We start from the raw sequence: 136293 nt of genomic DNA, 5'->3' as shown, positions 1-136293 counted from the left end.
AGCTGTCCGTCCTGTCTCAGTAGGTGGGGCCTTCATTTCACCTAGTTGTTCTTGTCTCAGGGAGAGTAATGGTCATTCCACTCGTCTCTTGTTCTCATTTTCCTGCCAGTCGCCCTTTCTAATTTTTGGTTAATGGTGTGTTTCCGTTCTTAGTAAGAGAAAGTGATGGTCATTCCACTTATCTAATTTCTTAGTCTTTGGGGGAAAGAGTCATGATTAAAGCCCCATAGCAATACTAGTGTTCCTGAATTCTGTTCAGCCTAGTAGTAATTTCAAATGTACTGGCAAGCCATAGTCCTTACACGCTGTCATAAACAAAACACCATACTCAGAAATGACACTTTTAGTCACTTCAAAGAGGAGCTGTCATGTCCTAATGTCAGCCAAGCCATTTGCATAGGTTTGCAGCCGCAGTTCCACTGACTCCAACGATGTTTCTCTTTTCGCTCAACACCCTCCAGTTCCCCTGTACTGGCTCTTCTTAGTTTTAGTGAGAATGGCCGACTGCACACGGACAGATTTGCATTGCGAAATCCAGAGCTGGCATCAGTCTCCAGATTGTACAGCAAATCTAGCCCATAGCACACTATGACGATACGTGATTTCCTGCGCATGAGCGGAAAAAGATTGCGATGTTCTGCTTGCAGGGAAGAAATCACGGCATGCTGCGATTTCGTGCAGGCTATGCACAGACGGCTTCCATAGAAGTCAATGGAAGCTGTCTGTCCTGCGGCCATTCTGCAATCATCATTGCAGAATGGTCGCAGGAGCCATGTCATTGCCATAGCAACTGTGAGGCATCATCTTTACTGCGCATATGCCCTGGCACGCCAGCCAACACATCCGCAGCAGAGAAGAGAAGACGCCTGAGAGGTAAGCTGGGGTTGCCTGCTGGGCAACTGGCCAGATCCCGCTGCGAGATCCTGCATGCGGGGTCCAACCCGCCCATGTGTAGTCGGACAATGTGTCAGACATATGGTGTCCACTGTAAATCCAGTCTGACATCATCCATTGACAGTAAACATTTGGGACTGATATGTGAAAACAGAAGGCCACAGGGTATAGCTTGTATCTTTGTGAGCTGTTCCTGTTTGGTGCAGCATAATTGAATTTCCCAATCCCCACTGCTAGCTGCGTAAGGCCTACAATCTATTGGTGACTTTGAACAACTTCTGTGGCCACTGACACGCACTGTGTGCATTTGCTGTTTCCCTGATTGGTTTTCTTTTTGTTTTCTATTAGCAAAAAAAGCACCTTTGACTAAAATAAGCCGCAATCCCTGGGAGGCACGATATGAGAGAACAGAAGGCCACAAAGTATGGCTTGTATCTTTTTGAGCTGTCTGTCTGGCACTGCATGAGGGAAAAGAAAAACATAAGTGTTTGAATTGAAAATAGGTCTATTAGCCAAAAAGCTCTCAGTTTATTATTAAAACCAGCTAGTATATGTGTTTCGATGCGTTACATCCTCTTCCTCGGTACATGCTGGGGTAATACATCAAAAGATGCTAACTACATTTATGAAAACGGGGTCTTTTTGGCACTCTCATGGACGTTTATGGAGAGCGTACGTGGAAGACTCTGAAATGAGACAGATTTTTGCTCGACATGCAGACTTCAATAACGGGTATGGCAAGAAGTGGGTAAGTTTAAAAAATACATCATCCGTCTCCCTGTCACCTCGCCTAACAGCACCATAAGTTAGTTTAGGGTGCTTTAGGCAGGTTCCTTTTAAGAGTTAACTCCAGTTAGCCCATAGATGCATTCAGAGGCGTAAATTGAATCTCCTGGGCCCCAATGCAAAACCTGTAACAGGGCCCCCAAATATTATGCTTTATTCCTAGTACTGGGCTTCCTATATAGAGAGGAGAGGTCTTATGGGCTCCCTAAGGCTCCGGGGCCCGGATGCAACTGCATCCCCTATAGTTACACCAGTGGATGCATTATAGAAGACTAATTATTGCACTGTACCATTCTACTGTGCAGATACGGGAGTGTATTACTGTATACTGGCAAGAGAAATATATGTGGGCAGGATTTCATGCATAAGTATTAGAAAATGTTATGTTTCCTATTCTATAAGTAAATAAATAAATTGAATGATCGGGATGCCATTAAAATGGAAACTTACCACTGAAATTGGAGGTAATTCCAATAACAGAATATGAATTTGACTGGGTTGGAGAATAAACATGTATATATTCTGCAAAAGGGGTGGTGTTTATGCAAACTCCACCCAAAGTGAGTATTTTGTGGATGTTCCTGGGTGTTCCTTGGGGGTGGGACTTAAAAGTCTTGCATTTGAAATGTTATTAATTGTGTGCATGTTAGGCCAGAGTTGTGCCTTAATAAATATTAATACATGTGCTGATATTTGCCCCATATTTCTTCTAATCTGCAGTTACAAACATACCTGAACCAGAGAGTGAGATATTTGATTACGTCTCGTCGGATGAGAATTGTGCTGATAAGGCTGAGGCCGGGCAGCGTCATTGTGGATTATGAGATTATCAGTAATGTCGCTGACAATATCACGGTGCAGAATGTGACAACAGATTTCACTACCGCCCTTCAGCAAAGCACTGCCCTGGATATAGATGAAACATCTTATAGATATAACGGTATGTAGTGGTATTGCGCGATATTTGGTGTTACAGGCCCAAAGTCTGAGGCTGCTCTACTGAGATGTGGTCATGACAATATTTTCCAATTGCATTCAGGTGCAGTGTTACCATAAAGGCCTTGTGCGGGTGCCAGTGGTGATTTGAATCCACACATATTCTCCATGGTAACACTGCACATAACAGCGACCTAGCAGCCTTAGGCTTTTGGCCTGCACTATTTACCATGGCTCAGCATGGTATATATGATTAAAGAGGTTTTCCAAGTTGTAGTAAAATTGGGGAAAGGGCAGCAGATGGTTAAAATAAAAGTCTTACTCACATGGACAGCAATATAACTACTATGGTACTGCCCCTATGTACAAGGATATAACTACTATAATACCGTGTTTCCCCGAAAATAAGACCCTGTCATATTACTTTGACCCAAAAAAACACTGGGTCTTATTTTTGGGGGGGTTGTTTTATTATAGCTACCTAGCAGTCTGTGTTCTCCCACTGATTTCTGGAGCTCCATTGCGCTTACTTGCAGTCCTCAGGTGGCTGTGATTGGTTAATCGGACGCTGCATTGATTGGTTCTTAAAGCACTGCTCAGCCAATCAACAGTCATCGCGTTGTGGAGGCGGGATTTTTGAATTGGCTGAGCAGCGTTAATCTTTGCATCTCCAATGCCGATAGCAATGTCTGCTGTGGAGTGAGGAAAAGCCGCCACCGGAGATGCAGTGACTCCGAGATGAATGCCGCTCAGCCAATTCAAAAATCCTGCCTCCACAATGCAATGGCTGTTAAATGGTTCTGATAGTGCCGCTGAGCCAATCACAGCCATGGTATTGCTTCATTAAGGGCTGCATTGATTGTCTGGCAGCGCTCGAGAACCAATCAGAGCCACTACTTTCTGGAGGCGGGATTTATGAATCCCAGAACCAGGAAGCGATCTTTGGTCGGCAGCTAAGGGCTGCAAGCAAGTGTGGCTGCAAAATAATGTATTTTTAAAAAAAATATATAATTCATATAGGTCTTATTTTCAGGGAAACACAGTACTGCCCCCTATGTACAAGAATATAACTACTATAATACTGCCTCATATGTAAAAGTACATAATTACTATAATACTGCCCCTATGAACAAGAATATAAGTACTGTAATACTTCCCCCATGAGCAGGAACATAACTTTAATACTGCCCCCTATGAACAAAATAACCACCCTAATACTGGTCATGGTAAACAGATATATAAAAACTATAATACTGCCCTATATACAAAAATATAGCTACTATAATACTGCCCCCTATGTACAAGAATATAACTACTATAATACTGTCCCCTATGTACAAGAATATAACTAGTATAATACTGCCCCCTATGTACAAGAATATAACTAGTATAATACTGCCCCCTATGTACAAGAATATAACTAGTATAATACTGCCCCCTATGTACAAGAATATAACTAGTATAATACTGCCCCCTATGTACAAGAATATAACTAGTATAATACTGCCCCCTATGTACAAGAATATAACTAGTATAATACTGCCCCCTATGTACAAGAATATAACTAGTATAATACTGCCCCCTATGTACAAGAATATAACTAGTATAATACTGCCCCCTATGTACAAGAATATAACTAGTATAATACTGCCCCCTATGTACAAGAATATAACTACTATAATACTGCCCCCCTATGTACAAGAATATAACTACTATAATACTGCCCCCCTATGTACAAGAATATAACTACTATAATACTGCCCCCCTATGTACAAGAATATAACTACTATAATACTGCCCCCCTATGTACAAGAATATAACTACTATAATACTGCCCCCCTATGTACAAGAATATAACTACTATAATACTGCCCCCCTATGTACAAGAATATAACTACCATAATACTGCCCCCTATGTACAAGAATATAACTACTATAATACTGCCCCTATGTACAAGAATATAACTACTATAATACTGCCCCCTATGTACAAGAATATAACTACTATAATACTGCCCCCTATGTACAAGAATATAACTACTATAATACTGCCTCCTGTTCATCTGACTAGATTTGCTCGATTCTTTCTTTATTGATGTAATAATGTACTTTACATTTGTGGTTCTGTTAAGTTATAACGATGTGTATTGCATTTTCAGCTCAGAACAGTTGTGAATCTGGTCAGAATGGTTGTTCTAAGAACGCGACCTGCATGCCTTCTGGAGGAACATATACTTGTGAATGCCTTTCCGGATATGTTGATACTAATCCAAGTGTCCCAGGGATCACATGTCAAGCAGGTATGGCAAAGCCCCGGCACCTATATAATGTAAGGTAATTTGTAACAACTTCCTCCACTGTACTTCGAGTGTCCCACATGTTTTGATGAGTTTCAACTCATGTACCATATTGTCTAAAGATGGATGTCTCTGAGAACTCAAGTTACGTTTCAAAGACCTTTACAGGCCAATCAATGCCTTACAGGATAGTCACCTACAGGTAGCACTAGGCTATTTTCTACTTTCCCGGAGGAGTGACATTTTGCTTACACTTATGAAAAGTTGCAATGAAAGTGTGCTGTGTTTGGCGGGAGGGGCAAGAACACTGCAGGTCCGAAAGATTTATAATTTATGCCAAAAATTGGCCTAAGCTACAGTATACGTAATCAAAATACTAACGACTACCTGACCGTAAGTGAGTGAGTTACATGCTCTGCCCCTGATCACTTTATCAAAGGTCATAAAACATGCACAGGCTGACAGCAGCCGTATGCTTACAGGACCTGTGATTATGTCACCGTCATGTGATCAGCACCTGGGCTCTGTGCCCGTGAGTGAGTTACATGCTCCACCCCTGTAATGTTAGTGCAATCCAGGAACTGAGGATCAGAACTCTTCCAACGCTGAATGGGACTATGTTGGTGAGTTTAGTCTGAGGACACCTTGGAAAGTTTTTCCCACTCCAGTGTTCAAGCTGCTCAAAGAATTACAGGACACACAGCATTTGTGTAATTGGCTGAATTTCCTTTTATTCCTCAAACAGACATGAGTATTTATGGATTTCAAACAAAGAACAAACTAAAGCCCCATTTACATGGGTCGACTGTCTGGCAAACGATGCCCGACACTCGTCCCCGCATGTATTCGCTCCCATGCTGTTGCACAGGAGCGAGTATCGTTGGCTCGCAGTGGGCTGGCTGGAGATTTCCCCCCTTGCTCTCCCCCACCCCTCTCCATTCACCTAACACAGCGGTCGTTCAGTACTGAACGGCTGCTGTTTCACTGAACGATCATCATTCATGATCATTGCTCATCGTTTAGGCTGCATAAATTCCTGAGCGATGATCGTTTAGTGTAGTCAGCAGCCGTTCAGTACTGAACGGCTGCTGTGTTAAGTGAATAGAGAGGAGCGGGGGAGAGCGAGGAGAAAAATCTCCTCCAGCCATCCCGGCCCACTACTGGCCGCTCTGTGAGCGAGCCAGTGATACTACCTCCCATTTAACAGCATGGGAGCGAGTACACACAGGGGTGAGTGTTGGGCATCATTTGCCCGACATTCGTCCCATGTAAATGGGGCTTTAGGTGACACCTTACTCATAAATATACACAGCTTCTTACAATCCTTTTATTAGTATTGGTCATTAAATGATAACAGTAGTAGTGAGGTCAATCCTTTAGGTAGGAATGCCTTCCTCCCAAGTCACACCATGCCTGCGTGATAGCAGTTGGTTAAAGTCAACTTTCTCTCTCATCATGTTTACCATCTCTAAAATCCTTGATTAACATTTATGATTATTTGCAATTAGCAGTGTTAGTGTTTAGCAATTGTTTGAAGCTTACATGAAGGCTCTAAATTCATATGTGTTACTATATATATATATTATACACACACGCCCACAATATTTACCTAATGCCTTCTCTCTCACAGTACATACTGTAGTTAGACCATGTAACCTTAGACCTGGCTGTCTGAAGATGCGCCAAATTTATCACAGTGGCGTATGCTTGATGAAACATCTTCAGACGCTTTTGTCTAACTTTACACCACTTTTTGGTTTTGCTTAGTTTACGCCAATATTTTGTTTCAAAAGTTTGGTGCAACTTTGGCACCCCTTTCACTTTAAGCCACGCCCTTTCCCAGTACGCCATGCCCTATTACTGGGAGGGGGGCTGCTGCACATGGCATGCACTGAGGAGTTGGGAGGGCAAGATGCTGGCTTGTCACGGCGACACTTACCATGCTTTTTTGTGTGCAAAATCTGAACATCAAAACAAAGCTATTGACATCAATGGGCTCTACTCTGTGTATTGCGCACACAAATCCGCCCGCGTGAAGCCGGCCATTCATGTGGATTTTGGTGTGGGTCCGCCAGACATTCCCCCTTTACTTGGAGTGAAATCTGCTGTGAACCCACACCAAAATCCGCACTAATGTCCGTATTTTGACTCGGATTTTGGTGCGGATTGGCTGCAGGTACTTTCAGCTGAGGAAAATGCGCAGCAAATCCGCCTCATGTGAATGACCCCCGTAGAAACACATTTCTTCATCTAATGCTTCTTTTATGTCCTCTTTGTGCAGATACAGACAAGTGTGCCATAGGGGGCAATACGTGTTCACCGCTGGCATCCTGTACCAACACGTCTGGGAGTTATCAGTGCCAGTGCTACCCAGGAATACAGGACCTTAACCCCTCAAATGCCGGACACAACTGTTTTGGTGAGTGCAGCTTTTCAGGGTCTTTGGCTTCATCCTGATTTACTGGCATAACCCGTTCCGCAGAGCTAAAAGGTAGCAGATGAGAAAACACGCACTTCTGTGTCATTCACTTCTGAGAAGGTCTATATTTGAAAAAGTTTTACCAAACTAATTGAAAGTGCTGCACAGAATTTATGCAACCTGGAGACAGAAATCTCATAATGACTGGTAATTATGGGTCTACCTTGAGCTCTAACCTTCTTGGGAATTTTCTGGACTATTTCAAGCTGTTGGATTATGAATAGTTCATCTGATTTACAGTTGGGGTTGCCGGTAATCAGGCCCAACAGCCGGTGAGGGTTGCTAATTCAGGGTGGGTAGGGCACAAAGAATGGGCTCTATATCTACTGGTGGCCACTTCGGGGGCATTACTACTATTGGGGCCACTTCTGGGGGCACTGTTACTATTGGGGGCACCATTACTACTAGGGGCACTGTTACTATTGGGGCATTATTATTATTGTGGGCACTGTTACCATTTGAGCCATTTTGGGGACACTTACTATTGGAGCCACTACTGGAGGCACAATTACTATTGGGGACACTGCTGGGAGCACTGTTGCATTTGGGGCCACTTCTAGGGGCAGTATTAGTATTGCGGGTACTGTTACTATTGGGGCCACTTCTGGGGGCAGTATTACTAGTGCGGGCTGTTACTATTGGGGCCACTTCTGGGTACTGTTACTATTGGGGCCACTTCTGGGGGCAGTATTACTAGTGCGGGCTGTTACTATTGGGGCCACTTCTGGGTACTGTTACTATTTGGGCCACTTCTGGGGGCAGTATTACTAGTGCGGGCTGTTACTATTGGGGCCACTTCTGGGTACTGTTACTATTGGGGCCACTTCTGGGGGCAGTATTACTAGTGCGGGCTGTTACTATTAGGGTCACCCTTTTACTATGGCTGTTATTTTTAGTGATAAAGATGGCATCCCTGTTTTCAGTACACACCGAGCCGGCATTAGACATTCACATCACATTTTAGATCTTTTGGGTTATGAAAATGGCGGCCATGTGAGACGAAAAGTTCCACAAGCCCCGTGTAGAGGTGCGGCCCGTAGCAACCACTCATATCACTGATTTGCTTTTCTAACCTGGAATTGGGAAAATGACAGAATTTGGTTCTTCCTCCGTTTTGTGGTCTAGTTATAAACACAAGGTCCAAAAAGGAAACTTTTCTGTTGAATACAAGTTTACTGCCAGAGAGAAGAACACAACACACATTATAAAGGGTTACTGGAATTAACTGAATTCCGTTTCATTGGGTTTTCCCCCTTAATTAAACCTGGATATCCAACAAATGGGTTCAAAGCCGGACATGAACATGGTCGTCATCAGCGCCCAAACTAAACCAGGATTGATTGCAGAAGACAACCCGGTTCCACTACATAGCGCCCAGTTAAATCGTTCACGACACCACGGCAAATGGAGGCGATGGTGGACGTCAAAGGCCGTACATGTGATAGAGCGGGCCGAGGAGCGTTCGCTCCCCGCCCGCCTCCATTCACAGTAAACAGTCAGCAGCGAACGACCGCTGTTTACATTGAATGGCGCTTCGTTCCATTTTCTGCATGCGTTTCCACAGGATGGTTATCAATAAAATTCCTGCGGGAGTGCGCTAATCTGAATTCTCCTCCACGGAAATAGACCATTAGACAACATTGGCGCTGGAACTGGTTGTCTGCTGTTACAGCTAATCCGTGCTAAGGACCAACAAGCTGTGCATTTGGACATGAAGTTGGATTGCCCATACTGAATTCAGTTACAATTTGCTTGATTGTGCACCTCCTGTTCATTAGAGCGATTCTTGACATCCACCTCTGACCCCTTTTATAGACGATATCCATCCTTTCACTGGATGTTTTTCCTGCAGCACACCATTCTCAGTATACTCTTAACAGCCTCATACGAGAAACCCCACAAGGCTGGCAGTGTATGAAAATCCCGGCCCCAGCTAGGCTAGCGCGGATGATCAGTCCTTGCTGGAATTCGCTCAGATCGCTGGATTTTCCCATTATAATGTGGATTCACACTAAAACTGATCCACGGAAAACTTGTCACTTTATTTTATGCTGCACGCCGGGGGTCACGGGGATCATTTCGATATAGGGTGATAGCCAATCGTGAAAGGGCCGGTGTTTATATTAAAATGGCCGTTTGTAAGAGAATTCCTGCCCAGCGTTTAGGTATGAGCGTCCAGATTCTGGCGCCGTGTTATTTTAGGACTAGCTGCGGTGACTCCTGTTCCCGTCCTTGATTTGAACTCATTGTTATCCTCATAATAAAAGGTTTTTATCCCGTGAAGCTGAGTCAATATTTCCTCTTGTGTGAGAGTTTGTTAGCACTGCGATAGTGACAAACATTCCCACGGAACGTCTGGAACCAACCCCACGTTATAGGCACATGTATAATGGACTCGCTGATACTCTGGATTAAGAGGGAGATCTACTGCTCTATTCACTGACCTACCAAAAGTAATTGGACCCCTGAGCAAGAATGAACACTAGTATTTATTTCGAAATGTTAGTACTTAGTGGGGCTCCTTTGGCCCGAATGACATCGGATATTCTCTATGACATACTTTCTACTAACATCTGATGTACTTCAGCTGGTATTTCCCTCCATTCATCCTGCAAACGTCTCTCAAAAAAGACAATGTTCATATTTTCTGACCCAACGTTCCATTTTGTCTTGAAGATGTTCAGTACGGTTCAGGTCGGGACTCTGTACAGCCAGTCCAATCGTGGAACATCTATATCCTCAATCCATATCCTCAAACCAACATAAAACAGTGTTGGAATTGTGATGAGTTGCATTGTCTTGTTGGAAGTATGGCTGACCATTTCAAGAGTATCGCCAAATTGTCGGCAGCACATTTATTGCCTAGAATGTCAGGGTACACCTCCGTGTTCACGGTTCTTGACACTACAACCAACAAACCAAGCCACGTAAACTATCCCCAGATCATAACGAAACCTCCACCGTACTTAATGCTCGACAAACACACACAGGCAAATAGCGTTCTCCAGCGTCCTCCACACCCTGGTAGGTCCATCTGATGTGAAGATGGAGTGGAGAAATTAGTCACTGCATGGAACATTCTTCCATTGCTCAACTGTCCAATGATGACACTCCTCACTCCATTGTAGATGGGCCGATGCGTTGCACTTCATGATGGACGACTTGTGTGTAGCGATATAACCTGTATATCCAATAGCATCCATTGCTGGCTACAAACTATGGCTGATACCTCCAAGGGTTGGCATCTTATATTGCATAGTTTAGGACATGTGACACGCTAATAAGACGCGATCCATTCTACTGGTGGAGGTGTCCAAATACTTTGGTAGGATAGTGTATATTATATAATAGTGATTGTTCCGCGTTTTATTATATTGTGTTGAGAATGTGAGGAAGCTGGGTGACAACCAATATGTCTACCATTGTATCAGCTACTCAGCTTTCCCAGGTCATTGTTATATATTAATAGTAGCCATTTCTATCATTCAGTAGTCTTGGAAGGATATGGGACAGCCTGTAGGGGCTATAGTGGCAGCCATATTGATTTTATCCATATCATTAAGATATAGCTGAGTTGTATCACTGGGCAAGCTGGGAGACAACCGATGGGTTGAACAATGCATCCACTATGGTTAAGCTGGATGGAAACACCCTAGCAGAACCCAGAAAGGAGTAGCCAAAGTATATAGTGATACATCTGTCCAGCCCAAAAACAAATCCGAGTTTCAGGAGTCCTTGAAGAATGAGAAGTGGCCACTTAGTCACTCAAGAACTTTCCCAAGAACTGACAGTACGACAATTGTCAGAAGTCTGTCCAGAACTTTAGTGCTGCCTCTGGCTCTTCACCGCGGTCATTCGGAGGGGACCAGACTGACTTGTTATTCTAGTCTATGTAAATGTCACTGGAGAAGTATTGACAGATCTGATTGTGCGGTCGGAAAATGTCACCGATGTCCTTTACCTTCCAGATCCTGTCACCTGTTATAACCAGACGACATTCTGCTCTGCTGCGTCTACCTGCAATATTGATTCCAAAGCCATGATATGTGCTAGTAAGTATGCGCTACACTTGTCTATCTGTATATGGCCTGAAATGTATAGCTGCAGCAGAGCTGAGCTTTCAGGGTGTAGTTGTATTGAGTTTGTCATTCGGTACCCACAGAATGGTAGAATCGGGTTGTTTTATATGTGGACTGCAGGTAAACCTACTCTGTTACTTTCAGGGCTCCTTCGCAAGGGCAAAGTTGCTTGCGCAAACTGCATCTATTAAAACATTGATTTCAATGGATTTCCTTGACGGACCATTTTTGCGAGCGAAATTCGATCGCGCGAGACAATACGCTCTATTTTTGTACGCATTTGCGCATCCGAAGCCCCATGGGAGTCTATGGTGTGTGCAGATGCGCACTTGTCCTGAACAGAATTGCTCACTGAACTGCGCGATTTTGCAGTGTTAGGCTTCCTGTCCGCGGGCGTTGCGGTATCCCGCGGCGCATGCTGTGAATTGCCCGCCGTGAGCAGAGAATCGCTATGATTCTCTGCTCGTGGATAGTGTTCCAGCACTTTTCACAGCAGTGCTATGGAAAGCTTCAGAGGGCACCGCTGGTGAAATCACGGCCGTGGACAGGCACCCTGGGGACTAAGTAGGTTGGCCAGTTGACATCATAGGCGGGCCAGTCTACTAAGTAGGATGCCCCGTCTGTCCAAACACGGCACAGATGTGTCCCACATAAATGTGAACAAGCCCGGTATTATAGGGCATATTTATTTAGATTGGTATTTCATAGGCCAGTAAAAGTAAAGTTTGCGCTGGAGTAAGTAAGACGACGTACATCTAGTGGCACCTACATGCACCAAACTAAAATCTCTGCTAGCTACGAGCCGGCCTAGGTTTAGGCAATAATTTATATTAGTTTCTGACATAAATTATAGTAAATTTGACAGGTCACATGTGAATACGCCACTTTTTTGCCAAGTCCTACCAACTTTTGGAAAAAGGATGAACCCACAACCTTCACGTTGAGAGCGAGAGCTTAGGACTATAGTTCTGCTGCTTCAACACTCTGCACCACACGAGGCTCACGCCAAACATTGCAGATTCTGGTTTACTCCATAATTTGTATCTTTAGTGTGCCGTAAATCCTGCATACAAAACTTCCTAACTACACCTCTAGATGTTTAAGGGGCCAATGGTTGGGGCTTATTTCCAAATCAGAACCTACTGTAGAGTAGTAACCAGGCTTTCCTTCACTTGGGGCAGGAATTCAGTACTGTATTTAAATATGTCATCAAAGCAGGTGTGCCTTTTTTGTTCCCACCCAGGCCCCGACAGCCCCCCTAGCTACAACCATGACCACCTCCTTCATCCTTATAGGGACAATCCCTGTTAGAAGAGTCCAGTGGCAATAAGCAGATAGTGTCTTTCTGCTTGAATCTTTAAATCAAACCTGTCAGTAAGTGGCGAATTTTCCTGCAGTGCCCCCACAGGCAAAACGAAGCATTACATATCAATAAGTTGTTTGTGCAATGCAGGAAGCACAGGTCTTCTAGAGCGAGAGATACTCTTTATACCTGCCCTCCATTCTCGCCTAGAAATGAGGATTCTGAACAGAGGACCTCCCTCTATTAAATCAGAATTCCCTAATAGGGTGTATTAAAATTGTTTTTCTAAACTGGAGGCCCCCTTCAAGTCCCCCATGTCATCATCTCTGATCTTCTTTCCACAGGTACACAAGCATTCCCATCCACTGTCCTAATGAAAAGCTCTACTTTCACTAAAGATCTCTATAATCAGTCTAGCGAAGCCTATAAGCAACTTTACACAATCTTCACAGGCGACGTAAGTAAATACTCTCTGGCCTCCACAACCTTATTAGTTATGATTTCCAATGGGATTGAGTCCTTTGAATGTTCCCTATCTGTATGGGTGATCAGGACTTTATCCCCATAGGCGTAACTTGTAGCTTTGGGGCCCCAATACAAAATCTGTAAGAAGACCCCCAACTACAATGTATAGTACCCGTCTCCTCATATGCCTTTCTTATATGACCACATTCTTCCATCTCCACCTTGGCTAACAGAAAAGACCAATATTTTTACCTTATGTAGAGTGAAGTCTGTTATTGTCTTTGCAGTTGACGAATCACATGAAGACAGCGCTGAATACGAGCAGCTTCCAAATCATTGTGGTGGGCTTCAGGTCAGGCAGCGTGGAAGCCCACTTAATGTCAATTCTAAATTCGTCTTCACCAATTAGCCGCTTGGAAGTGGAAGCAGCCCTGCGAAGTGGCGCCCAAAGATTCCTGCCTTCAGACTCAGTCTCCGTCAATGTGATGTCATGTAAGTCGTGTTTAGAGAGACCATCTTCATCATCTTCCCAGCCCAGCTCGGCTTTTCTGGTTGGATAAATGATGTCATTTTGGTTGAAGTCACCAATAAGGGGGGCTCATTACATACCGATATATGCAACCACCACAAGGGGGAGCTCTCTTTATTCAGGTTTATACAACCACCAATATAGGGGGAGCTCTCTTGATACAGATTTATACAGTCAACACTAGGGGGAGCTCTCTGTATACAGATTTATGCAGCCACCACCAGAGAGATCAGCTGATTGTGCGCATGCTGTCAGTGCTGCAAATACACAGGGGTAGTTGGAGCGGAAGCAGCTGAAGCTTCTGCTCCGACCTCTGTGTAGTGGCCGGCGCTTGTAACTGCAGGCACGACTCATGTTGATTTAATGGTGGCTGTGTAAATAAGAATACAGTGAGCTCCTTCGAGCGGTGACTGCATGAGGGTGGTTTCACATCTGCTTTCTGAGTTCCGCTTTCCTGCTCCATTGGGGAGCAAAAAAGGGGAATTTTTGTGGCAGAACGGCTCCATCGTTGGATGGAACAGAATAGTGCCGAACAGACCCCTTAGCTATAATGGGGTCCGTTTGGTTTCCGTTCAGCTGCCTAGCTTTTAGCTGGAAGAAAAAGTGCTGCATGCCGCGATTTTTCTCGGGTATTTTCTGCCGCATCGGTAGCAGAACCTCTGACCGGAGGTTCCAGCGGAGCTGCGAGACCACCCTTACTCAATACACAGTGAGCTTCATCCTAGGGGTGGCTGTATAAATCTGTGTACAGTGAGCTCCCTCTAGTGGTGGCTGTATAAATCATATATGAGCAGCTGAGCCCATTCTTGGCTGTATAAATCTGTATACAGTAATCTCCCTCTAGTGGTGGCTGTAGAAATGTGTATACAAAGAACTCTAGTGGTGGCTGTAGAAATCTGTGTATAGGGGAGGCTATATAAATCTGTATACAACCCTAGTGGTAGCAATATAAATCTGAAAGCAATGAACTCCCTCTAGAGGTGGCTGTATAAATCTCTATGTAATGTGCTTCCCCTAGTGGTGGCTGTATAAATCATTAAATATAGTAAATATAGTAGGCTCCCCCTAGTGGTGGCTGTATACATCCCTATATACAGTAGGCTCCCCCTAGTGGTGGTTGCAGGTAACAGATGAAGCAGGCTAAGAGGAGGAATTCTTTAATTCCAGCTCATGACTATTTGATATCTTCCTGCGGTTATTTTCTGCTGCACCTGTGAACATAATGTCGGTTTATGTCTTAACTGAAGGATCTTTTAGTGGTGAAATAAGTTAATAGTAATCTCTGGAAAATTAATATTACTGTCATGAATGGGAGGAGATTAGTGGCTGCTGCACACCTCGGGCACCACTTATTTCTGGGTGAAAGGACTGGATCACGCAATTGAACCCTAGTTGTCCCATCTAAGTTTCCCCAGATATATAAAGGGACTAGTGGGCAAAATACGCTATAGATATTAGCTTGTAAGTGGAAGAGACATAATTCCATCAGAAATTAAGTACAGTCCATTTATTGCTATCATAGTCTTGACATCATCGCCACCTAGTGTCAGCTAGCAATAAAAACATGGCTGTGACCTATATTAGAAGTGATGCCCCTTATGCCCATTTCCTCCTTCATTGTCGTTGTCCAGGACTTTTTTGATTTTCTTCTTTTGATGACCTATCAGTAGATCAATAGATAATCGGCACGGGTCTGCCACTGTCAGTATGGAAGGTGTAGGAAGCAGACTACCTTGACCATAGTGCAGCAGCCCAGGTTGTTATTGCAGGTGCACTCCCATCAAATTCAGTGCAATACCAACCCAGACCACTGCGCTATGGTCAGTGCTATCTGCTTCCTGCACTTTGTATAGTGACAGCGGTAATCAGCTGATCAGTGGTGATCACTAACATTAGACCCCTATCAATTTATGACCTGTCCTGAGGACAGGTTATCAATAGCAAAAAATCAGAAAAGTCCTGTACATCCCCTTTAGGATAATACATGACATTGTATGAAACTCTATGCATATTTATTATTACAGTAGCCTATAATAATCCATGAATGTTACGGTACATGTTGCGGAACACAAGCACAGAACAACAATAACGCATCTTCATCTTTCATTACAGCAATAACCAACCCCCCGACCAAAAGCCCACCAACAGACGAAGGCGACGGTTGGAAGATAGCAACCATAGTCGTGGGCACCCTGCTGGGACTCCTCTTGTTAATAGTTGTAGTCTTGTCTGCCATATGGATATACACCAAGAACAGAGTTGGAGAATACTCGCCGTATACGGGGAACATTATAGGCTCGTTCTACAAGCACTTTTAGAGAAAACTAAACTTTAAAGAGTAACTAAACTTTTAAGTACTGACGCTGAGAAGTATTAATCGGTTTGGATCCAGGTGCTCGGACCCCCACCATTCACGAAAACAAAGGGGCAGTAGTGCTCATCTGACCCCTGTGCTCGCTCGGCTGCTTTAGTTGGCAGAACATGAAAAATTAAGTACTTCTGCTTCCCTTTTCTTTCCTAATGAGTCCATTTACTACACAATTGGGTTACAAAGTTATCCTGCGCCATATGCAAATGGGCAGAGAAGAGTCATTTGGCCATGAATAGTCATGCTGAATCATGCTATGCCCCCATTCTTTTAATAGCATGTTGTATCCCCCCATTACCCAGTAAACCCGGTCTATTAAGAGAAGGGGATGTGGTTAGCTCAGCAGTTCAGGAATCAGAGTGACTCTTCTCGGCCAGATGACTCTTCTCTGCTGATTTGCAAGGAAAACTTTGGAACCCTATTGTGGAGGTACCTGGACTCATTAGGCAAAAAGAGGACATAATAATTGGTTGATTTATCCCTTGATGCCGTGAGATGGTGGTAACAGGTTCCCGTAAAGTGGCCTAATGTATATTTATTCTGCAATATTAACCCTTTCAGGTCCACTGTTGGACATCTTCTAAAATAATAATAATTGAAGCCTGTACAGCTCCGATGTTGGAAGATGCCCTACAGGCTATATTTACAGTGTTCTGCCGGCCACCCTGCTGCCCATGGCCCTCCGACATATACTAGCATGTAGTTACTGGCTTTAGTCAGCAGATGACACCGTTGTACAGGAAACCCTAAATCCTAAATTTTGCGTGATTTTCTCAGTGTGTGAAAGCGGCCTTAAAGGGGTTGTCTGAGTTGTAACGTGTGGACAAACCCTTCCCCATGTAGTAAAACAAATGGTGATATACTCAACTCTTCCCGCTCAGTCAATAGCAGCATTTACACTGAACGATGTCGCTCAGTTTTCCGTGATCCAGTGAGAACCTGAACGCTAATCATCATTCTGTGTAAAGGGACCCTTAGCCTGCCACTACCCCTCTTCATGGTATTTCCTTGTTTTCTTATCCATATTACTATGAGTCTAGTCTCAATGTGCACATGTGACTACCGAGTGATAATCAGCCAATAATCGCATTACTGGTGCCAAATCGTCTATTAATTAATAGAGAGATCAGTGATAATTCCCGAACTGTCGCCCAGGAGCCCTGTGCATGAAGAAATCTCACTCAGGTTTACATGATAGTAGTATAAGATACATTTCCCTAGATAATACTAAAGCTGCACTATTTACATCTCTCTATTAGTTGGTATAGAATACAGATGTCAAAGGAAACTCATCTCCTGTTCTAAAATGTTACAGGGGTGGCGCCAGGGGCATAACTATAGGGGATGCAGGGGATGCGGTTGCACCTGGGCCCAAGACCCATAGGGGGCCCATAGGCTTCTCTTCTCCATATAGGGAGCCCAGTACTATGAATGAAGCTTTATAGTTTGGGGCCTGGTTACAGATTTTGTATTGGGGCCCGGGAGCTTAAAGTTACGCCTCTAGGTGGCGCCAAATATGACGGCCCGTAACTCCCATATGATTCCATGTCTGGTCAATTCTCCATACTGAGATCGGTCTGGGATCATAGCATATCAGGGATTTTGGGGCCAACCCCTTAAATGTACTTGCATTGTTGTAAGCGCCGTATATGGTGTGCGTATGTATGTATATAATGCTATAAAGCCGTGTTTATAATGTGTAACACTTAGAGTTAATACTTATGCCTTATTTTATTTATTATGATGCTATTTTAAGCTGAAGACAATAAAAGATTATTTTATTAACGCGTGGTTTATGCTGCCATCTTTACTGGTAATGGTAAACAGCCACCACTAGGGGGAGCTTACTGCAGAGAGATTTACCATTGAAATCAATGGGATATATATACTGTATATACCCCATTCATTTATATAATTCTAGAAGTTATTAGGAAATTATAGTACCAGTGTTTCTGATGGCGCAATGCGCCACACAGCTCTGCTACATGCACGTCACACACACACACAGCTCTGCTACATGCACGTCACACACACACACAGCTCTGCTACATGCACGTCACACACACACACAGCTCTGCTACATGCACGTCACACACACACACAGCTCTGCTACATGCACGTCACACACACACACAGCTCTGCTACATGCACGTCACACACACACACAGCTCTGCTACATGCACGTCACACACACACACAGCTCTGCTACATGCACGTCACACACACACACAGCTCTGCTACATGCACGTCACACACACACACAGCTCTGCTACATGCACGTCACACACACACACAGCTCTGCTACATGCACGTCACACACACACACAGCTCTGCTACATGCACGTCACACACACACAGCTCTGCTACATGCACGTCACACACACACAGCTCTGCTACATGCACGTCACACACACACAGCTCTGCTACATGCACGTCACACACACACAGCTCTGCTACATGCACGTCACACACACACAGCTCTGCTACATGCACGTCACACACACACAGCTCTGCTACATGCACGTCACACACACAGCTCTGCTACATGCACGTCACACACACAGCTCTGCTACATGCACGTCACACACACAGCTCTGCTACATGCACGTCACACACACAGCTCTGCTACATGCACGTCACACACAGCTCTGCTACATGCACGTCACACACAGCTCTGCTACATGCACGTCACACTCACAGTATTGCTACATGCACGTCACACTCACAGTATTGCTACATGCACATCACACTCACAGTATTGCTACATGCATGTCACACTCACAGTATTGCTACATGCATGTCACATACACACAGCTCTGCTACATGCATGTCACACACACAGCTCTGCTACATGCATGTCACACACACAGCTCTGCTACGTTGAGGAGACATGTTGGCTTGTAGCTTTTGTATATAAGATGCATATGATTTACGAACTTCAGCAGCTCGCTGAGGAGACCTGTTCACTTGTAGCTTTCGCATATCTGCTCCACGAGATTTACAAACTTCAGCTGGTGGATGAGGTGAAATTGTGGCTTGTCGCTGTGTCATGTAAGCCTCATGAGCTTCACAGCGGCGTTGAACCCTCTGTGGTGACATATTTGCACGACAGCGATAGTTTGTTTCAACACTGGACAACAGTTGACGATTAGATGAAGGTTGGACTGGTGTTGGTGTCATTAGTACTTTAGATGACATGAAATCACATTCAGGATATGTGAAGATAGCGGTGAAGGACTATGCTTTAATCTTGTTGGTCAATATGCACCGCCAGCTGTGTATGTGGACATTTATGAGGCGTCATTTATTGGAGTCTCCACACAGGTATCCAGCTGTCTCACAACCAGCTACAAACTACCAGACTGAGTACTTCTGTATCCATACCAACTGAGGCTAGGGGGGGTTGTGGGGGATGTAGCCACCCATAATCCCTCATTCAGCTCAGAGACCATGTGACTGATTACATGACAGTGACAGCACAGGTCCTGTCAGCACACGAGCTATGTATGTGTAAATTTGTGAGGTGTCATTTATTGGAGTCTCCACACAGGTGTGCAGTAGTCTCACAACTAGGTACAAACTGTCTGACTAAATAATGCTATATTGAGGCCGCAGGGGTTTGTGGGGGATGTAGTCTGCCCATAATCCCTCATTCAGTGCACAAGGAGGATAAAGAACCTGTGACGATGTCACCGTCATGTGATCAGGGGGCGGAGCTAAGAGACGGTAACTGATTACATCACAGATGCTGTTCGGCTCTGCATGTAACTCACACAGCACGCACGGACTGACGGACAAGTAGTCATTAGCTCTTTGAATACAGGGTTATTACAAAGATCTTCCCAATTTAAACCCCTCATAACTCCCGTTTAATTACACTCAGATACATTATTTTTTAAAACAATGGAAACAAAAACTCAAAATGTTTTGTTGTACACCATCAAAAATGTTTTCCCTATCAGAGGTGATGATCAGTGCGGCCCCCTTTGTCGCTAGATATACACGGAGCCTGTAGTCACATTCCTGACATACACGCTGTAGCGGAACACGACTGTGATGCCGCAGATCATCATGGTGGGTGGTAACGGGGCATGTAGATCCCACAGAGAAAAATATCACAAGGCGTAAGGTCTGGGGAAAGTGGAGGCCGAGGAAAAAAAAAGTTAACTATTGTCACCCCCTGAACAGCCAATCCATCTGTTTGCTAGCCACCTATTGAGCGCACTACTGACGTCATAGTGAAAATGTGGGTGCGCCCCGTTCTGTTGGAAGATGAAACCTGAGATTTCCTGTTCCGGCTGCGGCAGAAGCCAAATCTGTAGCGTCCCGGTATAAAAAAACCCCCTGTGATTGTCTCCAGCATGGATAAAGAATGGACCGTACACTTTCCTACAGGTTGTAGCGCAAAACACATTCACCTTGGAGTCGCACATACGCTCCACAAAGACCGCGAGCGGCAGGGATTAGTTTGTGAGAAAAATCACGGCAAAATCTCGATCGCCCGCGTGGAACCAGCTTTGGTGGCCGGCTGGACGATTTTCACACACAGGTGCAATCTTTTTCTTAAAAATTGGAGAACCGCTTATGAATTGTGCGCCCGCTGGGTGGGTCTTCACCAAACTTTGTCTACAGACTAATAACAGACTGGTAGACGTGAAGCTGAAGGACACCGAACGCTCTCCTGTCTTCGCTGGCACCCAACTGACATAAAAAAGTCAATTTCATTTCACTTTGCTGATAAAGTTGTCCCAGATGTGTCCGTTTTTCAGGTTTTCAAAGGCAGGAATTATTTATTTGTTTTTTTGCGAGTAAAAATAGGCGCCTACACCATACGGCCAAATTACACAAGACAGAATGAGCCCCTTTCCACACTAAGTGTGCCACATCTTAGCTCTTAAAGGGCCAGACACTTTAGGAATTACCCATGTGGTGTTTTTTTTCTTCAGCTACCAAAATCTTTTTTGCTTTTTTTTGTATTTCCGTTACATATAAGGCATATTTTTTAATATCTTTTCATTGGCTTTTTTTCCCCCGTACTTTAGTTTTTTTTAATGGTAAAAAGCTGAAATAATTTTTTTCTCATTTTTTTTTTTTAATTTGTATATTTACGCTAATTACAGTATCTCATTTTGTTTCAGGCGTTTTGATATCTAATTTGTATAGTCTCAGATTACAGGGTGCCTATGGTGACGGTTTTGGTTGGTGTTGGCGGTGGGTCATTCTTTTTTAAGTGTATATTTTAATTTTATTCTCTAATTTTTAAAAACTTATTTTTGTAACTTTTCTTTTAAAACATCGGTGTCCCCATGTCGTCATATAAGACCTCTGCGGGTCATTCACATTGTATTTTTTTTTTATTTTAATTTTCCACTGTAGCTGGGGCATCCATAGGAGACCCAATTACAGGGGTAGTCACTGGCAGGGCTAATCTGTGACTGCTAGGACCCTGCAGCTCTGCTGTGACAGGGAGGACCCAGCAGTCACATGATCACCGCGCTGAGTAGCAGAAGTAACACTTCCACTTCCTCTCTTACTTACATAGCTCATTGAGTGCTATGTAGCTTGTAAAGGAAAAGGCAGAAGCTGTTAAAACCACTACATTGTAGGAGCAGGAGCTATAATCTCGGGTCATATTTTTGCTATGGCATTGGCCAAGATTAAAGCCCAGGACTAAGCACCGTAAATTTACTGTGCTTGCTCCTTTAGATTTCATATTTAGATCCTAAATTGTATGTAAGCTCTAATATGTTAGAGGGGTATAGGACGGGTCTGGTTTTTTGAGTTGATAAAAGATAAACTTCTGGCTTCCTGCAGCCACCACTAGGGGGAGCTAATGGCTATATAGACAGCATAGCACTCAATTGCATTTGTTTAAATCTTTATTTTGCAAGTTCCATCAGCTTTTTCTGTCAGCCCACTGAAATTAATGGAGCTTCCATACTCTCCATGGAAACTAACAAGATACAGGTCACAGCAGTGCTGTAGAGGTGAGCAGAAGAGGGGCAAACAGGACCCCGTTCTCAGAGTCGGTGGGGGTCCAAAAAAACATGCAACCATGCTACCATTCAATGATGTGGGCAATTAAGTTAATTGAATTCATTAAATATGATTGGATTGCTGTCATTGGTTAAATGAGTGCTGGCTTTCATTGGTTAATTGAGCGCCACATCAGCCAGAGCATTAACTTGCTTCAAGCCCCGCTATCAGGAAGAACTGCTGTGTCGACATGCAGGAGGACACAGATGCCTGCAGCAGCGCCGCAGCCAAGCACGAGGGACCTGACCACCAGCTGCTAGGTGAGTATTGTATTTTTTTTTTAACTTGTAGTGTAGCTAGGGCTTATTTTTGGGAGAGGGCTTATATTTCAAGCTCCCCCCCAAAAATAAATAAATAAATAAACACGGTAGCTGACATCACTGTACAGTAAGATCTGGGTATAAATGAAATCACCACTAGGTGTCGCTGTTGTATTATTACTACTGTTACTAATTTATTATTGGATAGAATTACACTGTACAAGTAAATCTTAACCCTTTCAAGACTAGCTATTTCTTGTTTTTCCATTTTTGCGGGTTTTTTTCAGTCCCCACCTTGCAAGAGCCATAACTTTTTGATTTTGTGTCCATATGAAGACCTGTTCTATGAGGGATGAGTTGTATTATTAATGGTGCCATATAAATGACACGTTCCCTTTAATCTGTGGGCCAGTATGATTACAGCAATAGCATATTTATATATACTTTGTTTTACCACTTGCTTTCTGTCACCATCTTCTGAGACCCGTAACGCTCCTATTTTTATGTAATTAGGTCTCCGTGAGGGTTTGCTTTTTGCCGAGTAAGCTGTAGTTTTTATTGCTACCATTTTGGGGTACTTACATCTTTTTGATCAATTTTTATTCAATTTTGGGGGGGGAAATAGTCTGACTAAAAAAATCTTATTCTGGCAAAAATGTTTTTTCTCTACAGCATTCGCCCTACTGGAAAAATAGTGCGATATTTTATTAGTTTGGAGTATTTGACTGTGGATCCATTTATAGGAAAATGCAGCAGACTCCGCTTTCTATGCCTGACCGTCACTCCTTATTGTAAATGTGCCAGTGGGGATGGACAGGGAATTGGTGTTCAACGTTCTATTAGTGGTCCCAAAGGACTGTCCTACAGTTATCAATCCAATAGAACCCCACCCAAGGCCACTTTAACCAAAAGGCAAATGGTACAACTGCATCGGGCCCCCTGGCAGCGGCACCACTTTTAGCTTAGGAAGGACCACAGGTCAGCCGCGTACAGGCTGGTGAGATAGGTGGATATGAGCACTGACGTAACTATAGGGGATGTAGTTGCACCTGGGCCCAGAGGCCTTAGGTGGTCCATAAGGCCTCTCTTCTCCATATAGGAGCCCAGTGCTATGAATAAAGCATTATAGTTGGGGCCCTGTTACAGGTCGTGCATTGGGGCCCAGGAGCTTCAAGTTAGCCTCTGCTGGATAAGGGGTTAAGAGAAGTTGGGGGGCCCTAAGATAAACTCTTGCACCCAGGCCCATGAGCCTTTAGCTACGCCCCTGGGTATTTTTACATTTTTTTAAGCTATAAAAAAGTTCAAAGACGGAGGGTGCCAGAGGGATGGGATGGGGCAAGATGATGGCTGACGGGAGAGGAGGCCAATTTAATACCTCCGCACCGGGCCGACTAGGGTATTAGAATGGCAATGTAACATTTCTCACCTATCCAAATTGTAAGTGATACATGGTAATAGCTGGAATCCCCCTATAGATCTCCAATGATCCCTCCTATATAATATTTGGCATAACATAGCCCGTTCCTGCCTGTTCAGAAATGTGAGACAAATTTGAGCAGCAGGCAGGGAACGTAACATCAGCGCCACATCGCAGAACTATTATAGCTTATAATAGGATTAGGAAATTCCAAGAACCAGAGTGCAGCCCAGTCTGACCTGTTAAGATGGGGACAAGCGAGCCGGCGGATAATGAGAAGGCTGTAAGCAAGTAAATATGATGCATCTCAGAGCAGTTGCTTCAAAAGTACAACCCAAACGTAGCAGAGCTGAATATGTCATAACTGTCAGTATTGTTGTGCTGTTGGAAATCTACAACTATCAGCACAGATGTAGCAGAGCTCATGCAGATCAGTCATTTAGATGTGTCCATATCATAGGATGGTTTAGTGTAGTTGGTCCCATCCTGAGCTTCTACGATTTACAGCATGCCTACGGCTGTCAGACAGATGTAGCAGAGCTGGACATGTCATTTAAAGGGGTTGTGTCAAGATAAAAAAAGTTATCCACTATTCATAGGGGATATCTTTCTAATTGGTGAAGGCTCAACTCAAGAACGTGAGTCCCAAAGATCCCTGTGTGAATGAAGAGTCAATCACTCATTCACACTGCCATTCCATTTATTTATATTCACTTGAACTCCGCTATCTCTGGCGCTCCCACTGAAATGAATGGTGCAGCAGCCTGGGACCCCCATTTTTTGGATTGCGCCTGCCCTATGGCGAGTGTGCCTACCTTATGGCGATTGTGCTTGCCCTACGGTGATTGTGCCTGCTCCGCTGCAATTGTGCCTGCTCTGCTGCCTATCAGGTATTTGCATTTTTTTGGGCTTTTTCAGTGAAAATTCGCACATCTGGTGCAGATTTTGACTCCGAGTTCAATGCAAAAATGCTGCGGATTGAGGGCCTGAGGGTTTATTTAGACGGACAATTACGAATCGATAAAAATTACTCCGATTTTTGTGCAATTCTTTTTTTAATTTTATTGCGCTTTTGTGATTTTTCCATGCATATTTTAAAGGCAGCGCATTCACGTCATGCAAGTGCAATCCGTTTTTGTAAGCGCACCCAGACTTGAATGCGCGATTTCCATATGGATTTCGCACGAAATAGGACTAATAAAAAGAAAAAACGTGAATCATATTGAAATGAATGTTTTCTATTTCCGTCCGATTTCTGCCTGATTTTTTTGGTCTGAAAATCAGACGGAAAAATCACTTGTGTGAAAATACCCCTTAGAGCTCCAGACTGGGAGTTGTAGTTTTACACTGCAGTCCTATGCAAAAGCAGAAATAAAGCAGTGTGGTATCATCGTGAGTCTCGACAATTGACACACTCAGTTCAGTTCATCTTTCGTAGAGCTCTGTAGTCCCATGCAGTAATGTTGTTGCTAAATTTAGTGATAATTTCACCTGGCTTGGGTGTCGGAGAATTTTCCTTCACATTTGCTCTGCTAATGGTACTTAATGTAAATTATATTCTGCAGTGTAGAAGGGGAAGATGACACATTCCTAAGTGTTTGCCTTCCATGGCTGATCAGCCGTATAAAAATAGAAGTTATCGCAGAAAACAATTGCTCGTTTGGTGTAGAATGCGGGCACGGATGATACTGGCATTTAGCAGGAGAAAGATGGCATGGATGTGAAAAAACTCAGTATTTATGTCATAATGCTCAAGACGATTACAATTAAAGGGCAATTAAACCACCATCAGTGAGGTGGCCAGGTGCATTGGTTGCCATATGGCCAACTGGAGTAAGCCAAGCAGAGATGGTGTGGTACGACATTACCTCTACAACTTTAGTGATCAATTGGGGAACCCAATAGTCAGATCCCTGCCAATGTTAGGTTGGTGGCATATCCTAACCATGGTTAAGCTACCAATGTCTGCATTTAGGCAGCCCCAATATTTGGGTTGTGTCTGTCTAATCACAAAATAAACAAGTGGAGAATGGTTACCACAGCAGAAGAATGCCCAAAAAACACTTCAGACTAGAGTTGACAACCCAATGATGTGAATTAAAGGACATTACTTTAAAGGGGTTGTGCCAAGTTATAAAGTTATTCCCTATCCACAAGATAGTGTATAACTTTATGATTGGTGGGGTCTCCCTGCTGCCACTCCAACCACTACCATTCACTTTAATGATAGTGATTACCAAATTCAAGCACTTTGGCAATCTCCAGTTCTGTTATTGAAGTCAATGGAGTGGCGGCATGCTTGCGAGATCTCTGCTCGATTCACTCGGGGACTGACCGGACCACCACTCTCAAAATTAGTGGGAGTCTCAGCGGTCAAACCCCCACCGATTATAAATGTATCCCCTATCCTGTGAATAAGAGATAACTTTAGAACTTGGTACCACCCATTTAAGGTCCGAGATCTGGTTCTGATCAATTTCTTAATGTATCTCTATAAGGGTGAGAGCTTTTGTTTTTTGCGGGGCGAGCTGTAGTTTCTCTTGGTACCATTTTGGCATAAGTATGACTTTATAAGTGATTTTTATTTAAATATTTTTGGAAGACTGGGTGACCAAAAAACAATTCTGGCCCTGTGTATTTTGTTATTTCTGATGGTGGTCACCGCACTGGAAAAGTGATGTAGTATTTTAATAGAGTATTCCTGATTATTATCTATTATTTAATAAATTAGATTTTTACAGATGAGGCAATACCAATTATGGGGTAATTTGTGTTTTGCAAAAAATGTGAGCAGGATTTTTTTTTTTAAACCTTTAATACTTTATTTAAACATCTTTATTAAAAGTATTACATTTTTTTGTCCCAGTGGGGAACCTAAACTTGCAATTGACTGATCACATGTGCAATATACTGCAGTACTTCAGTGTATTATATATTTAAAGGGGTTGTCCGAGTTGGATTTTTTCAGGAAAACTAGTTCCCCATGCTATAATATAATTAATCAGTGTATACTCACCTCTCTCTGCCTTCTCTGTGCCCACCCAACGCTGCCTCTCTGGGTTGCCTTGCTGATGCCACATTTACAGGCTGCCCCAGCCTGTTTATGGGATGTCACAAGTTCAGAAGCCAATGACAGAGCTCTGGCTCGATCACTGAGGTCTGTTATTGGTTGCAGCACCTGTGACATCCGAACAGGACTACAGCCTGTAAACAAAGGAGCGAGGATCGAGCACCTCTGTGGGACACAGCAGGGAGAGGTGAGTATATGCTGGTTAGTTTTGCTGTAGCACAGGAAACAGGGTTTTACTGAAAATACAACTCTTACAACCTCTTTAATGTCAACTTAAATGTATATCAAAGACAGGTCCCGGAGCTGTCTGTATAGCACCCCACAGTCTCGTTGTGAGGGGACTGAGTGGGGGACAGAGGAAGGAAGCCCTCTCCCTCTGTCGAGTCATTTAAATGCAGCGGTCAGCAGTGACTACAGCATTTAAATAGTTAAACACCTGGGATCGGAGTTATCGCCGATCCCAGCTGCTGCAGAGATGTCAGCTGAGTTTTGCAGCGGCATCATCCTTATATGGAGTAGGCTTACTTTTCAGGCCTTCCCCATACAAACCCACACACCTAACTAACATGTATGTCGGATGTCACAAAGGGGTTAACGCTATGACTTTATAGGGGATTTGGAACTCTAAGAAATAAAATTCTACAGGTGCCATTATGATATATCAAGATAATGTTGGACCTAAACATCACATAGAGGTCCAAATCTGATGTCCTCTTACATACTAATCTTCCAATAACGGGGTAAATGATAACCTAATACAGTATATCAATGTATCAATGACACCAGCACAGTATAATAATGGCATCCTACATAACTCCTATCTCCCAAGGTATCTCCTATCCCTGTGAGTAGTCGCAGGATAAACAACTTTTCACTGCCCCGGTGTATTATCCGTTACATCACAGCGTGGTAATCGAGATATTTCCTGTACAGAATAATCATTGTACAAAAATGTCAGTGTCATTAAAAAAACACCACGGCGTGATATTACACATAAGTGCCTGCACTGATCTGCACTACCCGCTCATCTTCCGCATGCCAAAAACAATATGTAGACACACCCAAGGGCTATAAAACAAGAACAGGCATGTTACAGAATTACACATTTAATATAGTAATTTATTAACAAATGGACGTAATACATAAAGTCTAATTGTCTGGAGTGGGCTTGAACTGAACCCCATGGCTGTTCCTTCATTTTCATAAAGTCACTAATAGCAGTATATTCTAAATGGCCACTTTACTAGAGACCCCATCTAGCAGCACATTGGACCTCCTTTGGCCTTCAGAACTGCACTAATTCATCATGGCATAGATTCCACTAGGTGTTGATATTGATATGCAGAAATATTGGCCTAAGCAGACAAAAGCTTCTTATATTTTGTACAAATTAGATAGAGGCCCTGACATGCTTTTGAACAATTGACAGGAAGGGCTTATCAATTCACGCTGCTTGCATCAAATTCTGACTCTTCCATCAACACAGTGCAATATGAAACGTGAATTCATCTGTTTTATCGCTGCTCAGTGATCCAATTTTTGCCCTCTTTTGCCACTGGAGTCTCGCTTTTCTGTGTTTTTTTAGACAACAATGGGGCTTGGACGTGTTAATTGGAGCACTGGAATTGTATTCGGCTGAAGTTTGCTTGACTGTACAGCACCTGTTAATCAGAATGATTCTTGACATCCTCCTCTGACCCCTTTCATTGACAAGATCTCCTTGAACTGCATATTTTTCTCCATATACTCTCCATGAGAAAAACCCATACCTTCAACAGTTTTTGAAGTCCTGGCCCCGGCTAGTCTAGCACTGAGGACCAGGCCTCTTTGGAAGCCACTCAGATCGCTGGTTTTTCCCATTCTAATGTGGATTCACACTGAAACTGATCCATGTATAACTAAAGGCCCATTTACACAGGACGCGTGTCAGGCAAAGATGCCCGACTCTTGTCCCTGTGTCTCCATGCCCCTGTGCTCCTGCATGGGAGCTAGCAGAGCTGGCTGGGTCACGGAGCGGCCAGCAGGGAGGGGGGGGGGGGGCAGTGCAGGAGATTTCTCTCCTCTCGCTCCCCCGCCCCTTTTCATTTAAATAACACAGCAGTCGTTCACTACTGAACGGCCACCGTTTAAACTGCACAATGAGCGATGAGCATTATTGCTGATCTTTCATGCAGCATAAACGATGGACAATCAGCTCATCGCTCATTCTGCAGTTTAAACAGGGGCCGTTCAATAGCGAACGGCCACTGTGTTATCTCAATGGAGAGGGGTGGGGGAGTGAGAGGAGTGAAATCTCCTGCACTGCCCTGGCACCCTGCTGGCCATCTAGTGTAAATGGGACTTCACTCACTTGATTTTATGCTGCAGTTCAGGGTCTAATTTTCCTACAGGAAAGCTTAAATTGTGAAAAGGGTTGGTGTCTCAGTGTGGCTGTTCTGCATAATTATTATTACTATATGATATTATGACCACTATAATTAGAATAAATAAGATGATACCTTAAAATGTAAACCAAATTTTCATAAGTAAAGTCTCAAATGTTGAAATATGGATATTCAAATTAAAAGTCCTATTACACTGATTCTTTAGCCAGTGTGTGTGAAGGAGGTGGTCATAATAAAACTATAGTTTAAATAGATAAAGAACAAGTGCCTTAAATATACCTGGGCTTTAAAACCACGTCATTGTAAATGACCCTGAGGAGAAGACAGAAGCGCTCTAGAATCACTTCTGTCTTCTCTTTTCCAGCCTACATAGCGCTCACTGAGCGCTATGTAGTGAGTACAGGAAGTGGCAGTGCTGTTTCCTCTATTGGAGCTGGCAATCACGTGATCACCGGTGACCCCCAACATGGAAGAGCTGCTGGATCTTAACAGACTCAGATCAGCTTTACTAGTGACTAATAATCATAAAGAGGCAGTTTTTTTACCAAAAATTATACAATAACCTAAAAAAATAAATTATATATTATATATATACACACACACACACACACACACACATATACATACATATAAAAAATGCCACTGCCCACACCAACCTAAATCATCGCCATAGCAACACTGAATCCCGAATAAAAATTACATATCAGAACATCCCATACAAAATGGGGTAAACATTTTCTATATTTTAGTTTTAATGTACTAATTTAAAAAAATTATAAATATAAAAAAATCACTTTACCCTTTTGTACACATTACCCTTAAAAAAAAGGGAAAAAAATGCCAGTGAAAAATATTAAAGACAGCCCAATATGTAAAAAAAACATTGCAAAATAATTTTAGTAGCTCAGGAAAAAAAAGGGCCATCACATGCATAAAAGTGCTTAAAAACGTTTAGTCCTTTAGGACACAAACACACTGATCATTAAGGGGCTAACATTGACCATTGATTGTGGCACCATCAAAAGTCTAGCTATTTAAGGCTTAATTACCTTGCACACATCACTTGGAGGAGGTGTCACTAGGAGACAATGAAATAGGTGTCCTTTGTGAGGGGACCTTAGTGAGGAACACGTTTAATTACTATGTGTAAGACAGTGACTGACAAAGTGCTGGAGGGTGGATACGCGCCACCGAGCGGCCTGGGCTCGGTGGAGGAAGCCAGCATTTCTGTGTCAGTAACGCTATGTTACTGACACGTTGTAGTTTTGTAAGTGGCTCCAAGCCGCATAGTCTGGGCCGGCTTTTCCTGGAGTGACCAAAGTGAAGGGTGGGATGGTCACTCCCACGTACCAGGTGAGGCTGGTACCAGGCCTTATAAAACCTGGGCCTGCAGGTTAATGATGGAGAGAGCGCATCTGGCTGAGAGCCAGAGAGAGAGCGTCTGGCTGAGAGCCAGAGAGCGGGCTCTGCAGAGCAAGGAGCCCGGCTAGCCCAGCGGGTGGGCTGAGAGAGCCAAAAGGCGAGGTTGACAGGGTGACGCCCCTAACCTCAACACCCAGGAGGGTGTGGTGAGACCTCCACAGGTCTGAGGACCGGACTGGCTGTGTGCAGCAAGCAAGAAGTATTCTGACAGTGAGTAGTCAGGAACAAGCTTATGTATAGTGAGTGCTCAGACGAGCAGGTGTTTATTTCCATTTTGGTTTTGTTTCTGCTGCAATAAACCCAGGCAAAGCCTGGATTAAAGAACGTTGTTGCCCGGTGTCACTGTCTCTGGCCGCGGATGCCCACGCTGCTACTGCCCCTAAACGCTAATCCCTCACATATGACACATTCTTCAAATGGACAATTGGCAAAGGGGTTGCTTGAGATGAAAAGCATCTATGACACCAGTAAATACAGCACATGACTGCTGAAGCCAATGATTAGTGACTGGTCACATGCCGGTATCCCAGGTCATCAATCCTGAAATTTAACGCAAGTCCAATATTGCACTAGCAAGTATTTTATTTTATTACTGCTATTTCTTGCCATTTTTTTCAAATGACCCCTTTAAATCAGGACCTTTGATTCAATTAATTAAGATTATGAATATACTCTATTTGTGTTGTGTAGGGTTGAATTGAACCCCATTGCGGTTCCTTAATTTTCAATAACAATTCTCCATTGAAAGTATTATGATTCATGTACTATGATGATCATTAGTATAATTATTATTAATGATGCAGTATCTTATTATGTAAAATATAGCTGTGAATGAATGCCCTAGCTGATTCACAACCAGAAAGATATTGTAGCACATGGGTTGATCTTCTTTGCCTTCTAGGCATATTACAGAATGATACTACTGGTAAATCTTCAACTAATATTCTACAATTAGGAGAGAACTGTAAAGGCTTTCTTTGGACCTGAGTTTGACTCCATGGCTGTTCCTAGAGTTGAAAATCAGAGATTATATTGAGAGCGTCTGAGATATCTTTTGAATTCTGATAATATATGCCAGGTGTTGAAGACTAACTTCTAATGTATGACACACAGTAGAGTTTTCACATATGGAATGTATACATTGCATTGCAATCCATTGGAAACAGCTTACTCCACATTACATACATTGTCATTTTACCATTTCCTCTGCCATTTTCCAGTATTTCCCAACATAATTCTCTGGATATGAAGAGACTGCTACAAAGCTCGGCTGTCTTAGAATATAATGTTAGTGAGTCACGTGACCCTTATATCTAGTCTGTTGTCAGAAAATGCTGATTGAGCAGCAATACCTTGGAAACACTTATCTCTCATACAGTGTCGGCCTTAGATGGCACACTGCACTGACATGCCTGTATATTGCAAGTTCACAAAGTTACCCTCACCAGAACAGTTCGATGAATAAATAAATACTGTAGTATACCTGAACTAAGCTCATAACCAAGTTCAGAACAAAAATACAGCACCAGAACCAAGCTCATGACATAATTACAGCACCAGAAGCAACACAATACATAGATACAATATCAGAATCAAACTCACAACACAGATACAGCTCCAGAGCCAAGCTCACAATATAAGTACAACCCCAGAACCAAGCTCATTGTAAATACAGTAGCATAACTAAGTGATTGTGTTGTAGGGGAGGCGAGAGTAACAGTAGTGCCTCGGAACATCAGAGAGAAGGAGATACAACCAGGAGGATAACTCAAGTAACTCCGTCAGACACTACCAGGCTAAGGAAGATGATCATCTGGCCAGGCAGGCCTAAGGGGGCAACCATCCCCAGCCTACATCTGCCTGGTGCCTCCCTACAAGCAAGCATTGAGTACTCTGTGCAACCGCTAAAGCCAGCCATGTTATACAGCAGGAGCAATGAGATATGGGGGGGCTTCTGGTGGCAGCAGCTATAGGAAGAGAGTTTTCCACATAGGTAACCATGGAATGTTCTATCATATATATTGGAGAGGAGTGAAGGGTCGCATCTCCGATGGAAGATACTGAAAGTAAGTATGAGGCTAAAGGGGTGCTGTGACTGGCATTGGGGGCATTCTGGCTGGCAACGAGGGCCTCTGTTCACTCTTCTTAGTAAACTGTGCACATTGTTGAAGTCACTGGAGGCTGGGGAATTGTGACTGGCACTAGCAGATATTCCGTCTGGCAATGGGAGTTCATTGTGGCTTATAATTGTAGCCAATGTTGCTAATAGTTGGGACACATTTTGGATGTCATTTGGGAGTACCATGGACGGCAATAAGGAAATAAGGAAACAGTGGTTGATATTTGGTGGCATTGTGGCTAGAATTAAGGAGTGCTGTGGTTAGCAATGTACAAGGCCTTGTTTTTTACCGAATTGGAACTGGCGTAAAGGGATGACTCCCACACGCCTGAAAGAAGCAGTGCAAAACCGAAAAACACGGAGGGAGCTCGCCTTTAGGGTCACCAATGGTCGTGAACGACTTAACGGCTAACACCACCACATCAGATGATGGTCCGATCCTCCCACAGTATTACCTCTGACACCATCATATCCAGGCTTCTCTCCACATGTTGGTATAACATGCCATAGTAAGATTATCTCATGCCCTGCAGTCGCAGTGAGACGGATGATGTTGGGTAGAGCATGTGCACCCATCTGCTTCTATAGCTATGACAACACTTGTCACCAAACTTTCTCTGATTCCTGAGCGATAAATCTGCAATGCCGTCAGCTCATTGCTTTTGTATGACTACATAATTAGGTTTGCTGTTGAGGACTCATGGGAACCTCTACGGGAGCCATATTATAGTTAATAGATGGACATCGAGGCAGTGACTCAAGGACAATGGCACGTGTCACCGGATGCTCGCTGGTGCTTGGCAATGGCGCTGTGACTGATAATTAGCACTTATTAGAACCGTTAAGTACTCGCTAGTGATATTCCAGTTTAGCAGGTTGTTCTAAGTAGATCGTACATTCCTGGATGTGACAGACACGAGCGCACTGCTGTGTGAGCCATGACGTGACGTTAGTGACTTCATGCTCTTGAAATTTTTTTGAAGCAGCGGCAGGAAAAATTCTACCCAGTCTGGTTTACATCATTAAAGCTTATCCATTGTGAAATAAGTTCTGCAACTTTCTAATGAGGGCCAGCCTATGGGGTGTGCCATCCTTGCAGCTGCCACTGCCGATGGGGGCACCTCAGATGACCTGTGACTACCGCTGATCTGAACAGTCATCGTACAGGACTATTATTTATACATCGTATAGCACAATGTTTTAGATGAATTTATGTATCTTGCTATTATTTCAGCACTGTATGGCGGTATATACAATAGCGGGAACTTAAAGGGGCGATCTAGAGGGGATAAATTAAATTGAAATCTACTCAGCGCTTTAGAAATTTTTTAAAAAAAAAGTCATACTCCCCTCATCCCATCCCTCGAAGCTCCCATCTCAATGGTGTCCATTCCTCTGCTGCACTCTTCTCCCAACTCAGGCGATGATGTCCCATCACAGAGTCATGTGACTGCTGTGGCCAATTACTAGTTGATCTTGAGTTATAGAAGCAGTAATTGGCTGCGGTGGTCACATGTTCCTATGGCGGGATGTTATCAAGGGAGCGAGTGGGGGACCAGGATGGGGAGACATTTCAGTTTAATATTTTCTCCCCAGACCATTCCTTTAATAAAGGCTCCACAAGAAATTCACAAATTATGGCGCACAGCATGGATGCACAATAATTTGTGACATTTTGCCCTTTTAGCGCTTTTCTTACCACTTTTTCAAGGCGATGAGAAAGTGAACAGAGTTTAGAGGGCAAGATGTGGCCTCCGCTGGCTGCGGTCTGGTACTGTATGCCCGCCTAACAGAGCTGAGAGGGCCAGTTAGTAGGATACTACTGAAAAAATAACTTAACATGTGCCTATTCTCACAAATCCGCGTGCTTTACAAATTGTCATTAATAACCACAGGGTTTTCTGAGTAAAACGGCTATTTAAAGGATTGTGCTAAATTATAAAGTTATTCCCTATTCACAGAATAGGGATTAAGTTTATCATTGGTGGGGATCTGAACACTGGGACTTCCACCGATTTCAAGAATGGGGGTCCAATCGATTCCAACACTTGAATTACAACACCAGAGATTAGAGTTCAAGCACTTCGGCAATCTTTGGTCACTGAAGGGAATGGAGCAGGGGCGTGCCTGTGTGACCTTCGCTTCATTCACTTGGGCACCAACAGGCCCTCAATTTTTTTGGATTGGTGGGGCTCCAGTGGTCAGAACCCATTAATCATAAACATAGTAACATAGTATGTTAGGCTGAAGGGAGACAACGTTCATCTAGTTCAGCCGGTTTTTACCCTCCCCCCTTCCCCCTTGTTGATCCAGATTAAGGCAATAAATCCCCAATGAGGCAGAAACCAATTTAGCCCTTTTGGGGGAAAAATTCCTTCACGACCCCATAATGGCAGTCAGAATGATCCCTGGATTAACGTTTGAAAGTTCTTACCTGACTTCAAGACCCGGATCAACAACCCGGCTGGTTATTTAATGTCTATATCCTGTAATATCATAGCATTCTAAAAAGGCATCCTAGTCCCCTCTTAAACTCCCCTCTCCTCAGGCAGAGTGTTTCACAGTCTCACTGCTCTTACAGTAAAGAACCCCCTTCTGTAGATAAGGGATAACTTTATAACTTGGCACAACCCATTTACCTGCAAAACTGCCCGTACAAATCAGTTGGAGACCTGTGCTGTTTTGTGATAAAACTGTAAAGCCAATGGGACATTTAGGGGCAGGGGCCCACATGGGATCCGGGTGTTAAATGGTTAATATGGTCGGTTTATCCTCTATTAAGAAGGTGCTTGTGTAACTCACCTGTGCTGAGAGGTCATTTCAGGTCAGCTGAGGAAACCTTGGGCACTTTCCAGATCTTCTGTCTGGAGGATCTAGTGGCTTGGTGACAGAGCCGGATTGGCTGTCCAGCAGTTGGTGAGAAGATTTGGAGCCCAAAGAAAGATGTGGTACCTCGGCATCCAGATGTTGATTGAAGACTAGACATCTCACACTGCAATGGAGGACCTCCCCAGGCAGCCAATCATCTGTGGTGAAGAATGTCTGAAGCCATGTTTAGCGGCACCATCGCCTCTGACTGCAGGAAAGTACAAAATTGTGGAATTTTTGATATGTCTCATGAGAATATTGTTTTCCCGTAGGCTTGTTTGAAATTCTTAGGCATTACAATAGATAGTCGTAATATGGAATTTCTTTTACCACAAGACAAACTGCAGCGACTCTATAAACCCTTGAGCACGGCACTACGTTGTAAAAAGATTACGTTAAAAGAACTACAACCTCACTTATGGCGATTGATCTTTACCAGAAGGGGGATTCCAAATCGGTCGCATGTTTTCTGGAAGACCTAAAATCTCCTTCACGTGTGTTTGTCTCGCAGTAATATAATTACGGATGCCTTGTCTCGTTTTCAGATGCAGAGGCTTCCAGAAGCAGCACCGGATGCAGACATGGTGGGCCCGGAGTGTCCAATACATCTATAGGGTCCTACATGGGACTAATGTATCAACTACTGGCTTGTTCAGTCGCACCCAAGACACAGCAAGATTATCAGTCAGCCTGGGAATTGTGGCCAAAATGAGAAGTGATGTGGTCCATCTTCTTATGTTCTCTTTCGTCAGGGTCGGTCATACAACTATGTTATGGAACTATGTTATGCCCCCTCTATTACCGTCAGATGTGTTTTGCGGTGAAGGTTTAGTTGAATTATCATTACCTCGATCTATAACGGATCGGTCGGGTTGAGGTCTTTGGATTCGGGTGAACAGTTTGGCTAATTCAGATCTATGTCCGGTTCACAATTTATTGTTTTTAGTCAGCCTTTATTTTGCGGTTCTCTATTATTTCATACTGACGGATCTTCTCTTTCCCGTTTACACTATTACAGTTTTAAATAAATTAGTTTTATTAGGATTGAGTAATGCGCAGGTCACTTCACATTCATTCAGAAATGGGATCGCTATGGAAGCTGCAGCTTGGGCTTTAGTGAAGAAGCAATACGAAAGACTAGGAGATGGGATTCTACGTCTTTAGGGTCTTATTCAGATAAGCGTTTTTATGCGGCTAATTAGCCACCTGCAGCATTGGATTCCAATGCATTCATTCAAATGGGCGATTTTTAGCCGCGTAAAAACGTTGCGCCGCCGTTTTCGGTCGCCAATTTAATACACGGCGAGTAAAGATAGGTCTTGCCCTATCTTTTGGCTGATCTACGCTGGTGGCTCTCATAGACTTATATGGGAAACGAACAAAAAGGGAGGTGGAGGGAGTTTAGCAGTGGCCAGCGCTGCTAAAACATGACAGGTGCCTCTATTTAGGCATTTGAAGTAATTCCAAGGATTTATGCCGACTAAGGGAATTCCAGGCTGTGGCATATATACGCCACACCCGGCCATGTGAATGGATGAGAAAACACTAATTTTAGCCACGACTAGATCACGGCTTTTCCCCGTTTATGCGATTTTCGCCTTCGATGTGGCCTGCATAGAGGCACGTCAATCATGTGAAAGAGTGCTTAGGCCAGTGATGGCGAACTTTTAAGAGATAGAATGCCCAAACTGCAACCCAAAACCCACTTATTTATCGCAAAGTGCCAATACAGCAATTTAAGCTCAATACTGAGGCCGAGCGCGATATCAGGCTGTGAAACTCGGCCTGAAATATGCAATATACCAGCGGATGTGAGGCGTTTTTCTGTGGCCTCAGTAGTAATAGCGCCTCCTACATAGTCTCCAGTAATAATAGTGTCCCCCACAGTGGCCTTAGTAGTGATAGTGTACCCTATGTTGTCCTTAGTAGTAATAGTGTCCCCCACAGTGGCCCCAGTAGTAATAGTGTACCCTATATTGGCCCCAGTATTAGTGACCCCTATATTGGCCCCAGTAGTAATAGTGTACCCTATATTGTCCCCAGTGGTAATAGTGACCCCCACAGTCACCTCAGTAGTAATAGTGTCATCTATATCGGCTCCAGTAGTGATAGTAAAGCCCACAGTGGCCCCAGTAGTGATAGTGTATTCTATATTGGCCCCAGTATTAATAGTGTCCCCTATATTAGCCCCAGTAGTAACAGGGACCCCTACAGTGGCCTCAGTAGTAATACTGACCCCTATAGTAGACTCAGTAGTAATAGCACTGATGAAACTGATATACTTACCTCCTCCTTGTCTTCAAAGTGCCGCTGCTCCTGTGTTGGGTGCTACTGCGAGTGGAAATGTGTGCGCCCGGGCTCCTTCTTCCTTCTCCTCTCCTCCTGCAGAACCAAGGAGGAGAGGTCAGGGGAGGTGGATCCCGGGTGCACATACTGCCATCAGAGTGTACACCTGTAGCAGCACCACTGAGTGATTACCAACCGAAAAGCCGTGGCACCTCAGCTAGTACTCACTTTCATGGTGACCAGATGTCCCGAAAGTGGGATTATCCCACCTTAATCGAAACATCTGGCCACCCTATTCTAGTAGTACTAGTAACGAATGGTGCATGTGCCCACAGAGAGGGCTCTGAGTGCCATAGGTTCACCACCACTGCCTTAGGCTGCATGTTCGGCCAAAAGTGATAATTGTTTAATTGTTTTACCGCCCTTAGGTGCTGCAGAGCGATATGCTTCGATAATAAATCGGGCAGTCCTTTGTTTTTTGAGCCCAGAGGAGGGCTTCGGAGAGAAGTAACGCTGAGAATCTGGAATGGACGGCTATAGATTTTACTTTTTTGGGGTGGTGTTTGAGGTTTAAAATGGGGTGGGTTATTAACTGAGGTTAAGAGGGGGGTATGGTCTGATCCTGACATTTTAATTTTGGAGGGAACGAGATTGGTTAATACTTTGGATCTCATTTGGGAAATCAAAAGAGACTTCACAAATCTTAAGGCTATTTTTCCACAAGTTGTACTTTATTTTTCGGAAATTGTCCCCGTCTAGTTTGGTCCTTTTCTGACTTCTATTTCGTTGAGAGGTTTAGGAAATGATTGAACAGGGAGATGGAAAACTTTTTGATGTTCTGTGAATGTTTTAGTTTTCGGCACTTTGAAGGATTTTTTTACCTGTTTTTTTTATAGAAGTGACGGTGTCCATTTATCGGACATAGCATTAAATATACTTAATGTCAATCTTCAAACCCTAATTGAGAAGGCTGCGGTGTTGGGGCGGCAATGTCATCCCTGATGTCATGGCTGGTGGCGGATTATCGCCCACTTCATGTGGGTGGACATTGTCTCAGTAGTTTAATTCAGTTGTGGGCTTGGCAGTCTTCAGTCTGTAGGACGAAATCTCTGGACATGTTTTATATGTTACGGATTTATTTATATGTATATAGTTATTAAATACTAACGAGGCCCAATGGGCGGTTCTGATTTACGGAATCTATGTGGGTCACCTCTGTGGAAGATCCGCAAATCAAGCCGCCCATAGGGATACATGTGCGTCCACGAGTGACAAAGCATGTAAATTTGTTTTGCAAACTTTTTGGTCCAGAGGGGGAAAAAAAAAAAAAAAAAAAAAATTTGCAGCATTTCTGCGATTGAATCGCAGATGGGCCACGGATTCCGCGGGAAAGCAGGAGTTAAAAAAAAAACTACACTGCACGTGTGCGACGGCGAGCCGGCTGGCGCTTCTGCACACATCTGCAGTGAAAAAGAAACGACCCACAGAAGACCTAGTCGGGTAAGTAAAATCCCGCAGTGCCCTCTGCCACGAGCAGAGTCAGATTCCGCTGCGGACTCCCGCATGTGGAATCTGATTCACCCGTGGACATGAGGCGTTTAGGTTGGGTAACCGTTAAATAAATAATGCAGCCTTTTATAATCCGAATTGTGTGGTTTGTGTGTTTTATTAGTGGTTGCCATATTTACCTCTTGATGTGTGTGGCAGCCGGGAATTAATTTTGGGGGTGGGGGTGGTGGTTGGGTAGAGGAGTATACGTGCATGTGGCTGTACAGTAGCCCCAGAATGAATTTTAACAGTAGGCACCCCATTCCAGCACCCATATAGGGTGAGGATTTACTGAATCACCAATGCTGTGTGAGACACAACAAAGTTCCTGGGCCCTGAATGCAAAATGTGTACCAGGGTGCCCACCTACCATGTGCCATTTATATGAAGTGGGCCTCAGAAAAATAGTCCAGCACCATACCCTCAGAAACCAGACCCCGAGTGTGACTGCTATGGCTAGACCCACAATAGTTATGCTCCTGGTCCACATTGCTTTTCACTACACTGTGGGCTTCCGCCTGGGGGTTCTGTCATAGGTGCCAAAAACTGCATAGTGATGGGACCCCCAAATGGAACCAGTGTCATTGGTGAAACGGACAGCACTTTGGTGTCCATTAGGGGTTTCCTTTCATTATATCTGGAGAATATATAGCACTTTTGACTACCTTATCCTGTCCCTCAGATACAATAGAAACAAGCCAAACCCCTGTCAAACGGATACCAAAGTGCCGGCCATTGCACTAAGGACAGTGATGGTTCTAGTGGTTTCCATTCAGGGGTCCTGTTGCAGTTCCGTTTTCGGCATTTGTGACGTAACCCCCAGATAGAATCCCACAGAGTAGTGAAAAACATCGTGAGATGGTTCCCTTACACACCAACCTTCAATGCCACATAGATCTGTACATATAAAAAGCCCCAGGATATGCCAGTGGGCACTGTTGTAGGTACTTGTGGGGGCACTGCGCATGAAATTTATAAGGCTATTGTGGTGATTCGTTACACTTGTACTGTGGCGGGGCACCGATAGGGTTACTGGGGCTGGAACGTATTAGCATGGTATGACTACGAGGTACTTTGGCGTTATGAAGGCACTGTGGTTAGCACTGTCATGTGGCATAATGCATGGCACACTAATAGTTACTTCGATTTTAGTCCCTCTAACAGTGGGTACATCAAGGAGTGTAACATTACAGGTTGCCCCACTTTTATTACATTTGGAAGCCATTACATTTGGAGGTCCTAGCTGGCCCTGACAGCTCGGTGATTGGGGGCTCACTTATGGGTTCCCCCCAGTTGGCTTGTGGCACTGTTAGTTCAGTGCTCATGTACACACTGTACATATGACAAGAGCTCGTGGACATGGCGTGGGGTCTCCTATAAGCATCGCGGACCTCTCTCTATATGGAATCATATCAGAACAAGGATGCATGCACACGGCCTTCATTTCCATCCAATTTTCAGACAGAACTAGCACCCATTCATTTGAATTGTATATGCACATAGGCTTTTTTTTTACTGGAATGCAAAGTCAGAGTCCAAATGCAAAGCCCCTTTATATCAGCATATGCGCTAAAACACTGAAGTGTAACGCATTTGCACCGTGAAAGATACACTTTTGCGTGCATATTAACGCATAGTACTGTACGTTTTCCACTTGCAGGGCCAGTTCACATGGTAGCAGGACACCCCCCTCCATGGAAAGGATTAAAAGGCTATTTAGCCTAATGAGGTCTTTCTCTCATGGGATTGTGCAGCATATTGGACATTTCTGTGAATATTTCATGCTCATTTGCGTATTAACTTTTGAGGACAAATTCCAACAAAAATAGAGCATGCAGCTTTTTTTTTGAAAAAAGAGAAAGAAGAATAAACCCATTGAAATCCATGGCTTCTATTCTCTGCCTATCGCACACAAATTTATGGGAGCGCAAATACATTCGTGTGAAGGGGTGCTAAAAAAAATTGCAACAAGTCCTATTCATGCCCGGTTATTGGACAAAAATAGCATATGTACTTGTGCGGAGTGCCGTACATCGGGCAGGATGCCCTGTGCTATCTGAGGTGAGCTGTGCCTGACAACATCAGGTGAATGGACAGGAAGCCTCACTGGGCAGAGCTGGCGATGACTGGCATCCAGTGAGCATATAATAAGCTTATATCATTCAGTACCTCCGTACTCCACATACAGCCAAAGCAATCCGGGCGGATGCGGAGGAGACTTCTAGTAACAACAAAGCTTTTATGCAGCGCTGAAAAAGGGGATTAAGGCGCGTTCCCTGCGCTCACATCTCACTGCTCTGTAAAATAACATTTGATAAAAACCGCAGGTTTATGACGACTTGTGGGCCAAAACAAGGAGGAAAGAATCTCGGATGCATGCCACAGGCAAAAGACCCTCAGGTTGCCATCTAACTTCCACAGACCCAGAATGGCAGATAAGTCAGCGCTGGTATCCAAAATTACATTCTTCCACTGGATGCACCCATCCTTCTGCTTCCTCTTTTTTGTGTGTGTCAGTGTACACTGCTGCTCTTGCATTGTGTTCAACCAAGAAGCCCTGGATGCAGAGAAATACGATATAAACATGTTATGGGTGAAGATGAGCTATGTTATTGCTGAGTGTGACCTAGTGATCCTGTACTGAGCAGGGGGTTGGACCTGATGACCCTGGAGGTCCCTTTCAACTCTATGATTCTAAGTCCCTACGGTGTGCATACTTAGTGGTTTTACAGAGGTCGGCCTCACTTACAGTTCTGTTGCATGGGAATTACCGCTACCGCCGAGTTAGGTTGCCTTAAGGCCGAATGCACATGGGCACACACGGATTTCGCATGGGGAATTCCGTACAGACTCCGCCGGTCGGGGACGCTGTGTACCTGTCTGTCTTCTTTCTTCTGTATTGTGGCTGTGCAGCCATAGCATCAGCACACATGTGCAATACAGATCTTTCCATGCTGTCGCTAGGCGATGACGTGGAATACGCAATCTTTCAGGAATTGTCATTCCGGATGGGCCGCGGATCGGACAGCTTCCATTGACTTCCTCCTAGTTTCTTTTTGCATCCAGCTGCGCAATAAACTTCAGGCGCCACAATCTTCTGCCATGCGCCCGAATCTTCGCCCTCACTCTGCTCGCCTGTCCTGTCTAACTAGGGGATGTCATGAAAGAGGGCAGTGGGTCATCGCTCTCCCTCTTAAACCAGCATAGTGGGAAAACACTGTGGGAAGTAAGCCTTAGGGCTCCTTCACACGGGCGTATTTACGCACATTTTTGCGCACGTAAACTTTGCGGGTACAATACGCAGAGATTAGAACTCCCTGATTTCTTTAGGTTCATTCCCATATCCTTTTTTCTGCTCTATTTTTGCGCGCATTTGTGCACCAAGGCTCCCCATAGAAGTCTATGAGAGGTGCGCAAATCTTCACACAATATGCTGCACAATTGCATAAAAAAAAAACACATCGCCATTAAATCGGACGTGTTCGTCTACTGCGCGCAAATGAGCATGGCCTGTGTGCGCAATAAGTACATTAAAATACATGGACACGTGCGCAAAAAAACTGGTACAAAGCACAAATACGTGGCACTGAGGCACGCAGAAAAGTAAATACGCCCGTGTGAAGAAGCCCTCGTAGACTAGACAGATCACAGCGACTCATGCTGCCCCACCTTCAGATAACTTGGTCTAACTTTGTACCTCCTATTAGTGGGCAGAAGTTTGGCTCTACATATATTTGGTGCTCAATGCTACATTTAGGCCACGCCCACTTCATAAAAAAAGCCACAACCCCTATTAATGGAGCCACCATGAGTTGTATTCTGGGACTTGCAGTTCTCCTGCAGACGCAGAATCTCTGGTTGTCTCCTAGAACTTGTAGTTCTATGTCCTGTGGACACAGAATCGTTGGCTGCATTCTGGGTCTTCTAGTTCTCCTGCAGATATACAGCACATTCATTGGTTATCTCTTGGGACTTGTAGTTGTCCTGCAGACACAATTATAATCTGGTACTTGTAGTTCTCCAACAGACATAGAACCACTGGTTGGCTACAGGACATGTAGTTCCCCTGATACATATAATCAGTTGTCTCCTGGGACTTGTAGTTCTCCTTCAGACATACAACCACTAGTCGGCTTCCAGGACTTGTAGTTCCCCTGGATTTGTAGCTCTTCTGCAGACAGAGCATTACTACTTGTCTCCTGGGATTTGTAGTTCTCCTGCAGACATAATATCCCTGGTTGTATTCTGGGACTTGTCATTCGCCTGCAGACATGCTACAGAATCACTAGTTCTATTTTGGGACTTGTAGTTCCCCTGCTTATATAGAACCACTGGTTCACTTGTGGAAATAAAACTTCTCCTGCAGACAGAGAATCACTGGCTATAATCTGCGAGTTGTAGTTCTCCTGCATGAACAACATCACTGCTTGTAATCTGGGAGTTGTAGTTCTCCTGCATGAACAACATCACTGCTTGTAATCTGGGAGTTGTAGTTCTCCTGCATGAACAACATCACTGCTTGTAATCTGGGAGTTGTAGTTCTCCTGCATGAACAACATCACTGCTTGTAATCTGGGAGTTGTAGTTCTCCTGCATGAACAACATCACTGCTTGTAATCTGGGAGTTGTAGTTCTCCTGCATGAACAACATCACTGCTTGTAATCTGGGAGTTGTAGTTCTCCTGCATGAACAACATCACTGCTTGTAATCTGGGAGTTGTAGTTCTCCTGCATGAACAACATCACTGCTTGTAATCTGGGAGTTGTAGTTCTCCTGCATGAACAACATCACTGCTTGTAATCTGGGAGTTGTAGTTCTCCTGCATGAACAACATCACTGCTTGTAATCTGGGAGTTGTAGTTCTCCTGCATGAACAACATCACTGCTTGTAATCTGGGAGTTGTAGTTCTCCTGCATGAACAACATCACTGCTTGTAATCTGGGAGTTGTAGTTCTCCTGCATGAACAACATCACTGCTTGTAATCTGGGAGTTGTAGTTCTCCTGCATGAACAACATCACTGCTTGTAATCTGGGAGTTGTAGTTCTCCTGCATGAACAACATCACTGCTTGTAATCTGGGAGTTGTAGTTCTCCTGCATGAACAACATCACTGCTTGTAATCTGGGAGTTGTAGTTCTCCTGCATGAACAACATCACTGCTTGTAATCTGGGAGTTGTAGTTCTCCTGCATGAACAACATCACTGCTTGTAATCTGGGAGTTGTAGTTCTCCTGCATGAACAACATCACTGCTTGTAATCTGGGAGTTGTAGTTCTCCTGCATGAACAACATCACTGCTTGTAATCTGGGAGTTGTAGTTCTCCTGCATGAACATCATCACTGCTTGTAATCTGGGAGTTGTAGTTCTCCGACATACATAGAATCATTGGTATTCTCCTGAGACTATTACACCTGCAGATATAGAATCACTAGATGTGTCCTGGGGCTTGTAGTTCTTCTGTAGATATAGTATCTCTGGCTGTATTCTGGGACTTCTAGTTCTCCTGCAGACATAGCATTGTTAGTTGTCTTCTTGGAATTGTAGTTCCAATGCTTACATAGGCTCACTAGTCTCCTGGAACTTGTAGTTCTCCTGCAGATACAGTATCACTGGTTGTAATCTGGGACTTGTAGTTCCACTACAAAGAATCACTGGGTGTCTCCTGGGACTTGTAGTTCTCCTGCAGACATAGTATAGTCAGTTGTCTACTGAGATACTGAGACCTGTAGTGCTCCTGCAGACATGGTACCTCTTGTATTGTGGGCATGTAGTTCTCCCACATGATACTATTACTAGTTGTCTCCTGGGACTTGTAGTTCTCCATAGTATTGTTAGTAATATCCTAGGACTATAGAAGATGTATCATGCTTTTGATTCTGGGATTTGTAGTTCCCCTGCAGGCATGGTATTGGTTAGTTGTCTACTGAGACTTCAAGTGCTTCTGCAGGCATAATAGTATCCCTTAGTTGTATTGTGGGACATGTAGTTCTCCCACATGCATAGTCTGACTAGTTGCCTGCTGGGACTTGTAGTTCTCCTCCTGCCTCTTCATCCATGTAACATGTGTGAGCACCCCCTCCCTCTGCAGCATCACTTGTGCAGATAATGACACATGAAGGAGACTGGGAAGAAAACAAGAGCACGTTTAGCTGCACCCAGGAGCTCCTGCCCATCTGCCAGCGTCCTGCCAATGAGCGGCCGAGGCGGGTGAGAGGAGCTGCCAGGCTGGAGCAGGAGGCAGAGCGCCCAGTTCAGCACCAGCAGCTGCAGACAGCGCACAGATCCGGCTGGGGCAGGGGATGGCCTGCCTGACTGCTGCCTTCAGTGTGCCCTCCACCATGGTGAGTGCCCATCAACCAGCTCAGCTCTGCTACATCTGTGCATACTCCTATCTTATGTCTATGTTGTATTGTGGTTGAATATAGACACAGCCTGGGTTTTCCTGTATATAGATGTAGCAGAGTTGGATTTGTCATTTGGAATCCCTTTCATAGTTGTCAACATGGCACCAAGAAGAGACCAGAGAGCACACCGAGCTCTGCTACATCTGTATGGGCATGATGTAGTTTATAGGACTACAAATCATATCCAAGGTCAGACTACTACACTAGAATAGCATAACCTGGGGCTTGTAGTTCGCCACGAGCCATAGACTCACTGTGTGCCTGCTGGGATCTGTAGTACTTCTATAGCAGATAAGAAGAACCTGGTTGTTGCTGGCTTCTGGGACTTGTAGTTCCTCATTTGGTTTTCAAAACACTACTTATCCTGCTGGGACTTGTAGTTCCCTATGCAATAATTAACTGCTGTTTTTCTTCTTCGACTTCAGCATGCATTGATAGATTGACTGATTGCCTCCTGGGACTTGTAGTTCTCCTGCAGTTATACACAGTGCACATATTTAGGAAGTGAATGACGTCTTGATCTCTTCACTAATTGTTGTGACAGTGACTAAGGAAGATGCTGGTGTTATTGAATGTGAATGTCATTAATGGTTAACCCTGTAATGCCTGGTAGACAATATCCCCCCCCCCCCCCCCATTGGATTTGCAGGAATGTCACCCCCCCCCCCCCCCCTTTATATAAAATGCTGCAAATGTGACCTGAATGCAAAGGGTTAGTAATGGAGCGCTGCAGCAGCTGCGGGGTCATTGCGGGTGTTAGAATGGGTTATTGGAGATGAGTTGCATAAGTCCTAGAGGATTAACCGTTTGAGGGAAGGTGAGAAGCTCTCTGGCTGCAGTCTCTGGGCACTGGGCACCTGCAGGCACTGAGCTGCTGCTGCTGACCGATAGTTACCTCTGTCAGCTCAGGATTACAGGATGTTATGCGCCTGCGCACTGCCGGCTCAATGCATCCTCAGCCTGGCTGCAAAATATATACAGCAGCAGCGGAGTCCAAGTCCATTATATAACGGGGAAGATATGTGAGGAGATATGCCGTATGGGTGTGCGCAGGCTGGTTAAAGTGCTCTGGAAAATTGGCAGCAGAATTTAGACAATGTGGCAATAACAATGTATAAAAGGCTATTAGTAATGATAGGAAAAAAGGGAAGGGGTGGATGGAAAGTGGACGGAACAAACCGACTCGTGAATAGTTGGATTAGTAGCAATAACAAGGCAGGATTATCTGATTTATCTGTTTTGTTCTCATATCTGGATATCTAGTCATCTATTGGATAGATATAGGGGATGGATAGATATAGGGGATGGATAGATATAGGGGATGGATAGATATAGGGGATGGATAGATATAGGGGATGGATAGATATAGGGGATGGATAGATATAGGGGATGGATAGATATAGGGGATGGATAGATATAGGGGATGGATAGAGATATGAGATGGATAGATATAGGGGATGGATAGATATAGGGGATGGATAGAGATATGAGATGGATAGATATAGGGGATGGATAGATATAGGGGATGGATAGATATAGGGGATGGATAGATATAGGGGATGGATAGATATAGGGGATGGATAGATATAGGGGATGGATAGATATAGGGGATGGATAGATATAGGGGATGGATAGATATAGGGGATGGATAGATATATGAGATGGATAGAGATATGAGATGGATAGAGATATGAGATGGATAGAGATATGAGATGGATAGAGATATGAGATGGATAGAGATATGAGATGGATAGAGATATGAGATGGATAGAGATATGAGATGGATAGATATGAGATGGATAGATATGAGATGGATAGATATGAGATGGATAGATATGAGATGGATAGATATGAGATGGATAGATATGAGATGGATAGATATGAGATGGATAGATATGAGATGGATAGATATGAGATGGATAGATAGATAGATGAGATAGATAAATAAATAGAAGATAGATATGAGATGGATAGATAGATATCAAATAGATATATAGATAGATATGAGAGAAATAGATTTCTCAGACACATACTCCAGGGCTAATTTTATAGGAAGCCAATTAACCTATCATTATATCAGTATGTCGTTGGATTGCGGATGGAAGTCAGAGGATCAGGTTTTTATGGATGTGCTGAAGTCATCATTTTCTGTCACAAATTCTATTAATCTCTCTTTCTCATATAGGAGTTTAGAAAGCTGGGTGATAATGTGACATTACAGTAGCTGTCACACAGCTTTCCTAAGCTCCTCAATGTAAAGTCTCCCAACTTACTTCCCATCTTCCCATACCGTGACTCATGGATTTTATTCTTGTGCGTCATAAAGGAGTATGTATTGGGGGCTCAGCTTTTCCTAAAGGGGTTGTCTGGTTTTGACAGCAGCTACTCGGAGTGTTTCACTCTCTCTGGAGGCCCTGGAATGTCCCTGCATTGTATGGGCAGCCCATTGATTTAGATGAGAATGGTGTAATCCTTCATTTTTCCTCTAGTGGCGCTGCAGGGAAACTGAAAACTTGCTGCTGGATTCCTCCACAGGTTACAGCTGATCGCTGGTGTTGGGGGCCCTTTCTAATAAAAAGTGAGCTGAGAACCCCTTAAGTGATAACGTTATTAAAATGTTTTCCTAATTTTGCAAATCAGCATTTTCTCCTCTTTTCCCTGCCTTCATTATTCTTTCTGCAGCGCTCATCATTCAGTAACATGCAGTAAAAGTTTCTTAACGAACCAGTAAATAATTAGAATCAGCAGAAACAGTCAATGATCATCAGTTTAAAGTCACTTTACTGCATTCTGCTTCATTAAAGGGTCTCAAGCTGAGATATTAAACAATAACATTCTCTAAACTTAAAGGGGTTGTTTTTTTCCCCAAAAACATTTTTCCTCTTTAAGAGCATGACAAAACAGACTCACCTCTCCCTGCATCTCCCGCACCACTGCTCGGTCCTCCGTGCCGGGTGTTTGTCTACAGGCTGCAGTAGACAGGACGCTTCAGGCTGCTGCAGCCAATTACAGCGCAGCTTTCATTTCTTATACTGCTGAGGTAAAATGAAAGCTGCGCTGTGATTGGTTGCTATGGGCAACAAAGACAGATTTTCTTATAGACAGCCCTTATAAAAGTGCGGTGTCGGCTTACTTTTCCGTAGCCGCCCTGTATTACACTCTATACGTAGACAGATAGAACACTTGGTCTGACCGTTGGAGTTCTATTATACCCTGTAGATACATTTCCCATGTGTGGGAACAGACGCTGGATTTTAGAGGGTTGTCTATTAGCAGTCGGTTGATAAACTTGTAATTTGGCGCCGTTCCCTGTTTTCTGTTTTGCCAGCAAGTATTTAACGGGTTTTCATTCATTGACAGAATCACAATAGCAGATTTGTCCTCGCAGCTGAGACTGTACTCTCACACAATCCCGGCTTCTTCACCGCACAGCCTGAAGTGAACTATGGCCGCCGCTGTCTGCACCTTCTGGGGTGAACTTTGGGGTTAACTCACAAAAGCGTCCCACCAATGCAAATTGGCACCGCCATCATATGCCAAGTAGATAGTGGCGATATAGGGGCTTTCACTCAAAATATGGATTTGTAAGCCCCATCGTCCCTCCACCCAGGAACGCCCCAAATACCGTGCGGCAGAAGACAGGACTCTTGGCAGGGCTGAGTTAGTAAATCAGGAATGAGAGCGCTCCTCGTATTACTGCGGCAGCCATTCTTGCAAACAGGATAAGAGAAAGTGCAGCCAAATTGATTAGTTGTCACCTTGAAATTACCTTCTCTGTCAGTCAGTTGTAGGGCTTCTTCAGACGGACACATTTGCGCACATTTTTGCACGCGCAATATATATATGTATGTGCACTATGCGCAGAGAATAGAACCCATTGATATCAATGGGTTCCTTCACATGAACGATTTTTTGGGGACTTGCTTTATCTTTTGGGGTATTTGTGCAGCAAAGGTCCCCATAGAAGTTTATGGGAGGTGCACAAATACACGTGCGCAAATCTGCAATACGCTGCGCCATTCCTGGAAAAGAAGAACTCATCCGGACCTCATAGGGCCTGGGCTCACAAGAGCAAGATTACTGTGATGTCCACACGTGTGATACGCGATAATTTGGAGGCAATCAAATACATTACATTACGCTGTCTTGTTCACATTTGCGCGTAAGAATTGCGTAATACGCGAGCACCAAAAAGAAGCAGCATGTTCTATTTTGCCGCATATTACATGAGAGAACTCATTGCTCTCTATGGATGCGTAATCAATGCTGCCCATACGCAATTACATTATATATACGCGTAACAGAGACTGTGTTGCCATACGCGGCAATAGGCCGGCTCACTGCCTGCTCATGTGTGAGCCCGGCTTTAGGCTATAAAGCCTTTTAATTCAGGGTGGGGTATTGTCGCGTGCGCATATGAACATACCCTGTGCGTGTAAAAAAGCGCAGACGCATGCAAATCAATATTGTTCACTGCGCAAATGCGTTGCGTTGAGGTGAGCATATTTGTACAAGCACTTTTCTGAAGAAGCCCCTCGCAATACTTGCTGTAATGGCGGCCATATAGTCACTGGAAACCGGATAATACCCTGATAATATTGAGCCTCGTGTGGTGCAGAGTGTTGGCGCAGCAGTATGCAGTCCTAAGCTCTCGCTCACGACCTGAAGGTTGCAGGCTCAATCTCTGCATGGTTGAGGTGGCCAGCTTAAGGTTAACTCAGCTTTCCATCCTTCTGAGGTCGGTCAAGTAAGTACCCAGCTTGCTGGGGGGTAAAATAAATTACCTGAAAGTGCTACGGAATAAGTTAGCGCTATACAAATAACTAGTCCCTAATACCTGGCCTATACTTTATAGTTTTGGGGGTAATTGCCCATAAGACCCCCGTCCCCCTATATTCCTCTGTATTCTGTTGGCCATGGATCTTTCTAGAAGAAGCCTCCGTAAATGTTGTGGGGACACTCAGCCCTTTCTTTCATGTTTTGGCCGCCTTCAATCCTGTGGTAGTTCAATAGGCAGTGGAATATGAAGCTTTTTGTAGTGATTTAGCCCTTGAATTGGGATCCAGATTTACTGACATCAGTGCAATGTATTTTGCAGCTGGGTAACCCGATCCCTTCGGTATTGTCTATGTGCCCTCGGAGAGATATTTGATCATTGGGAACCAGACGAGAAAGATTTGAACTTTTTGTATAGTAGATTGGCATCCGATGCCACGGGGCCCCGGCACGGCTGAACGTTGTGTAATTTGGCAGGAGGCGAACATCACAACCAGCTCTACAATGTGCTGTGAGAAGAAGCTGGGACCTACAGGCACAGAGGGACTCCGATATGAATCACCAGGACAGAAAAACTAGCGCAATTTACTATAAGATACCGTCCCGAATCCAATATTTACAAGTCCGATACACTTTAGTCTTGAACTTTGAAAAGGTCTGTGAATGAACAATCCTAAAATTGCATGAAATGAATGCATCAGTTAGTCACTCAGTTCATCCGCACCAAGAACATAGCATTGATATATGAAAAGCTTCTAAGGGATTCTTATGGAGATCCCCTTTAAGAATGTTTGCAGGCTGTATGGTATTAGTTAACAGAAGCCTTTTTCTTCACGAGGAGGCACACATGCATGATAGTTGCAAACACAGAGTGGCACAACAAGCTTCTAGGTTGCAAAAAACATTTAATGGTGCTAAGCACTGAATGTTGCAGAACTTAACTGTTTACTTCAGTCTTGATTGTTCCTTCACCAGGGCCAGATGACAGTAAGATACTCAGGGTCATTGAGGGTCAGGTAGCCCGCCCTGCCTAAGCATTCTTTATAGGGTGAAAGGAGGTCAAAATAAACTGAGGCTTTGGCGCAATCTTATGGCAGGTGATGACTTGGAGAGCAAAGACTATGGTATTGGTTTCTTTTAAAGGCTGATTCACACAAACTCATTTGTGCTGCGTATTACATTTTTTGCATGCGCAGTGAATAGAACCCCTTGATTTTAATTGGTTCATTGACTTGAGCATATTTTGCATGAGCTTTTCTTTTATGCAAAAAAAAATACGCAGCATGTTCTATTATCGTGAGTATGAGGGCTTATTCAGATGACTGTATATATCGGCCGGGTATTCACGCCGGCCAATATACGGGGTCTCTCTCTGCAGGGGGAGGAGGCTGGAAGAGCCGGGAGCAGTGCTCTGAGCTCCCGCCCCCTCTGCACTATTTGCAATGAGGGGGCGGGGCTGAGTTTCGGGAATTAGATCCACCCCGTCCCCGCCTCCCCTCATTGCAAATATTGCAGAGGGGGTGGAGAGGGGGCAGAAGCTCAAAGCACTGCTCCCGGCTCTTCCAGCCTCCTCCCCCTGCAGAGAGGGACGCCGTATATCGGCTCGGCGTGAATAGGCGGACGATATACGGTCGTCTGAATAAGCCCTTCTGCACAGAAATAGAACATTCTAATTAACTTAGTTAATTAGTTATTCTAATTACCTTAATTGCCCATTGAAATCAATAGGAGCATGCTTGTGTGTTTTTTTGCACGTGCAAATACGCAGGGCATGCGCGTGCAAAAAATACTGTAAAATACGCACAAAAGCACAACGCCCATCTTGCAAATATGCACCGCAAATTCACACAGAAATACGCTTCCGCCCGCGTGAAGACGGACGAAAACAACACTTTATTCCAAACCAGTAGGTAACGTGTTTTGAAGTAATTAGACCTCTTCATCAGACAGCTGAATTACTTGTATATCATTATGCAAATTACATGTGTCAGCAGCCCGCCAGCTCAAAGCATAAGAACTTTGATAAGGATTTCCATTCCCTGACAACAAGCCTAGATCTTGAAAACCACACAAACTGATAGACATTATATAATAAAACATGGCAGAAGTTTTCAGCATACAATCATTGAGCGGTGTTTGACGCATCTAGAATATACCTTTAAAGGGTTATTCCCAAAATACACATTTATCACTGATCCATAGGGTAGATGATAAAAGTCTGGTCTCACCCCTGCGACCGCCATCGATCCTGTGTCCATTTTTCTCATCACTGTGGGGTTGCTTCTCCCACTCAGTGATGTCAGATTGAATAGAGCTTTGGAGGCACATACGCAGCCGTTGCCCCATTCATTTGAATGGGGCTGACGAAAATAGTGGAGCAATTGTACTCGGCTATCTCTGGCGGTGCCATTGAAGATGAATAGAGCGGTATTGCCCATGCACAACCATAGCGCCATTCAATATCCTCCTCACTGCAGGGAGTGCACTGAGCCCGCACTGAGGAGGATGGCGAAACAGGACCCCTATTCTCGGGATCAGTGGGGACTCAATGGTGAGACCACCACTGATCAGATTTTAATCACCTCTCTTTTGGATGGGTGATAAAAGTTAATTTTTGTACAACCCCTTTATAAAGCTTGAGCTCACTCAGATTTCATGTGGTCCGATTGAGCGCCTCATTCAAAGAAGGGGCTGGCTCCTTAAAGAAATTATCCCCTGTGGACAGCTCCATTTTGATGGAAAGATGCTTTTAAAACAAAATGATTACAGGGTATCATGTAGCTATGGCCCCCAGCAATCCGCTATAAAAAGTGGAAGACGTTGGCAGCAAGTGTTCAGTTTCCCCGCAGTGCCTCCACAGGAAAAGCAAGGCATTGCACACCTCCCATTTCCATCAATGGACTGTCCATATATTGAATGGCCATGCTGGGTTCTCTAGAGAGATCCTCTTTGTAATTGCTACAGTTAGTTGTTGAAGGACCTAAATGGGGGTGGTGATTATTAACTGTGTTTGAAAATTAGGCTTCTATTCCAGACAACCCCTTTAAGAATAAAGACCATGTGGGTATCAGCATGTCTGACGATGTTTGCCCTTTAAAATCGCATGAATGTCATTTTTTATATCTTATGAATATTTATACAGAATATTTTTCTTCTTTTTGCAGAATTCGACCATCCCTTCCGCTGCAATGTCAGACCAAAAGTCAGTTTGCGTGTCCTTGGATGAAGTGGTGTCCAGCTGCGCTGGAAGTCAAGACACCCCTCTGCTTAATGGACATTTAAAAAAAGTGGATAACAACCTCACAGAAGCTCAACGCTTCTCCTCATTACCCAGGAGGCCGGCTGTGAATATTGAATTCAAGGATCTCTCATTCTCTATCCCTGAAGGACCATGGTGGAAAAAGAAAGGTAACTTTCAATACAAGAGATAAACCTCTGATGGAGATTTCTTGTTAAAAATGTAAAATATTCTTGTATCTAGTGACAATGTGAAATACTATGTGTCCTTGGACCATACTACCTTACCAGTGGGGGGAAACAAAAAGTTTTCAATTGTCCTTGCAACTCCAAATTGGTCTTGCAGATGAAGGAAGCAGGTTTTTGGAGTGAATTGACTTCAGTCAAGGTGACTTCATGGTGGAACTTGACTTTAAAGGGCATCACTCTGGCAGATCTGAGGAGAACCTAAAAGGTGTTCTTTCAGTTAGTCATTCAATTGCTCCTCCAATAGGTAGTGAAGAACATTGACTAGGCCCTTTCTAAGAACAAGAACTAATGGGTCATGAATCGGTGTCCCCATGCCTCATAAATTTGGGAAAGCAATAATCATGCTACCTTCTTAGAGCTTCCGATTCCCTAAAATGACCCTGTGTAAGGGAGTGCAGTCTATTTGGTGGGCAAATCCAAGTCCAATAAATGGCCAGTAGTAGACCACAGGCAATGGGTGCAAAATCCATGCAGCTGGGTGAGAATTTCCCCTCATGGAAAGTTCTACAGGGTAAAGCGTTAGTTTTTCATTTACACTCTATGGACTCCATCATTTAAGTTCCCACCTCAAGCAGCAAGACGTCTTGATGCACCCCTAACACCAATATATATGTTCTTGTACTGAAAACTTTCTATATAAGGGTTTCATAGATTTCATTGTATGACAAATTCCTGAAGAGTATTAGATATGCACCCCACCAATACGTAGCCCCCAAAAGAACAGAACTGAGACGGTTGGCGATTCCTTACTAGCCACGATGTACAGCAAGAGAAACTTGGTACTGTGTTGGCCAGAAAAATCTACATTTGTATAAAAAAAAGACTAAAGTATTGGTGAAAACTTTATTGGCTAACCAGAAAAATTACATTTGTGAGCTTTTAGGAACACAGAAGTTCCTTCATCAGGCAGGTCAACCAATGAAAAACCGGCAGACATACCCAAGCTTTAACCCTTTGCTATCCAATTTTGGATTCAGGGTTTCCTAGGGAATTTCCTCTTTCTGCCATTCTACAATAGTGCCATCTGCTGGCTAGAGACAGTACTATGGTATGTGACATGCTAGAGAGGCCCCCGACAGAGCGGTAATATACAGTAAGAATACCCTGCCGGATGTCTTCCGACATCGGAGCTGTACAGCCTTCAATCAGAATGTCTTTAGATGTCAGACAGTGGATTGGAAAGGGTTAAAAGATGTAACGCCAAGACATTAGTACATGGGGTGATACATCACTAAGATAAACCAGAGCAATAAAACTAAGGTTTTGTGTATAAGAAAAAAGGGAATCAGTAATAAACTTAGGGGGTTGCAGATCTGGGCTCAGGCTGATGGGTGTGAAGTTTCCATGTAATGAGGCGTAAACCCAGCTGTTAGGTTCAATCCTTGGGTTAATAACTGGAAAGTTCTTAGCAGCTTGAATCCCAAGATTTTTTCTCCACTTCCATCTCATACAGAAAACTTTAGTTTTATTGCTCAGTCTAGTCTTAATGATGCACCCCCCATGTACTAATGCCTTGATATACCATCATTTATGGTTGTATATGTCTCTCAGTTGCCCATCTGCAATCAGGATAGAAGAAAAATACTTCAGCGCTCCGTTAAGCTGTATCAATAAAATATCAGGATCTTACTTGTTTGGGGGTGCCTGACCTCCTGGCACCCCTCACATCCAGGAAGGCAGAAAATCCAGTAGAGAAAAGCGTGTTCTTTTATGGATCAAAATTTAATATTTAAAACAAGTTTACAATGCGACGCGTTTTGGCTTATACTAAGCCTTCCTCAAGCATATACAACATACCACAACCTACCTCTATTTATAGTAGGCATATGAATGAGAGCAAGCAATCTCCTTCTGTCCCACCCCTAGTGGGCGTTAACTTCCGGTCATTAATGTGATAAGGCACATGTGCAGCTCTCATAGTATCTTACCCCTAGAGTATTAGCATCCTCTCATGTAGGGCTGGCGCTGGCCATACGTCACATGGTGATGCGCCGACAGGCCTCCGGGGATGTTATGATGGTAGATGGAATAGCTCCGTGTGGCGTCTGCGTGATAACGCGGCGCCATTAGTGGGAGTCGTTCCCAGTGACGTCAATATAGTCACGTGATGCCGCAGGGGACGTAATGACGTCCAAGTTGGAGGCGTGATAGCGCGGAGTCATTGGTGGGAGTCGCTCCCAATGACGTCAGTGTAGTCACGTGATGTCGCAGAGGACGTAATGACGTCCAAAAAAGGAGGCGTGGCATCGCGTGACAGCGTGGCCGAGATCACATGGGGAAGAGTCCTTTCTTCTTTTCTATATACTCCAGTGGAGCGCTGCTTCTGACCCATATTGTTTTATCAGTTGTCCATCTGTTGAAAGACCCTCTGAGCTCCGAAAGCTTGCAGATACATTTCTGGTTGGCCAATAAAGGTATCACCTCTAGAGTTGAGCGAACATGCTTGTCCGAGCTTGATGCTCGTTCGAGTATTAGCGTAGTCGATGGTGCTTCTTACTCGAGCGAGTACCATTCTGAGTTCGACCGCTCCCCGTTTTGACCCCTCACTGCATTACCACTTCCTGCTGTGACGTGCCAGAGAGAGAGAGAGAGAGAGAGAGAGAGAGAGAGATATAGAAGCTCGGCACCAAGCGGGTCAAATACAAAAATGCTCGGGTCTCCCATTGACATCAATGGGGTCCTCTACTCGAATAGAGCTCTCAAATATTACGAAAAGCTTGACTCAAATAACGAACACCCGAGCATTTTGGTACTTGCTCATCTCTAATCACCGCTATACTACATTTGTGTTATTAACACCCTATAGTCTTCGGCAGCGCTGCAGGTATCAGGGTGCAAGTGCATCTAACTACCTAGCTAAAGTATTCTTGACGGGGGCCGTTATATAGCACATGGGCTGCACCCGTGACCATGTGGGAGGACCAAAAAGCGTTAGCTTTTATTCAGATGACTAATTTTTTCCTTTCGTCAGCATTCACACACAGAAAATAACTAGGTCATTCCTTCCGGAGAAGCTAGTAGTAAGATTTTGCCGTGTCAGCACATTCCCTTCCAGCAGATCAATTCTTTTGTTTAGTTACAAGGGAGCCTCATAGTTGGGAACGATCACATGGCCATCACTTGACTGCGCCTCCGGGAACACCATCTAGGGGAAAAGGGACCATTTTCAATCCCTTACCAAAGGCACGTCAAGAGTCTTGAGTTAACGTGCAATACGTCTTATCGAAGACAAGCATGGTGTAACTCAAGGAGGTACAGAGGACCATTGTGGTGCGGCTTTAGATTAGGTTAATCCAACCTGTTTCCGCATTGACAGTGTGGATATCCTCTCTCCTCAAACACCACATCATGAACACATTAAAAGGGAAGAACCAAAGCTTTATTATGGATGGTCTGTTCTTAGGATAGGCCATCAATATCTGATCAATGGGGTCCGACTCTTGTCCACTGAATCATTGGGCCTTCAGGTTGATTGTGGCTGATCCTGGTACTGCAGTTTAAGGCCTCTTTCACACGAGTGTTAAGATCACGCTGAAGTTAGCCGTGCAATAAAATCGCGACCATCTCTGCCTAAAATCACGTGAATGGACGTTTTTCAATGGACAAGTCCAGAGCTCCATTAGTGATTTTTCGTCCATTGCCAACACTGGGTGCAAAGTCTTGCCAAAAAAATGTGCTGCTGTTCGGAATTCCCTCGGTCGGAAGAAATCCTCCAAGTGTCTAAATAAGGGCACCTGTCTTCTTCTGGTGTTGCACGCAGCTAAATTCCCTCCACCTCCCATTTTTTGCAGCTCCCATAGGACTCTATGGAGGTTCCAGCGTTTTTCGGTCCAAAGCTAGGGCAAGACATATTTCTGTAGCAGGAAATTTCAACTACTGACTTCAGTTGCCTATGTGCTATTTTTTTAGGGCCATGCAATAATGCTCATGTGAATGAAGCCTAAAGCAGCTTAATCAAGAAAATGGTATAGAAGCGCAGTGCCAGGAACCACCACAGCCATGTGTACATCTGACTAGCAGCGGGACACCCCGAGATCAGCTTATTTTTGAGAGTCCCTTCCAACAAACCCACCTTATGTTGTCTAGTGTCGGTAATAGGAGCGAAATAGGAAAAAATGGAAACGTTTAATATTGTTTCTCTACTCCAAAAACAGAACAGAGAAACCGAAATCCCTAACGGGGGTGTAACGCTGGTGCGAGCGAGCCCTTACTTGTCATGCTGCGATCTACATTCTGGGAGACCCTGTTCAACTTGTTATAGCACCACCTATAGGTCAGCCGCAGAGGAGGGTGTTCCTGCATGATGGTGGTCTTCTAGCAGCCTCTACGGCTGTAGGTAATTTTACGACAAGCCCCTGCCATTCACCTACATAGCTTCTTAGATTTGGTCTAAGATTAACCCCTAAATAACCAAGGTAACAATGTTCTGTCTGTGAAGTGGCTTTCACCGAGGTCTTATAATACACTGCACTCCAGTCCTGCAGTCAGTTATCTTTAGAAAAGTAAATTGCAGGTTGGCTCTGCGGGTTATTAAGCCGGCTGCTGGCTGCATATCGCCTCACGGGCTAATCTCGCTAAGTCTAGTATTCTTCACCGTGATTACAGCCGGCTGCCTTTTAATAGGAGCGATGAATCAGAGGAGAAAATATGTAGCGAGCCGAGTATGTGCATCTCCCTCCGCTCACGTGTCAGGAAGGTGCTGGAGTCACCTGCCAATCCAAAGAGCTTAGGTGTCACTTACCTTATGTACAGGGCAGCGGGTAGGTGCCCACTGCGCCAGCAACTTTCTAACGGCTTCTTCACATAAGTGTTGGACATTCCATTTAGAACCTCCGTCGCTGAATTCCATATTGGTCTTCCATATATAAAATTGAAAGACCAACCGGAAACTCAATGGACCTTATTATACTCAACGGGGTCCGTTTGCATTTCAACTGCTAAGATCTCTGATTGCTGTCAGTGAATGGGAACACTATTGCTTATATCCAGAAGCTCTACACAGTTGGGGCGCCTGAAAACAAGCGTGTGCACAAATACGGTAGCCTCCGCACAACCAGGCATATTTATAAGCGCCCGCAACCCCCCCACCCAATTTAAAAGGCCATTTACTTAATGAGGTCCTATTTTTCACGGAACTGCCCAGCAAACTGCACATTTGCGCACCTGTCATGGACTTCTTTGGGGACCTTTGCTGTCCAAATACACAGAAAGATAGAGATCTTATTTTTTGCTCGCGAATGAAATGCGCACGAAAAAAAATCATTGACATCCATGGGTTATATTCCCTGCATATTGCACAGCTATATTTTACACACGCAAATAGGTTAGTCTGAAGGAGCCTATAGGGGATCTTCACACAGCCATGTGTGGAGTTCGTAAGTTTAATGCGTATATACAAGACCGAAAATCGCATCACCCAACGGTTTTTGGTCCTTCATGCTGGTTTTTGTGCGTGTATTTATACACCAAAAAATACGGAGGGCTCGTTATTTTACTGCGCAAATATGCAGTGAATACTGCTGGAAGGCGCGTGAAAAATAGGCAGATTTGAATAAATCCATTGAAATCAACGGATTCTATTCACTGTGTATTATGCGCATTAAAAATAGGTGCGCAATACGTGGCGTAAATACTGCCATGGGAATGAGCCCTTAAAGTGGTTTTCTGGGATGTTTAGAGTTTATCGGTTGATGACCTATCCTCAGGATATAGCAATAGACGATTGGTGGGTCCGCCGCTCCAAATCCCAGTCAATTGATTCCCAGTGCCGATGTCATTACGGGTAGTGCAGGAAGCAGATTGCGCTGTACGTAGTGCAGTGGCCCAAGTTGGTATTGCATTAAATTCAATAGTAACTGTGCCTGCAGTACCAAAGCGGGCCACTGTATTACGGTCGGCAGGATCTGCTTCGTGCACCGTCTGTTGTTACAGCAGTGCTGGAGATTAGCTGATTGCTCGGGATCAAAAGGACCCCCGCTGATCAACTTTTGATGACCTTTTCTGCGGACAGGTCATCAATTGAAAAAAAATCTAAAAAGTCCTGACAATCCATTTAATACTTCTCACAGTGGAGGGTTTGTTACAATTGTATCCCATCTAGACAATCCTTTGTGACCTAAACACATCAGCAGAACATATCTCTCTCCTATCCTGATTCGTCTGATACACTAACAAACTGACTGCTTACATCACAGAGGATTGTTTACTGGATACAATTGTAACGAACCCTCAGCTGTATTAAGACAACATGGGATTTTGAACTTAAGGAGGTGAACACAAATGTTGGCGTTCACAGATAGCAAGCAAATGTCTTGACAATAGATGGAGATATTATATTGGCAATGTGCATAGTTTTTTCATTATATGGTGATCAATTCTTTGCTTTTTTTAAGATCTCTGCTTGCTAATCAGTGAATTACCAGAAATGACAAACCTACCCTGTGTATTTTAGATCTGACCCAGTTTACAGCAGAGCGTTCTTATATAATTAACCCGTTATTCACTGACAGCCAGCAGAGGTTTTGAAAATGATGAGAAACTGAAACTCAAAGCATCGAGGTAACTTGTGTAGCTCGTATGGGGCCCTTGTTGTGAAGGACTCCAGCTTAGACCGATCTCATTGGAATGGGTAGTATGAAGCTATTAAGAGTAAGACAGGAGGGGGCATTAAATAAGTGATGCACCCTCATTTCCTGGCATGTGGTGACATCAGCAGAAGCCAGTTTTGATTTTTCCCTCCCTCCCATTGAAAACAGTAGCGAGGGGCGGAGAGGGGGTGGGAGCTCATTGGACTCGAGGACTTCTACTATTGATGATCTAACCTCAGGATAGGTCATCGATAGTTGATCAGTGGGGTCCACAGCTTCAGATCCCCGACGATCAGCTGATTGCCTGCCAGTGCAGACAGTGCTTGCAGCAGAAAATGCTGTCAATTGGTAATGCAGGCACAGCTGTCCACACTGGCAGCAGTCTGGATGATCAGCTGATTGGGCGATCAGTAGATCACCATCGACTATCCTGAGATTAGGGCATCAACAGTAAAAATCCTAGACAACTCAAAGGAATTTTAAGTTAATGAAGGGAAGTCCCCATCTCAGGACCCTCATCTATTTTCCAGATCGGAGATTTGTTACAAAGTGTCCTCTGACCCCGGCTCATCCAAGCATTACAAGGACCGACCATTGTTTTTGTGTAATGCTTTGTATTCCCTGTGGTGGCACTACAGGGGAATTGAACCCTTGCGGCTGAGTTCCTTCCCAGCTGATCGCTGCTGCTGTCTCCTGCTTCATTGTATAGGATTAACTTGTTCCCTTTCTGTTAGTCGTAGCTAAACGGATTTACCGTAAGTCTAGAAAATAGGAAAAATTGCCTATAATTTGTACATGAAGATCAGAATACAAAGGAAGGAGCGAGCGTTGTGCTATCACAGGGGCCGGCGCTTTTGTGTTCTCTAACAAGAGGCTTTAGTGCAACGCCACAGAGGATTTCATCATTTTATCTGCTTAGGAGTGACTGACAGCACAAAGCGGTGCTTCCGGTTTATAGAAAGCGGGGTCCTGAGCAACAAGCAAGTAGAGGCCCAAACTTGCCAAGTTTAGACTTTTTTTTTCATTGTTTCAAAAGATACACATAAGTCTATGTATCTGAATACGTGAATGTTGCCAAACCAGGTCAAATAAAGCTCCTGTTAAAAATATCCATGCAATACCGCCATTTAGTGCTCAAATAAAACCTCCATAAAGTACCGCCATATATTTTCCACACAACTGCAATTTAATTGCCAAATAAAACTGTTAGAATATCCAAATACTCCCATACAGCGTCTATATAATACTCCTATACAGCAGCCACATAATACTGCACTCATAACGCCATATAGTGCCCAAATAATACTTTACAGCTCATCATGCAGCTACCTAAGTATTATGTTGTATCCAAATAATCAAACGACCACTTGTCAGTTAGTATGTGAGTGCTTCTCATGCTCCACCCCTGGTGATGTCATCGCCCCGTCCCCTGGTGACGTCATCGAAGGTCCTACAACATACATAAAACGTTCAGCCTGACCGACAGAAGAACAACAGAGTTAGGGCTCTTGGAAGGGGAGGACAAAAATAACAAAATGAGAATACAACTTAGCCATTATTATCTCAGACACAACTCAGCAATTCTGACAGAAGACACAGACCTACTGCCACCACAGAGATCCGGTGGGCTGAAGGCCCTGTGGTGATGTCACTGCTGTGGGAGGAGCCATCCAGCAGTTTGGTAAGAGATCCAGGAAGCTGAAGGATCTGCAGTGACGTCACTGCTGTGGGAGGAGCCATTGTGCAATTTGGTAGAAAGTACTGTATACTGGATAAATCGACAGCAGCTACTACCAGGACCTGTGATGATGTCACCGTCATGTGATCAACTGTGTGGGTGGAATCAGGAATCACATGAGCAATGGTGATCACTGTATCCAGGAGTCTGGTGATACGTAGAATAGCAGGGCTGTGTGTGTGAATCAGGATGTAGCAGAGCCACCAGAAACACCGGTACTATAATTTCCTGATCATTACTAGTACTCTTATAGAGTCCATGATACTGCATTTGAGGTTCGATAAAATAGCGCCATATCATACTAAATGATTCTGGGTGATACAGAGTTCATTTTAATCTAAACTACCCTCCCCCTCTTTGACCCCCCCCCCCCTTTGATTGGAGCAGAGAAAGGATTCATCACCATGCTCAAAATCTCTACTTGTTGTCAGTGAATAGGAACATTCCTTGCTTACATCACAAAACTGAAAAAACTGATCATGACCAACTGACACAGTTAGGCCAGTTGCACAATACGCAGTGAATAGAACCCAGTTGGTTCATGCACATATGCGTATTTTGCGTGCGCATTTTGGCCACGCAAATAAACAGAGCATGCTTTATTTTCCTGCGTATTCGCGCACAAAGGTCCCCATCAGAGGCGTAACTTGAAGCTCCCGGGTCCCGATGCAAAACTTGTAACAGGGCCCCCAACTATAATGCTTTACTCATAGTACTGGGTTCCCTATATGGAGAAGAGAGGCCTTATGGGCCCCCCTAAGGCTCCTGGGCCCGGGTGCAACCGCATCCCCTGCATCCTCTATAGTTACGCCCCTGGTCCCCATAGAAGTCAATGGGGGGTGCAAATGTGCGCAGAAAACACTGCGTAATTGCGCAGGTAAATGAAAACATCAGGAACTAATTAGCTGTTTTAATTGGTGTGTTTACTTAGCTTATGAACCTGCCAAGTGGACAGAAAATGTACTGTAAAATACGTCGCTACTAGAGATGAGCGAACGTACTCGATAAGGCCGATTTCGCAATCGAGCACCGCGATTTTCGAGTACTTCACTACTCAGGTGAAAAGTACTCGGGGGCGCTGTGGGTGAGCGGGGGGTTGCAGAGAGGAGTGGGGGGAGAGGGAGAGAGAGAGAGCTCCCACCTGTTCCCCGCTGCTACCCCCCCACTCCACCACGCCTCCCCCCGCCCCACAGCGCCCCCGAGTACTTTTCACCCGAGTAGTGAAGTACTCGAAAATCGTGGTGCTCGATTGCGAAATCGGCCTTACCGAGTACGTTCGCTCATCTCTAGTAGCTACACATGCAAAAAACCCTCATTCACAAAGCAAAAAGGTTGCACTAAGGCATGCGCAATTGTGCTTACGTCCGTCTGAAGCCGCCCTTATGCTTATTACCATGGAAAACTCTGATGAACTTAAATGGGTGTTCGAGTATTTACCTGGTTTAGATATTCCTACCAGCTCCTTTGTGCTGCTTCTACAATCCTGTTTCCCTGTATTCCTGGCCACATTAAGTGGTGCTCTGCAGTTGTTGCATCTCTTGTTCAGGATGCGCCCTTATCTGCTTCTGCGGTTTACTCCTATTCTGTAACTTTTGTTAGGTGTCCCATGTCTGTTTACTGAATGCATTCTGTTTGGTTCATCTCTGGTGCCCGTTTCTCTCCATTACTCCATCTAAGGTCATTACAGGGAAGCCCAAGGTTCCTGTTGCGGGTTCGCCTATTTCAGGGCAGGTGCTCCGCTCTTTAGGCACTTTAACAGGGATAAGTCCCGATCTTTCCTCGTTCTACACCCTGTAACCTTGTTCGTGTGGTTTCTGTGTTGTCCTTGTCAGATATTTCTCATGGCTTGCAGTTAACACGAGGGATAAGTGTCCAAAGCCCCCCAGCCAGAAAGTCTCCAGAACCCCTTATTCAGACTCAAGTGTATCATAACTATGGTAGTTAGTAAAAGGCCTGTTAATATTATTCCCCATTGGTCTACTTACCTCCCAGCCGTCACCCAGCTCTCCCAGGCATGTGTGCCTAGGCCTAGTCACTATGAATGGAGTCAAGTGTCTAGAAAAGCTGAGTGACAGTATAAGGGGTAAGTACTCTATAAAGGGGAAGCTCTATTAGACTATTTCCTCACATAATGGTGGAATTAGCAGGAATATGAATGAGCTGTGAAGACGTTCTGTTGTGGCGTGCTGCAGGATTTGCCGTTTTGCATCTTAAAGAATCTTTTTGTAAAGCCTGTGAGATAAATGTGCTGTATTAGCAGACAAGAATCCATTATCTCTGCAGTCGGGCACTTCCAGTGCCCATAAGTGCCAATTACAGACTGTAAATTGTGTGGAAAAAGAACATTTTGTAACTTAAAATGGTAAAACTTTCTATACTTTTGTGGTTCTATAGAATGTGCCAAAGGGATTGGCAGAGAGGCCTAACAGTCCAGAATCTGTGGAACTACTAAGCTCAGCATGCCCTGACAGCTTATTGCAGACCTGTACCCCATAGCCCAGCAGGAAGCTTACAATTATATTGCACACAACGCAGCTACACATAGATAGAACTCCATGTGTTTGTTGTGTGCTATAACATTTAAAGTGAACATGTAGCTTCACGCTGAACTTCTGATCCTTTGATCGCTTCTACAACATACTGCAATACTTCAGTACTGCAGTACATTGTATTTTTAATATCCCAATAGTATTAGTGCCCCAATAGAAACAGTGGCTCCAATAGTAATAGTGCTACCAGTAGTGGACCCAATAGTAATAGTGCCTCAATAGAAAACAGTGGCTTCACCAGTAGTGGACCCAATAGTAATAGTACCAGTAGTGGGCCCAATAGCAATAGTGCCCCCAGTAGTAATATGGCTCTGGTAGTAAGTGTTCTCAGTAGTGGCCCCAGTAGTAATATGGCTCTAGTAGTAACAGTGTCGGCAGTAGTGGCCCCAGTAGCAATATGGCTCTAGTACTAACAGTGTCGGCAGTAGTGGCCCCAGTAGCAATATGGCTCTAGTACTAACAGTGTCGGCAGTAGTGGCCCCAGTAGCAATATGGCTCTAGTACTAACAGTGTCGGCAATAGTGGCCCCAGTAGCAATATGGCTCTAGTAGTAACAGTGTCGGCAGTAGTGGCCCCAGTAGCAATATGGCTCTAGTAGTAACAGTGTCGGCAGTAGTGGCCCCAGTAGTAGTAGTGTCCCCTATTAGTGCCTCTAAGTAGTAATAGTGCCCCCAGTAGTAATATGGCTCTGGTAGTAACCGTGTCGACAGTAGTGGCCCCAGTAGTAATATGGCTCTAGTAGTAACAGTGTCGACAGTAGTGGCCCCAGTAGTAATATGGCTCTGGTAATAGTGTCGCGAGTAGTGGCCCCAGTAGTAATATGGCTCTAGTAGTAACAGTGTCGACAGTAGTGGCCCCAGTAGTAATATGGCTCTGGTAGTAAGTGTCGGCAGTAGTGGCCCCAGTAGTGGCCCCAGAAGTAATATGGCTCTGGTAATAACAGTGTCGCCAGTAGTGGCCCCAGTAGTAATATGGCTCTAGTAGTAACAGTGTCGACAGTAGTGGCCCCAGTAGTAATATGGCTCTGGTAGTAAGTGTCGGCAGTAGTGGCCCCAGTAGTGGCCCCAGAAGTAATATGGCTCTGGTAATAACAGTGTCGCCAGTAGTGGCCCCAGTAGTAATATGGCTCTGGTAATAACAGTGTCGGCAGTAGTGGCCCCAGTAGTAATATGGCTCTGGTAATAACAGTGTCGGCAGTAGTGGCCCCAGTAGTAATATGGCTCTGGTAATAACAGTGTCGGCAGTAGTGGCCCCAGTAGTAATATGGCTCTGGTAATAACAGTGTCGGCAGTAGTGGCCCCAGTAGTAATATGGCTCTGGTAATAACAGTGTCGGCAGTAGTGGCCCCAGAAGTAATATGGCTCTGGTAGTAACAGTGTCGGCAGCAGTGGCTACAGTAGTAATATGGCTCTGGTAGTAACAGTGTCGGCAGCAGTGGCTACAGTAGTAATATGGCTCTGGTAGTAACAGTGTCGGCAGCAGTGGCTACAGTAGTAATATGGCTCTGGTAGTAACAGTGTCGGCAGTAGTGGCCCCAGTAGTAATATGGCTCTGGTAGTAACAGTGTCGGCAGCAGTGGCTACAGTAGTAATATGGCTCTGGTAGTAACAGTGTCGGCAGCAGTGGCTACAGTAGTAATATGGCTCTGGTACTAACAGTGTCGGCAGTAGTGGCCCCAGTAGTAATATGGCTCTGGTAGTAACAGTGTCGGCAGTAGTGGCCCCAGTAGTAATATGGCTCTAGTACTAACAGTGTCGGCAGTAGTGGCCCCAGTAGTAATATGGCTCTGGTAGTAACAGTATCGGCAGCAGTGGCTACAGTAGTAGTAGTGTCCCCTATTAGTGCCCCTCAGTAGTAATAGGGCCCCCTCTTTGTACTTTCCCCATCTTGAACCTCCAGCAGGCAGCAACCCACCGCATCAAGAATTTCCCTCACACGCACTCCACAGCTTCCATCCGCCGCCACTACTGTAATTAGAGCTGTGAACCCGGCCTGAGGGCTTATTTACATCAACACATTTGCGCAGTATCTTGCGCTTGAGAAGTTTGCACCCAATTCGCAGTGAATGGAAGCCGCCGATCTCACTGGGTTCGTTCACATGAGTGTTTGGAATGAACATGTCGTTCGCACAAACTACGCGGCTCGCTCTTGTTTCGTGTGCATCGCACATTTTAAACTGATTTAACTTAATTGCTCTTTGAAAGCAATGGGAGCATGCTTGTGTGTTTGCCAAAAAGTACAGTAAAACACGCACAGGCGTGCGCAAAAACGCAACGCCCATCACACAAAAGGGTACGTAAATGTGCTTACTGCCGACCTAAGTGAATATTGCAGCACGGCTGCATCTATAGGTCCATCACTTCTGCCTGTGCTTACAGCCGTGCCGCGCACCTTCACCTTAATCCACCGGCCCGCGAGGCTACAAGACGTTCCCGCGGTCAGGGCTGCCTGTGGGGATTAGAAGGCAATTAAAGCTTCTAATCCCGATCATTCTGGAAGACGGAGCGAGTCTGTGGGATTACTGCGGACAGACGTGGCGCTGCCGTCTATTATACCCTAGGGCGGTACAGAGCGGGATCTGGGGTGAAGCGGGTTTACAGGTGCCTATATATATATATATATATATATATTATTGGGGAGGACAACTGTATAAATGAGAAGCTCCATTTCCCACAGCAACCAATCACAGAGCAGCTTCCATTTTTCAGGAGTATTGTAAGAAATAAAAGCTAAGCTGTGATTGGTCGCTACAGGCAACAAAAACAAGTTTCAGGGCGGGTTACCATGGCTGTATTTGCGCGTGCAATATGCAAAGAATAGAAATCATTGAATTCGATGGGTTCACTTTCATGTACGTTTTTGCACGCATTCGCTGTATTATAGTGTGCATTTGTGCATCAAAGGCTATGGGGGGTGCGCAAATGTGCAACCGATACCCACGCAATTGCGAAATTTTGCATGGATAAGAACACATCTGAAACTAATTAGACTAAATTGCCATTTCACTTGGGGCGCGGTTGTGTCCTGCGGCCAAGTGAAATGGCCTAGCCAGCACAAGGAGTACAGTACTATGCGGTAAAATGCGCGCAAAAGCACAACATTCATGACAAATACGTTGTGCTAATTTGTGTGTTTTGCGCATACGCCTGTGGCAAACCGCCGTTACTGACAGTTGTCGGCACAGGACGCGCTCCTAACTTTTGACAGACCAACGCAGAAGACTCCCATAGGCTCCTATAGGAGTCTATGGCAGCCGCCTGGCAAAGGGAGAGGGAGGGAGTTTAGCAGCGGCTAGCGCTACTAAACAATGACAGGTGCCTCTAGTTGAAACATTTAAACGTCATTTAAGCAGCTCAGCTGACTGAGGGGTTTCAGGGATGCGGCGTCGGTTCACAGCATGACGCCGCAGCCCGCCGTGAAAGAAGGTGGCTTTTAAATCTGCCATAGAAACACGCTCTAGAGAATGAACCTATTGAAATCAATGCCTTCACTCCGGCACATTTTGCAAGCGTTTTACGTGTGCAGGACCGTGTGCATACATGTTCGTGAGGGCAAAAACACATGGGTGTATGCGCTACTATGCTTGCTGCTACAAAGCGTAGTTGCGCATAAATGGGTTTTTGTTTTTTTTCCTCGGACTCCTCAAACTCTGCGCCATTGCGCCAGTGTTTAAAAAAAAAAAAAGCAGGAAGATGCGTCCTGCCCTATCTTTCTCACACGTAGTATTAACGTGCGAGGATACCGCTAATGAAAACGAAACCATGATTATGCGGCCACATAATGGGACTAAATCACGCCCACATGAAGAAGCCCTAAGACCTAAGACCTCCATCAGACAGGCGTATTTAGGGCACACAAAATTTGCGCAGGCAATATGCAGAGAATAGAAACCATTGATTTCAATGAGTTTGTTCACATGCGTGTATTTTACCGCACATTTCGGTGGCACGAAAAAAAAAATTGCGCACCCACAGTCCCCCTAGAATTAAATGGGGAGGCACAAATCCATGCAAAATACGCTTGGAGACGCCTGATACGCTGTGGAATTGCGCTGGAAAAAAAAACACATCTGGAGCTCATTAGACCAATTAACATGGCTTGCAAGTACAGTAAAATACGCCGATGCACGTAAAAAAGCATAATTTATTCCGTGAATATGCTGCACTCCGGTGCGTGCAAATGCTAATATGCTCCTGTGAAGGGGGCTTAAAGAGTATTTGCGCATCGATGAGGTTTGAATAGGAACATAATCAGCGTGTTGCGCGTCTCTGCGCATATCACTGTAATTTTTGCGCATGCAGGGCCACATGACATCCTCTACGTGGAATTTAATGGCTGTTTTTGCCTAATGAGCTCGCAGTGGCACACCCTTCCCCTTGTGTACTTTCACGCCTTACATGGACCTCTATGGCACTTTTTTTGTGCGCTCTCAAAACGCACGCATAAAACGCACTTATTAGGATAAACCTATAGAAGTCAATGGGTTCTATTCTCTGTGTTTAGTGCTAACAGATTTTGCGTGCGCCAATACCTGCACAAACACAGCCAGTGTGCCGCCGCCCTTTGAGGAAGGGTCCACCATACACCCCCAGGGTCTTGCTTTGGGCATCTGCTAATACATAAGCCCCATTGATTCAATTACTACTAGTCAGTTTCCGGTCCTGACTCTGGGGCTCGCGCTATTCTACACTTCACGGATCCATCCTAACAATTAGCTAATCCTCCAGCGGCTCTTCACCTCCTTGAGGATCTTATTACACTGCAGCCTCGGAGATATAGTCAGCGCAGGTAGAACTAGAATAATGCAACCTCCGCTGGAACATAATAGTAGACCCCCGGAAACTGTCTGCAGCCCCTGAGGACTTTGTCAGGCTTCTTCGTATTGCAGGACAAGGAGCGGACCAAGCTGGACTCAGCCACCTAGATTGCCGGAAAGACATCTTTTCACAAAAATGGCTATTATGTGATTATACACTGAGTGAGGAGGTAGGATTGTGGGGGTCTATAGTCCAGCCCCCTGTATTCTGGCTTGTTCTGGAGCATCATGAAGGTTTCTTCCAGCTACAGCTCAGTTTGCTGCCCAGAAATTTTTGGCTTCAAGCGTTTGCAGCACTTCTACACGCTCTTCGGTAACACAAGCTCTCCCATCACACAGCCCCCATTACTAGAGCTGTCCTGCTGCCCCCGAGTACTGTACCTGCTACCCATATGGCTATGCCTACTAGCTCTAATATGCCAAATTGCTGTCTTAGGTGCGCAGAGTATTATTTCTGCTGCGCTGTCGCCTGCTGACCCCAATGCTGTGCCTATGGCCATCAGGTGGCGGCCTGGAGGCCTCTCTTCCAGTTAGAAGAACCGGTGTGATGATATCAGGAGCAGTGGGTATTCTGGAATTGGGACCGGGATGGATAAGCCCAGTTTTTTTAGGGTCACCAGGCTGTCCCTTTCTGTATACTCAGGCAGGGGCATCAGTAGGGACTCATGTCCTGGTTCCGGACAGATGGATTGGGGTAAAAGCCAGGTATGAAAGTAGGCCGTGTTCATGGCTACAGTGCGGAGGCTTGGTGGATATGTGGTGAAGGACCTGGGGTGGGGGGGGGGGGGGGGGGAGGTCAGCATTGATGCTATAACCAGTGACTTTCATAATAAGTCACTATAAGAAGACCCCGCAGATCTCAGCTCAATCCTGTCGCTGGGTTTCCTACTTCCCATTCATGCAGTCTTCCCCAACATCTTACTCCTGGGCTTTACTTGACTCTTAGGGTTCTTTTGGATAAGCCGATTCTCTTTTGAGCGAGTATCGTCACCGCTAGCTTGTTCGCACTCGTGCAGCCTGTTAAGACAGCAGATACATCGTTTGGCTCATTCAACGAGAATCGTTCAGTCGTTCACATTCGCTGAATGAGAGGGGCTGAATGAGCGCTGTTTAACCCGAACAATAAGCGAACGATGATTTTTATACCTACATCAAATGGAACAATGAACGATAAGTGAACCATTATTTTCATCATTCGGTCGTTGGCTGCGTTCAGTCCGAATGATATCCTTCGCTTTCGCTCGTTTGAGTGATTCTTTGTACGTTCCGTCTAAAATCCTCTAGAGCTCTACGCAGGAACTGGAGGGTCCAGTCCTGTAACTCTTCTGTTAAGTCCGGTGTAGTCGAGCCGAGGGAAGCGAAGCAGCGGGAGACTCCGAATGTTCTACGAGATTTCCAGAAATAATGACGTCAGACCTCACTGGGCAAGGAATACTACACCAACAGGAGGTACTCCTCGTCTCTTCTCGACCATCAGCTGCACTCCACTTGTGGTCAGTGATTTCCCGCTCAGATCTGCCGCTCTTTGCACCCATAACCTTTTTATCCCTTTGCAATCCAATTTTGGATTCAGGGTTTCCTAGGGGGCTTTCTCTTTCTACCATTATACAATGGCACCATCTGCTGGCTACAGCCAGTACTGCGGTATGGGACATGCTGGAGAGGCCCCTGATAACGGGGCGGCCAATAATATGCAGCAAGAATACCCTGCTGGATGTCTTCTGACATCGGAGCTGTAGATCCTTCAATTAGAATGTCTGACGATGTCAGACAGTGGATTGGAAAGGGTTAAAACAACAGCACTCCGATTCAGCAAAAGCATAACATGAACATTAAACAGAAAGCAAATCGTAGGCCTCTTTCACCTACTACCTAATAATGTACCTGCCCTCCCCCCCAATGCAGCTCCTATTATATTTGTATGCTGCTCCCAATGTTGTAGCCCCTACATACAGCCCAATATAGTACTACCACCCTCAATATTGTGCCCTGCTGCCTACTAATTCTAGCCCGGCTTACCCTTTTATTGTGCCGCAGATACTCAGCTGTACACTTTCCCGTACCTAACAACCAACAGCAAGGGACAAGCAGAAGCCTGAAGCTCGTTGTCCCTTGTGCTGAGGGCTAGTGACACCTCTGATTGGCTTACTATGCAGAAAGGACATAGATACAGAAGTGGGGGGCAAGAATTCTGCGCAGCGCTGGGGATCGTTTAGTACTATATGAATAAAGGGAATTAAATATATGAATTCTGGATAATTAGCTTCACATTGTGAAGAATAGACATGTGACATCAAGCAAGAACATTTGTGCCGAGATCCTGGCTATGCAGTTTATAAATACCCTCTGGTGACCATGACTATTCTTTGCTCATAAGGAGAACAGTCAATCAGATTTAGTTTAATCCAAAAGTGCTAGTTCGACTTATGTCTGCCAAAAAATGACTGGGCGCCCAGCGACGACTGCAGAGGTGGCACAATGTCACCTTGGAGCAGCCACTTGTGACATGTTTGCACTAACAGCGCGGAAGGGGACTATGACAATTGTCCATTCCCGTGTACAGAAAGCGTATTATCGTACAAAGGGAAACACGTTGGGGTAACTTACAGTACTTTCCCACTTCACACGGGCGTATTCGCGTGCGCAGTATGCAGAGTAGAACACATTGATTTCAACCAGTTTCTTCAGATTTGCGTGCACATTTGGGTTGCGCAAAAAAAAAATAGAACATGCTAGAAATCAAGGAACACGTCTGGAACTCATTAAGACTAATAAGCCATTTGAATCGGTGCGTCTTTGTTTGAATGGACATGTCTTGCAGGCGCAAAAAGTACAGTAAAATACGCAGATGCACACACAAAAGTATTGTTCATTCCGCAAGAATGCAGCGCTCAGACGAACGCAGATACGCTTACCCTCTTGTGCAGCTGGTCTTCGTTTAGCACTTCATAGTTCAGTCTTCGCCTAAGGGCTTGTTCACACCACCATATTTACGTAGGCATTTTGGCACGTAAAAAAAAACAAAAAACAATCACCCTTAAAACACGACTGAGAAGCATTGAATTTTAAGGGGTTCATACAGACGAACGATTTTTTGACACAAAATCGCGCCTGGGAAAATGATATATGCGATCGGCTTTGGTCGCCTTTTTTACCCGAAACGTGAAAAAAATAGGTCTTGCCCTATCTTTTGACGTGATACGCAGCAAGCTTCCATAGACTTCTATGGAAACTGGAAAAAAAAGGAAAGGGAGGGAAAAGGACACAGCTTGCCCTAATAAGGCATTAATTGACATTCCGAGCATTTTATAGTGATCGCTGGTTTCCATCGCTTCAGCGTGTTTTTTTACATACACGCAGCGGCGCCCCGTGCCATTGGCTTTAAAATATGCAAATAAAGATCGGGACTCGATCGGGTCAAAGAAGAGTTTAGCAAAGCACTTCTACCAGTTTTCTGCATACAACATTTTGCATTTTTATGCCACACATCACTTTTTTTTTAAAAGTGGGCAGGGCTTAAGTGGGAGGGGCATGGCTTTACTTCCTGACAAATTTTTTATTATTTATGCCTGAAACTGGTATAAATTACAGCGCAAATCTACTCCAGCTCATAAGTGACGTAGATTTTGGGTTTTTTGGTGAACGTACAACCAAAAGATGAAGCGGATTTCAAAAGAGTGGTGCTACTCATCTTGGTCGACCAGGCGATGAAATCATCCTAATTTTCGCAAAATTGAATCAGGTTAGTCCGGAAGCTTTGGCGAAAATCGTGGGAAAAAAAAAAAAAATCGAATTTCCCGTAATGTCTACTGCAGAGGTCAGCGTGAAGCCAATCAGCAGCCAGGGTGACTTGCTGATGTCATAAAATGTGTCCTCCAGCAGTTTTATTGTAAGCCTGCATCACATGACCTCTCCATATATAACATAGGCACAGTGTAACCAGCGACAGTTTTACAGTTGAGCACAAAACAGAGAAGCTGCATCATGTTTATATGCCTATATACCACGTGGTCTGATGTTAGGGACAGATATTCTACAGAGGACATATTGCTGCTGATTGTAAAAGCTTGTAGACCAACAGAGAACTTACATGGGGTTATACTGGAGGGAGCAGAGAAAGAAGCTGCATCATGTTTATATAGAAACCTGTTCTGTACATGGGGATAGGGTATATTTCTGCTACTGTCAATGTATATAGCAGCAAAGCAGACAGACAAAATATGCTTTGGCATGGGGAATATTGCTATTCTCTGTTTGTGACTTCAGACGTCATTCAAAATCACCAGCCCGGCCACTACAAATCATTTGTAGGCCTTCTGCAGCTAGCAGTGGGGTTTGGGGAATTCCTGTTTGGCGCACCATAACTGGACAGCTCACAAAAATACAGGCTGTTCCCTGTGTCCTTCTGTTCTCACATATCGTGCCTCCAGGAATGATGGCTTGTTTAGCTGTGGGTGCTTTTTTTTTTTTTTAAGAGAAAACAAAAAACAAACAAACAGGGAAACAGCAAATACACACAGTGCACGTGAACAGTCATGGAAAGTTGCCAGTTGAGCTACTATGGATTATTTGCAGGCCTTATGCAGCTAGCAGTGTTTTTTTTTTTTTTTTGCAAACTACAAAGTTAGCTGATAAGTTACATGAAACTTAAATAAAAAGGAAGCATGAAGAAACGAGGTGTAGGGGAAGTGGCGGTGGTGATAGAGAAGGGCCAAGTTGGAACTTCAAGAAGCTTCTACAGAAGCAATAGCTCCACGTTCTGCAGAAGGCGAGGCAAGCCCACTGTCATTCTTCAGAAGTGGTTCTGCCCGTGTGTCACATTCGCAGCATGCAGAATAGGTCGTAGAGTGATTGCCACAACATACCTCCAGTACCATCACCTCCTCTTCCTCCCAGTCGCAGGCACACAGCAGTCGGTTTACACCAGTCGGCCATAAGCATCCCCTGTCTACCTCACACTGTGCCAATTCCCCCACAAACTCTGAAGCAGTCCCCATGGATCAGTAGGAGTTGTTTGATCATTTAGCGACATGGATGTCAACTGGGCAGTCCAAACAGAGTGAGAAGACCAAGACCTTGAATGCACTGATGCCCAACCATTTTTTTCCTACAAAGAGGATGAGGGTGGGTCAGTGCAAGTGTGTAGCTCTCCATAGGCAATGTGTACTCAGAGGCAGCACGTAGGAATTCACACCCTCAGCTACTACTCGTCACAGCAGCCCACAGCTAGGTCCACTCACAGGACTTGTGCAGCCTAGGCATTCTTTGAAACCACACAGAAGAGCGGTCATCTGTAAGATGTTCCATAAGCATTTAAAACATGACAAGAATGTAAACAACCTCAACACAACGTGTATGAACAGTCACAGGAACTCCCACTGTCTTGGAATTCCACGTTGCATATGTTTCAGATACTAAGCCAGCAGCAGAGAGCGATGACGGAGTACCAGATGGTGCATGCCATTAGCAGATGCTGTATGGAGGTCAGTCACTTGATGCTGTGGAGTGGCTGCAGATCAAAGACGTGTGCTGCTGTAGCCTGTTTTGAGGAAGCAACCAAAATGGTCAGTCGTTATGACACACTGATCAGTATGACCATCTCTGTTGTCTGTCTGCTGGAACAGGCGCTACAGGAGGAGGAAGGGACATCAATCTTCCAACTGTCTGGCCAGTCCACCATTACTTAGCACCGTGGGAAGGGTGGCTTTGGGCAAGAAAGGGAGGGCGTCCTCTTCAACACATTTTTCCACCCATGGGAGAAGTATAGAGGAGGGGGATGATATAGTATCAGAAGGGAAGGGGGCTACGCAATGTTTTTTATCCATCACTAACCCCAGCTATTCTATGTGGATGGCGGAACCATCCAGAGGACACTCTTAGGTCTGTGGGCCATCACCCTTAAGCACTTTGAGGCATATGAGTGCATTTATGCTACAGTGCTTGCAGAAGGACCGTTACTTAGCCCACATCAAATCAATAATCAACTCCTGCATAGTTCAGGTAGCTGGTATTTGCGCAGCCGGTAAAATGAGTACCCAGCTTGGTGTAGGGGGAGGGGGGGGGGGGGGGTAATAAATAAAAAATACCTGAAAATGCTGTGGAATAAGTTGGCGCTGTACAAATAAGATTTAATTGTATCCCATTCACCTGAATGGGAATTTGCGCTGTAGTCTATATTTTTTTGTGAATCCACATGGAGAAATAAAAGAAATGACATCACTTCCATACGCCTGCAAATTTTTCCGATTGAACTGAGTTGATTTACAAAAGCTATCTGTGCGAACCCACAACTGCATTCCTGCTGCGGTTTCCTGATAAACCGCCATATAGCCATATTTTCCATATTATTCCATTCCTATTAGTGCTGTATTACTATTTTATTAGCATTATTTCTCATCCTTCCTGCCTCCGCACCCTCATTGATTGTTGATGACATCTCACCGCAGGCAATCTATGGGGTTTGGACATCGGCTTCCGTCTCTTACCCTATAGTAACCCAGAGCCTGCTGAGAAAATCCCATTGCGGTAGCCGGCTGGTTAATTCTATTTCGAGGACAGATCTCTTGATATTATCTGCCGTGTTCGTTGTATCATCTTTATAATCAACATTCGGATGTGCCCTACTTTATCACTTAATCCCCAGCAGACAATGCGAGCGGCCGCGGAGCAGGTGCATTGCAGTGTAGGTGCAGCGCCAGTTACTAAATGTCTCTCCCGGTTACTTTTGGACATTGCACTGCAGTAACCTCACACCGAGATCCGGGCTCAATACTCCAGGCTGCCGATTGGCTGATGCCTGCTTTGTTGCTAAGAGGAAAGAAAAAGCTTAATGCATGAAATTGCAGGATTGTAGAGGCTCAGTGCATAAGTATATACACCCTACATAATGCTGCTGGCCTCGCACGCCTTAGCTGTGTGGGTAGCATTATTTGTGCACTGGGATAAGGTAAGGGTTAACATAATGGAATGAGTTCACTTGCAGTCCTATGTAAAGCCACATAGAAGACATTGCAATAAGTCTCGGAGATGGGGATGGTTAATTTGCAGTCCTAGGTAAACCCATAGGTAGCACATCGGGGGACGTTTAGCGGTGTTTTACACTAAGGTATGCGAATTTGTGCGTGCATGAGCGAAACATTTCTGCGGAATGAACTACGCTTTTTTTGCACGCTCGTCAGCATATTGTACTGTCGTTTTTGCACCTGCGAGGCACATTTATTTCCGTGCGGCAAAAAAATACGTACCGATTGAAATGGCTAATTAGTCTAATGAGCTACAGATGTGTTCTTTTTCATGTTCTATTATGTAGCGTTTCACGCATTTCCACGTATTGCGCGCGCATTTGTGCATCCCCATTAACTTCCATGAGGGCATTTGCTGTGCAAATAGAGCATGCTGTTTTTTTTTCTTTGTCTGCGACCGAAATGCGCAGGAAAATTGCAAATGTGAATGAACGAATGGGTTCTAGTCTCTGCGAACTGTGCGCAAATTTTGCATGCGAAAATATGCCGTGTGAAGGGTCAGAACTCATAAGGCCATTAATAGTGCGCCACTTTCAAAGAACTATAGCTGATCAAACCTTCTGTAGATTTGTGCTAGGATACAACAGTTTCTGGCGCAAATTGTAATGAAATGTATGGGGTGCAGCCAGTCCCGCCTCTCCTGCCAAGCCACACCCACTTTTTTTGCAAAAGTGGCAAGGGCATCGTAAAAGGCCAAAAAGTTGTGACTTTTCTATGCCAGCATGCTGGTGTAAGCCTATTTATGCATCCCCCTCCCCCATAGTCTTTGAGCTTTAGTTAATGTGGTGGGTTAACCTGCAGCCCCATGTAAAACCAGAGAATGCATTGTGAGGAGTGTTAATGTTAGGGTTCGTTTACCTGCAGTCCTATGTAAGTTTGTAGATTACACATTGGCCCTTTATTTATGAATATTAGCGTATATTATGCTAATTCTTTTTGGAACCCGACAGTCTTAAAATGCGCCAAATTTACGAAAGTGGCGAATGGACTTGTAAATTTGGCTGTGTGCTTTAATTCTGGCGCAGTTTTAGACACAAACCTGTCGGAAACATTCATAAATAAGGCATTGAGTCGAGTATCTTGGAATATTCGTGCGCACGTATCTGCTGTTTTCATTCTTGTATACATTGTTTGGCGCAGTGGTGGCTCGTTGAAATCTGCGCTTTAAGGACTCCTTCAGACGGACGTATTTGCACACATTTTTGCACGCTCACAATACGCAGAGAATAGAACCCATTGATGTCAATAGGTTCTTTCACAATTTTTTTGCGCACATTATGGTTGCACGCAAAAAAAAATAGGACCTGCTCTATTTTTTTGCATATTTGCATCCAAAAGGCCCCAGAAGTCTATGGGAAGTGCGCAATTGCGTGCGCAATACGCAAAGAGATGCGCGAGGCACCACAAAACTGCAGAGAAAAGAACACATCTGGACCTCATTAAGCTAAATAGCCATTTAAATTAGTGTGGGTGCGTGTCCGGCGTCCGAGCGAACATGCAGTGACTGCGCCAATACGTACAGTAAAGTATGCAGGTACACGCATGGACAAGCCTTGCTCACTGCGCATATACGTTGCGCCCATCTGAAGCTACCCTAAAATAACCATCTCCAGCCATAACAGCACACTGACATTTTTGCTATGTAGTTTGTTTGATGTCCTCGTCAATGTCAAGATCTCTGCTTGCTGTCAGTGAATGAACATTTTTTAAAATCCAGATTCTGAAAACCTGTACAGACTTAATGGCGGTTTCATATATGCGGCGAGCTCCGTTAGGGGAGCAGAGAAAGGGAATCCCCTCAGCCGAACGCCTACGTGTCTGAATGGGTCTGAACAGCGCCAGTTGACCCCATTGACTATAATGGGGTCCGTCTACTTTCCGTCCAGCTGCCCAGCTTATGAGCAGAATAAGAAGCGCTGCATGTCGCACTTTTTTTCTGGTATTTTGAGCCAGATCTGTGGCGAAACCTCCAACCGAAGGTTCCAACAGATCTGAAGCCGACCTTATACTTCTTACTGCAGAGGGTTTGTTACAGTTGTATCCAGTCTAAGAATCCTCTGAGACAAACGGCTCAGACTGCAGACTGATCCATTTTACCTGCAGCGATACATTACAGATCGGAGATGAGGCCCCGCCCAGAGACCACTGGGATCCTTTTTTTTTTTTTTTAAGGATATTAAAGCGCTTTTTCAGGACTTTTGGGATTTTTGTCTATTAACGGCCGATCCTCGGGATAGACGACATGACTGATTGCTGCGCTGTATATATGTAGGCTCCATAAAAACATCTAATTCACTAAATGAATCCATTAGAATTGGGGGGGGGGGGGGGGGGGCAGCCTTTTAGTGACATTTTTAGTACCGGTGCGAACAGATTGTCACATTTTGCACTTGTTTGTGAAAGCTGTGAATGTTGTCTCGTCTCATATTAAAAATAGATGAAAATACTGCAAGATTCCTGCAAGCACACGCTGCCACCTACCTGTCTGTCGCTTCCCGGCTCATGCCATGATGTCATCGCTGCTGCAATGGGCTCAAGATTCAAATGTGTCATAATCAGCAAATACAATTGTATCCAGTTCACAGAATTCTGTATCACATCGCTGTCTAGGAGAATTATTCGGTCCTTGCAGGTTTTCATCCTTTATATGTGAATATGCCCATTCATTGACAGCAAGCAGAGATTTTGAATACGATGAGTTTGACACACAAAATATTATAGAGTTGCAGAATGATTAAAGGGCACCTCGCCATGATGTCTGCTCCCATAGACGAATGACTTGCTGCCCGCTGACACTGTGGGATTGGCGCTGTCAGTGTGGCAGTCACAAGCTGCAGAGCTGAATCCTCTTCAATAAAGCGCTGGGTAAGACAATTCCCAGCTCTACACTTTACTTCATGACCTTTGCAAATGGGAGTGAGCAACTAACAAGTCAGAGTACTTCTTTAACCCCTTAAGGACGCAGCCTTTTTTTTTTTCATTTTTTCTCCCCTCCAGTTTCTAAGTTTTGCCCAGTTTACAGTGGAGTTAAATAGAAAAAAAAACTTCAATTCCATTCTTTTTGGGGAAGAGGGAGGGGTCTTGTTTTTACAACATGCATGCTTTATTTGGGGGTCAATACGATTATGACAATATCAAATTTATATCGTTTTTTTTTTTTGCTGTTCCACTTTAAAAACATAAAATATCTTTGAAAAAAAAGTTATTTTCTGTCTCGACCTTCTGTCCGCCATAACTTTATTTTTCCGTACATACAGCTTTGTGAGGGCTCACTTTTTGCAGAATGTCCTGCGATTTCTATACCATTGTGGTGTACATAAGACTTTTTGGACTTATTTGTATAGCGCCAACTTATTCCGCAGTGCTTTCAAGTAATTTGTTTATTACCCACCACCAAGCTGAGTACTAATTTTACCGACCTCAGAAGGGTGGAAGGCTGAGTCAACCTTGAGCCGCTACCTGAACCATGCGGGGATGGAGCCGGCGGCCTTCAGGTCGTGAGCGAGAGCTTGAGACTGCATGATAGCTTTTCATTATATTTTTTCTTTGAGACAGGATCATAAAAAAAAACAAAAAACTCGCAATTCTGGCATTGTGTATTTTTTTTCTAACGACATTCTCCTCACAAAATAAGTTATTACTTTGATGGATCGGCAAGGCACAGCAACAAAAACAAACATAAATAAAGCCCTTTTTAGGGGACTAAAATCAAGACCAGGTTACACCTTTAACCCTTTGCAATCCAATTTTGGATTCAGGGTTTCCTAGGGGGCTTTCTCTTTCTGCCATTATACAATGGCGCTATCTGCTGGCTAGAGCCAGTACTGCGCGGTATGGGACATGCTGGAGAGGCCCCCCAACAGAGCGGCCAGTAATCTATAGTAAGAATACCCTGCCAGACGTCTTCCGACATTGGAGCTGTACAGCCTTCAATCAGAATGTCTTTAGACGTCAGACAGCAGATTGGAAAGGGTTAATGAGAAAACAATGGGGGAACCTACCAGTGGTACTATTTGTTGTTGCGTTATAAACCAGATATGATGGTTAACGCGGTTGAAAGAAAATTTGGATGAGTATAAAGCACACTTTTACTATTACTCAACGAGGCCTGATGGCGCCGGCATCATTTATAGCTTTCAGTTAGTGTTGATGCATTTGTCACATGAGGATTAGTATCTGTAGTTCATTTATGTTCAAACTTTTATTGAGTTATGAAGGTAAGTACATGTATATCTTATTCGGTTTTGTGAAACTTCGACGCTTTTCCTCGCCAATGAGGCGGATCATCAGGAAGTGAAACGTATAACCTTGTATTGGAGTTAGAATGAGAATACAAAAAATGAAACCTTGATTTAGATTTATCACCGGGATGTTTGAATCATTTCACTCAATCAACCTTTTATGCTATTGAATCGTGCATCCCAATGTACTTCGTGTCATGTTGTCTTAATGACCAAGGGAGCTATAATTAACCCTTTCCAATCCACTGTCTGACCTCTGAAGACATTAGGATTTAAGGCTGTACAGCTCCGATGTCGGAAGACGTCCGTTGGGGCTCTCTTACTGTATATTGCCAGCCTCTCTGCTGTCAGAGCCTATCCAACGTGTCACCTCATGCAGTACTGGCTTTAGCCAGCAGATAGCGCTGTTGTACAACGGCAGAAAAAGGGTAAGCCCTCTAGGAAAACCAGGATACAAATTGGATTGGAAAGGGTTAAGTAAGATCTATCTGCACCTTTATATGGGGTTTACATTGGTTAACGACCACATTGAGTGCCTGTATGGCTAATCAATCTCTATGATTATGTATAGACTGCTATGAGATCATGTTTAACTGATCAAACTTAGTCAATTGAGTGCCTGTGGGGCTAATCAGTCTCTATAATGATTGTGCATAGAATGCTATGAGATCATATTATTTAGCTGATCAATCTCCAGGTTAATTGTGCTTGACCTAATAACAGGTGTAACCACCAGATTTATGCCAATAGTGGCCTGGTGCTCCAAACCTTCAGGGTTCTGAGCTCTGCTTATTTGTGATTTGGTGTGTACTAGCTTATGGTTAGAGTGTTCTCAACGGCCCAGCAAGTTAATGCATATCAAGAAGTATTAGGAGCCATTCAGTAGGGTTATAAGCCTGCTATTTAGAGAGCAGGTTGGAGGTAAAGGTAACTGCTGTGTCTGATAGTCTCAGACCAGGAATCCTCCACTAAGTAGTTCACACTAATACAGCAGGCACTCAAATCAATCTGTTATGGGAACGTACCCCATCTCAAGCATTCAATTGGAATTACAATCATACAATATGGGATCGTACCCCATCTCAAGCATTCAATTGGAATTACAATCATACAATATGGGATCGTACCCCATCTCAAGCATTCAATTGGAATTACAATCATACAATATGGGATCGTACCCCATCTCAATCATTCAAGCAAGGTTTAGTCTAGATCAGCTATCAAGCCAGAAGCTACTGGCCTCAGTGGTAGGCCAGAGCATCTGAAGCTCTCTGCTGCATCAGGGCTTATATAGTAACCTCAGGACCGCCCATGGGATGGGCCTATTGCCTATTGTCCAATCCTCTATCACCACCTATTATGTATGTAAGTCCAATCTTGGGCCATTCACATCGTCTTGTGCACTTGTGTCCTCAGTTATAATATCAGGGGTATAATATTTTTAGTAATAAAGGGAGAACTTAGTTTACTGAATATAAAGGGCGAAGTTGAAATTTAAAGACGGACGATGCCGTCATGTTCTATATATCACGGCGGCGCAATGTCGCAAATAGGTCGCTTCATGATATACCGCCATGTTTGCGAGTCCCCAGTGTATCGCATTGTAGCTCCTGGGCTCCATAATTGGAGACGCAGTCTCCGATGATTGTGTCCGGCGTCGCAATGCCGTCATCGATGTGTTAACGTCATGACGCGCACAACGAATCTAGTCACATGAGCTCAACGGTCATGTGACCATGTGTGATGATCACATGACTATCGTCCTATATGAAAGCGCCACTTTGGAAACTAGCAGGAGAATGAAAGAGATATGGGGAGGGAGCAGAACAATCATAGAAGTTCGTAATGTCGCCCGGGGTACTCATTTTGAATGTGCACAATGGATTTTCGGATTTTGACAGCTCATATGGCCATAAAATTATTATTGATGAATCTACAACTAGATGAATAGAAATGTAGATTGTTGCCCAGGTACCTATGTTGATATATATAATGGCGCAATGTCGCCAGTAGGTCGCTTCATGATATACCGCCATGTTTGCAAGTCCCCAGTGTATCGCATTGTAGCTTCTGAGCTCCATGATTGGAGACATAGTCTCCGATGATTGTGTCCGGCGTCGCTTAGTGGGCGGCGTAATGCAGTCATCGCGTGCTCCACGTGTTGACGTCATGGCGCGCACGACGAATGTAGTCACATGCGCTCACCAGTCATGTGACCATGGGTGATGATCACATGACTATCGTCCTATATAAAAATGCCATTTTGGAAAATGGCAGGAGGATGAAAGAAATATGGGGAGGCAACAGGAAAATTATAAATTGGGGGAATTGGCAAGTATGCCTAAGATGGTAATAAAAACAGATGTGTTTCAGTGGCCTAAAATGGTTAAAAATCTGGAGCGGCTTAAACTATTTACTAATGCCGGCAGGATTTGCCATCTGTCCTTCCTGAAACTAGAAAGACCGGTTTGATTTCTGCTCTTATCAGGAAGAGCTTGTAAGGCACCAAATGCTAAAGAACCACGAAACCGGCAGATTATAATGGTTGCATGAGCCTTCCAAGATCACTTGCTCGTATCTATGTGTTTTTGGGAACCAATAAGCCTTCAGTGGGGGGGGGGGGGCAAAATGTAAGAAAAAAAGCAGAGGCACGCCGAAGAAGCGCTCACCTCCCTGCAAAGTTGTTGGCTAGTCATTGAAAAACAACGATTACCTGTCTACACCAGGCAATAATTAATCAACAAGCGACTATTTTCAGGTGAGCTGAAATGAAGTGACTACTGATTGAATTCCCGCTCGTCACCTGGTTAGTTGCAATACCTACATGGGGCAAAATTTGCACTTTCGAGTGATTATTCAAGTGATAGATCTATATAAAGTCACTCTTAGGGCTTATTCAGACGGGCGTATATCGGTCGGGTTTTCACGCCTGGCCGATATACACTGCCCCTCCCTGCAAGGGGAAAAGACTGGATGGGAGCTAGTGCACTGACTCCCCCCCCCCCCCTCTCCGCCCCTCGTCACTGTTTGCAATGGGAGGGGCGGAGCTAGATTCCGCCCTGTTCTTCCCCCTCCCATTGCAAACAGTGGTGGGGGGCAGAGATAGGGTGGGAGCTCAGTGCACTAGCTCCTGTCCCACCTACTCGTCTTGCAGAGAGGGGCAGTGTATATTGGCCGAGCGTGAAAACCCAACCGATATACGTCCATCTGAATAAGCCCTTAGGGCTTCTTCACACAGGCATATGCGTAACTATATATGCTATATGCATGAACGAGGTAAAATCTTTTTTTTAGCTTTCAAACTCCGCGCTATTCTGCACGAGTTTGAAAAAAAAGTGGGAAGATAGGTCCTGCCCTATCTTTCTTGTACGTAATATTAACTATGCGCATAAAAGATAGGGCAAGTCCTATCTTCTCTCAGGCGTAGTACTAACACCCGAGAATCCGGTTAGCGGAAATTAAATAGTTCTGTTTCGTCCCGTTATGCGACCGTGATTTTCACGCCCATCTGTTTAAGCCCTTAGAGTACCCCGGGATGTCACGCCGCTGCTCCCCGGCAGACATGTGCTTGCTTCACCTTGGTGATTCTGACGACTTCTCTGCTGCTCCTTGCAAGGTCCTTTCGAAGTGTCAGCTGTGACATTTCTATAAGGATGAGCTAACATGATAACAAAAAGAAGCAAACACATGAAAACAAACAAACCCCATAATATGTAAAAATAGTGTGTATATAACACTAGGGCGGGCAGGAAGACCAGCCAATGATCAGCTCTGATCTGCCAGGATGGGCAAGGTTACCGAGAAGGAGTGCCACACCCCAGGCAACAAGTTTTATAGCCCCTTAACTCCCCCCCTGCATGTGATAACCCTCCACCAATAGGAAGGTATTAAACAAGTTAAGCATGGCCTCCTTGCTTTAACCATTTCTCCACAACTTAAAGGGGACCCAGCAGTCAAACGCCCTACAGCTTATGTAGTCAAGGGGCGTACATAACATGAAATAATAGATTATATTCTCCTGTACCGCAGAAGATGAGAAAACAGTGTCCTTCTAAACCAGATATCAGTATAAAAGATCCTTGAGGTCATATTGATGTATATAAAGGCATGGCTCAGAGATACATTGCATTGTATGTAATGATGTATATTGAGAGCTCTCGATGGCATAACAATTGCGGTTATAGGGGTCCGACTGTGACCCGGCCTGAAGGGGAAGGGAGGGCTGAAGAGGCAGATCCAATAGAAAACTATGGCAGAGAGCCATTGGCTCCATGCCCTGCCACCTACTCTTGTAAGCCACAGATGACTTGAGGCTACCCGAGGTTGGAAGCATGCAGAGGATGTCAGCATCCTTGTGCAAGACGTGCGATGACATCACTGCATTGCACCAATTGTGACAGGCCGTGCTTCATACTCGTTCTAGCTTTTGCATGCTTCCTTGACGTGCTCCACAACGAATACTTTCTAACCCTCACTGGACTTATCACTAGCCGTAGCTGTTTCATCATCTAAATTAGTTTGCGGCAGTAATCGGGTAGGGTTAAAGGCGTGGCTTAACATAAGAAAATTTGACTGATTGTAAAGAAAACAAGGAGGTGTCTCTCGTTCCATTTTTTTAAATGTTAGTAGGTACGGTTATACAGATTGCTCCCCATGCCACGCAGACCACTCTCCATGCTCCTGTCACGTAGGTGGCTCCTCATGACCCTTTTTTACATAGACTGTTGCTCATGCCACCCGCACTTACAAACTGCTCCCCATGCCCCATTCGGTTACACAGTCTGATCCCCCTTCCACACAGTCTGCTCCCTATGTCCCCCTACCTTCCATGGTGGGTAGCAGGAAGCTGAATACTGATAGTTCAGCTTTCTGATCCCTCCTTGCTCTGATCATAGAGATAAAGAGATGAGTGTCGGGGAGAAAGGGAGCATCATGCAGCTACTGTACGGCTGAACAATTCTCTCTGTGATCTCAGAAGAAGCTTCATCAGGGTTCTACTCAATCATGAATGGCATTGGCCCACCAACATGCTGTTCTATAGATCCACAGGATCTATGATTGTTGGGAATCTAAACATTAGGGCCCTCATGTATTATGAGCATGGAGGCCCGGAGTCCTTATGTGAATAGAGTGGTGGTCACACATGTGCACAACAGCTTTGTTGACTATCCTATGGAACTCACAGAGGTAGGTGAGGGCTGTACTCTGCGTTCTCTGTCAATCCCTTAGACAGCCAATGGAGCTGAAGTGTGCATGCGTGACCACTGCTAAGGCAGCAGAAATGCGGTCCTAGGCTCTTGCTCACGACATGAAGGTTGCGAGGTCAATCCCCACATGGTTCCGATAGCCAGCTCAAGGTTGATTCAGCAACCTTCCATCCTTCCAAGGTTGGTAAAATGAGTTGGAGGCCTAAAAGGGCACATGGAAAGGAGTTTCCAAAAAGGACAGCCCCTACATCAAGGCATTTGATTATTATTGAAGGTCCCTTAACAATTCTTCTGGATTAAATTCCTCAGCAGCTGGACCAACGGAGGGGACAATACAGATTGGCAGTCCCTGATTATAGTTACCAATTCAGTTATCAAACACTCTATCAAGGAATTTCAGGTTAATAGAGTTGGTCCCTTGTTTTTGACCCTCATTTATTCACCAGAGTAAAGAGCACATGTAAAGAACATCTCTCTCCAGGAGGATAACCAGGTCTATGTATCACTTAGACAGCCCACTGATTTCAATACCAACAATGTAATACTTCATTCCTCCTGTGGGGGCACTGCAGGAAAAGTGAACAAGTACTGACAGGTTCCTCAACATAATACAGCTGGCTGCTGGGGGTCCCAGTAGCTCAACATATCTATCTATCAGCTTATTATTGGAGACCCTTCTAGCAAAAAAGGAAATGTTCAATATTAGGCATCCCTTTAAAGGTAACTCCATCCTAAAAGTGTAACTTTCAGCTGCGGCCAATAAACCACAGAAGACGTTTCTCTTTTTTTTTCTTTTCTTAATGACTCATATGATGGTTCTCAGGCTGACATTCATCATTCATACCAGAGACAATTGCTCAGCATTTGCTAGAAATTGACACTTTTAACTGAAAGAAGAGGAAAAAAAGAAATGCATTAAAAAGTGTCCCAGTCTGGATCTGAACATGCCTCGAGCTCTTTCTCCTGTTTCTACGAATAATTTCGCTCTTGTCTTCTGGCACTTGCCACTGTCTTAGAGTGGACTTGCTGTAAAATGTTCTCTCTAAACTGTTCTGAAGGATTTCATTTCCTGTGTACTTACAAGACAAATATGATATACTGTATATACTTATCAGAGTCGATGACTACATGATGGAGGGGTGTGCTGATTCAGCAGGGGATTGTTGTCTATCTATATATCTATCCATCTATCTTATCTATCTCTCATATCTATCTATATCTATCTACCTCATAATATCTATTTAGCTATCTATATCTATCTATCTATATCTATCTATCTATCTATATATCCATCTCATATCTATCTATCTATCTATCTATCTCTATCTATCTATCTATCTATCTCTCATATCTATATCTATCTATCTCACATCTATCTATATCACATCTATCTCATATCTATCTATCTCACATCTATCTATTTATCTATATCTATCTATATATCCATCTCATATCTATCTATCTATCTATCTATCTATCTCACATCTATCTATATCATATCTATCTATATATCTCTCATATCTATATCTATCTATCTCACATCTATATCTATCTATCTATATATCCATCTCATATCTATCTATCTATCTATCTATCTATCTATCTATCTATCTAGCTCTCATATCTATATCTACCTATCTATACATCTATCTCACATCTATATCATATCTATATATCTCTCATATCTATATGTATCTATCTATCTCACATCTATCTATTTATCTATCTCTATCTATCTATATATCCATCTCATATCAATCTATCTATCTATCTATCTCTCATATCTATATCTATCTATCTCACATCTATCTATATCATATCTATCTATCTATTTATCTCACATCTATCTATCTATCTATCTCATATCTATCTATTTATCTATCTATCTATCTCATATCTATATCTATATCTATCTATCTATCTATCTATCTATCTATCTATCTATCTATCTATCTATCTATCTATCTATCTATCTCCTCACCATCTCTCATTGCATTATACGATATTTCAGTAAAGCCCTGTTCCCATATATGTAGCGATCGCCGTTTACAGTGGACACCAGTATGTAGTTCTGCACCCGACATACAGTTGATACCAATTGCAGCCAAGGGGCCGCGATGACTGTTGTTTTGACATATAAACGAGCGCCGCATGCAGCATTATTTTTCCTGTCAGATGTGCTGGAATCTGCAGCGGAGGGTTTGGGGATTATCCTGATACAACTCGCTGGCTGTAATCCACTCACTGGAGTCTGCGGGCTGGTTATGGTGTGCTGCCTGTTTATATCACTAATGGATGGGTTGTGATAGATTGGTGACCTACATTCTCCTCTCTCAATCAATAAAGGGCAAGAATCTGTGGTAATGGCCGAGTTCTGCTTGCAACTATTGATCATTTTAATGCATAATGGAAACATTCAGAGAAGGCCTGGTGCTGGGGTGTGGGAGTGGGCCATCAATGCTGACTTCTGTGCTTTGGCCTAACATTAAATTGTAGGCATCATTTAATTTATTTTATGTATAAAACAGGTGATTATAAACATTATTGCAATATATTTAAAGAACATATTCTGTAGATACTTTACTAGAAAACCCCTATTCAGCTATGCAGCTAGAAGAATCGTTGGGAGGGTAATCCATCTTCAGCTAGCTGCAAAGCTGAATACAGAGGTCTGTTCTTCACTGCGCCTGCACTGCCATCTGTACTGCTGCACAGCAGCCCACATAGAAGAGCTTATTAATAAATGGCTGCCTTTTATTTCATTCATTTATATACAGATTTCCCATAGTGTTTTTTGAAGCCTGTCATTTGCTTTGTATGATGTTCTTACCTCCTCTCTCCCCCAGTGCTGTGAGGAGGAGAAGCTGTCCTGTGCTGCAGTTGGCTTCTCTTCTTCTGGATCCAATGCACTGTGGCAGTGTCTCAGTGCATCTGGTTGTGAATATTACACTGAGGCACTGGCGCACTGTGAGGGGTCGCAATGGTGACCGGGCTCCTGTGCTGGGGGGGCCCAGAGGCCCCGCCATATTAAAGATGCACTGTGCGTGCATTGCTGGCAGGCACTGTCACTGAATATCTACAGTTGAAAAAAAAACTCTGCAGTTCTCATACTGACGATTAGGAGTAAAAGACTGACACTTCCTGTTCTGTAGAGAAAACTTTTCAGCAGTCATCTCATTTTCATCACAGACTGGACTACATTGAAAGGTGACACCTATATATAGATAAAGCAGGATCCAACATTCACGATAGGTGATGGCCACAGATCACCTCCTCTGCCTTCCTGCAAAATGACCTCTGCACAGGTCACAGAACATGTCTAGAACTGTCTCCCATAGAAGTCAGTGGGTCAGCTCCCTTAATAACAAAAAATCTAGGTGAAGCATTCCCTTTAAATGGGTATTTCCATCTTGGGAAATCTATTTCAATGTATTCAAAATTGCAAAACAACGCACTTACCCATAAGATGTTTATTTCCAAAATGCTCCGTTCTCCAGATATTGATTCCTCAGCTGTCTGGTTGTTTACTGCTTGTCGCCAGGGAAATAGGTCACCTCTTCTATGGAAATAAATGGCAAAGGAGTACGGCGCTTGCGCACTTCTTTCCCCCTAATCAGAAGCTCATGAGCACCAGCTTTTGGCCTGGCCACCAACTACTTCTGTGTTCTGCTCGTTCTTTCCATAGAAGATGTGGACTGTTTCTCTTGCAGCAAGCAGTAAAGAACCAGAGGGCAGAGGAATCAATATCCGCAATATCTGGAGAATGGAGCATATTGGAAATAAACATCTTATATGACAGGATACTGAGTGAGAAATTGCTCAGTAGTTGCTAATCGCTTTGTTTCCGCTCGCTGTCATTCATCTGCCTGTTCACAGTAAGTGGAGGCGGGCAGCCGGAAGAGATCTCTGGCGCTTTCCTCCTCAATTAAATAAATTACTATTGCTCCTTTGTGAAAACACTGGAGGGATAAGTCTTGAGGTGACAAGCAAATGACGACTGAAATCCACCTCTAAAAACCTTGTTACAATTCTGCGGCATTCAAATCCTCTCCTGACCATGCAAGGAGAAGGAAGTCAAGTAGTAGCGCGGCGCTCCCAGTGATTCTAATGGGTATAAAGCTAGCACTTCCACTGCCTGTGCTGACCAGTGATGCCAATGTCTGGTCAACTGCACTGGCAGTGGGCCTGACAATCAGCTGATGGACAGGGGTATTAAGTGGTGGACCCCATCCATCAGCTACTGATGGCATATCTAAAGAATAGGTCATTAGCTACAAAATGCCCACATAAACCCTTTAAATAGATAAGATAGATAGATAGATAGATAGATATGAGATAGATAGATAGATAGATATAAGATAGATAGATAGATAGATATGAGATAGATAGATAGATAGATAGATATAAGATAGATAGATAGATAGATATGAGATAGATAGGTGAGAGATATATATTAGATAGATAGAAAGATATGAGATAGAAATGAGATAGACAGGTATATAGATCTGAGATAGATAGATAGATAGATAGATATGCGATCGATCGATAGATAGATAGATAGATATAAGATAGATAGATAGATATGAGATAGACAGATAGATATGGGATAGATAGATAGATAGATATGAGATAGATAGGTGAGAGATATATATTAGATAGATAGAAAGATATGAGATAGAAATGAGATAGACAGGTATATAGATCTGAGATAGATAGATAGATATGCGATAGATAGATAGATAGATAGATAGATAGATAGATAGATAGATAGATAGATATGAGATAGATAGATAGATAAATAGGTGAGAGAAAGATATGAGATAGATAGATAGATAAATAGATAGATAGATAGATAGATAGATATGAGATAGATAGATAGATATGAGATAGATAGATAGATAGATAGATAGATAGATAGATAGATAGATAGATAGATAACCCCTTTAATAGGAGATCATCAATGGTTCTGGTTCAGAAACTAATTTTACCAATGAAATTTTCCACTGACTGCTCATTTTTCCTGCAGCGCCCACCACAGGGAATATGTAATATTACATATGAGGGGGTACCCAAGGAAAGTGGGAATTTCCTTCTACTGAGTGGGGTGTTACTAGTACAGGCTTCTGTTGCTGGGCGAATGTCTGCAGACCCCTTCTGAGGTTGTACGCCTGCCAATGTTGTTGGGTAAGGTTGCATTCGGCCCCAGTGATTTCGCCTATTTTGTGTTGGCCGGTTCATGCACACAATGTGCAGCTGTGAAGGATTCCTGTTTCTTTTGGGCCCCCGCTCATACATCATACATTCAAATCCATGACTGTCTAGTTAATAAAATGGATGGATCACGTCAACTTTGTTAAGAGCTCTCCACCGAATGAGGAATCTCCTTCGATGACATTTATGTCCTAGTAGGACATCTAGAATGTGGTAGTTTAGATGAGACAATGCTTTTAATCAATAATCAGTTAGACTAAAGATGTAATATACAGAAATATACAGGATTTACATAAAACTTGCTGCAGAATTCCTTTATAGAACTAGGAAGAACGACCATTGTCTCTTGAGAACGTCTTGACACTGAGGTTTTGTCTCGGATTCCCACAGGAGATGAATAGAAACTATTTATCATCTCCGAAGGGATGAGAAATTATATCATTATTGTGTCATTAGGTCGAATGGATAATGATAGTACAGTGGCTGATCCTAAGCGAATGTCGCTGCGGAAATCCTGTACTTGGATTTTATTGAGATACACATAATTTGCCTCTTTCTATGGTTTGAACAATGGATATAGTGTAACAGCTCCGACGGGAGCCATTTCTGGGTTCATATGTGGGCCCGATATACTGCATAATTAATGTGAGAAAGGAGTCATCTATTACACCATCGTGCTTGAGATGGAAGATAATAGAGCAACTGCCTTCTTACTCCATACTTACTGCTTGGCGGGCTCAAGTGGGAGACTGGGTCAGACTGGACCACTGGTGGATGTGGATCTGCTGTGCCTCAGACCTGAGTTGACTTGGACTAGATCCAGGGGCAGCACCTGATGTTCCCCAGTTTTCACCCTTTCACCCAAGCAATTGGGATCTGGTCTTCACTGCAGGGATCCCTAGATAGTTACTCTAGAAGTAGTCCAAGTCAACTAAGGCAACTAATGCACTTAGTCAGGTTTTCCATAACGCGGTAATGGAGGGTATAGACAGGGATATAGTTATAGAACAGAGCAGGAGTCAAGGCTAGCTAAATAGTTTCACAACATAAATCAGGCTGAGGGTCAGTGCAGGCAGTAGACAAGGAAAGCATAGTCAAATAATGGACCAGGGTCAGGATTGAAGAGGTCAGGAAAGCTGGGTGGTTCAGGCATGGCTCAAATACCAGGAAATCAGAAACAAAGTTGCTCCTTCACTCAGTTTGAATTCTGATTGTTCAGGCACCTGCTCAAAAGCGGAGTAGCCATACATAGTCCAGGACCTGCCAGGATTGGCTAGGGACTGGAAAGCTGACAGGAGATGCAGCATCTGCTATGGGGGACATGGCTCTGGTTATGACTGGCTGCAGAAGGCAATAGGGGATACCTCTGGTCATGATCAGCAGCCATAACATCCACTATGCGGGTATTCCAATGGGCCTGGTTCTGGTACAAAAATATGAAAAAGTCACTGTTTTGCTTTTTTTTTTTGTAAAATAGGAATCTCTTTGGGTTCAGTCTGTAATGGCCCCGGCATACTCTCTATATAGCCACATATTAATAAGGCACGGATTTGTCTCGGGCCACTATAGGGTGATGTTACCTTCTGCCTCCTTTGTTCTGACACTTTAGCTATGTGCTGATTTGTTTTTTCTTTTATTTCTAGGTTATAAAACTCTTCTGAAAGGAATCTCTGGGAAATTCGGTTGTGGAGAACTTGTAGCAATCATGGGCCCTTCAGGAGCGGGAAAGTCAACCCTGATGAACATCCTAGCAGGATACAGGTCAGTCATGGGAAGCAGCTTCTGGAAAGTACAAGCTAACTTATATAATACACATATACACTGCATGGCCACTTTATTAGAGGCACCTGTCCTTTTACAACTGGAGCTTCCCTGTAAGGACATTAGCCCCTTAACCCTGAGTGCAGCATATAGTCAAGTGCCAAGTTATCCATGGATCAGTGCGAATCCACATTAAAATGGGGAAAATCAAACAATCTGAGTGACTTCCAAGGAGGCCTGATCATCGGTGCTAGATTAGCCAGGGCCAGGATTTCATACACTGGCAACCTTGTGGGGCTTCCTCAGTGCAGCTGTGGGGGAATATACCAAGAATTATGTGATCAAGGAAAAATATCCAGTGAAAGGGGATTCTGTAGATGTACACAGCTTATCGATGAAAGGAGTCAGAGGAGGATGTCAGGAATCGTTCTAATGAGCAGGCGTTGCACAGCCACCAAACATTAGATCACTGAGTGGTGGAAAACCGCTGATAGGAGGGTCAGAATTTGAGAACATGGTTTATGAGAGGGTCAGAATCGTTGATGGGAGGGTCAGAATTTGGAGAAAGCAGCATGAATTGATGGACCCTTCCTGTCAGGTAACAACAGTTCAGACTGGTGGAGTAATAGTGTTGGGAATGTTTTGTTGGCACAGCCCAGGTCCTCTGATACCTGTGGATGGATGCAACAGCAAATTGCTATGGTTTTAAAGGCCAAACGAGATTCAATACACTTCTAGATTGGTGCTTCCAGTTATGTGGCCATTCAGTGTAAGTGTAGCCACAAAGTAGAGATGTGACTGCTCAATAAATGGGGGCTACAAATTAAGGACCTTCATCTATTATCCATAGTGAAGGACAACTACAAACTGCATCTCTCGTTTTTTAGGACCAGGCCACGACTGTTATACAGACGGCCAACTAATTTCAATATGGTCTGTGTAATGCTTCATTTCACCAGTGGTGATGCTGCAGGAAAAATGAGCACCTGCTGGCAGTTTTGTGCACAGCTGATCGCAGGGGTTCCTTTAATGATTTTAATGCAAAAAAGTTTTGGTACTTAATCATGACGCCTCTCTAATCTTACTGAGCTTCTTTCATTTAAATCCATATTTTGTCACATGCTGTGCTGGTAGGGACATCAGTGATATGGTGTTCCCCATTTATTTTCCAGAGAGACTGGCATGAAGGGAGAGATTCTTATTAATGGACAACCTCGTGACCTGAGGACCTTCCGTAAAGTTTCCTGTTACATCATGCAAGATGATATGTTGTTGCCCCATCTAACAGTTCAAGAGGCCATGATGGTAAGTTAAGCAGCATATCCTACATGCCGCCTCATGAGCATTATATATATATATATATATATATATATATATATATATATATATATATATATATACATATCAGTACTTTATAGTAATCTGTGTAACAAAAAACTATTTGCTACACATATTAGTCTTCTCACATTAGCATTGTGTATCACAGAATGGTATCTAGTATCACACAATGGTATTTGTGAAATAGTGATATTTAACTATTATGGAGACTTCAACTATCCGGATATAAACTGGGAGACAGAAACCCGTGGATCTCATAATGGTAACAACTTTCTGTCGATTATTAAAGCTAATTACCTTTCCCATCTTGTAGAGGACCCAACTAGAGGGACGGCCATTTTGAACTTAATATTTCGCAAAACAACTGGTAGATGGACTAAAGTAAAATATCAATATTTGCAAATGACACAAAACTATGTAAATTAACAAGAGAAGACACAAGGAGATTGCAAGTGGATCTGGATAAGTTGGAGGATTGGGCAGAAAAGTGGCAAATGAGGTTTAACCCCACAGTGACTAGCCCATAGACTTTTTATGTCCTGCCTTAGTGGGCTTTAAACCCGAGGGCCATAAAAAAAACACGCTCGCACTGGGGATTAAAGCCACATGGGCTGAGGATGTCACAGCTCCATGTTGCCGGTTGCCGGAGGTAGCCGACAACCTGGAGCTGTCATGGGGGGTTGGGATATCCAACCCCCGGTCATGCGATCACAGTTAGCCAATGGCTAACAGCGATTGCATTAAGGGCAGACACCCACTGGCGTTTTTTTCTCTTCTGCGCTGCGAGAGCAAGTGAAAACTCTCGCCTCGTAGTGCGAGAAAAAAAACGGGATGGCGCTGGGATATCACCAGTCTTTTCAATGGGGCCAGTGGCAGCAGTGCTAGCCCCATTGAAAAGATATGGAGAATACCATGGACTTTTGCCACAGCTGTCACAGCTGTGGCAGGAGTTTCCTTCATTCCTGCCTGAGGACGTGGTGATGACGAACTCCATAAAACAGTACAAGAGGGGCCTGGACACCTTTCCTATTACATGTTATAATCACTGATTACTTCAGAAGCGTTGTTGATCCCAGGATTATTCTGGTTGCCAGATTTGAAGTCAGGAGGGAATTTTTTTCCTAAATAGGGAAAAATTGGCTTCTACCTCATTGGAGTTTTTTTTGCCTTCCTCTGGATCAACACCGGGGTTAATAAGCTGAACTGGCTGGACATTTGTCTTTTTCAGCCTATCCTACTATGTTACTATGCATGTTTTGTTACACTGATTAGAATTTTGTAGCAAATTAGATGTTTGGAAAAATGTTTGATCTGGTGTCCCCAGAATAATATGTGTCCCCGACCGAAACAGGATCTCCGCATTGAACAAAGCCTTGTCCCCTTGCTACTGGGACCATTAGGCCACCACAGTCCACTAGTAGCACCATGCCTGCCCTCTATTAATTGCATAAGAAGGGGCAACCTCTGTAGACCAAACAAGGGTCTTGTGACTCATAAATTAACTCCTCCTATATATTTTAGATAGATTGTCCCATGTCGGGGTATTCTGTATTCTGGAGTACTGCCCAGTCTATCTCCTCCCTCTAGGAAAGGACTTCCAAGGTTTTTGTCCTTGTAATTGCTGTTGGCATGAGCATTATATGACTATTATACTATTACTTCTATACTTGTACATTTTCATGAATTTCAATGCTAGACTCAGAGGGTGATGCTGACATGCGCAGTCCTTCTCTATAGCCCTCATACCTGTATTGTATTGTAGGTCTCTGCTCACCTGAAGCTACAGGAGAAAGACGAGGGACGAAGGGAAATGGTAAGTTATACAGTAGATTCCTATTATAATGTCTTAGCTTTCTATTCATCCCATCTCCTTATTGACATGTTGTGACTTACAGTCTGCAATGTATGTGAACCCACTCTGTAAACCCGTCCAGCAATTGTGGTGTTCTGGTGTGTGTAGTCTAAACTGAGTGTCACGACGTGCTTCCGACATGGCTCACTTGTCACTGGAACCGTGGCCAGACTCCGCTTCCTCTCTGGGATCAGCCTATAAAGCTTTACACTCCTTCTCCCTTTCCTAAAAAGCGGTGAGCACTCCCTAACCTGTCCCCTCGAATCACCATTCACCCATGGTGATACTTGGCATCCTCTCGTATGAAGGATGCCCAAGCAATCAGTCTATGACAGCCATTGTGATAAACCCCAGTTTGCGTACATTCTGGTTTTGACTCCTGATTCACTCTCAACTTTCCTGAACTCTGTGCTTCCTGGCCTCCACTCTGATTCCTGACCTCAACTCTGATTTCTGACCATTGTTCTTACACAACTAGTTATTCTATTAAGGTCCTTTTACGTGGGCAGATTATTACCTGAAATAGCGCCAGCAAGTCAGTCGGCGCTTCTTATGCTTTACATTCTGCGATTATGGTGCAGTGATTCATACGAAGGATCATTCGAGCAATCATTCGTATGAAGCAGTTTAGATTACATGTGAATTAGCTGTCATGTTGGAGGCAGATCCCTGGTTACACAAGTGCCACCGGCAAATGATCATTTTAATGCCTATAAAGAAGGACAAGTGAGTGTTTTATCATTCGCCGTTCTCTCGCAGGGCGTATTTATGCTGGGCGGTGATCAGAAACCAACCTTCATTCTGCGACTGGTTGGCCCATGTAAGAGCATCTCTACTAGCGGTCAAGTCGTCAGCCCCCGTGGGCAGCATTAGCGGCCGCCGTGTCGGAGATAATCAATGTATAATAGTCTGGTCTGGGTAACTCTTGTATCACCGGCACTTTCTGCTCTTGCAGCTTTTTACGTTCTCTTCCTGTTTGTTGACCTAGAACGATTACAAACCTGAAAAGAGTGCAGTCTTCATTATATTGCATTAACTCTGTTTGGTCATAGTGTTCTAATTTAAGTGCCTTTTAGGGCTCCTTCACTACGTATTGCACGAGTGAATCTTACATGCGCTATACACAGTGAATAGACCCCATTGATTTCAATGTGATACCTCATATTCTGCGTTTCTGCGCTTAATTTTTGCACGCAAAAATATACACAGCAAGCTCCATTTTTCTGCGCATATGCGCACCCAAGGCACCATAGGAGTCTATGTGGGTGTGCAAATACGAACCCCGTCCGCATGAAATCGAATACGGAACTGCACAATTTTGTGGTGTTAATAGCGCAGGTATTGGGTACACATTTACATACCCTCCTAGACTCTTCAAAATGGAGCATGTTTTTTTTTTTGTGCACGCGCAAAAGCAAAAGTAAGAGCGAACCCATTTGAAACAAGCAAATTTTATTCGCCAAACATGCTTGTGTGAAGAAGCCCTTCGAAATATTTGCAAAAATAGAAAGTGGCCAATCTGTGTAAAGTTAAATGTTAAAATCCTGCCTGCCTGTCTCCACCACTAGAGGGAGCTCATGAGATTACTGTATACTGTGTTACTACTGATACATACTATCACTGACAAATGGCGTAGTCAGTATAGGTGTCACGGGTATTCCTAATATTAACTGACAGGATAATGATATAATATAACTTTTTTTGATTCTAATTAAAAATCAGGAACTGATCATAGCTACTAGTGATGGCATAAATATGAAGCAAAGGTTAAACCCCAAAGCAAAAAACAACACAACAGAAAAGAAGAGAGGAGGGGGATACACAAAGAAATGGCTGGATCTCCCTCTGTAGTTGGTTATCCCCAAAACGTATACAAAAAAGGGCTCTAATGGACTTTCGAGCGTAAAATGTGATAATCTGTATAAACAATGATCCTTGATTACTACTAAAAGTTATATTTTATCATTATCCTTTCAGTGATACCCAGTGTTATTACTGAGGTCAATATTTATAAGGTATACTATAAGCTCATGAGCTCCCCCTAGTGATGACATAATGTTATCATTTATCTTTATACAGGGGATTTGGAGCTCTATACCAAATTAAAATGGAGCTCTGACTGCTATAAAGATGTACTAAGACAGGAACCAGTCCAAAATTTTGGACTATTCAAAGGGGGCACTTGCAAATATATATTCCCCCCATTTGCTTAGCATTTTAAAGCAATTTATACTTTTCTGTTATCAGCCTGGATGGAGACAAACTAGAATTTACTCCATTGAGATCTTTTTGATGAATGGTTACAAAAGTCCCCACCGTTGTGATTACTATACCATCTCCTACATCTTCAGTACTGAGTAAAGCCCCATTTAAGCGGGACGATTATCGCTCAAAATTCACTCAAATGATGTCTTTTGAGCGATAATCATTGAGTGTAAAGGCTACCATTGTTAGCTTTTTGGCCGAACAATGATTTTATGTTGAGTTTAAAATCCATCATTTGGAAAGAGAGCTGATAGCAGGGACCGCATGCTGTGATTCTCCACGGGAGCGCTGATAACATTGTTTTCAGCTGCAGTTCTGTGGCAGAACAAAGGGGCTGTATGCAGAGAACAGACTACCATACAGCAAAGGGAGGCTCATTTACATACAAATGAAGCTAATAATCTACTAATGGGCATTAGTGCCCATTAGCAGCTTATGCAAAATGATCACTCAAACTGTCATTCTCCCTATCTTTTGAACAAATTTTGAGCGATCATTTTTACGTGTAAATGGGGCTTAAATTGAAGAACCTTTACATTCATAGAAGAATCAGCCGCTCCTCGTTGCACTGCGAAGTTTAGAGTTAGCGACCCTTTAGTTCCTGCATGAAGACAGACTCATGTATTTAGTGTGACCATGTAATGACTCTACACCTTCATCACAGGTAAAGGAGATCCTGACAGCGCTGGGCTTGTTGCCGTGTGCAGACACCAGGACCGGCTGCCTCTCCGGCGGTCAGAGAAAACGTTTGGCGATTGCACTAGAACTGGTGAACAATCCCCCAGTGATGTTCTTTGATGAACCCACCAGGTAGGTGCCTATATATCTGGAACCAGCTAGTAAGACTTGCATGACTTTGGGCCTACTCACATGGACAATCTTTTTCATCTGAGTTCTGGCCAAGTTTGTAATAGAGCAAACTTGGACAGAACTCAGACCCATTAAAATGAATGGGACTATGTAGACGGGTGATTTTTTTCACAAACCGATGGTCCATGTAAAATATTCGTAGCATGTCCTATTCAATTCCGATTCACAGATGAGAGTGGAACATGCAGTGTCTACTCTCCAACACATCGGACAGCACACGGACGAGGTAGTATTTATTTACATAGGGTAAAACTTAGTGGGACCTCCTTTGGCTCTAATGACATCGAATGTTCTCCGTGGCATACTTTCTACTAACGTCTGATACACTTCAGCTGGTATTTCCCTCCATTCATCCTGCAAACATCTGGTGAGTTCTCTCAAAGAAGATGGGTGCTGTTTATATTTCCTGACCCAACTTTCCAGTTCGTCCCAAAGATACTAAGTAGGCTTCAGGTTGAGACTGTATGCAGGTAGGTCCAATCGTGGAACATCCATACCTTCAGACATATATAAAACCACACTGGATTTGTGACAAGGTGCGTTGTCTTGTTGGAAGTATGGCTGACCATTCCCAGAGTATTAACACACTGTCAGCAGCACATTATTGTCAAGACTGTCAGGGTACAACTCAGCCTTCATGGTTCTTGTCACTACAACCAACGGAACGAGACCATGCCACGTAAAACATCCCCAGACCATAACGGAACCTCCGCCGTACTTAACTGTTGGCACAACACACTTAGGTAAAAGCCGGTCTACCTGGCTCCTCCACACCCAGGTAGGTCCATCTGATTTGAAGATGGAGGAGCGTGATTCATCACTCCAGAGAACGCTCTTATTGTCAACTGTCAAATGACGACACTTCTTGGACTTTTGTAGACGGGCCATTGCATCTTCTTTGAGAGATCGCACCAGACGTTTGCAGGATGAATGGAGAGAAATACCAGCTGAAGTGTATCAGACATTAGTGGAATGTATGCCACGGAGAGTATCCACTTTTGATAGGATAGTTTATGTTGAGTTATCAAGTACGCCCATAGAATATAGTAGGTAACTTAAAATGGTTTTCTAAGACCCCCCCCCAAAAAAGACAGGTGCTGTGATGACATAACAAATTAAATATTACCCTGGTATATCCCCTATCACCTCAGCACCACCCCTCTTTGAAACCCTGCAGTGATAATATGCCAACTACCCACACATGACTGCTGCAGCCAATCAATGGCCTCAGTGGTGATTAAGCATGTAGTCGGCACATCGTCATTGCTAGACCTCTAATAAAGACCGACTAGACCACGGAGCAGTGGCACTTGAGTGGCATGGGATATACCAGGTGTGTAATGTCTCTTTTGTTATTTTATCACAGCCCTTGCCCCTAGCCAATTTTAAGGGGTCCCAAAACACCCTTTAATTTGCTGAATATTCATTTTTATTTGAGATTCCTACCTGCAAACATATCAAATAGATGCAACCAATTCCTGCTCATGGCAGGTGGATCACACTGGTGTGCATATGAACAAAACTTCAATAAATCTATGAATTTAGATTTTCTTTTTGGGATTATTTATTGCTCTTTTTGTTCCCAATGTAACTGATTTTTTTCATGTTGGCGTCTTACTCTATCGAGGAGTCTTAGCCGTGTTTGCTCGTGAACAGAAGAAACTTGTAATCTTTTAATCCATTAACTTTTAATTAAATCAGTAATCATGAAAATGGGTCAGAGGAAGCTCCGTGCGCCGTGCGTTCTATTGTGGGTTGGCTTTTATTGCTTAGTATGAGGCTTTGCTCTGCAGCGTGTTCTACATTAGTGGATCCAGCGCTGGATAAAGGTCCACAGGGGCCTCTAGAAAGCTGTCATACAAGCTTCCCTCTGCACTATGAGACATAGAATAGCTTATGAGAAGGAAGTTAATTAAGTGCCAGGCTGTGCTAAAGAAGCGGGGCCATGCAGTGCTCAAATAACAGTGCCTATATAATACATCCATATAATGCCTAATATAATGCATCCATATAGTGTCTGATATAATACATCCATATAGTGCCTATATAATACATCCATATAATGCCTAATATAATGCATCCATATAGTGTCTGATATAATACATCCATATAGTGCCTATATAATACATCCATATAATGCCTAATATAATGCATCATATAGTGTCTGATATAACACATCCATATAGTGCCTATATAATACATCCATATAGTGCCTAATATAACACATCCATATAGTGCCTATATAATACATCCATATAATGCCTAATATAATGCATCATATAGTGTCTGATATAATACATCCATATAGTGCCTATATAATACATCCATATAGTGCCTAATATAACACATCCATATAGTGTCTAATATAACACATCCATATAGTGTCTAATATAACACATTCATATAATGCCTAATATAATACATCCATATAATGCCTAATATAATACATCCATATAGTGCCTATATAATACATCCATATAATGCCTAATATAATACATCCATATAGTGCCTATATAATACATCCATATAATGCCTAATATAATACATCCATATAGTGTCTAATGTAATTTAATAATTTAATTTCTGAGTGGGATGAAATGGAAAATATAATCAATTTAGCTATTTTGGGGGAGGCGTCTCATTTTTACAGCAACAACCCTGCACCGGGACAACCTGTAGTTTGTATTTGCACCATTTTGCTGTACATACGGCTATTAATTCGCTTTTTTTAACATGTTTTCTTGGAGGCAGGGTGACCAAAAAGCGCAATATTGACTTTTTGTATTTTTTTTTCATGACGGTGTTCATCATGAAGGATAAATAATACATTATTTCAATTTAATAGATGGGACTTTTATGAATCTGTCAATATTACTTGTTTTTTTTTTAGTTTTAAAATGAAAAAAAGAGTCCTTTTTAAACTTTGATTATTTTTTGTTAAAAAATAAAAATACTTTATTTAACTTATTTTTACTTTTATTTTTTGCCGATCATCTAATCACTTATACAATATACTATACAATGTATTTCTGCAGGCATTCTATTAAGACATGCCACAGGCACATCCTAATAGGCAGAAATGCATGGAAACTCTTGGGAGCTTCCCTCTGTTGGTCCATTTAAATGCCGCTGTCAAACTTAACAGTACCACTTAAATGATTAACAGCAGCAGTTGGGGTTATATCGGATTGCGGCTTTTGCGGGCGAATGTTAGCTGTCAAAAACAGCCAGCACCCACAGTGTACAGAGCTGTCTTAGCTTTCAGGCTTGCACCATACAAACCCCTCTGCCAGAGGGCATACATCTATGCCCTTTAGTGGTAAGAAGTTAATATTGCCACAAAGCTGCCAAAGATTTTTATCATACAGCACCTAAATGACAGTATCCAATACATAGTCAAGCAATACGCACACTGGACAACCTTACCATATTATGGCCAAACAATGCCACTGTCAGTGTGCTAAATAAAATGGCCATATAGTGCTCAAGTAATACTTCAGCAGCAATCCAATCTTTTTAGTTTGTTATAAACTGCACTTCTGCAAACTTGACTTAGTGTCGTATATGACTTTTATCACATGATGTCACACATTCTTTGGCCATATATAATTAATGTGTATTTTCTATATATCTATCATAGTGGACTGGACAGTTCCTCCTGTTTCCAAGTTGTCTCCTTAATGAAATCTTTGGCTCAAGGCGGCCGGAATATAATCTGCACCATTCACCAGCCCAGTGCCAAGCTGTTTGAGCTCTTTGATCAGGTGAGTTGTTCTTGGCAGCAACACCACTAACAAATTATGAGGATCCTCAGTCGGAGCCTCATCAATTAGACATTAATCTAATCAATATCCCATCAATACTTCTAATATGAGAAGCTCTTTAAGCTGCCTATGTAAAGGAGCAGCCTTGATAGGTTTACTCCTCCCATGAGGAAATCGATTGAACCAATCAGAGCTGGAAGCTTCTTATCAGCCAGCCCCAGAGGAGCCACAATCTTCATCCCTATGGTTCATCTTGGTCTTTAACATGTTATCTCATCTATAGTAACATGGAAAAGTATCAATAACTGAACAGAGTAAACGATAATTAGATTTAATGAGTTGAACACTATATCCTTGGTTGCAGGCATCCCTCTACAGTCTAAGCCTGGGACTAATGACCTCGGAATCCAGTCTTCACCATAATGCTAAGGCCTTTGAAGGGGCCTTGTAACCCCTCCAGACAGATATAGTTTAACAATTGTATTTTCACATCTCTAAGGGGGTGATAATGTTTTAACATGGGTGATATGAGTGTAGGGTAAGGGTACTTTTATACGGGATCTGATATAATTAACTGTTTAGATACTGCTGTAAAAGCAAACAGTGTATCTAAGCAGCAACCCAGAGGGGGTCCTCTTCGGCGCTCCAATCGGCCCTTGTTCCGCCCGCAATACAATTGCAGGCTGTTGATGGGAAGGCTCCCAGAGATGCCATGTAAACTGTGCAAAATGCAGAGCTTAATAGGCTATTATGAAAAAATACAATATACTGCAATACTAAAGTATTTAAGTATATTGTAGAAACAATCAAACTGTTGTTGATTCAAGCCCCCTATTGGGAGTAAAAAATGTAAAAATAAGTAGTATAAAAATGTAATAATTAAAACATAATTGATATCGCCACATCCATAGAAATCAAAACTATTAAAATATATTATTTGTCTTACACGATAAACATTAGATTCTTATTGAAAGACCCTTCTAATGAAAAAGAATGGTGCAAAGTGGACAATCCCTTTAAGTCTGATAGATGCTTCTCCAAGGCCGCACAGTCTTGCTTTACCGTCTGCAGAGTATTTTCTAGTATTAGATTCCTGTAAAGCTGCAGAACAGATTACATTACATGTTTCTCTCTCCTTCTCATACACAGCTTTATGTATTAAGCCAGGGACAATGCATCTACCGTGGGAAAGTGTCAAATCTTGTTCCGTACTTGCGAGTTCTAGGATTAAACTGTCCGACCTATCACAACCCAGCGGACTTCGGTGAGTAAAAAGTATTCTGGAACTTTCACTGTACTTCTCTGTAGTAAAATAATGGGCCTCGAGTAACAAAACCATCAGTCCAACTGTGGTGTGCGGCAGAACCACTACTCTCAGCATACACATACAGCTAGCAGCTGCTTGTTCAGTGTAGAAAGGTCATCTATAGGAAAAGTCGAGTCACTTTATAAAACAATCCATTATGTATCTTGAACTGGTCCTACGTTAGGCACATGGCCATATAAGTTCACACGTATATAATATACACTCACACATGTACTTACAGGGATGCTCCCTCCATCCACAGGGAATTGGACCTCCCGCCAAATATGCTTAATGTTATGAATTCTCTTCTATCCTAGCCGTCAGAACATGAGAGCGCAGCCCCTCACACCCCAACGCTCCATCTCAGTACGACAAGGAATAGTGACCACCTGCTTGACAATCACAGCATGTCATATTACCATATATCACTATCTATACACACACAGGACAGTACATAGTCGTTGACCTGAGGGCCTGCGCAGAATGGTGATGTGAGCACAAGTATATCACAATAACATCACAACATCAAATCAAGTGCAGCTCTGGAGTATAATGCAGAATGTATCTCTGGATCAGTACAGGATAAGTAATGTATGTACACAGTGACTCCACCAGCAGAATAGTGAGTGCAGCTCTGGAGTATAATATAGGATGTAAGTCAGGATCAGTACAGGATAAGTAATGTAATGTATGTACACAGTGACTCCACCAGCAGAATAGTGAGTGCAGCTCTGGAGTATAATACAAGATGTAAGTCAGGATCAGTACAGGATAAGTAATGTAATGTATGTACACAGTGTGTCCACCGGCAGAGTAGTGAGTGCAGCTCTGGAGTATAATACAGGATGTAACTCTGGATCCGTACAGGATAAGTAATGTATGTACATAGTGACTCCACCAGCAGAATAGTGAGTGCAGCTCTGGAGTATAATACAGGATGTAACTCAGCACCAGTACAGGATAAGTAATGTAATGCATGTACACAGTGACTCCACCAGCAGAATAGTGAGTGCAGCTCTGGAGTATAATACAGGATGTAACTCAGGATCAGTACACGATAAGTAATGTATGTACACAGTGACTCCACCAGCAGAACAGTGAGTGCAGCTCTGGAGTATAATACAGGATGTAACTCAGGACCAGTACAGGATAAGTAATGTATGTAATCCCTGATTCCACCAGCAGAATAGTGAATGTAGCTCTGGTATATGATACACGCTATAACTCAGGATCAGTAATAAGTAATGTAGAGTATATACACAGTGACTGACAGCAGTAGAACAAGGCTGCATTGTATTTAAAGTATCTGATATCCAGTTGGAATCTAAATCAAGCAATTTAGCACTTTTCTTTATTTTTAGCTTTCTAGACTTGGATTAACAATTTTCTGAATTACATGGTATGTTAGTGCCCTCCAGTGGTCAAATGGTGTAAAATCATTCTGGAGAACACTGTACAACTTTTAGGACCAAAGGCCACATCTGCAGTCCCATACTAGCTGGCCAACTAGAATAGTTGGGAAGTTGGGAAGTAGGGAAGCAGAAGAGCACTTTAAAGGCACAGTCACATCTACTTTTATTGCTCCAATGCATCTAAACTCTAACAAATGAAGTTTTTTACAGACTTTGCAGTCAACTAAAAATCTTGTTTCATTTTATGCCTGCAGTTGCTATTCAGACTTGTATGTCTCCATAGCAACAGACTACAAACAAACCCTGTCACCCAACCTGGAAGTGTCAGAGCAAGACTCCTCGTTAGTGTCTGTCGCATGGTCAGCATGCTGGAGACACAGAGGAGCAGCTCAGCCACCGACCTCGGCACCAGCTCCTCTGTGTCTCCAGCGTTTAGTCCGCGCTGCAGACAGACAAGGAGACGGGCTGTCATGTAGCCGGGTTAGGTGACTGAGCGAGGTGACTTGAAGCTTGGCTGCTAGCAACACTGGGTGGGCAGAGGGACGGCGATATATTAATGTGGTGAGGGGGCCCTGTAGACCCCCCTGGCTTTGGGACCGAGTCGCAATTGTGACCCCTGCAACCCCTATAGCTATGCCACTGGGGAGGAGATTTTTAATTAAGACTATTTGCAAATTTCCTTCAAATTTCATGTTAGATGCATTGGCAGAATAAAAAGAAATGGTTATGAGGGTAGACAGCTATAGGTGATAGATGGACCTATAAGCAGCACCCGAGACATGTCTACAATTCTATATGGTCTGTGGTGTCATATACTTTCTATTATATCATATATACTTGCACCAATGTAATAGGATGGATCATTATCTCAGCTTGAACTATGTTCTCCTCCTCCTGTACCCGCAGTAATGGAAGTGGCCTCTGGAGAGTATGGGGATCAGAACCCCCGACTTGTGAGAGCCGTTCAGGAGATGTGTGGGAATGAGCAGAAGAGGGACCATTGTGGGGACACTGAGCCCAACCCATTCCTGTGGCATAAACCATCCGATGAGGTAAGCAGGGATGATATGGATTATTAATAGCATGCTAGTCCAAGTCGTCACCTGATTGGGAACTGTACCTGCATAAATGCACCTTAAGGGCTCAGTCGGACGAGCGATTTTTTTTTTGCATACCTATGTGCGCAAAAAAAATGTGCTTCTCACGTGTTGAAAATGCGCGTGACCGCAGCTCTATGCCTATTGCTTTCAATAGGGCCAGTGCTACTGCCTCTCCATTGAAAGCGATGGGATGCAGGCAACCCCCACAGTGATTTTCGGGGAAGGGCTTAAAATATAAGCCCTTCCATGAAAAATCATCCCTAGCTGTTGTAAAAAAAAATAAAATATATATATATATATATATATATATATATATATATATATATATACATCACCTCTCCACTGTTGTCGGGGCTCCAGCATGTTTTCTCACTGATCCCCAGCACTGCTCTGAAGCACTTTCTCCTGGTCGGGAATTTAAAAATCTCTGCCTCCTGAAAGTGCTTGGTCTGATTAGCTGAGTGCTCAGTCAATAAGAGGCAGCGATCAGCCATTCATTGAATGACAGCTGAGCGCTGCCTGTGATTGGTGACAGTGCTCAGCCAATCAGAGGCAGCCCTCAGCCATTCATTGAATTCAGAGAAAGCAAGAAGACACGCTGGAGCCCCGACAGTGGCAAGAGGTGATGAATAATTTTTTTTAACATTTTTTCCAGCAGTTAGGGATTATTTTCATGGAAGGGCTTATATTTCAAACCCTTCCCCGAAAATCACTCCAGTGGTTGCCTGCAGCCTTTTGTTTTCAATGGGGTGGCTGTAGCAATGGAAGAACATCACAATCCTCTGCCACAGCTGTGACAGCTGGGCAGGGGATTCTTTCATCCCTGCGGAGAGTCCCATCATCACTGAACACTGTGACGGTGCTGTCACAGTGTTCAGTGATGAGGGGACTTCCCGTGGAGAAGCTTTGCGCACAGCACGGACCTTGCCGCTGCACGCAAGTCCTATCTTTTGCAGGTGCAAAGATTTTGCGCCTGTAAAAAATGGACATGTGAACACTTCATAGGGAACCAATGGTTCTAATAGACAAGCTTTTTTTTGCGCACATAGGCACATGCAAAAAAATGCTCTTCTGACCGCCCTAAATGTCCTTTTCCATGAATAGATTTGATAACACAGAGGAGCGCCAATCAATTAGACCGCCGCTCATCTGCTTGACCTTTACACAGGCTGAATCAGACTCTATTAGGGGGTGGATGATTGTTCATACGATCATTCGCCCCATAGAGTATCATCGTTGTCACCCAACCTACAAGCATTTGCTCATTCGTAGGGTGATCAGCGGCAAATTCAAGTGGGCCGATTATCGGGAAATCGAATGCTTGGGCGAACGTTTGTTCCTTATAACCAGATCATGTAAAAAGCCTTTACAGGAGATTTGGCAAAACATGGCAGAAATGGAAACCTTGCTCTCTACGATGAGGTCGGGAGTGCTGAAACAACCGAGAACGGCTGGGCTACATTGTTTCCATTATTCCTATAGAATTCAATAGGAGTTATGGAAACAGCCTCACAAAGTGGAATACAGTATTTCTATAACTCGGAAGCTATGGAAACAGTATAGTTCGCTGACTCTTATTACCTATTCTGTAAATGTAAAATAAATGTCTGAGCTAGGAATCCGCCTTTAAGTCAAGCTGGTTTTCAGCCTATGTATTTAAAGGAAAGTATTTCCATTCACTGACAGCAAGCAGAGTTCTTTTAAAAAAAATGAGAATAATTTTTACCCAACGTATATTAGAAAGTTGCAGACATTGTCCTTATGATGAATGATAATATTCTTTAACCTGTATACTTTGGATGCCTGATTAAATGCTCTCGTTGCAGGACTCCTCGCCCACAGAAGGTTGCCACAGCTTCTCTGCCAGCTGCCTTACCCAGTTCTGCATCCTGTTTAAGAGGACGTGTCTCAGCATAATGAGGGACTCTGTAAGTCATAATATCTGCAGGTTATAATGATATACTATAAACTCTAGAGCACCTGGGTGACAATCCCTGCTCAGGACCAGGCGTACCTTTAGGTGAAGTAGGAAATGCCGGGCTTAGAAAATTTGCCCCATTGTCTTGTTGGGAGGTGAACCTTCTGCCCGGTCTGAGGTCCCTTGTGCTTTGGATCAGGTTTTCAGTAAGAATATCTTTATACTTTGCTCCATTCAGCTTTCCACCAACCCTGACTGGTTTCCTGTCCCAACTGCTGAAAAAACCCATAGTTTGATGCTGCCACCGCCATACGTCACTGTAGAGATGATGTTGGGTAGGTGATCAGCAGAGCCTGGTTTCCTCCAGGCATAACACTTAGACTTCAGGCCAAAAAGTTCAATCTTGGTTTCATCAGACCAGAGAATCTTGTTTCTCACAGTCTGAGGTCCTTTAGGTGCCTTTTGGCAATCTCCGGGTGGACTTTCATGTGTCTTCTACTGAGGAGACATTTCCTTCTACCCACATTGACATGAAGCCCAGATTGGTGGAGCCTGCAGAGATGATTGCCCTTCTGGAAGTTTCTCCCATCCGCACATAGGATCTTTCTAGCTCAGCCAGAGCGACTATTGGGTTCTTGGTCACCTCTCTTACCAAGGCTCTTCTTCCCTGATTACTTAGTTTGGAGGGTCAGCAGCTCTAGGAAGAGTCCTGGTTGTTCCTACCTTCTTCCATTCAAGAATTATGGAGGCCGCTGTGGTATTGGGAGGTTTCAGTGCAGCAGATATTTAGTAGCCTTCTCCAGATCTGTCCCTCCACACAATCCTGTGTCTGAGCTCTACGGGCAGTTCTCTCCTCCTCATGGCTTGGTTTTGGCTCTGATATGCATTGTGAGCTGGAAGACCTTCTAAAGACAGGGTTTTTTTTAATTATGTCCAATCAACTGAATTGACCCCAGGTGACTCCAATCAAGGTGTAGAGACATCTCAGAGATGATGAAGAGAAATGGGAGGCCCCCAGAGCTCAATGTCAAGTATCATACCAAAGGGGCTGAGTACTTATGTCAATGCAAAATGTTAGTTTTTCATAAAAAAAAAAATTACAAAGATTCCTAAAACTGTTCTCACTTTCTCATTATGGGGTATTGAGTGTAGAATGATGGAGAAAACATCAATTTTTTATTTGCACAAGGCCACAACATAATAACATGTAAGACAAGTGAACCAAAATGAAAAAGAGTGAAGGCTTTTCCAAATGCAGAGCATATACTTTGTTATACTGCAGCGCCCGATGGGGCAGAATGTGACACTAATTTGGAGATAGGACCCTTCTGTTTTGCTGTGCTCCCTGAACTGTATATAACATTACTTTTGCCCGGAAGGTTCCTTTAAAGGGTATCTGACACCATCTTTTTGCGTCCCTCTCTGAGTGCAGCATAAGATAGTGACAGGCACACTGATTACAGTGATATGTCTGCTGTATGTATATCTGCAGAAGTTTGGAAGAAACTCACATTTTATTAATAGCAGCTAAACATGAAGAACTACAGGAAGTAGTCCTCGATATTCATGAGCTTTGGTTAACCATGCCCATCCCTATGCACAATAATAAGGAAAAAAACTGTCAATGAGTGGCTGGAAGGCGGGGTGAACAAGGCTATTCATACTCAGAGCTCATGAATATCGAGGACTACTTCCTCTAGTCCTCTAAGTATGGCTGCTGTTAAATGGCAGGTTTCTCCCAAAGTACTGCACATATACATACCTCAGACATATCGCTGTAATCAGCGTGCCTCACACTAGAAGAGAGAATCAAAAAAAATCGGTGGCAAATTCCCTTTAAGCCGCCCTCCCTGTTAACCTTAAAATAAATTGTATATTTTGGAAACCTATTGTCTTGACTTGTACAAATAAAACACGTCTACTTCAGTTTCCATGGCAACAGGAGCGATTTTCTCTGATTTGCGTGCAGAGAACATGAAAAGTAGGGTTGTTAAAATCATTTGAAAGGCGACAATCAATTGGAAATTGACCTTTACACCAGGAAAATATGTGGGAGAATGAAGCAGAATTATAGAAGGAGCTCGGCATGTGTGTAATTTATAGGGGCGCTACGGAAATACTGAAGCTTGGGAAGACAAAGTTCAATCAGCTCAGAGATGCCATTTAGATTACTGACTGGGATAATGTCCTCAGAAATAAGAGTGCAGACAATAAATTGGGAATAGCATCCTAAATACTGTGAGAGGTTCATACCTTACAGGAGGTCAGGGGCGCATGACGAGAACAGTGTACAAGTCACTGGTAGGACCACACATGGGATATTGTGGACAGTTTTGGGCACCGATACTCAAGAAGGAAATATCAGAGCTTGAGCGGGTACAAAGGGGGCTACTAAAGAAATAACTGCAATGGCTGCACTACAATACTCAGAGAGGTTATCAAAATTGGGGTTATTTAGTTTAGAAAAAAGACGGCTGAGGGGCGACCTAATAACTATGTATAAATACATCAGGGGACGATACAGAGATCTCTCCCATCATCTATTTACACACAGAACTGTGACTGTTACAAGGGGTTGTCCTCTGCGTCTAGAGGAATGACGTTTTCTACACCATCATAGAAAGGGGTTCTTTACAGTAAGAGCAGTGAGACTGTGGAACTCTCTGCCTGAGGACATGCTGATGGCGAATTGAATAAAAGAGTTCAAGAAGAGCCTGGACGCCCCTCTAGAGGGATACAATATTATAATCATTAATGACTTCAGAAGGGTTGTTGATCCGATTATTCTGATTGCTGGATTGGAGTCGGGAAGGATTTTCTTCCCCTTAAATGGGAAAAATTGGCTTCTACCTAGTTGTTTTTGTTTATTTTTACTTCCTCTGAATCAACATTGGGTATAATAGGATGATGTGGATGGACATATGTATTTTTTCGGCCTAGCATAATATGTTACCTAACTATATATCCAGGCCCATGAAGCTAGAGGACCGGGGTGACTCCTAGGAAACATGCGGGAGCCCGGGAACCCCTGCTCATTGATATTGAGGGAGAGAAATAAGAATAATACAGCTTCCATGCTGCCTGAGAATTAGTATGACTACTGAGTATTGCATACAGTTCACACATAATAATATAATACACGCCTGCATAATGGTGCCCGCATGCAAGTGCCATACAGTGACCATAGTGCATACAAAACTGGGCATACAGTGACCCTATAACCTAATCCATATTGTACAGTGCTTATATAATAGTGCCCATAAACAGTAATAGTTTCATACACTGAACACATGCATGTGCCATTCAGTACCTAGATAACGTTGCCATACAGCGCCCACATACTTTCTCCATATAGTGTCTACAAAACCGTGCCATGCTGTGCTCACTAAATTATATCATACAGTGTGTATATGATACTAGCTAAATACAGTGATAGTGCAGTGAACTGAACACATACAGGTGCCATATAATACTCCTATATAGCGCCTACATAACAATGACACAGTGAACAGATAGTGGAAGCACCATATAGAACCCACAGGAAACAACAGGAGTCGAGCAACTAAAGGTGTGCAGCCTTGCCACGCCGCACCCTCATTGATGTCGGTGGGCCTTGCAGATTGCCACAACCACTGGTGGATTAAGGCTACCAAAGGCCCAGGGCTATAGGGAAATTTCTTGTAGTTCAAAGATATACAGTATTAACCCCTTCCTCTAGTTTCTTCCTGTTCAGGTTTCTCTCTGGATGCCGTTTTCGGTGATCCAGACAGAAACCCAGAGATGGAGGAAGGAACATGATGTGAAGAGGTCCTAAGAGAAAACACCTGAAGGCTTCTTTCCACATCAGGGCTTATTGACACGGAGGATTTTAATGTAGCTTGAAACTGAACTGGGAGCCATTAGAGTAAATGTGCAATTTTTTTCAAAAACTGATGGTCCGTGTAAAAAGATAGCAGCAAGTCCTGTTCTGGTGCAATTCTTGGAGTATATCGTCCTGTCACATCAATGAAAGTGTTAAAAAAAGCTGAATGTACTTGTATGGCGTGCCAGTGCGTTCCATTTTTTTTCACGAACCCATTGACTTAAATGGAGGTTTCAACTTAAATGACATCAATTGGGCCACCTTCCATTTTTTTTTTACGTGCGTGTGAGTTAGGCCATGAAGAAAACTTTGTAAATACTTTGCATTAGTTGTCGCGCACTGAGTTGAGTTACGTAATTTCTTCTGCTCTATTCACATCCAAAGCTGCGTTCATAATTCCTGTTCCCAAAGCGCATTGTATCACAATGTTGTGTTCTTGCGTTCACATTGGAGCTCATGACTGCTCTCCTCTCCTCAGGTGCTGACTCATTTACGTATCACGTCCCACATTGGAATCGGGATCCTCATAGGATTACTGTATCTTGGGATCGGTAACGAGGCTAAGAAGGTCCTAAGTAACTCCGGCTTCTTGTTCTTCTCCATGCTCTTCTTAATGTTTGCAGCTCTTATGCCGACCGTCCTCACTTGTGAGTATCAGCCGCGCGTCGTACGATGTGTATTATGTAAAGAACTAGAAAAGATGGGAAATACTTGCTTATTAAGTTGCATGTCATTGCGAGAAGGTGCCAGGATGGCGAGGGAATGATTGCGGCAGAGGAGGAGTGTGCAGAAGTTTGGGAGGCAGTGACCTGTCCGCACATGTGATACTAGGCAGCATCAATGATGTAAGGCTACATTCAAACGAGCATGAATGTCGCGTGAGTTCTGTACATTGCGAGACGCACAAAACGTGCACAAATATGAAATCCATTGTTTTGAATGGAGTCACAGCGATGCAGAATTCTATTTTTTCACATCCCTCGGAACTCATCACCCATTGATTTCGATTTTCTCTCTCTCTCTCTCTCCTAGGAGGAGAAAGGAGATAAGTAGGAGGTCACAGACTGAGGACTTATTCACATGAGCGTATATCGGTCGCCATTTTCCCGGCAGGCCGATATACACTGCCATCTCAGCTGTCTTACCCCTCCGGCCGGCTTACCTCCTCTCTCCTCCCCTCCAGCTGTTTGCAATGGGAGGGGATGGAACAGGGGTAGAGCTAATCTCACGCCCCTCCCCGCCTTTTGTCCGTAGCCAGCAATGGATGGGGACGGAGCTTAGCTCTGCCCCCATCCCACCCCCTCCCATTACAAACAGCCGGAGGGAAGGAGAGAGAAGGGGAAGACAGCTAAGATGGTAGCATATATCAGCCAGCTGTGAAAACGGCGGCCAACATATGCTCGTGTGAATAAGCCCTGAAGAATAGGATAGTGGATAGAGCAGGGTCCTCCAGCAGCACAGAGTATTCCAGGGGGTGAGTGCACGGATCCCGCAATGATCTATCCATAATGTGTGGAGCGGGACACACATACGTGGGAGGTCACAGACTGACAATTACTTAGGAGGAGCAGCGCAGAGTATTTCAGGGGAGGCCTCAGAGTTACATAGTGGAAGGAACGAGGTCTTCCAGCGGCACGACGTGCTGAAATAATAGTATTTTGTCCTCTTTTTCTGTGCAGTTCCACTTGAGATGGGAGTATTTCTAAGAGAACATCTCAACTACTGGTACAGTCTGAAGGCGTACTACTTAGCCAAAACAATGGCCGACGTCCCCTTCCAGGTAAGATGGGGATACTTTTAGCTTTTTCTGCCCATAACATTTTACATCTGACACTATGCAGAGAATATACTAGAAAACAACTTAAATATCAACTCCACAGTGCTCCTGTATATCCTGTGCTGGTTATAGCGTGGCCACATTATTCTCAACGAATCATCTTCCATCTGTTCTTTGGTTACTTCTGTTCCTGGGAAGGTCAGATGAGTTTTCACCCAGCTTTTCCAGGCTCCTGAATCACAAATCTGCCTAGTTATGGGATACTAGGGATGGATTACTGCCTAAGGCCGTGGCCTATGTGCGCAAAAAAATTATGTCTATTGGAACCATTGGTTTCCTATAAAGTGTTCACATATCTGTTTTTTAGAGACGTAAAGTACTCGCACCTGCAAAAAAAAGAACACGCGTGCCTGTAATGCGCACCGGTAAGGCCCGTGCTGCGTGTAAAGACATCGTGTGATGTCCGTTAATCCCCGTGGGGAGTCCCCTCATCCCTGAACACTGTGAAAGTACTGTCACAGTTTTGAGTGATGAGGGGACTCCCCACCCGGACGAAAGAATTCCCTGCCACAGCTGTCACAGAGGACATCAATGCTATCCTATTGCTTTCAATGGGGCCGGCACTGCTGCTGCCCCATTGAAAGCAATGGGATGAAGGCAACCCCTGCAGCAATGATTTTCGGGGTCGGGGTGAAAGGGAGCTTGAAATATAAGCCCTACCCAAAAAAATCATCTGTCGATGTAGGAAAAAAAACTTAACTCACCTAGAAGCACTGCCTGGCTCTTCTCCCCATCCCCGGTAGTCTGTATTCTAGTGGCTAGAGGTTGAAAAATCCCCGCCTCCAGAAAACGCTGCCTCTAATTGGCTGAGCGCTGTGACCAATCAGAGACAGCGCTCAGCCGTTGAATGGCAGCTGAGCGCTCAGCCTTATTGAAAGCAATGGAACAGCTGTGACAGGGGATTCTTTCGTGCCTGCGGGGAGTTCCATCATCACTGAACACTTCTACAAGCACTACTGCTCCAATGAACGGGCATCTAAAACTTTGCCGTTTAGGGACTGCACACATTATTTTAGGCACATGTGAAAAAAAGTACTGAGCTTCAGTCACGTGTAATTTGCACATTCGTGGAGAATTTTTTTTTTTTTGCGCACATAGGCGCGCAAAAAAAACACTCGTCTGACAGACCCCTTACTGGGTACATTGGACTCTAGGACAGAGGACCCTTGTAGGAATTGCAGCCATATTGTTTGTCACCCGGCTTTCCCAAAAATCTAAAAAAATTTCATAACAAAACTTTGAAAATGAATTTTTATTTTCATCTTCTTTTTAGTCCTCTTACATGTAGTGACTGCATGAACTTGTGCTTGTTTTCAGATTATGTTCCCCATGGCATACTGCAGTATCGTGTATTGGATGACATCACAGCCGTCAGACGCCCTGAGATTTGTCTTGTTCTCAGCTCTTGGAACGATGACATCACTAGTAGCTCAGTCATTAGGGCTTCTGATTGGGGCAGCATCAACCTCCTTACAGGTACACAACACACTCCATCTATCTGTCTTGCCTGTCTCCTTTCTATCTATCTATCTATCTATCTATCTATCTATCTATCTATCTATCTATCTATCTATCTATCTATCTATCTATCTATCTATCTATCTATCTATCTATCTATCTATCTATCTATCTATCTATCTATCTATCTATCTATCTATCTATCTATCTATCTACCATAGCAGAGCTGAGTTTGTTATTTAACCTTTTGGGCTGTCTTACATCTGCACTGCTATACATGGTGTAGTCAAAAACACTGATCCAGCGCTTTATCTCAATACTGTCCTATATTGAATTTTTAATAGCATACTTGAATAGGAAGACAGGGATGTGCTACATGATGATATGGTGAATGGGCCTCTGGGGGTCCTGGAATACTTTGAGTACTCTTTCCTTACTTCAGTCATAGCAGCGGTCCCATGGGACTTGAAGAGACGTGGAAAGTGGATTTCTGCTTCTCACATGCTACTCTTTGCAACCTTTGCAATTAGGTTTAACTCTTTATCGCATACAGGGGCCACAACACAAAATTGAGATCCGTGTTCCAGGGCCCCCAGGGGTCTGTGCACCATACCATGGTGTAGCACATCCATGACTTCCTATTCAATTATGCTATTGTTATTTTAATATAGGACACCAGTATTGAGATATAGTGCTGGATCGGACTTTTTGACTACACCATGTATAGCACCACAATGTGAAGAATTTGTCACTGCATTATGTACTTGTGTATCACATAACATCCTTACTGAAAAAATGAGCAAATATTGGATCAACAAGATGGATTCACAACTGGCTGAGTGATCATACTCAGTGTGGGCATAAGGGGCTGCACATTCAACTGGAAGAATGTGTCAAGTGGGGAACCACAAGGCTCTGTCCTAGGCCCAGTGTTGTCCAACAGTTTTATAAATGATCTGGAGGAGGGAATTGGTGGAAACTGATCAAATTTGCTGATGTCACAAAGCTAGGAGGGATAGCTAACACTAGAGATGAGAGAGAGGATTCAAAAAGATCTAGAAAGACTTGAACAGTGAGCGGCAACTAACAGAATGGTATTTAACAAGGAGAAATGAAAAATCCTACATCTGAGCAAGAAAAATAGAAAAAAAGCACATACAGTTAGTCCCCGACTTGCGAACAGGTTCCGTTCCAGGAACCTGTTCGCAAGTCCGTTTTGTTCGCAAGTCGAACAAATGGTTATATGGAGGGGATCGCGGGTGGATCCCACTCCATACAACGTCGGGTGCCGGCTGTTCTTACAGCGGGCACCCGGCGGCAGCAGTTCCGACGAGCCGTGGCGCTTGTCGGAACTGTTAACACTTTAAATACCGCTCTGACAGCGGTATTTAAAGTATTAACAGTTCTGCCGAGCGGCGCGATGGAACTACTGCCGCCGGGTGCCCGCTGTAAGAAACAGCCTGCACCTGACGTTCAGGGGGCCCGTACAGCGTCCCACGATGAGATCGCGGGACGCTGTGTGGTTGCTAGGCAGCCGGGGACCTCCTGAAAGGCCCCCGACTGCCCAGCAACCGCGATCTGACCGGACAGGCTTCTATCAGGCTTGATAGAAGCTTGTCCGGTCCCTGCACAGCATGATGTAATGCCATAGCATTACATCATACTGTGCTGTACAGATAGTTCGTATCTAGCGAAATTCGTAAGTCGAATGTTCGCAAGTCGGGGACTATCTGTACAGAGTGGGAAGAATTGAGCAAAGCAGCAGCAAATCTGAAAAACACTTGGATATACTAAAAGATCACAGACTGAACATGAGTTAGCAGTGTGATGCAGCAGCAAAAAAGGCAAACACAATTCTGGGATGTATTGAGAGAAGCATAGAGCCTAGCTCATGTGAGGTCATTATCCCCCTCTACTCTTCCTTAGTCAGACCTCATCTGGAATACTGTGTCCAGTTCTGGGCAATGCAATTTAAAAGCGACATCGGCAAACTGAAGCAAGTTCAGAGAAAAGCTACCAGGATGGTGAGCGGTCTGCAAATCATGTTCTGCGAGGAACGCTTAAGGGATCTGGGAATGTTTAGCTTGCAAAAAAGAAGGCTGAGAGGAGACTTAATAGCTGTCTACAAATATCTGAAGGGCTGCCACAGTGCAGATGGATCAGCCCTATTCTCATTTGCACAAGGGAAGACTAGAAGCAATGGGATGAAACTGAAAGGAAGGAGACACAAATTAGATATTAGAAGAGGCTTTCTGACAATGAGGGTGATCAATGAGTGGAACAGGTTGCCACGGGAGGTGGTGAGTTCTCTTTCAATGGAAGTCTTCAAACAAAGGCTGGACAAGTATCTGTCTGGGATGATTTATTGATCCTGCACTGATGACCCTGGAGGTCCCTTCCAACTCTACCATTCTATGATTCAATCTACAGAGTATGTTCAGACTAACAAGTTATGCCAATTGATGCAGTTTTAGGCCAACCCCGTGAACTGGCTAAAGATTCAGGAGTGAAAATGCCTCAAAAATGCTGTTGAGAGCCATTTCATTAAACAGACAAATTTACTAAAGGTTTCATCACAGGCCTGCTTAGAGCCAGTTGGTCTTTGCAATGTGGCAGAAACTCAATGAATGCCATAACCATGGGTCAAATTTGGAGATGGTGGTCAGCAGAAATGTCCATTACCATAGTAGGACTGGAGCACAAAACAAATGTCCAGATCAACACATCTGGCGTCAAGCAGTAAAGACTCCACAATCCACAGCTGGTGACATTCTGCAAAGTGTTTGGACAGATTTGGAAGCTCCAACATCAAAGATGACAGTTTGGCGTAGATTGTCTGAGAAGGTTTACAGTCAAGCTGTCCATCGCAATGATTGCCCCTTACACCGTCGTTGGGAATGCTTGCAGTGGCGTTACTCCAGAGCTCCTGTACCCGGCATGACAGATGGCACAGTGCGGTGTCCACCGATGAACAGAGATATGTCTCGGCATTGATGTTCACCTAGCAAGGGTCTGGATCTCTCTCCAATGGAGAATCTGTGGGACACAATTGGGCATCGAGCAAATGCTCTCCTATTACCCATTAATGAAGATGGACTGTAGACTATGATCAGTGCCACATGGTCAGCAATACCCCGGGGCAATCTTCGAGCACTCATTAAATTGATGCCATGTCCTAGACTGTATTGTCCAGCATGGTGGCCCAACCACTTACCCATCACCCCATTGTTGGGCCGCAGGAGATGTGGAATTGAAATTAAAATCAGTTGTTCCAAGCTGTCTGTTGAATTTTGTCTCATTTTGAGCATTTGTGACATTTTCCGTGTGAGGAGGTCTTGTATTAAAATCTTGTTAAAATCAAACACTTAGGCCTCATGTCCACGGGGAAAATCAGATCCGCTGCGGATTTGTAACGCGGATTTGGGCTGCGGATGCACTGTAATTGTCTTTTATTTTTCATGCGGGAGATCAATTGAGCTATGTGCTCTATGAGCTCCCGCACGCGTGATCCGCACTAAAATGGAGCATGTCCATTTTTTTTCATGCTCCAGAAATTTTTTAATTACCATCCGCGGGTATTTATCTACCCGCGGGTGGTCAATGCATTCCTATGGGGTGCAGATCCGCATGCGGGAAAATCGCTGCGGATTTTAATTCTTATTTTCCCAGTGGACATGAGGCCTAAAGAAGCCGCTTGCAGCCACTAATGATCCTCTTCCTTCTGCAGGTGGCGACATTTGTGGGTCCGGTGACGGCAATCCCTGTTCTGCTCTTCTCTGGCTTCTTTGTCAGCTTTGATACAATTCCTGGCTACCTTCAGTGGATGTCCTACATGTCCTATGTCAGGTATTGTGGCATTAATTCATTTATATCTTTATTCATATGGCGCCAACATATTCCACAGCGTTGTACACATAATATATCCCTCCACCCAAGTCTTCAGCAGAGCTAACAGTGTAATATCACATGAACACGCTAGGGCAGCAGGACATGTACTCCAATTAGGCCTGTGTCACACAAACGCATTTGCGCTGCAATACGCAGTGAATGGGACCCATTAACCCTTTCCAATCCACTGTCTGACCTCTTCAGACATTCTGATTGAAGGCTGTACAGCTTCTGATGTCGGAAGACGTCCGGCAGGGTATTCTTACTGTAGATTACTGGCCGCTCCCACCCACTGCTCCCGGCCCGGCCCGTTTCCTTCCCCTGCAGAAAGGGACACTGTATATCGGCGGGTGTGAAAACCTGGCCGATATACGGATGTGTGAACAAGCCCTCTGGATCACTCATACAGTATAATGCAATACCATTATTTTGCATTACACCACTTCTAACAGGCAATCAGCCATGACAGCTCTGGGGGCATTCAGAAGGCCCCAGGCTGCCATAACAGGCGGGTCGATTGAGATCCCTGGAATTACCGCTTGAGAATCACAGAGGCAGCACTTGTCCAACTATTCGAATTAGAGCCCTTCACAGTAACAGACAAACTAAAATTTAACTTTTATTTAGAAATATCCTAAAATAAGGACCTGGGCTAAAACAAACGAGACATACAAGGAGACAGAGAACATACTAGTCAGAGTGGGTGAAGTAATGAGATTACCCAACTTGGACTTAGATTCAATTGAGACCAGCTATTACTGACGCAACTCACACAATCGCTCCTGATGAACTACTACTGATGTTAGTAGGGAAACGCGTTGAGCACTAATCTCTCCAACGAGTAAAAGTTTATTTCTTTCTCGAGTGGAACGAGTTTCGACATCTTTGAGCTGAAAACCACTCTATTGAGGCAATGATACTGTCTCCCTAATTGATATGAGTTTCTGAGTCGTGAATAGTCTCAATACACTCTAATAACTACCTTCTATCTTGAGCGTGACTATCATTATCGAGAAATTGTAGTCCGTTGCTAGATGCAAGATAGCATATGATATTCCTCTTACATCATTTTGAGTGCTGATAGATTTATACTGGGTACCTTTATCTATCCGCAATATCATAGATATATTCCAGCTATCTCGTGCATCATTAGCGACCTTTCTGGTCTCAATTGAATCTAAGTCCAAGTTGGGTAATCTCATTACTTCACCCACTCTGACTAGTATGTTCTCTGTCTCCTTGTATGTCTTGTTTGTTTTAGCCCAGGTCCTTATTTTAGGATATTTCTAAATAAAAGTTAAATTTTAGTTTGTCTGTTACTGTGATGGAATTACCGCTTGGGGCATTTAAATATCACTGTCAGAACTGACAGTGGCATTTCAAGGGTTAACATCAGAATTAAGGCTGATCGCAGCTGTTGTGGGTGGGTGTCAGCTGTCAAAGAGAGCTAGCACCCTCCATACAAACCCCGAACCCCCATGGCGTAACTGTACATCCTGTGGGATTAAGGGGTTAAAATCAATGATCGCTGCACCTGCAGTTTCAAGCACCAGCCACTGTGTGTAGCAGCGCTGACAGCGGGCGCCTGATCAGCCGATGGCCCATAGGCCTGACTGACAGGCCCCAGTCAATCGATTTTAATGCTGGATTGAAAATAGCTTCAACCTGCCAGTTATTCTGCATTAAAATCCACATTTTGCCTATTTTTGGTGCAGATTTCTGCGGTGGCAGATTCCGGCACCCGTTAAAGAGCCCTAAGAGCGAATGAAGGAGGCCAATTAACCTATTAGTATATTCTCTGATCCACAAACATATAGAGAACATCCAAACTCCAACGTACTACTGAACAAGTATGAATCCAGTGTCCCAGTGCTTACTACTCAGAACTAACTTAGTGACCTTCTCCCATTGTGACCACTGGGTGGCAGCGTTTTACTACAGCACCTTCAAACGGTTGTGTGCCAGCACGCTGCCCGCGGCGGTGGCTTATGCCAGCTAAGAAGCTGTCACCTGGTTAATCCATGTGGAATTAGTACGAATATTAATGACATTCGGAGATACACATGACAATTCCCATTGAGGCAATGTTTGCTCAGATTGTATTAACATTTGCTCTTCAGGTAGCCCTGTTATTCTAGGATGGCAGCCATTACCTTACCGGGAGTGACAGTCTGCGCTCTCTACTATTAGCAGCTTTTAGACATTTTTCTTGAGTTCAGTTATGTTAATGTAAAGAAATTTGTTGCTAACTGGAAACCATCAGCAAGAAGAGTAGAAAATGCTGACGGATCTGAATGGTTTTTCATCTAATTAAAGATTGTGTAAATATCCAGAACAGGACGTCTCATTAATACATGAACGTATTCCCTGTTGTACGAAGACCAAAGTAGTCTGATCATACATAATATGACTACTTCCTGTTGATCAAATTTTCAGTCCCGATGATCTGCCCATGCATAAGGCCCTTAAAGGGGTTGTTCATTTATAAACTATTGATGGCCTCTCTGCACTAGTAATAGTATATTAGTGGGGGTCTGTTGTCCACGATCCCCACCGATCAGCTGTTCCATGGGTCAGGGTGCTTGTGTATTGATTTGATTTCTGCAGGAAGCAGACAGCTCTGTTCTCACTGCAGTGGCCATGCATGGTATTACACATACCAAGTTTGCATTGAAGTGAATGAGACCTTTGCATGTAATACCAAGTTTGGCCATTATAGTAAGCACAGAGCTGTCTGCTTCCTGTAGAAAACAGTTCAGTGTAGAAATGAATTGGTCCAGAGAAAAGCTGATCAGTAGGGAACCTGGTTAGCATACCCCCCACTGATCTATTTGTGGGATATCCTGCAGATAAGCCATTAAGCCCATTAAGGTTAGTTTCATGCCATGTTTTCAAATGTATCCATATTTATTTATTTATTTGTTTTCACACTTGTAGTAGATATAGTATTCTTTGTTGGATACCATATCTATGTGGTAGGCTCAGGTCTGGTATCCTATCTATGTGGTAATTTTGTTCTGCTCTCCTATCTAAGTAGTAAGCTTAGCGTTGGTACCCCATCTATATAGTAAATCCAGTTCTGTTATTGTATCTATGTAGTAAGCTCAGCTATGGTGTCTTATCTATGCAGCAAACTTGGTTCTGGTATTGTAGCTATAGTAAGTTTGATTCTGGTACATGTATCTATGTAGTAAGCTTGGTCCTGGTTCTGTATCCATATAATAAGCTTGGTTCTGGTTCCATATTTATATAGTAAGTTTTTCTGGCACCATATTTATACAGTAGCCCAATTGATGAAGATTAAAGGTGAACCATAAACAATTAAATTATTGATCATCTGGACTAGAGATAAGTGAGTATACTCGCTAAGGCACATTACTCGAGCGAGTAGTGCCTTAGCCGAGTATCTCCCCGCTCGTCTCTAAAGATTCGGGGCGGGGCCGGTGGGGGAGAGCGGGGAGGAACGGAGAGGAGATCTCGCTCCCCGCCGCAACTCACCTGTCACCTGCGCCGGCCCCCGAATCTTTAGAGTGGAGCGGGGAGATACTCGGCTAAGGCACTACTCGCTCAAGTAATGTGCCTTAGCGAGTATACTTGCTCATCTCTAATCTGGACAATTAGTGTTCCTATCACCCTAATTATTACGATAATTGGCTAGTATAAATAGGCACTTAATGGAGCATATTCAGTCTGAGTTCCTACAGTATTATGAGCTATAAATATGGCCCTGAGCATTGCCCTTAAGGCACTCTACTAATTGGATCTTCTCAAGAAGAATCAGTACTTTTCGAGATACTACTTGTATCCAATGTTAATCATGGGAAGATTATCACTTTAACTGCTCCACCTCAAAACCGTAGACAATAACATAGATATCTGTTCTTCACTTGTTAGTCTCCCTAGACTTACATGATATATTTTCTTAACAGGTACGGCTTCGAGGGAGTAATTTTATCTATCTACGGCCTCGACAGAGAAGACCTACACTGCGACAAAGATGAAACCTGTCATTTTCAGAAGTCAGAAGCCATATTAAAGGAATTAGACGTGGAAAATGCCAAGCTTTACTTGGACTTTATCATCCTTGGAGTTTTCTTCGTCACTCTGCGCCTCATAGCCTATTTTGTATTACGATATAAAATCCGGGCTGAGAGGTAAAGGCCGAGCTAAGAAGGAAGGTTAGTTAGATACATGGAAGAAGATCATTATTGTACTGCTCTACCACATCTTGGGAGATACTACCAAACCCAACTTTGATGGACTTTGTTGGGTGATCTTCCCAAATACAGTGGAGATATTTTTTTCCCTTGGGCCATTGGTTTATTATAAACTTTCTAGATTTAACTAGGAAGAAACAGAAGGGAAACCTAGAAGGTCAGGAGTTGACTACTCAGTGTAACATTGAGGAAAAGGAAGGACAGATGTCTTCATCCTATAGACCTTGGTCTAGTATTGACATAGAATGTCCTTGCAGCTAATGACTGTGTCATGGGAGGGGTATTTTTTTACTTGGAACATCCAAGGTTTTCTTTCCCTTTTTTTTTGGATTCCTTAAGACTTTCAGCGTCTTGGATGTGGTAAATCTCAACGGCCTCCCAAAAACTACAACTGACTTTGACAATCCCACTCTTCACAACTCAAGGCAATCTGACACCATGGAGGAACCCTTTAAATAAGGGCATCCATAAGGTACTGAAATAGGCTTGACCTGGTGGGTACAGTTGCACCTATTAAATGATTCTCCCAAGTGGCAATTAGGGGGTTGAAATGAAATATGCCTTATATGCCAATGTGCTGCCAACTGGTTTCTCCTAACATCCTTAGAGTCATACAAAGCAGTTCCTGCTCCTCAGGGGTGGGGAATTGTTGATCTGTAGGCTCTCTTGGTGTTGCTTTAGGAAGGCTCACTGATGGTTGGAGAACCACATTGACATGTAGAGTCATGTTTCAGTTTGATACCCTATTGGAGGCATCTTATTGGACAAAACTGCACCTACCAAGGTTTTAAAATCTAAAGGGGACACATTCCCTTTAAGATTTAGCACTGTTTTACTAAAGAAGTATTCTTGAAGAACAAATGTATATCTAAACATGACTTTAAATATATGACCATACCAATGATTTGGTTAAGGTCCGAATGTACACTAGTCAGGAGTTGGGTTCGAGGGAGTAATTTAATTGTAAGGTATTAACAAAAACACTCACAAATACATTTACCAAAAACATTGATATCCAGGTCATCTAGGAGGGGCATTTTGAGTACGTTATTTCAAGACCCATCTGTCTATGTAAAAAGAACAGTACCATTGTTGGGGACTTGTGGTTCGTGGCTGCTGTTGGGTTAACTTTCAAGAATAATGGGACCCTATTTCACCTTGCAGTGGGAGTCCGTCCTAAGTGTATGCGCATGATGATGTCACTAGTTCTGCTTCTTTGCACTATATATTATCGACCATGGAAAGGGAATTAGGGTATATTCACACAAAAACGAATTTCACGTATGTGTTCTGTCTAATAGTGAGAAGGACAGAACTCACACGTGAGAAGAACCAAGATCACAGCATGTCCTATTTTTTGGGCAATTCTTGTTCAAGAATCGCCCATTATTTCCTATGGGAGTGTGAACAAATTGCATCGCACTCACATATTATGCAATTTGCATGCAAGTGTGATGCCTTTTTTTTTTTTTTTTTTTTACCATTTTGACTTTTAAAGGCATGTTCGATTTTTTTTTTTTTGTTTTATGGGCGTGAAAAATGAATGTCATGTTTTTTCCCGCTGAAATGCAGCACAATCGCAGAAAAATTATATAGGTCAGATTTTCACTGGCCTGCATGGCACTCTCCTGTGTGAATACACCCTTAAGGGACATTTCTTGTGTTTTCAGAAACGTTTACACTTTGACTTACCTAAGAAGAAAAAAGGAACAAAAATCAGGGCGAAATAAGACACCTTCATCTTCCCCACCACAATATGTCTAACCATGTCCTTATCTAGGGTGACAGTTGATAATCAACGTAAATCCAGATTATAACCAAGTAAGGGGTTAATCTGAATATGTTCTTCGCCTATATTTTGACAAAAATCTGATTAATACAGCAGCAGGCGATAAGAGAACATCATGGCGTGAGCAGTACCGTGCTCTATGAGCCTTCTCTGACTCAACTTGGAAAAAGCTGGTTGCTAGGAAAGGACTACCTAGTAACCCCTTGTATAAGGTTGCTAGGCAGTCTATCCATAGCAGCCATTTTTTTATTTAGGCTTTCTCTTTTTGCTGTTATACAACGGTGCCATCTGCTGGCTAAAGCCAGTGTGTGTGTACCAGAAAGGCTCTGACAGTGGAGTGGCTGGCAATGAACGGTAAGAATACCCTGTCGGACGTCTTCTGACATTGGAGCTGTACAAGCGTCAATCAGAATGTAGGAAGACAGTGGATTGGGAAGGGTTATTAATCAGATTTTTTTCGAATAATTATGGCTGGAGAACCTCCTAAAAACGTACCTGGGGCAGATGTTCTGTATAATGGGACAATACCTTTAATTCTGAATGTAGAGTTGCACCCAAAAACACCTCCATAAGTTCTTTGTGAAGCCCCCTAAACTGGTCACGCTGTTGACCCACCCAAGCATGCTGGTATTTTTTGCTTTTGCTCTCTGGTTTTCTCCACTGTTCGCACAAACTACCTCAACGATTTGCACAAGGACGTTGACCTTTTTAGTTAAAGTACTCGCTGAAAGTCGCAACGCAGATGCTTTCCGCGGCTCAATGTATGTAGAGCTCTACCCGCATGTTTATAAAGCACCACTATCACCATCAAGATCCTTTGGGGCTCACGTGTCCATCAGGGAATGCTGAGCTTGTAACGAGCCCCTTATTGCGCCATTTTTGCTCCATTAATATTGCTGTTCCAATTTTAATCAAAGGGAGCGGTCAACATATGTTACAGCGTTTGCATCGATTTGTGGCAGTAAAATGGTATACATGAATAGTACATGTATCATCTCCATGACACTATGATACACGATCCCTATATTGTGACTATGGAGGGCGTTAATGGCGGCGGTCACTTAGATGCCACAGCGGCATACGAAAATCTCTTGGTAGAGTTTTTTTTTGTAATGTTGTTTTTTAGTGTTATTTAACTTGATTACAACAAGAACCTAGAATGAACTAGAAGAGACTTTTCCTTCCCATTTGTCACTTGACCAAAAGATTTCTGGTGATCCTGTTGTGTGTATATTTGGGATCGGCAGAGAAGGTGTTAACATTTTGTATAGATGAATAAATTTGTACTTAAAACCTGCTCTCCATCATGACATTGTTTTCATTTCATCTCATCAATACATTTTCATTGTAATCGAGGTTATCAACTTTGGTGACAAGTGGGTGGGGCTTAGAATAAGGGGCGTGGGCGATCCAACAGAGTTATTATCATTTGTGGCTGGCTTAAATTAGAGAATGACTCTATATCAGCTCATAGTTGGCATAGATTTCCTTTTTGGGGCACAGAGTACTCGAAGATGCACCCAATTTCTGTTGGAGTGTGCCTCTTAGTAAATTTGGAGCATTTTACGCCAGCGCTCTACTAGTAATGACTGACCTAAGGTCTTTAGTAAAGGCCCCCATACACATTAGACTCTGGTCGTCCGAACCCGCTGATTAGGCTGAGGCCAGACGATTGTTTAATCTATATGGGGGCCTATCACCTGCCTCCAACAAATGATATCGGGGAGAGAAGGATCGGGCATATTGAAGTGCCCTTTTACACAACCTGATCATGGTTCAGATTCTCACTGAATGGCGGGAATCCAAACAATAATCACTGAGTGTAAATTCCATCCGCGACTGAAGAGTGAACGATAATTCGTTCATCGTTCAGTTTCTGCAGGCGTAAAAATCCAACGATGATCGGCCCGTGTGAACAGGCAGTTGGACATCTGTGAATGACTGCCTGTTTACTGTGAATGGAAGAGGGGAAGCTCAGAGATTGTTCCAGGCGGCTCTGGTTCCATTCACTGAGCGATCCTGGGATGACTGATGGGAGCTTCAGCCCGTATATAATGGCCCTAAGGCTTATCCCATCCGGTCGGCCTCTATATTTTGCCTGGGGGCGTCTTGCCATGAATTACTGCGCACACAGGAGCGGTTTGTTATTTTAAGTCATAACCACCTTGAAAATAAGCAAACAAATAAAAAGATTTAGCGTGAGCAATAACTGGACGGGGCCCTAAAACACAGTGTATTAATAGCATAGACAAATCAGGAAGGGAAAAGCCTTAATGAGAAAAGTCAATATTGACCGCAAATCTTTACTTACCTCAGCAGGAAGGAGCACGATATATTATTATCAACCACTGACAAAGTAGAGGGGATTCATAGTAAATGAATACATAACTATATATAGGTATATATATATATATATGTATATATATAGAGAGAGAGAGAAAGAGAGAGAGAGAGAGAGAGAGAGTATATACTATTATATACTCACACTATTACACACATACCATCCAGGAGCTATGACAGTATACTCTACATGCTGTAGTTGCTACCTATAGTAATTGCAGTACCCCCTACTGCGGGTTGTGGTGGGATGGGGGCGGGGGGGGGGGGGTTGTTGCTAAGACATCTCCATTTCCTTGATTTTCAGGCTACGTTAGAGCAGCGTTGGTATCAACCACATATACTGTATACTGCAGGATTTATATGGATTATGGAGATATTTTTGTGTTCATTTTATATGAACTTGAGAAATTGTTACTTTTTTGATAGTTTTAGTTTAGATATTAAGTCCGCGCCCCCCATGACCTGCAGAATGAAGAAGTTGCTGAGTTTTCATTTTTCGGAGTTCCAGACCGCCACAGATCACACATCGATATAATCATGAATAAGTATTCCTGGAAATACCCTTTAAGGGTACCTTGACACATAGCAGCAAAGGTGTGGACTTTAACACAGTTTTTGATGCGGAAATGACATGGATTTCGGTGGAGGTTTTCATTCTGTGCCATTTCCGCTATGTGTGAAGCCCCCTAAGACTCTAGATTTATCACATTTGTTTGTTTTTATAAAAATCTTGACTGGTTATTTTTTTCTATATTATAACCCCTGTGTCCTGCTCCGCCCCTCGGACCCTACAAGGGACATAACACGGGGTATCAGGGCTGTCTGGAGTCACCCCTTAAGAGAATGCAGCATCTGAATGGACCTTGTGTCTTGTGTATTTCACGGACAGCGCACGGATCCATTAACCTATAAGGCTATGGACACGGCGATTTTTTTTTAAGATGAACCATGCGAAAAAAATCACTGCATGTCCTACTCTAATCCGTAGACACAGACGAGAATAGGACATGCAGACCGGACAGCACACAGATGGGAACAGGTGTCCGTGTGCTGTCTGATACGATTTTTGGGCGCAAGGCGCACTCACCTGTCTGAATAAGCCCTAATGGGTTAATATCAAACGCGGGCTGACTGTTTAAGTGTGTGACACAAGTGTTGACTTATCGTCTACCTACCCTGATCCAAGTCAAACATTAGTAAGCCAGGTTGTGATCGGACGGGTGTTTGCTCCTTTCTATCTTCTTTATACAGGAGGGTGTAACTTTCTGCAATACCAGGAAACGGGTGAAATGCGCTGTTGTGGTTACATGCGGTACAGTGGCGTTCTCCAACCAGGGCTCGCCGGGGTCTGTACCTGCAGATGTGTGTGGGTATAGGCACATTATCCACCAATGGTGCCAGAGAACAGCGCCGGCACAAGGCTAAGAACTACGTTGCTGGCTGGCATCATGTATGGGTATCACTATGCCACCAATGTCCAATCAGCGGGGTACAGGCACAATGGTACGCTGCTCTCCAAATGTCTCTACGGTTTCATCTAACTAGTTGGCTGGTATCACAGTGTCACCAATCAGATATCCAAACTGTATGGCACCGATGACTAAAATTTCGGGGGTTGACTATTGTTATCCCCACTTTACCATTTTACACTGACACAAGTTCAAGAAGCTCAGATATGGAGAGCTGTATGTTGGGTCCTAAGATGTCCCTCTTAAGCTGTAATATTGGATTCCCAATGGCCGGGCCATTGCACTATGTACAGAGCATTCTGCTTCTTGTTCCATACCCCCGTTGATCAGTAATAAGGTCCTATACTGATGATAAGTCAGTTCTTTAGAGCTGGAAAACTCCTTTATGCCTCCGGTCAATATTACTATATCTGTGCATTATCTGGCATACAGATGTAGCAGAGCCAAATGTGTCATTTGGGGTCTCATTATGAGTTAAAGTAAGACAGTAGCTTTACATGCAGCCCCATGTAAAACCACGAATGACACATTAGGATATCAGCTTGAGGCTAAAGGGAACCCGTCACGTCCCCACAATACTATAAACTAAGCTATGGTGCTGTAGGGACGTGACAGGTTCCCTTTAACTTAAAGGGGTTGTACCAAAATGTAAAGCATGAGCGCTCGGCAATCTCCAGCATTGTCACTGAAATGAATGAAGCAGCGGTGCGCATGTGCAATCACTTCTTCATTCATGCAGTGACTGTTGGGACCCCCATTCTCAGGATTGGTGGGGGTCCCTAACCGATTATAAGTTTTCTCCCTTTCCCATAGATAGGGATAACTTTAGATTTTGGTACAACCCCTTTAAATAAATAATAGCATCTCCCGAGTTGCTTCTGTTCACTTTTGAGAATTAAAACCATGCTGACACAAAAAATGGCCACCAGATGGCGTAAGTGAGACAGCAAATGCTTTACCTAATAGCTTTGCCATGAATTGTCCCAGATAACAATCTCAGCTCTGCTACATCAGTATTTTGCATATACAGTAGAGACGCTACGTTCCATAGGTACAGCACTGGTTACGTAATTATAGGACACTCTTATCTCTGCATTGCTTTGGCATTAGATCAATATTAGATAGGAAGAGCATTTTTAGCTCTAAGGAAAATTTTAAAAGCGTTGGGTGTGACCGAACTCCAAGTCCCTTTGGAAGCCGACATTCCTAGCAGGTAATTATGTATTGTATGCAGATGAGGGTGAAGGTGTAGCAGCTCTATAAATTTAGGGGAAATTAGTTTTAATGAACTATTAATTGCAGCATTGCACTGTGTCAGTCCACAAATCTATGTGTATGCCGTGTCTAGAGGAGATTCTACCTGCCACTCATCTAAAGATCTATTCTGGGACTAATATTGATGAGATATCCTCAAGAGATAACTTTTATGATAAGTGGGAGTCACCACTGGGACCCCCACCTATTTCAAGAATGGGAGCCCTGATGGTCTCTACATGAATGGAGAGGAGGTCATGCATTCATTCCAATGGCAGCAGCAGAAATTGCAGAGCATGAGCCAATCTCAAGCACAGTCACTGAAATGAATGGAACGGAGATGCGCATGCTCGACCTCCTTTCCATTGTTGATAGATTTTGGTAAGCCCCTTTAATTGGTGGGGGGCCGACTCCTGGTTCCACTGCTGATCCGCTGTTTAAAGGGCTGCAGCGCTCAGATGAGCACTGCAGCCTATTGTATGGCATGTGACGTCATGTTCATCGGTCACATAGACTTTCTGCAGGTTGGACCCATAAATGCGATTGAGCTGGAATATTATTTATGGCGCCATGCCTGGTACGCAATGAAGAGGGTGCATTGATAATCTTAGTGCTGCGGCCCCTTCAAACAGCTGATTGGCGGGGTACTGGGTGTGCCAATGGCTGAATGATTTTACTGGTCCACATCAGTTGTATCTGGAGAACTATGTGGTCATTAATAATGATATACTGATTCATTATATTATTGTATTACATATAATTATGTTATGATTGTAATCGCTCTTGATGGGCATACAGTTTGGTAGGTACAACTGCTGTTTACAGTCAATTTGAAAACCAAGCCAACCGCAATGCAGGCGAAGTCATGCATAGTTTTTGGCTGCCGCCACGTGAGTCCTTGCCCCTAAAGGCTCAGAAGTTCCTGGAACTTCTTACGATCTGCAGATATTGCCATGGGAAGTTTCATAACTCTACAGCACATAATTGCGCTTTTTTCAAAAGTTTTCCGCAATTTTGGCTACTAGTGTATGGTGACTATACATTTATCAAGTTCCATCACCCGATGTGAGGTTGAAGTTCCCCTTTCTAGGTAATCTGATACCAAACCCTATGTTAGCACACGAAGATTCTCACAAACCCACTGAATGAATGTTACATGGAAGCCATACAGTAGACATAAGCTATTTCATTCCATGTATTGAGGTACTGCATCTAAGACCTAGCTATGCGGCAAAGACATCTTAACACACATCTGGCCCTTTAAATCACAATCGCATTTAATTATTTAATTTGTCAAGGACTTGTATATATTTTCTATGAGAATTGCTGAGCCATATAGTTTTTTAATGTTTGAAGCTTATGAATAGGCGGTTATGGTGGAGCAGCCTGAGAATTTCTTATATATGGAAATAAAAGCTAAACCGACGGGTCAGAGTTTCTCCTGCTGCTCTCATTCTGTCCCTTCTGCTATACCATACTACAAAAGCAAAAACAAATTACATTCCAATACAGGCTAACACAGTAAATAGAACAGGGTGTGGAGGTGGGGGATGCAGCTGCAGAATCTCCTCCTCAGTGTGAATGAGGCTGCACAGTATGCTGTGAGAGGGGAGGAGGAGGAGGGCCACTCATATAGAAAGGACGCAGGAGAAACACACATAGGGAAGAAGAAGGACCTAAAATCTGGAGGTGACACATGTCATTTGTGACTCCACTATTTTTAATACATGTTCACGTGCCGAAGGAGAAGGAGATATATTTTTGTCATAATAGGTATATACTTAAAGGGTCTGTCCAGTTGTAAACTATTGATGGCCTATGCTAAGGATAGGTCATCAATAGTAGGTTGACAGGGGCCTGTTGCCATTGGTCAGCTACTGAGGATACACCATGAATAGTTTACAAGTGGACAACCCCTTTAAAAAGTCTATAGAACTCTACAAAAATTATTTTTTATAGGAAATTCCTAAAGTTTTCCTTTTAAAGGGCTATTTCATGACTTGGATATTGATAACCTATACCCAGGATAGATCATCAGTATCAGATCAATGGGGGTCTATCATCTGGGACCAATACCAATCAGCTGTTTAAAGAGGTAATGGTGCTCGGGGGAGTGCCACGGCCTCTTCATTGCATACCAGACACAATGCCATACTTTTCATAGCATTTGAGCCAAGCTCAATTTCCTTCACTTGAATGGGACTGAGCTGCTGAAAGGCCATGTGACCCATGATTGTGACATCACTGGACTGAGAAGAGGCTGTGATACTCATCCGAGCGCCACAGCCTCTTCCAACAGCTGATCGGCGGGGTCCTGGATGGTAAACTCCCACCAATCTGATATTGATGACCAATCATAAGGATAAGTTGTCAATATTTTATGGGTCTTGGGAAACCCCTTTAATAACCAGATCAAAGGAAAACTAGAGCTTGCCCATATCAACCAATCAAATTCCAGCTGCTATTATGTAACCAGTGATCTGATTGGAATCTATGGGCAGCTTTTTCATTTTGAAGCAGGTTTTGGAGCAAAATGTATCACTGAGTGCATAAGTTGTGTTCAGGTAAATGTCTAATACAAGATTGTATATAAAGACTGAAGTCCATTTTATCGATTCTGTAAAAATTCCAAAAATTCCTTTTAAAACAAAAAAAACTTATTTTTTTAATCTGCACGGATATCACGGATCGCAAATAAATCTATATTACGTTTGTACAGATCTCTCGGGGGCAAAGAAGGAAGGGTTTTTATATCTTTATTTTAACGGATTTAACATTTAGTCATAACGAATAAAGAAAAATGTAAATAAAAAAAATGTAAAAAATTTTGAAAAATATTTCATGTTTATTATTAACTTGGAACTCGAATTCCAATTATTTTTTTTATTAACAATGCAAGAATCAATGCAAGCAACCAGTGTGCAGAAATGTGCATCTATGTCTCTTGTGGAAGTGGATCATATAGCTCGTTTCTATGTGTGTAAAAGTTTTTTTTGCACTATTTCATTGGGGGAGTGTAGTGATAACCGCTCCGTGCACGCTGTCATAGATTTGCACTGCTCTAGATACAACTGGTATTTGACTGTAATTGCTCACCATTCCTTGGACAATGTACTGTATATGACTAAACCATTAGGATGTGGGGCATTTCAATAAAGGATATTACCCTTATTGACCTTCTTGGGTGCGTCTGAGTGGTTAATCCATGGAACATTGAAACAAAGTCTACTTAAATATGGCACCATTAATGCCCTGATCTTGTGTACACATCGTCTCATGACTCATGGAAACCTCAGAAAGAGCCATTAGTTTCAAAAGATGGCTCCTCGGGCATTCTTCAAGTGTTAAAAGACGTCTTTTGGGTCTCAAGATCTCCGAATCATATCCAGAGTTGGCATACAGAGCCAGTCCTCCATTGATGTTAAGGGAAGTCTTTAAAAGTTCGTAAACTTTTGGGTCTTTGGAGGTGCTTAAGATGCATTAACTGCCCTTATCGTCTGTTGAACTTTTTATCTTCATAAGTTGGCATCTCAACTACTGTTAACCGTTTCCAATCCAATTTGTATCCTGGTTTTCCTAGGGGGCTTACTCTTTTTCTGCATTTATAAAACAGCACTATCTGCTGGCTAAAGCCAGTACTGCATGAGGTGACACGTTGGATAGGCTCCAAGAGCAAAGAGGCTGGCAATATACAGTAAGAGAACCCCGACGGACATCTTCCAACATCGGAGCTGTACAGCCTTAAATCATAATGTCTTCAGAGGTCAAACAGTGGATTGGAAAGGGTTAATTTTAAGGGGTTTTCTGAGCTTATAAAAAATATGTGTCGCAGTGATCAACTGAAGACACCGACATTGCTCAGAATTAATTGTGTCATTTCCATTATCTTGCCCACCCTGCTCAGTGCTGCTCAGTTCTCGTGATGCCACCAAGGCTTCCCTTGGGTGGGATTACTATGTCAAGGACTACAGTTCTCGTTATTCCCCTCACTGATGTTCCCTCTACTTAAAGCTGCTGCATGCCCCTCAATTACAAGACCGCACATGCTCTGCTAATAAGACATTGTTCACTTGCTCTGCTACAGACTGATATTGCGCAATCTGCTGTCAGCATGTAAAATCTCCTTCTGAGACAAGAAGGGCGGCGATGAGTCAGTAGAGATAGAAGAGAGGAAGAAGAGGTATGTGCTGCATATATGTGCAGGAGATAGAATCTCCACTCCGAATAGGTTAGGTAGATGGTATCTGTCCCAGTAACATCTACATGAATGTCAGGACCCAAGGTTTCCCAGCAGATCATTGCCCAGAGCTTCACTCTACCTCCGCTGGCTTGTCTTCTTCCTATAGCGCAACCGGCCATCCACTTGATGTTAAAGAGAACGAGGTTTATCAGATGCCACAGCCATCTTCCATTGCTCCATGGTCCGGTTCTGATGCTCATGTGCCCATTGTAGGCACTCTCAATAATGGACAGGGGCCACATGGGCACATTGACCAGTCTGTACCTATGCAGCCCAATAAGCACCAAATTGTGATGCCCCGTGTGTTCTGACACCTTCCTATCAAAGCCAGAAGAAACTTTTTCCATAATTTGTTCTAGAGTAGATCTGTGGGATTGGACCAGGTGTACTGTACCAGCCTTCACTCCCTGTAGGCGTCAATGAGCATTGGGTGCCCATGACCAATGTTCCTACTAAGCACTTACAGCTGCTGAGCAGAGCAGTTTTGGGAGCTGGGCACTGTTCCATCAAAGGTGGATGATATCTTAATTTAGGTTTATTCACATGATGCAGTCATGTCATGTGTTTTTTTCTACTGTAATCACTACAAAGACGTGTCAAAATGGTGCATTTTGGGGAAATTATTGCAAAATTGCAGCATTGTGTTGCGATTTCACAGTACCCATGGTAAAAAAAACATGACAGAACCATCTGAATAAACCCTTAGAGGGGTTTTGCGGGCAAATACTATTGACAATGTAGGATGGCTCATTAATAGTTGATTGGC

The 136293-nt window shown here is 43.6% G+C and overlaps 2 protein-coding genes across 2 annotated transcripts in view; both read left to right on the top strand.

Annotated features, from left to right (window-relative positions):
• LOC136625313 (serine-rich adhesin for platelets-like) overlaps nucleotides 1–17921 on the top strand; it is a 49989-nt gene extending 32068 nt beyond the window's left edge. Inside the window, exons 5-11 of the mRNA XM_066599409.1 lie at nucleotides 2401–2620; nucleotides 4776–4916; nucleotides 7195–7332; nucleotides 11361–11444; nucleotides 13119–13231; nucleotides 13527–13731; nucleotides 15881–17921. Coding sequence (XP_066455506.1) covers nucleotides 2401–2620; nucleotides 4776–4916; nucleotides 7195–7332; nucleotides 11361–11444; nucleotides 13119–13231; nucleotides 13527–13731; nucleotides 15881–16086 — 1107 coding nt within the window. The 3' untranslated portion in view covers nucleotides 16087–17921. The remainder of the gene's footprint in view (nucleotides 1–2400; nucleotides 2621–4775; nucleotides 4917–7194; nucleotides 7333–11360; nucleotides 11445–13118; nucleotides 13232–13526; nucleotides 13732–15880) is intronic.
• Nucleotides 17922–45786: 27865 nt separating this feature from the next.
• ABCG1 (ATP binding cassette subfamily G member 1) lies at nucleotides 45787–127521 on the top strand. The gene is made up of 15 exons (XM_066599408.1): nucleotides 45787–45891; nucleotides 53895–54138; nucleotides 93231–93348; nucleotides 94521–94653; nucleotides 96449–96499; nucleotides 99468–99613; nucleotides 103314–103437; nucleotides 104587–104701; nucleotides 107062–107207; nucleotides 109082–109183; nucleotides 113514–113682; nucleotides 114715–114815; nucleotides 116190–116348; nucleotides 120058–120176; nucleotides 124148–127521. The coding sequence occupies exons 1-15, from the start codon at nucleotides 45850–45852 to the stop codon at nucleotides 124374–124376; spliced, it is 1998 nt and encodes a 665-aa protein (XP_066455505.1). The 5' UTR covers nucleotides 45787–45849; the 3' UTR covers nucleotides 124377–127521.
• The last annotated feature ends 8772 nt before the right edge of the window (nucleotides 127522–136293 follow it).

Source organism: Eleutherodactylus coqui, chromosome 4, assembly GCF_035609145.1.
Source record: "Eleutherodactylus coqui strain aEleCoq1 chromosome 4, aEleCoq1.hap1, whole genome shotgun sequence".
Lineage (NCBI taxonomy): Eukaryota > Metazoa > Chordata > Amphibia > Anura > Eleutherodactylidae > Eleutherodactylus > Eleutherodactylus coqui.
Note: the sequence above shows the minus strand (reverse complement) of the source record. Positions and strands in the feature narration are given on the sequence as shown.

What these genes read in the sequence shown, in the direction of transcription:
- ABCG1 (XM_066599408.1), top strand. Translation starts at nt 45,850, where the DNA reads ATGGCCTGCCTGACTGCTGCCTTCAGTGTGCCCTCCACCATG. An exon ending in TATGCCGACCGTCCTCACTT is followed by an intron (nt 113,683 to 114,714) that starts GTGAGTATCAGC and finishes TTTTCTGTGCAG; the next exon opens with TTCCACTTGAGATGGGAGTA. An exon ending in TCCTACATGTCCTATGTCAG is followed by an intron (nt 120,177 to 124,147) that starts GTATTGTGGCAT and finishes TTTTCTTAACAG; the next exon opens with GTACGGCTTCGAGGGAGTAA.